Genomic DNA, 134,758 nt, shown 5'->3' with positions numbered 1-134,758 from the left:
CAGACAACATTTGCACTGTTAACCATATAATAAGCAGTATCCTTGTAAAACACAAAACTCTTGCAGATCAATTGACCCCATCCAATATGCCATTTCCATATATTCAAATTATTCAATTGAACACCACTACTGGCCTCTTAGTAGTTCAGATGATCCATATGGAATCTCGCCTACAATCAAGATGGTGAGGCATGGATACCTTCTTTGAAGGCTCCTGTTTGGTTCTACCCTTCGCAGTGACCTGTACCATTGTATTGTTTGACCAATTCAAAGATAGATATGCCACAATGGTATTCAACGAATCTGCTTACTTAGCAATGGCTATTTGAGGTATGAACTTCTTTGCTGGAGAGATTACTTTAGCTTCTTTAATAGCCACATCCCAACCATTTTCATGATTGAGAAGTTAGAAGGGGAATGGGTGAACTAGAAACCTCTTAATTGACTAGTTTAAACTTTGATTCCAATGGATGCACCAGATAGTCCAAGATTTAACACTCCTATGCAGCTTGTTTCCATCCTTATACATTGACATAATGGCGATTTGTCCTGCTCTTTGTGCGACCAATCTGTACAAGAGTAAGATTCCCATTGACCCACTGATAAAATTCCAATCAACCATCACGAATTTCACCTATATACATCCACAACTCATATCTCTCATCGTGTCACGAAACCCATGGTTGACTTGCTAATCCATCATGCTAGTGTTTCCAGGCTTCTAAAAATATTCAGCAAAATACTCCTACCAATGACACCAAATTTCACAAAAACCAAACACCAACACGGCGTTCGGCCTAACCCACTTGTCCAGAAAAATCGGGATAAATTGGGATAATCCATTAATCCAGACGACAGGCAGAACCAAAATCATACAACTACGAACATTCAAGATTCCACGATTACCATGCACGATCAAAATCGCAATTCATCACAAAACACAATCCAATCAACAGCCAAGAACGAGAATCAGATTTCACTCTTACCTTATTCTCATGGCTCCGTGACACCGAGTTAGCCAAGCGGATTCTCGGCCAATTCGCGCGCAATCCCCGCGTTCTCGCGATCGGAACACCGCCACGAAGTCGCCGGACCGCTCGACTCGCGTTCCGCGTGCACAACAACCCAGAGAAGTCGGCGAAGATCAGTCGCTTGGCCTCCGCAGATTGCCAAGTACTCATCGTCGACGACGACGGAGCTCCGGCGTAGACCGGCTGGTGCATCCGGTAAAGAGATTGCAACGCCATCTTTCTCCTGCCGGAAGAGCAGAAACGTTGCCGGAGAAGGGACGGGGCGCTAGGGTTTTAGCCGGAAAAGGAGTGGAGAAGGCGGCCGACTCCGCGCGCACCTTCAGCAAAACTTAATGAAGGGGAGAGCGTGGTGTTAATAGCTTCTCTAACCGGCAGCTTCCGGTGACGCTGACGATTCGTTAGCGTACGGAAGAATGTACATGACTGAGGCCACCCGCGTATGACCGGCTATTGCCGGTCAAGCTTTCCAAAATCTTTTGAGGTTGCTGGTTGCTCCGTAGAATATGGTAGTAGGAAGACAAGTGGTGCCTCTCGGTTTCTGGACGGAAACGGCTCTTACTTTGTGTGGTGACGGAAATGCCCTTCATTATTTGTGAACTTACAAGACGTAGGCTAGGTCGAAGTCGGTTTAGATGGGCATCTAGCACTTGACTGGGTCCGCTCAACCTGGCTCGTTTCAGTCGGCTCGGTCCAATTGATCATATGAATTAGCCGGTAACGGATCATTTCACAGTAGCATTTATCCATATATTTGGGCAATTAAGTATAAATCTGGCTAATTCTCACCATAATATAAGCACCAGTAATCTTTCTAATTCTTAACTACAATCTTTTTCTCAGACTGTCCCTACAAAAGAATAATCTTTTGTTACGATACTTTCAAATCAATACAATTGGATTTTTACCAATGGGTCATATTAACTTTAACTTTATAGTATTTTACCAATATATTATATAATATGCATCATATGATATTTTTATAATATATTTAATATTTGATTTTATTAATACATGTATAATTATATTTTTATATATAATATACATAATATTTATATTATGTTTGATATAATATATGTAATTATATATAAAATATTATATATATATATATGTGCGTGTGTGTGTGCAAGACTCGCCCATCACTCGGCTAAGTTTCATAAAAATCGAGTTCAACCAATTTTTTGACACAGTGACTGGGTGATCTAGGCAGAGTCAACCGAATCATTGGGTTGAACCAGTTAGTTTTTAAACTATGATATCAATAGAAGCCATAAATTTCATATAGAATAGAGAACCCTATCAGCAGCATCCTAACATTTCAAGGAGGATGGTGATTAACCTTAATTAGAGTTCAGTATATTAGCGATGGTGTTTTCCAAAAGTAAAGTATGATTTAGTTGGTGTGTTACTCTAACCCAGCGGGCATCCTAAACTAAGGGATGGCAATGGACCAGGGCAGGGGCGGGGGATAGGGTCGCCACCCCCGCCCCGTCTCAAGATTAGAACCTTCATCCCTACCTCCATCCCCGCACCGGGATGGATTTTAACCTCCACCCCCGCCTTCATCCTCGTTTCATGTCCTCCATCCCCGGTTCAAACGAGGATGAGGCGGGACGGGGGCCCATTTCTCCATAGTCTATTGCCATCCTTTAGAAGGACTGGGGATGGGGCATGGCGGGGGCGGGGTGGGATGGGGAAAAGTGTAAGTCCATCCTCGCCTCCATCCCCGAACGGGAATGGATTTTGACCTTCATCCCCGTTTCATACCCTTCATCCCCGGTCCAAATGGGGCGAGGCAGGGCGGGGCCCTGCTTTCCCCTCCCCCCGGTCCACTGCCATCCCTATCCTAAACCAAGGGTTGCATGAATTTGTGAATGCACCAATTGCTCCGTATACCTTCAAAATATCAATTCTTATAACTAGACTATCTCGATAAACATCAAGTTGAGTCCAAAGTGTTGATTGTAGTTTGATTGACTAAATAATTTAATTAAGCAAATGAACATGATTGTATGCATCAAATTAATCTGTCTAGGTTGGCTATGTGGGTGTTGATTGAACCAGTGTTGTCAGTATTGGTGAGTATCGGCTTGAATTGGTTGATACATATCCTATTGCCAGAAAGTCGATATGATACTGACCTGAATAGGCTGTTTTTTAATAAATATATAAAAAACATCTTAAAATTGAGTTTTTAATATTATTTTAATAGCTTTAACATGTGTTACATTCTGATTGACACGTAATATTTTTTAATTGTTTTTTGCCGATTCAGAATGATTCAGTTGAGAATCGGTATCGGACAATTCACCTGAATCGTTGGCTGGCCAAACATATAGGTCTGATCCCGATTAGGCGTGTCAATGGGTCGGGTTTACTCAGACCAAATCCCATAGAGTCCGGGTACGGTGATAAATAAGAAGACCACATTAAGACCTGGATCCGAAAGTTTGATTAATACATGGATCCAGGTATAGTTTGTGAAAATTTATGCTAGACTCGGGCCCAATTCAATTTTTGAGTAAGACCCACAAATTTTCAATGTAAAAATGATAAAAAAAATATTATTTTATCGGGTTTGGTTCATGTATTTTTTATCGCGTCCATGTATAGTTTCTTTTATAGTGAACCTGATCAGACCTGGGTTCGAACCTGATACCATACCCAAAAATTGTGTCTAAGTCTGATTCCACCTGGGTTAGAACCAAACCCGACCCGATGACATCCATAATCCCGGTACCTACAACATTGGATTAAACCAAGTTGTGGACTTTGCTGTAATTTCTTGCTCTCCATGCGTGAACTTTTCGGCACCCTTTTGTCAAACTTTGGTGCCAGAGACACTGAATCCAAATTGGTGGTGCTTTTGTGGTTGTTGGAAGATTGGGAGAAAAGTGTAAGGCCAAGATTCGGTTCCAACCCGAGTGGATGATAATTATTTGGTCTTTCTCCCCCCCATTGGGTGGTGCACGGCGGGCCCCACTGTCCTTGTGGTGATATGTCACCCCCTTTCTCTCAGCACCACTTGAGCTTCATCCACAATGGAATAGTGATAAGAGGTTTATTTTAGAAATTTATGGGGTTTCTTTTTTTCAAGGGTTGGTATTCCAATACAATAATACTTGGCCCTTATTGTTGTGTAGTGTGAACCTTATCCACAGCATAGTGACAAACATTTTTTTTAGGCAAAATCTCGTTTTTAAAAAAAACTCGTGAGAAATTGAAAATTTTTCATAAATCTCACATTTTTTGGCAAAATCTTGGCAATAAAACAATAATTAAAAAAAATAAAAATATTTTTTATAAAAATTATTAATAAAATTTATTTTAAAAAAATATACAGTTTTTTCATGATAAATAGCCGTTTAAAACATAAATATCCCATTTAAATCATGGTATTTATTTTTTTTCATAAATCTTGTCAGGAATTACCGTTTTAAACTTTCAGGCAATTTCTCGCAATATTATCCCAAGATTTTCATAAATCTTGCGATATTTGTCACTATGATCCACAGTCACCCTACTGCACTCCTAGCTTTCTTTCTTTGGATTTATAATCCAAAGAAACAGTACCCAGACACGAATACCTGGTCGTTGTGGCTACTTAAGGTTTTCGTGCCGGCAGCATAAAACTCCGAGGCTAAGACCCCTGCCGCCGGAGAACTGCACCGGTGGCCTGCTTTAAAAAAAAACATGATTGAAGCCAACCCCATTTTGTTCAAGGGTAGCGTATGGAAATATTTGACTAGAACATGGTAGTGATGCTTTTTAGCAATAAAGTATACCGTATTTGGTAGGCCTTCTAAAAACTATATACCCTTGACGGAATCAGGGTACTTCTTATCCTAAAGTAGGGTTGTTAATGGATCGGGTTTGCTTCCGGTATCCGACCCAATAAAACCTCGATATCGAGGTATGGGCATAAAAATGTCGACCTGAATGTTACATGGGTCAACCCGAACATGACCCAAGTAACATGTGGATTGGGTTTGAGTTATGGTTTTTTCTCAACATCTGTCCTGACCCATGTCTGTCCTAAGTTCTGATTAAGATTCATTATTTCTTAATGCAAAATCATATAACACATTATTTTATCAGGTACGGACCAGGTTTGATTTATATAATCCTTATAGAACCCGGGTATGGTTTTTCCTATGATAAATCCGGTCAGACGGAGGTCAGAACTTGACATCCCTAGTTAGCGAGTCATCATTATTAAATGATACTTTTTTCTTTTTGAAAGGCAAGCTGGGGTTAGGCAGACCCCTAACAGATATCTCTTAAGCCCCACGTCGCAGAGGGATTCGAACCTGGGCTTTCAGCTTGACACAGGACCCCGCTTACCGCATGGGATACCACCTGGGTGGTTGTTAATTGATGCTTGGTCTCCAATAGACCATTTTAAATCTAACAGACTAGCACTGTTTTTTTTTTTTTAAGACAAGCTGGGGTTAGGCATACCCTTACCAGTTATACAATGATACCATTGGGATTCGAACTTGCAACGTCCCAATACAAGGTGACGTGCACTAGCTGCTCCTACCAGACAAGCTGAGCCCAATTGGTAGTTGCCTTGAAGGGAACCTGGTGCATTTATGTTTGATCTGACCTTGCCCCCTAACTCCCTCTACTGTGTATACCACCTTGTATACAAAGGTCATATTCAACTAAGAATCATAGTTGTAAATGTACTCATTGTGGGGGCACAGAGTAGGCTAATGAAACTACACCGACGCAACATTTGCCTTTTGAATTACAATATGATAGTTGGGGTGTGGATTGGTACCATGCATTGAAGGCTATGGCCCGGGTTTGGAACAAGGTTTTAGGCCTGGTGAACCCGGCCGGCCATGGCCCGGGTTTGGGCCAAGCGAACCGGGCTCGCCATGGCCCTGATTTGGGGCCAAGGTTTTAGGCCTGGACCGTTAGGTACCTGGCCAAAACCCAGCCCGTTATATACGTGGATGAGGCTTGGGCTGGCCTGCGGGCTTTCGGGCCGACTCGATGGGCTTGAGTTATTTATAAATTATTTAATAATATAAGAATTTTTAAAATTAACTATTACCTAGTATCTAGGTATCTATTACTATTTACCTAATTAGTTATATTGATTTTATTAAAACTAGAAAGATAATTAATTGTTTGCATGAAAAGTTTGAAACTTGTTAATTATTATTATTTATTAATGGATTTGGGTCATGTAAGGCTAGACCCAGCCCGCTTCACATTGTCCCGTTGGGCCAATGGGTCAGACCATGGACGACTCTTCAAACCCGAGCCTGTTAAGAACCATGCCATCTCCAGGCCTGGCTATACTTAAAGCTCAACGAGCTGAGGTCTAAACGGGCCCAGTCCAGGCCAATGCCCACGCCTAAGTAAGTCTACGTTTGGATGTGAGCAAAATCTCATATAAAAAAAACATATGAGAAGTTTCCACATGAGAAATTTTACTTATGAAAGTTCGTGTCTTGTTTATGACATGTAAAAATTAAACTAAAAGTGTTTGTATGGGTAATGACATGTTTTTCAAAATGCCTTACAAATTTTGATATTCTCCTCATGTCCAAAATCACAAATAACCAGTTTTGGAATATCCTTTTTACCCTTCGCATGCACGAAACTCATGAAGTTCATATGAAATATTGCTTTGTTCGTTAGGTACTGCGAATTCCAACATAAAATAAGGTCCACACATATTTTTTGCAGACTTCATGAAGTTTGCATAATAATATTTGTGAACATCTTGTCAAACTCAAACAAAATGAGGAAGTCTGCATATATTTTATGAAGACTTCCTCAAGTTTGCATATATGTGGACTTTCAATGTATAGAGCATATTTTTATTTTTATTTTGAAACTCAGAAAGGGAACCCTAGAAGGGTTTACGTTTCTAACTCAAAACACAAAAGTTATAGGCTTGTGTATCAGTTTTCCAAGGACTATAAACACATAAGTTTTCAACATTGAATCAAAGAGATACAAATCTTAGAACAGAGGCTGTTTACAAAAAGCACACACATATTTGGGAGAAAGTACGCATGTGTGAAGGGTAAAATGATCTTTTTAAATCTAGATATTTGTAATTTTGGACATGGGGAGAATATAAAAAATTACTGAACATTTCAGAAAGCATGTCAAATTACCCATACAGGACGGTCATTTTCCCAAAATTAAATTGGGAGAGAAAGAGCAACTTATCATATAAAAAACTTAAATGTTTAGAAAAAAAATTCTCATTTGAACAATTGGAAAAACTATGGCTTTCACTCACATGTTTTCTATTATATTCCCATTTCTAAAAATACCTTTAGAGTTCACATGAGGGTTCTGCTCACCTGGTAGGGTTGGCTCTTAGCATCACCAAGCTGAAGTGACATCACAAGTTCAAAGCTCATGGTTGCACGCCGGAAATGAAGGTTTTTACACCAATGAAACTATTGAATAAGTGAGGTTCCCTAGTTATATGAAAAAATATCATTTTTTTAGATTTTTTCTTGGAACTATTGAAAAAACTCTACCTTTTCCCTTTTCAATCATAATTTCTCTATCAAATTTCCACTCTAAGTGCACGTTTAAAAGAAATAAAAACTTTCATAGGAAAAAAGAAAGTTTTGCCTGTGAGAGTTTTTTATATGAGAAGTTCTCTAAAAGAAAGTTTGCATCTTGTTTGTGTAGCATGAAAAAATAGGCTGGAGGAATAAGCAAAAATTTAGCTTGTTTGTTTGTGCATGAAAAAGTTTTCTCCTACTACTTAGAAAGCAAAGCTGGTTATTCGATAGTTAGGGCTTACTAACAACAACTGAACAAAACAGTTATTTTTCATTCAAGCTATACAACTCGCCACTTTATTTGGAACAAAGAACAATAAATTTTCAAACTAATAGACATCTCGGGTCATGGAAAGTATAGATGAAAGCCATCCAAAGAAGAATTTGTTTCTCCCCTCTATGAAGCAGAATTCGAAGTTTACTTCCTGTTCGTCCAACAAGTTTCAATATTAAACAAGATCTAACCTATTGAAATTGTCAACATCAGTGGCTCAATTCCTATCATCAGCAAATACAAGATCGCTGAGCACTAAAAAACTACCAGAACAGATTAAAAATGATACATATTTCAATAGATTGAATACACAGTAATGCTGAAATATTAGAAACCAAGATCCTATACAACGCTTGAAGATTGTGGGCAATACAATACATAATCGATTGGCAATAAAAATTGATGTCTATGGAATCATTATCACAATTTTAGGACGAACATTAAAAACAAGCAATTAGGAACAAATAAAAACACCCAACAATCAAAACCCCTCCCTTCATATCGGAAAGAGAAATACGACAGAAAAATCAAAATCACAAGGAAACGAAACAAGAGCTATTCACGATTCGTCACACCGGATCACTAAAAGCTATGGGCAAAAAAACAATGAATTCAGTATGAGGTGAAAGAGTAACCCAAAATAATCAACGGGCAAATGGGTATGTCTCCATCTGTGAAGGATCGGGGCAGTGATTATGAAAGCAAGAGATCACATATTGTAATGACCCAAACGGGGGCCTCTTGAGCTCGGGTTTGTGGATGTTAGTTCCAAAGAAAAATTATCATAATAACCTCAAAACCGTGTCAATTTTTTTTTTAATAATTGAAGGTCTATACAACCATTTACAATAAACATTACCATCCAAATATAAATGTTCAATTGCATAAGCAGAATAAATAGAAAAGTGAAAGTGAACATTACTTCAAATGTGATAAAGTATGGAGGCAGAGTCAAAGTCCTCGACTAGTTCCTGCGGTTAGCAGTAGTTCCTGAACCTACAGTTGCAACCAAGAGAGCAGGTGAGTCTACAACTCAGTAAGTGTCTATTTATAAATAGACACGACCGTTACAACTGTAGTGAGCTCTAAGATCCTAGTCTTAGTTTAGTTTGTTAATTATGCACACATGTTGTTTATAAATTATACCCTCTTTTATCGTATCTCTATCATCATACTCAAACTCATACTCTACTCTAACTGGCTATTTCGGACATAACTTCCTCGAGCGTAGCAACCCATGTAGACAGCTCAAAGTATATGGTGATGTCCAGGCATATAAACCATGCATAACGACATAGTCCAAACCGGCTCAAATTATGAACACAAGTGTTGTAGTTGCCATAAAAAACTCAATTGGTAGCTAGCCGAAGAGCTGGGATGACTATACCTGCCCCAAAGGTACTCAAGGAGCTATATTTGCCCACAAGGTGTCTCAAAGAGTTATATCTGCCCCCAAGGTGTCTCAAGGAGCTATACCTCTCAGCAAGGTATCGAGAAGTTATACTTGCTTCCAAGGTTTTGTGGTTCATGCTATATCCTACAAGTGTTTAGTGGGCAATGTTTTAACCTGTAAGAGTCACTAAGGTACACACGAGGTACACCTCAACAATGCCCTAGACCATGCCTCCTAGTAGAGTTTTTATCATGCTCTGTGTGGTTATCCTATACACATTATTTTTTCAACATTCATATCTTAAAGTTAATGTAATATACAATCATCAATGTATGTTCACTAACTACTTTTTAACATGCATTCACATGTCAGAACTTTAAGGATAGCATCCCACCACAGACTTATTAAATCACGATACTTACAATGCCTCTCTCAAGGTATAAACGTGACATTCTCACGATAGTTCTTACCCTGAGACTCTGGAACTCTACACTCAATTCTCAAAATCATACACAAATCTTTTATATGAAGTAATGTCATAATTTACTCTGCACATGATACATTCTTAATTAAATCACACCATGAATCAAGAAACATGTAGCGTGTATCATCTCATTTAGGCATCATACAGAATATCATGATTATAGATTCTTAAGCATGCTAAATAGTTGCTCTATTCACAATAAAATAAAAGTAACATACTTAAAACAAATAGAATCATATCGCAGGATGCCTAAACTAATTAGCATATATTTTATTTAGCTAAGGAGAAATTTGCAAATGTTTATTTACATAGAATGCTTAATTTCTACTCTAAGGAAATACCTTAGCTTTCTCACACGTTTTGATATGAAATCAATGAATATTTTGTATTATCAATTAAAGTCTCGTCTTTTATGAAAAATTATGAAAATACCCCTAGGCTTTAATGTTAAACTCTGACTTCGTTCTTTCAGAGTTTGTCATCATATCTCCTGCTAATGGGTCCTACTCGAAAAGGAGAATCTAAGGATAAAAAAATTACTTGAATCTGACCTCGGGATACTAAATTATGCCTTGTTTACTAATCAGTTATATTGAGGGCAAAATTATCTTTTTACTTTTTAACCACACTTGGTTCTATGTAATATTTTTTATTTATATTGTTTACACCATATCTAATTCGCATTAAATTCTGGATCCAGATCCATTCTTATTCCAAAGCAGATCACTTAGGTTTTTGAACTGCAACTCTGACTGGATCTTGGATCAGGTATGCCCGATTTAAACCTTTTCGCGATGGTTTAGCACAAGTATGGCATCTATACTGAAAAATCTTAGATTTGGATTAAACCCAACTAAATTTACTTAATTTTAGATCTACTTTAGGTACCTGCAATTCGATTTGAGTTTGGCTCCAATCCTGGATCTGGTTCGTATTGGAAAATTGAGGTCTTTGCCATCTCGGTTCTCCATTGTACCCATCAAATTCCACTCATATATATATATATATATGGTTGTCTCAGTCTAAACCAAGTCGGTCTGCCCAAACTAAGTTGGTCAGCTCTGAATATAGATCAGGCTTGGTCTGTCCAGACTGAGCCGGTCTGTCAAGAAAATCGACCCGACTTGGTTTGTTTAGACCGAGTCGTTCTGTCAAAATAAATCAGATCTGACTCGGTTTGTTCAAACTGAGTCGATCTGTCGCTAATACACATACCCAACTCGGTCTGTCCAGACTGAGTTGTCTATCACATTTGTTTTTTTTCTCTGTTGCTTGGCTCAGTCTAGGCACGCCCAGACTGAGTCACTCTAGTCATAACCTGACCCAACTCGGTCTGGGTCATGCTCAGACCGTGCGACACGGCTGACTCAGTCTGCCTTTTGTGTAGACCGAGTCTGTCTATCCCATAGTCTGCGGGTTATATATTTTTTTTTCAGTTGACACTTACTGGTGATTATGGCAGAGGGCCAGACCTCCTGTCCTTCCTCACAACGAACGGCAGGCGGTCCATCTCCCTCCCCCCTCCCCTCCCCCCTCCCTGTCATATTTTTTTTCATCACCAGCAACCTACCGGTTGCGGGTAGCGATAGCAAAGGGAAACCCTCTCTGTTATACCCCCTATATGAGGGGCACCCTATCCCTGCGTCTCTGTAACTCACTGGCAACCTTACGTTTGCCAGCATCCTATGCTATGAAAAGAAAACGAGAGAAAGGGAGCGAGACTTACCTGTGGCCGGCGGTGATTGCACCTCCTCCTCTCCTTCTCCCATTTTCTCTGAGTCTCTCAGTGTTGCTGAATCGAATGGGGAGAGGAGAAGCACCCATGGCTTTTATAGCCATGGGTGAGGGGTGTGCGTTACCCCCCTCACCCCTCTCATTCCATAATGGGGGAGACGTTTCCCTCCTTCCCTCTCCCACTTTCCATTTTCGTGGGAGAGGGAGAGGGGTAGCACTTCCCCCTCTTTTCGTAATTGCCCCAGTTGGGCGGCGTTACACATATTGAAAGGAGGAGGAGAGCGTACAGGTTGGTGGAGGGGCCTCTGTTGCAACAAATGCAGTCGATAAGGGAGGTGAGGGTGCCCGCCATCACAACATAAGGGTCATGAACCATAACCCCATATGCCCACCCGATCCAACGAAGAAGAAGAAGAAGAAGAGATGTGCTCCACCTATGTCATCCTCATCTTCACCCTCGGACTCATCTGCAAAATGGAGGAACAAAGGAGATGAAGAAGCAACGAGAGGAGAGGGTGCTGGCAAGGTTGAGGGGGAGGGAAGAGTGGTGTGAATTTTATGAAATAGATTTTTAAAACAATATTTTCAATAAAAATAGTGTGAAAGCCAAACACTAAATACTAAAAATTGGCTCGCACGAGTGGTAGAGTTTGGGTCGATTTCAGAGAATGAGAGAAACACTTTGTATTTTACAGAAAACTAATCTATTGTTCATTGCCTTGAAAAATAAAAGAATTAATTAATTAACTAAGGGTGCGGCTCTTTGTGGAGGGCTTAAACAAATAATAAATAGTTACAAGCCTTTTATAAATTCAAATTAATAAAATAAACAGCCCTAATTGAAAAAAAATGGGTCTTCAATGCTTGAGCTTATAGTCCCTTTGATGTCTTTGATTTATGCTTTTTCTTTCCAATTAAGGGCTCTCTGAAGAGCTCAAAGGGTCTTTTGATGAGACATTTTGGGGGACCTCAAAGGGCTCTTTGGGGGTACTTTTGAGGGCCTACCACACGTCTAACTACTTTCTTACAAGACAAAACCATAAAACACGAAAAAAAATATAGAAGAACTAGACAGAAATTCAATGTTAATTCAAAGAAAAATCACAAAAACAAAAATCTAACTACTAAGAACAAACTAACTACATGTAACAAATATGAATTAACCTGTAACAACCTAAGCACTAAATGATAAAATACCAAAACAAACTAACAACAAAGAAACTAATTTATGCAACAAATTATGAGATTCTATAACAAACTATGCAACTACATAACTAACTTAAAACAAATGAAACAACTACTTAAAAAACATGAATTAAATTAACTGCTACTTACTTGAATTAAATAAAACCAATTACTTAGTAGAACATAAAAAAATGTGAGTCTAACTAACACTTGATGAAATTTAACTTGTAACAAACTAATGATAATCAATCTAAGAAATTAAGAAAATAAATAATCGAAAATCAAGAAAGTAAAACTAAACTACTAACTTGCTAAATAACTAACAAACAAATAGGGCTGCTGTATGGGATGACTAATAAGCTAATTAACAAGTCTGGAGCTAAACATAAAAAAAACTAACCTACTTAAACAATCAATACTCAATGAGCTGAATTCAAGATAAGACTAATAATAAATTAAAACAAGAAATAGCTAGTATGCATTGAGTAGGCAATATAAAACTAATCTAACTGTTGCTAACCAGAATAATATGAATTAACTAAACTAACTAATTGACAACAATTGGCGTAAGGCAATAGCAATAAACCAAAAGTTAAATCACGATACCCTAATTCAACGACAATTAGTAATAAAAAAGATAAAACGATAATTAATGAATATCGATCACATATCTACTGAACATTGCAATTAAAGATTCTGACCTTAACTTGACATTAACTGATGATAAAGAAAAATAACACTAACTACTCGACTGAGTAAAAAATTTATTTAACCACTATTGCTTTCATCGATTAATCTATTTTATTCTAATACGTGAACAAAAACTAATTTAATAGCTAACAAATGTCAAGAACACTACCCAAACATTAAATAAACTACTATCCTACTGAAAATAATGTGATTAATGAAAAGGATCTAACTACTCATACCGACTCAATTAAAACACAAAAAAACAAAGATTATGCCCGAAGACCAAGAAAATCTGCTACTACTAACTTAAGCTATTTTATTTTCAGATGATAAAATAAAACTAACCTAAACTATATGCAATGATGAAACATGATGAATGTATGCTTTGAAAGAAATAACACTAATCTAACTACGAAACTACGGAGAGACGGGGGAGAAGAAACGTACCTTACGATTCGTTTTCGACAGAGGGGTTAAGAAAAAGAAAGTGGTCTTACCTTTGAGCTGCACGTGCCTTCGTCGAGTTGAGGTAAAAAGAATCAGCGCCAGAGAAATGTTAGAAGCAAGATGAAACCGGAGGAGAAATGAAGAGATTGTGGGAAAAACAATTAAGAATGAGAAGGCGGAGGAAGAGAAGAGAAGAGAGAGAAGAGGTCTATGATTTCTCAAGAGGCAAAAACATGGGCTGCAGCTAAAAAAAAATATTTATACTAAAAATTCTAGGTTACACTATTTCTATGGAAGTTCGGATAATTTTCAACAATTTTAAAAAGGGTCTTCCTCTAAAAAAGTGTTTTTCAAAAAGAGACTACTTTTAAACCGATTAAAATTAATTAATTAACTCCTAATCTAATTAGACTATAACTTAAATAGTCCTAAACTAATCTAAACACTGAAAAACATAGGGAAGAGCTTGAAATATGTGAATTTACCTTTATTTTTGAATTTAAAGCAGTTTCTCAAAAATACTGATAAGAATGAGTTTTTAATAAAAATTTTTGATGGATCATGCATAGAATAGTGCAAATAAAATGCAAAAATTATGTATGTTTAAAGAGGAAGTGTGTCTCTTGAAACACTATGATAGGAAACACTTTTTTATCAAAATATGGGTTTTAAAACTTTTCTCAGCAAATCATTTTTGCTTGTTTGGAATGGTTAAAAAAATCATACAGTTTTCCTACCTGAGTTCACCTTTTCTTCATGATTCTCGCTTCTGAACGTGCTGCAAGTCCCTAAGTATGGCAGGCTGAGTCAGTGCGGCCAGGTCTTCGTGTCAACTGCATTTTTTTTTGGGTTATAAATTAAAAAACACATTCCAAACGTGCCCTAAGACCTGGTGGAGGGTACATATGTTGTCCTAAAAAGTGAATATGTTTTAGCAGTGCACATCCCTTCATTGAATTAGGTTTACATGTTGACAGACCAAATCCACTTTTCTTGAGCTCTTGGCTAAGTTTCACCACTTCCCTTGCACAAGTGAAGTCAGTCTTTCTTTCTTTTTATAGCTAAGCTGGGGTCAGGCAGACTTCCACTAGTCATACAACATACCATTGAGATTTGAACTTGCAACTTCCCAAATATTATATTTAAAATTTAAAAGCATAAAAAGATATAAAGAAAAACATTGAAGAGAATGGGGTCAAAATTAATACTTCTCTCTTCTCCTCTTTTTTAAACCCCAAGTGTTACCAGACATTGTGAAGTCAATACGTGGTCTTCCTATCAGAAAGGTGGCTCCATGGAGTAAGACTGGAGGACTTGTTCATGTTCTCTAAGGACTTCCTGCAATAAAGATTGTAAGCCTAGAATTCGATTTAATTTGATTTATTTAATAAATATCAGTTGGTGATTAATACCTGGGAAGGGCTTGTGATAATCACCAATTGGTGAACTTGAAGTTGCAGATTGTAGACCAAATTGAATCTGTTCTTTCTTCCATTGCTACAAGGGTAGTGGGTCATATTTTTGTTGATCATTCGTAGCTCCTCAAGAGGCTTTGATAGGATTTTTTTGTAACTTTACTCATAGTTTTAGGATGTTGGTAAGTGGAACTCATTAATGGATGCTTCACCTTTGATTTCTAGAGCTCCTGTGAGTTTATTGAGTGGAGCATGTACCATTGGAAGACAAACTGAATTTCTAATATTCAGTAGGTCAATATCACTAGTGAGAATAAAATGGAGTAATTAAAATGTTAGTGCCAGGAGTGCTGCATAAACCATATCAATAACCCCAAGTACTCTCTGCCATTGATAGATCTGTGGCGGGTATGATACCAACATTGGTCATGGAACTCGAATTAGACTGGGTATTGATCACACTCAATCTAGTAGCACAATGTGTGGATAGTGAGGAATGATCAAATGTTGTATGTGTTAAGATGAATGGTCTAGGTTGTGTCCCAAATAAGGTTCAATCCAATGCGAAGCATACTCATTTTGCTATGCCAACTCTATCCATGAAGAGTCCTATTACTATGCCTTATCCATATACATCCAACTTTGAGAAGAGTCCACATTCAATGCACCATGGTGATAACAACTCATCTATTGCGGTTGGGTTCAACAAGACTCCTAAGGAGGTAGTAACGTCCCTACATGATACGATGATGAAGATCAGTGTGGACTCTAAGGTGGCAACATCCCAAGTGGTTATGATGACCACATCAACTCCTAATGAGATCATGTTTTGTAACAATTGTAAATTTCATATTCATATGAACTCCAACAAGGTGAGAGATTGTGAAGTCCATAACGAACCACTTGTAAATCTTTACATAAGAACAAGAGCAACTGCTCCACTCGTTGTGAATTAGAGAGAGAGTGTGTGTACCAGTCGTGGACATAGGTCAGTCTGACCGAACCACGTTAAATCTTGTGTGAGGTGTGTGCGTGTGATTTCGTGAGTTACCAGATCCAAACAACTTTACAGTATGGGGTCTGACCTTCCTTCCAAACATTTTGTTGCCTTAATTTAGAGCTATAACAAGATGTATTGATCCGGAAGTTAATTAGAGGAAAGCTGGAATGTTGGAATAATATTTTTAACAGTGGGCCCGTACCATGCATGAGAATTAATATCTGAGGTAGGCAAAGTTGTGGAATTGCATACCATCATTCGTGAAGGTAGGATAATTATAGTCAATGGATGGACATCAAAAACTGGAATCTAAAATCTGTCAAACATACCCGTGACAACAATGATGGTACAACTATCATTCCACTTGTGCAAACTTTTTTATCATTCAAATAGCATAAAGAAGTTTGAAATTCATAGCCCTAGAAAGTCTGTTTTGAAAGAAGCACTTCAAACAGAAGTCGGGCTACCTGTGGACTGTAACATTCCATTCTTTGCTAACAGAAAGGATCTGCAGCTGTTGCCCCTGAATTTCTATTGAAGAACCATCCATTAATTGCTCTTGCATGTAATTGGATTGAGCATTTCTCTCACCTTATTTGCATATCTCATCTCAGATGCAACTATACAGAGACTTCTTTTTCGTGAATGTGAAGCCAATTATTTTTCCAAACTCACAATATTCATTACACGAAGCAGGTTATATGTTCCCCCCCGGAACACGCAAGTGCGTGTTCTCGGGTCTGAATAAGCACGTGGGGCTCGTTTCTCCGTGTGTGTCGGCATCACTTAGCATCGAAGTCTGATGCATTTGCAAAAACTTAAGTACCCTTTCCTGCCATTAGCATCATAAAAAGATGTTTCGAGTAAAGGACAAAAAAGCCTTCCCGCCAGAAAGGGTTAAAATCATCATCATTTTCGCCCTAAGGAGTAAACTCTACGGCTTTAGCAGAAGCTTCTCACAATATGTCATCCTAAACGCTTTGGATCACCCTTTGACAATGCACCATCTGTTTAACAGGAGCTCCAATTGATGACACACCCTTTATTATCGTATGCTGCCGCCAGAGCACCCTTTGTCATCGTCTGCTGTCGTTAGAGCACCCTTTGTCGTCATCTGCTGCCGTCGGAGCACCCTTTGTCGTCGTCATCTATTATCGTCGGAGAACCCTTTGTCGTCGTCTGTTCATGAGAAATAGTTGAATTACCAGAGAAATCAATATTTTGTCTATTGTTCATCATGATACCAAGGTGCAAGCGTCAAATTGAGTAGACAGAGAATAGTGATTTACAACAGAGATAATAGTGGCAACGTCGAACTGAGTAGAGTACCGATTTACAATAGAAATCAGATAAGAGAGTAGCAATTTACAGTAGAAATCAGATCAGAGAGTAGGGATTTAGAATAGAAATCAGATAAGAGAGTAGTGATTTACAGTAGAAATCAGATCAGAGAGTAGGGATTTATAGTATAAATCAAATCAGATAGTAGCAATTTATAGTAGAAATCAGTTAAGAGAGTAGCGATTTACAATAGAAATCATATAAGAGAGTAACGATTTATAATAGAAATCAGATCAGAGAGTAGCGATTTACAATAAAAATCAGATCAGAGAGTAGCAATTTATAGTAGAAATCAGACAAGAGAGTAGTGATTTACAGTACAAATCAGATCAAAGAGTAGCGATTTACAGTAGAAATCAAATAAGAGAGTAGCAATTTACACTACAAATCAGATTTCTACTGTAAATGGCTACTCTCTTATTTGATTTCTACTGTAAATCGCTACTCTCTGATCTGATTTCTACTGTAAATCGTTACTCTATGATTTGATTTCTACTGTAAATTGCTACTCTCTGATTTGATTTCTATTATAAATTGCTACTTTCTTATATGATTTCTACTGTAACTCGCTCTTTTCAACAAAGAGAAAGTAAAAAAAACCACGGCCGCCCAGAGAGAATCTTATTGCTTTTTTCAACAGTTACAAGAGAGAAAGAAAGAATTTATACATGGCAAGCACAACAACCCCAAACCTAAACAAGTCGGGTCTGATCTATAAGAAACCGAGTCTCAAACATAAGCCCAAGAAAAAAAAAATTTGGGGGGCGCTGCCCCTCAGAGACCCCCCACCAGAGGCGGCCCCCCTGGACCCCCCTTCTGTAAGGGAAAAAACTATGAATCAAGCTCCACAACTCATCAGGCAAAAACAAGAAGGCAGCCATGTGTTGTAACACAAGCTAAAAACAAAAGCGAAATGTGCAAATCTATTTACGAGAAGCGAGCGGACATTTTCATCCAACACATATCTATCTTACGGGAGGACATTTTTGTCAAAAACACATCTACCTTTTTTATATGTTGTTTTATTATAAAGTCACTGTGGGCAACATTGGCATATAAATTATCGCGGGTCCCAAGATATTTTTTCGTACACACAGGAACACGCAAATTTGTGTTCTGGGGAGAACACACACCACCCTCCTTCATTACAAGTCAACATATGGTAGACATGCTTATATTCATTTAGAATTCCTAGTCTGTTCAAGAAATTGCAGAAAAACACGTAGATAAACAACTTGAGTAGTTAAGACTCTGTACCAGTATAAGGTTAGAAGAGTACCCAAATTTAATGTTCCTCTTGACCACAAAGAATGCAGTATGGAACAATGCATGCACCTATTTTTATTGTCTGACATATCTCAAATTGATCAATGGCTTGGGTTTTCTGTTCTCCTTTGTTGTCTACACTTCTGAACAACTAGTTTGAAAGGACTCAAACTTAGTTGCTTGAGATCTATCTTAACAGTGGATTTCGTCATCTCAATCAAACTCAATCAAGTATATATATATATATATATATATATATATATATATATATATATATATATATATATATATATATATATATATGAGAACTGAACATATTAGGCCCACTTTTCTCGTTCTGCCCCGTTAGGTCCCATAGTTTGAAGTATTTTATGATAGATTTGAACCGTTAGATGTGTTTATCATGCTTCATTTAGTGGGAATGCACCAAACAACTGAGGATGTTAGCTTTTCAATACACCAAACAACTCCTCAAGCGAACTTATAAAATTCAAGATACAAGCATTTTTTTTTTCAAAACGTGTCGATCTTGACTCTGATCCACCCCATATTGAGTTATCCACGCCAGTGCAATGCAGTGGGTGTTTCCTCAACTGTATGAACAATCTACTTAGAGAAACTACTGACATCTTTGATATTAAGATTAGAACTGCAGGTTACATATTGGGAGCAACTTATGTATGTGGGAATTCAAACTTTCCTCCTGAACCAGCCAACAAGTTGTCTCTATAGGCTGAGGAACCGGGCCATTGGAGTAATGTGTTAAAGATGGTTGTTGGTTGATTTGTCCGATTTAGCTAAAGTTTCTTGTTGTGTTTGATTTGAGGCATGGTTGAGTAATTAAAGTACTCGGGCCGTTGGAAGGAGGGGGAGGTGTGGAAAGGGAGGATCAGTTGCAATGTAATTGCACACTTTTAGTGTACTGCTACTAGGGCTGGTAAACGGACTGCAAGTCGAGCCACGAGCAACTTGTTTAGCTTAAACAAGCCCGAACACAAGGTGCTCAGCTCGACTCGACAGTGCTCCTATAGATAATATATATTTTAATGAATAACATATATTGTGTAATATATAAAAGAAATAATGCATAATATATATATATATATATATATATATATATATATATAAGAAGGATGAATGAAAAATATATACATAAAATATGAACTATTAAGTGTAATTTATAAAATGTTATATATTTTCAAGTGTAATATATAAAAATGTATATACTATGTATAAATAACATGGAGTGTTTTTACATGAGCCACCTCATGTTTGGCTTGTCAGCTAAACATGATCTTTAGTAAACCAGCTGAGCCCGAACATGCCTTGTTTGGTTGGTTCAGTTCATTTACCAGCCCTAACTGCTGCACCTGTATCACCCTCCATCATTGATGTGCTCTGGTATCTCCATCCATGGAAGAATTTTGAATATCAATGGAGGGTGACTTAAAATCATTGTCGTAAAAGCAAGATACTTTGTTTAAACTTGGCTCTGAGGGAAAATAATGTGTTTAATACAAATTTAATCATGCATGTAAGGAAACTAAAGATGGTTAGGGTATTAAGACGGTTTTGTTATAAAAAAAAAGATCAAAGCTAAAAAAAATATGACAGTTCACACATTGAAGGACTTGGCAAGGAAAGAAGGAGGGCAACAATTTGTTATCCCTCTATTGCCACGGGCAGGAGGTGCTCTCTGGCTATGTGAAACCAGACTCAGGTTGGACATGTTGGGAAATAAAGTGTCCTTTTGTGTGTGTCTCTTTTCATGCATCATACCTTTTGGTATGACGCATGGTGACCCTTCGAAGGTATCCCTTGGATACCTACATATACCACATGATGAGGAGTGGTGTAGGTATATAATTAAAGGTTTACATAGATTGCTCCCTGCTCACCCACTACTTGAAGGCCTATACTCATCAAAAGGAGCAGTTTGGCTGAGGAGATCGAACGTCTATCACATCAGTGCAATGACAAAGACAGGTATGTGGCCCTATCCCTTTCAAATATGTGTTATACACAATGTGTTTGCTCTTTCGATACTCCACATTGTGGTATCAAAGTCAGATTCTCCCATACGATTTTTTCCATTAATCCTATTTTTTCCCTCTCTGTATTTCTGTTAAAACAGAAAGAGAAAAAATAGGAACCAACATGCTTTTTGACTGGGTCCATTTTTGGAACCAGTTTCAACTCTTTTGGATCTGAGTCGGATCTAGTTGGACCCAACCCATACAGAGACCCGATTCTACTAAACCGAGTGAGATCGCTCATCTCAGGAATCATACCGTTTTGGTTTGAAACTCGAGTCGGTAACTCGAAACTGGTCTTTCCCCTTTTTCTTGTCCCAGCTGACGACATCTGCTGCCAGTCATTGCCGGGATATTGCATTTGTAAAAAAAAGAATTCGAAAAAGGATGGACTTCACCGCCAAGACCGCCGGATCCGGGGTCGCCGCGGGTTGACGCTGGGGGGAGAAGTGCTTTTGTCGTTCGACGACATGCGACATTCGAGGGTTTTCTAATCTTCTTTTCTTTGCTTCTGTGAACGTTGGACTGCAGATTGTTTCACCGATGGATCGTCGGGATCATCGAACCACCGGTTGAAGGTCGTTTTCCCTCTGTGGGTCGATCAAACCCGCCGGAGACACCGACAGGTCAAGGTCAAGGAGCGACATCGGGAAAACCCCAGTGTTGTTCTGCACCCCCTTGCCAGAGACGTTGGTCGCTGGTGGTTCGCCCGACGCCTACCGCTTTTGGTCCGCCCGCCATTTCCCCTTCACTCTCTCTCTCTCTCAGAAGTTTTGAGAAGATAAAAAATAAAAACCCTAATGGGTTTTATTTAATATTCTGGATCGGGTCTGAAGATTACAGACCCAAGGGAGATCCTGACCCGGCCGCGGCGGGGTCCGGGTCTTGGACTTGTAACCCGGATCCATTTCTGGTTTTGGATCCGAGTCTACTTCAGGCTCCGAGAATAAGCCCCACAACCTGGATCCATTAACAAAAATGGATCTGGGTCTGCCACTGTCACTGACCCGACATAATGACCCAGATTCATTAAGTTTACGGATCCTGGGTTGGCAGAGCACTTTGAGATCCAAATCTAAGACCCAGATCCATTTGGTTTTCAGATCCCAGGTCCTCAAATTTTTTGGTTTTGAATCTGTTACTCAGATTCGTCAGGTGTCTGATCATGGGATCCTGAGTAATACTAGTTTTTCAGAACCGGTACTGGAATCCATTTACTGTTTGGGATTCCAGGTACTGTTTATCATTGAACCTGACCTGACCCGACCCGATCCAATTCCCGTTCTGGACAGCAGGGATCAAATTGGTCCAGAACAAATCTGTTCGAAACTGGACAAATCGGTTCCAAGACCAGTTCATCAGGTTCTTACCGATTCTACCTATTTTTGGTCTGGTTCTTTGAGTTCTGGGACCGATTCGGGGTGGTACAAAACTAGTTCGAGGCGTTTAAGGGCCTGTTCAGTGTTTTATGGGATCGATTTTGTTTGTTTTGATCCAATTCATTGAATTTTGGACTAGTTCAAAGCCTTTCTAGACCGATTTAGGAGTTTTTTGGACCGGTTCACTGTTTTTTCTGACCGGTTCAGAGGCCATTTTCACCGGTTTGAATGATTTTGATGTTAGTTCAATATTTTTAGGGCTTTTTGGATCATTTTGGAGTATCATTGTGATTGATTCATTCAGTTTTAGAATCAATTAAGGAGTTTAAGCACATTCCATGTATAACACTTAATTTATTTCACACACATTATGTTATGATGCATGATGTTTCATTTATATTTTAGAAATATGTATTTTTATGCATCATATGGATAATATTGACATAAAATATGTCATTTGAATTTTGATTAAGATGCATTTGTAATCACCAAAGTGGTCAAATGTATGTTTAAGTTATTATGTACCAATAATAGAATGAGTCAATATTGGAATTGTGCAAGATTTTATGAAATGATGGACTGCCTAAAGGCAGTGATGTCATATTCAAAGTCTAGCAGGATAAAATGAAAAGAATGCATCCTAGCACATGAAACATGTAGCACCCAAAGGTGCTATTTCGACTTGTCTCTGGCTACATGTCTTTTCAATTTTATCAAATAGTGGGAGGCGAAGTGCATTTGCATGTTATGGGTACTCACCAAAGTGGGACCATAATGACCCCTAGCACTTGCCTAGAAAAGTGTAAATGATAAAGAGGTCTTATTATTTTATTTATTTTTTCAAATTTTGAACGTGCATGAATATTTATGAATGTCTTTTTTTGTCATTACAGTGTTCAATTATGTGGTTCCTGATAGTTCAAGTTATATTCTTTTTCTAGATGGATCAAATTTTAGTGATTAAAAGAAAACTCTATAATTCACATTAGGTTATATAGATCTAGATTTAGCCCTCCACAAGCCTGAGCTTGCATCGTTAACTGACAATAGCACACTTGAACAGAAAATTGATTTTGATAAGTGGGAGCGCTCAAATAGACTTATCCTACTGCTTTTGCAGTCTTGTGTGGCTAAGAATATTCGGAGCGTCATACCCACATGTAGAACAATAAAAGAATTTCTGAAAGCTATAGAGGTGCAATTTATCAGTTCACATAAAGCAAGGGCTAGCACCTTGATGACAAGGTTAATATCTATGAAATATACCGTTGGGGAGAACATCCAACAACACATTCTAGAAATAAAAAATTTAGTGACTCAATTGAATGACATAAAGGTCATCATATTTGATTCCTTCCTGATCCACTTAATAATAACTTCTCTGCCTAGTGAATATAGACCTTTCAAGATCTCTTACAACATTCATAATGATGAATGAACATTCAGTGACTTGATGTCCAAGTGTATTGAGGAAGAAAAGAGATTGCAAGGAGAAAAGATATATAGTGCTCACGTATCTTTTCATAAAGATCACAAAAGGCATGGACCAAAGAAAAATGTCATTAAGAAAAAGGCAAAGAGGAACTCAGATGCATCTATGTTCAACGGATCAGGCGCCAAGTCCCATGAAGAATCATCTATCAAGTGCTTCTTTTGCAAGAAGAATGAACATTTAAAGGCAGACTGCATGAGGCATAAGAAATGGGTGGCAAAGAAAGGTAATTTGTCATTCATTTCTCATAAATGTAATTCAATCAACATTCCAACTAATAGCTGGTAGATTGATTCGGGTGTCACTATCCATATTGCCAATACCTTGCAGGTCTTCTTGAACAAAAGGGATCCAACGGATTATGAAAAGAGCATCTTCTCATGTAACGCCCCGAAATCTTAACCCAAATTTTGAGAATTTTTTTTCCAATACATCGGAAACAAGTCATACCGTAGGGCTAAGCATTCCAGAACATTACAGATGAAGCAAGACCAAAACATTCTTTTCATTCCAATATCAATGAAAATTAAGATCAGAGTTCTCACACTATCCTTGGAACAGTAAATCCAAAAATCTCGATCGAAGCCTCATCCCGCAGTCATTCCTAAATCCAACTCTTCACCTGAAAATTTATAGGAATTAGACTACAACTGTCTAAGTAGGAATTACTGTAATTTTTCTTGCAGGTGTATTATGTGTCAAGTACATGGTGTGGGTGCCGAATGTGATTTTCAACCCATATAAGAATAAGTAAAGAACTATGCTACAACAATCAATAATTTACGAGAAGCAATCTGACAAGTATCATCAAAAGCAATCATTTGAATATCCCATAATCACAGATACAAATTCATACAATCATTCAGAGAAATGCAATTATGACAATTCATAATTCAAGTACGCATTCATACCACAAGGTACATCCATTATGCATAAAGAAACATTAAACCATACCATGATGCATCATTTTAGTACAACAAGACATTTAACATACATTGACAGTTAAACATCATGCATCCACCAAACATATAACAATTAAGAAAACAGATAACATATGCATGTTCTAATGCATAATAAAAAAATGCATGATTATGTGAAACACATGATTTCTTTTATTGTCTTTCATTTAAGTTCCATCTTTTCATATGCATGCCCTATTAAATGCACGAAGCTTTAAGTTCCTCTTTTTAATTACCGTTGCCCGCAGATACACCAAACAGGTACAAATCCCGAGGTCAAGTAGGGTTCTTGGGGTAGCTTAACACACAATTTGTATCTTATTATCAGGTTCTAAACTTAGCCCTCGACCGATATCAGGAAATAACACCATCCATCGGAACCTTGGAAAACAGCATCCAAAGTCGAGGACACCAGAAAAAAACAGCATCCACTGGCGCCACTTTCTTGGTATACCAAAACAGACTCACAACTGTGACTAACACACCACTCCCGGGTAAAGTGGCAGACTCTCCCTAAAACCGTGACCAGGAGAAAAAACCTCAATATTGGGTTCAGGGGACAAATTTACAGCACACAGAGTTTTTGTATCCTCATAGTCTCCCCAAGACCAGATCTCTAAGATTCTCATAATTCAGATGAGATATCCCAGATTGTATATTACACTGTTCTTAATCATTATCTTTTTATTAAGAGCCAGTTATTGAGTTTTGCAGTTCCATATGCAAAAACAAGGCAAAAGCTCGCATCAAACTCTGCGAGAACCATCACGAGACTCCAGCCCGTGGAAACACATCGAACAGTGCAATATAGAACAATAATATAAAGTACGATTTTTGCGATGAATTCAACCAATTAAAGAAAAAGCAAACCCAAGCTTAAGGCTCTCCAGGCCTGTGATGATTCATCTAGACCATCGATGCATCGTATGCAAAAATCATAACAACTTGCAATGTATGCAATAATACCAACATGATTCCAAATGCACATTCATTCATACTAATTTAACAATGTGCATGAGCTACCACAATCATATGCATGTGTTCACCATCCATGTGCAAGTGCTTTCATGAAATCACCTAACACACATGCATTCATCCAAGATTTTATAAACACATGAGGACATTTATGCAAGATTGTACATGTCAATACCATTGATGCCATGTACGCACTCGTACCAAGCCAACTTTGCGGAAATCAAATATCTCACATGTTACAAACTATAAAGCATGCTAACACGTGTCATTAAATATTCAAAACTCAACTTTACATTCAAAAACTCAACTTTACGTATATAATAACAAATAGAGTTATCAACACAAATTTATTAACATTGAATAATTTATGTATGCCCTGCACATGCTTAGACATTGCCCTGTGCCAAAAACCCAAAGTTTCTCAACATACACAGTAATCTGAGTATTAACCTGTGTAGTTTAGGTGATGCAATTAAACATATATGAAAAGCAACCCAGCACATGTCGATTCCATGATCTTAACAACAATTGCGTAAGCATATCACTGCATATTCCCATCATGTGCACACGTACTTGTAAATGCATGTTTTTCATTGAAATAAACGTCAAATGCACATATTCTTTCAAATGTGTGTAACTATCAAGGCCCTAGCTCAATTTGGAAATGTCATCTGCCCATCAATACAAATTTCTATCAAGCTCCACCTGATTGTCAACTCAAAATTTTATTAAGTGCATGCCTATCTTCTGCATAATTTGGTCAAGTACAGACAACATGCAAATACCGATTCTTAACACATATATTTATATATATTTACAAACGTATTTAAAGTACGAAGGTCTCTCTTCATCAAGAGATTCACATCCAGCCGACCCAGTCGACTGAGGTCCCAACCAGGCTCAGTCGACACCAGTCAGCTAGGTCGGGTCTGACAAACAGACTGGATAACTAAGCCAGCCCAACCAACCCCATTGGCTGGGACCTGACAGTACCTGCACTGGCCCAACCCAACCTGTGTGTGCTGTCGAGGCTGGACAGTTACCCACCTATTAATGTATATATATATATATATATTATAGGAACAATTACACGGTTATATATCTGATAGGAGGCATGATTATTGAGCAAGTATGCAGCTAAAACATTCAACACTTAAGAAACAGTTACACACCTACACAGGAGAAAATTTTACATATACAAATTAAGAAAAACCTGTGAAAGAATTTTAATTCAACCTACATGCAAAACATGTATCTTGGTGTGGTTACTTATCTCCATGTTTTTCTCTACTAAACCATCCAGCTCATACCCATTACTTGTCTTCATCCATTTTAGGGTGCATAAAAGGTTGTTCTGCTCCACTATCGAATGGTGTTTGAATATACATACATACATACACATTTATAGTCATAATTGTATACCCATATTCTTATAAATTCCCATGTTGTACACTACACATAGGACATGACTCCTTACCTGTGTGACATATCTTCAATCAATTAAATGTTGCTAACATTAATGTAAAGTATTCAGTGTTAGATAAACCTTATATAAGTAGTTACAAATATTTCATTTTAACTGCCCATCCTAGGCACCTACCTAGCATTTAGGTATTGGGCCAGCACCTAGACACACTTCTATTTACAAATACTCAATATTACAGCTCTAGCCATCTAGGTTATAAATTAAGGAAATAAAGTCCAGTGAATCTAGTGGAAATGCCATCACAGACATGAACTTTGTTAGGACTCCAACTACAAATATTGGCATCCATAAGCCTGGAGTATGCAGCCAGTGTGGAAGGTCCCTTCATGCCCACTAGATTTCTTTCCCTTAGTAATGAAATTGAGATCTTAAACAAACCTAAGTTCATATATATTGGAAAAGAAATGACAAGGAAGCAAATTATGAGGTCTCTTATAACAAAGTATGTTCCATATAGTTAGTTGATAGCATATGAAGAAAGGAAAGCTTTGTACAAGATGCATATATAAAGTATATGAAAAAGATAAAACCTCTAACTGAAACCCAAACCCATTTAGATTTAATAAACTCCAAATCCCCCTTTCATTATTCGAAAACCCCCTTTTCTTTCAATAGATTTGGAGCCTCACCGTAACCCCATCAATGCTTGGACACCGGACACACCAAAACAAGAAAAGAAACAGTAACCCCTACCTTTTTCCGGCGAGGTGGTTGTTGTTACAACGAGAGGAGGTGAAGACCGAGAAGGAGAGAAGGGCTCGGCAAAACCGACGGCGTCAACCCAGTCACATGTAGCGAGGGTGCCGGCAAGAGAGGTTGAGGAGGGCCAACCACGATGGTCGACCACGGCGTCGAGGCTCCATCGAACTCCAGGGCATCGTCGATGGCTTGCGCAGAGGGAGACGAGAGAGAGTGAGAGAAAGAGAGATGAGGGATGAGAGGAACAGGGGTTCAAAGACCCCTTTTTGAAGAGGGCGACCCCCGAAAAGGAAGGAGTATCCCTTTTCTGTGGCTGCACAAAAGCCCTCCCCTGAGCCAATGTTATATCCTACGTTAGGGTTCTCAGAACCCTAACGCAGTTTCTTATCGGGCAGCCCTGTAGCGCCCTTACGTTTTTTTTTTTTTTCAGTACGGGTCGGGTCCGGTTCGGAGCCCCGCGACCCGCTATGCCGGATCCACCTTTTGCGTGGATCCGAGTTAGCCCCTTTAGTGCTAGATCCACAATGAATGTGGATCCGTATCAGATTTTGGGTCCATATGTTGGATCCATTTAGGTCCAACCATGGATCCAACCCCAAATAATTTAAAAAAAAAATTATATACTAATTTTATTCTCTTAAAAATACTTTTATTTATTTATTAAATATTGTGATTATATATATATATATATATATATATATTGCAATACTCATATATATATATATATATATTCCCTTTTTGGATCTGGGTAACGGATCTCGGGTCCAAAAGGATAAAACTACTCATCGAATTTTTACGGGTGTTACATCTCAGGAAACAAGATGCGCTCACATGTTAAGGTCGTTGGAACTTGCAGAGTGATTTTGAGAAATGGTTTTGTTTTGAACTTATTTGATACATTTTATGTACCAACATACAACAGAAACCTCATTTCTGTATCAAAATTGGATTTCATTGGATATTGTTTTAAATTTGAAAATTCAAAAATGACTATCTATAAGAATTCAGTTCTTATTGGTTCCATGAATGTATGTGATGGATTGTATCGTCTGAAAACTATTGCCCAAATTTATGAAACCCTTTCCTCAAAAAATGTGTTGATTGACAATAAACATGGCTTATTAGATGAATAATCCTATATGCTCTGGCATCATCGTCTGGGTCATATATCTAAAGATAGGATCCAACGACTTGTGAAAAAAATGATTCTTAAATCCATTGATTTTATAATTAAGGAACCGTGTTTAGATTGCATAAAGGTCAAGCAAACCAACACATACAAGAAAGGTGTCAAAAGGAGCAACCACAAGTTGAAAATTGTTCATACGGATGTATGTGAACCCTTCTCTCCTTGCCATACAGGAGAAAGGTATTTCATTTTCATCATTGATGATTACTTCTGGTACATGTATCTCTACTTGTTATTTAAAAAATCTGAAATCCATAATGTTTTTAAAGACTTCAAGAAAGAAGTAGAGAAACAATCAGAGGATGTAATAAAAATAGTAAGATTAGATCAGGGTGGTGAGTACGTATTGTTGGCGTTTCACTGAGATGGGACAACGGAAATGACCATTAGCATGATTTCTTAGGGAAGAAGGAATAATCTCTCAGTACACCATGCCAGAAAGTGCATACCAGAATGGTGTAGCTGAAAGAAGAAATCATACACTTAAAGAAATGGTACGTGTAATGTTGAACTACTCAACCCTTCATATCACCCTGTGGGGTGAAGCTCTGCGAACAACCGTATATGTCTTAAACAAGTTTCATACTAAGGCTGTCTCAACAACATCTTATGAGTTGTGGACAAGTAAGAAACCATGTCTAAGTTACATGCACATATGGAGTTGTCCTGCAGAAGCAAAATTATATAATCCTCACATCAAGTCTTTTGACCACAAAACAATCAGTGGCTTCTTCATTGGTTATCTAGAAAGGTCAAAAGGTTTTAAGTTTTATTATCCATCTCATATACCACAAATTGTAGAAATGGATAAAGCAAGATTTTTTAGAAGATGGTTCTGTTGGTATAAATGCATTGCAAAACCTCTCTTTTAAGGAAATTCGAGATAAAGTTACTCCACCTGAAAATTTAAAATTTTCTTTCATTAATCATTCGAATGATGAAACATAGGTTGATTTTGTTAGTGATGCACCAACTCAAGAAGAACCATTTGTGGATCATGCTGAAGAGCATCCACAGGTTGATCAAGTTAGTTCACCTATCAGAAGATCCACAAGAATTAAAAGATCAGTTATCCATCCAGATTATGTGGTGTATCTACATGAGCCCAATGATTTCATAGATATTGAGGATCTATCTTTTTTAAGAAAGTTGTTGAGTGTGAGCAATCTTCATCTTGGATAGAAGCCATGAAAGAAGAGCTAAACTCTATGGCCAAAAACCAAGTATGGGATCTTGTCGAATTGCCTAGAGGAGTCAAGCCCGTAAGGTGAAAGTGGGTCTTCAAGACCAAAAGAGACTCTAAAAGCAATATCGAAAACTATAAGGCAAGGTTGGTTGCTAAAGGTTTCACTTAAATTAAGAGCTTTGACTATAATGATACATTTTCTTCTGTCTCGACTAAGGAGTCAATAAGGATTATTTTTGCCCTAGTAGCTCATTTTGATCTAGCGCTATACCAAATGGGTGTAAAAACAACTTTCCTAAATGGTGAATTAAGTGAAGAGGTATACATGGAACAACCTCTAGGTTTCTATAAAGGTAAGTTAGACCATTTGGTTTGCAAGTTAAAAAAGTCAATATATGGACTTAAACAGGCCTCTCGTCAATGGTATATAAAGTTCACCAAAGTCATTTTAACCTTTGGATTCACTGAAAATATCGTTGATCGATGTGTATACCTCAAGACAAGTGGGAGTAAGTTCATAATTCTGGTACTTTATGTAGATGACATCTTACTTGTAACCAACGATAATGATATGCTGAGAGAAACCAAACAGTTTCTATCCTTCCATTTTGAAATGAAAGACCTGGGAGAAGTTGCCTATGTTCTCGATATTGAAATCCGTCGAGACAGGTCTAAAGGTGTACTAGGTATCTCTCAAAAAGCTTATATTAATAAAGTTCTCAAGAGATATGAGATGGACCATTGTGCTCTTACTACAACACCCATATTAAAAGGGGATATATTGAGCCTTAAGAACTGCCCACATACTGAAGAAGAAAAGGGACATATAACTATGATACCATATGCATCAGTGGTCGGTAGCTTGCAGTACGCTCAGACATGCACTCACCTTGACATATCATTTGCAGTCAGGGTTTTTTGGCAGATTTTAGTCGAGTCCTGGTCTATCTCACTGGAAGCCTGCTAAGAAAGTCATGCGCTATCTGCAAGGGACAAAGGACTATATGTTAAGCTACATAAAGACATACCACCTTGAGGTTATAGGCTATTCAGATACAGATCTAGGAGGTTTTTCTGATAGTAGAAAGTCTACCACAAGATACATATTTCTATTAGCCGATGGTGCAATTTCTTGGAGGAGTGGGAAGCAATCCACTACTGCTGCCCACAACATGGAGGCTGAGTTCATAGCTCTATTAGAGACAACTTCACAAGCTATTTGGTTGCGGTTGAAAGTATTTTGTGATAATGAAGTTGTTGTATCTTTCTCCATTAACAACAAAAGCACTACGTCTTGTAAGCATATGGAGTTGAAGTATTTTGTTGTAAAGGAGAGGACAAAGAATCTTTTGGTGTATATTGATAACATAAGGACTAAGAAAATGGTAGTTGATCCTCTTACTAAGGGTTTGACCCTGGGATTATATGCTGAACATGTTTAGAGGATAGGCTTGTTTGAAACCCTGTAATCATGTACACAGACTTTTATGTGATCACATTTTGGTAATAAAGATATGATTCTCTCTTTCTATCTTTTGTTGGTTATGCATCAAGTTTGCTCATTAAAGTTTAAGAGTTTAGCATAACAACAAATTTTGGACTGATAAAGTGGACTTAAGACCTATCCACATGAACTTTCACATACTTGGGTCAAGTGAGAGAATGTTGGAAAATAAAGTATCCTTTCATATGTGTCTCTTCCCATGCATCATACATTTTGGTATAATGCATGGTGACCCTTCGGATGTATCCCTTGGATACCTATATATACCATATGATGAGCAGTAGTCTAGGTATAAAATTGAAGGCTTACAGAGATCGGTCTCTGCTCACCCACTACTTGAATGCCCGTACTCATCAACAGGAACAGTTCGGCTAAAAAGATCGAACATCTCTCACATCAGCGCAATGGCAGAGACAAGTATATGGCCCTATCCCTTTCAAATATGTGTTATACACAATGTGTTTGCTCTTTTAATACTCCACAATACCCTCCAACTTTAGGACAGAGCCTACCTAGCCCTTCGGGAAGGCACCCCAACTCCTCAGGGCAGACCTTAAAGTGCACCCAGCCCTTTGGGCAGGCACACAATGCCAACTCCTGGCTTAGAACAGGGCAGACCATAAAGTATATTTAGGCTTTACCTAGAGTTCACGGTGGGCTGGGGGAGTAATGTTGAGTTCGTCCAGTTACGTTGCCGCATAGTCACCTAAACTGTCATTTTGGGGAACAAATCAGATGGTTGTATGGATCATGGGTCTGAAATGAGATATCCAACATTGCCACACTGTCATTGGGCCAACTCATTTCAAGCTCGATTTTAGTTTGTTCACGAGTGATGTGGAGCAAATGAGTTTGACTCTGGTTCATATGCTTTTGGATCAGAAAATGACCAGATTGTACGGTAAAAATGACATGTTTTTCTAAAAACGCTACGATTCATGTACAAAATCACAAATAGCCAACGTTGAAATGTTATTTTTATCCTTTGCATGCGCGAAACTGATGAAGTTTGTGTGATTCACTCTGCTCCCGCATACACTCATTTAAAATGAGGTTCACACATTTTTTTTGCGAACTTCCTATTAAACTTGAACAAATTGAGGAAGTCTGCACATATTTTATGCAGACTTCCTCAAATCCTAGTATATTTTATGTAACAGGCAGATAATTTTATGCAAACTTCATGAAGTCTGCTAAAAAAATGTGTAGACCTAGTTTTAAGTGGACGTATGCGGCACTCAAGGAGTGGAGCGATATATCGCGCAAACTTCATCTGTTCCGCACATGCGAAAGCTAAAAGAGACATTTCAACTCTGGCTAGCTGTGATTTTGGACATGAGAAACATATAGAAAATTGTATGGTTTTTAGAAAAACATGTCAAATTAGGCATAATGTACGATCATTTCCCATTTTTTGGTGAGTTTGGATGGTGCCCCAGGCTTTTTTTTTTGAAAGGCATGTTGTGGTTATGCAGACCCCTATCGTTAAAAGGTGAAAGTTACAACTTTTAGGTATCATCCGGTGAAGCAACCAGTCTTGGGGTGGTCTTTCCATGATTTGCACAGCCCCGTCTGGCCATATTAGCTAAGTATTTAGAAAGAGAGTTAAAGTTACAACTGGGTTTCTGTACAATGCCTATCTCAAAACTGTACAAAATATTTGTCAGCTCTCGAGGGACGTCCGATTCCGAGCCCCTACCCTCGAGAGCTCTTTACATTTGGAAACCAGGTCAATCCTTCGATTCTCTATGATAAATTTTGAACCAGCAGCTACAACAGATAGGATTTTGATCCATCCAGGCCACTCTCCGTCATGTAATGAGCCTTCAATAGAAAAACAACCTGGCTCTTCATAGGTGGTGCCCCAGGTTTCCTTTGGGCGGTGTTTGGATATTTACCCACTTATCCAGATAAACAAGATAATGCAAGAAATTGCATTATGGAGCAAGATGTATTTCCCTGCATATCCTGTTTATTAGGTTAAGTGGGTGTATCCAAATCAAATGTCCATAACCGATCTGGTACATCAAATAGTTTGCCTAATTGATTAAGGACCATGGTGACAACTATTAGCAGTATTAGCAAAATATGGTGAAAAAGTGGTATTTTAGACGATGTTTAAGATGGTCAATATATCAAAATACTTTCAAAATATTGCAATATTACGGTTGGACAAAATAGCATGATTTTATATGATATTTATGTTCATATAAGCAAATTATTAATTATTTTACTTTAAGGACATTATTTAATATTTTTCTTTTTTTCTTCTTAATTTTGTAATTTCTAAGTTGTTTATTTTTTACAATATTTTCCAGTAAAAATGTGAGAAAAGCGAAATATATTGAACAGCAATGATATTTTTCTTGGACGATTAGCCACCATCAAAATATTATCGCTATGTTAATAACTAGAAGTCTAGAACAAAAACTAGCTAGCTTCCTTTGACCAACTACTAATGTTAACTAATAATCACCGGGGTTAGTTCATTAATGACTAATCAAATGAGTGCAGATTAGCTCGAACAGTTACCAATAGGCATGGTGATATAAACAGTTCAGATTCAGATCGGATATTCGACTAATCGGATGTTGGATAAATGAATTTGAATTCAGATGGTGACAAGCTCATACCAGATCTGTTTTTTTACATGTAAATGGATTCAGATACCGTCAAATTCAGATATTTCTCAGATTCAGTAGCAAAAAGATCAAAATTGTATCTGCATCCAATTATAATAGGCTGTTGTTTTGGCTTACCAAATGCAACTAAATGGAATCCAATTCAGTCAGATATCAGATAAAATCTGGTTCATTGATATCCCTAGATAAGCACCATCCCAGCAGAATAATTTGTATTGGAACCAACCCATATCAGAAAACCCAGTAAAAAATATGTTCTAATCATGTGATATTCAACCTATTCACACTTGAATCACCTGCACACAGAAAATTGTCAAGACAGTTGCAACCATAGATATCTGACCAAAGAGCCAAATCAGGTTGGATATCCAGCAAAATCATAACCCAAACCCGATCGGCATTGTACTATATTGAATTCGGATCGGCCCAAATAATATTCAGTTGGCATTTTTTTATGCCCATACCCGAAAATTCAGATTCAGGTCAGACTGGGTACTCAATACGAACCTGACCATTGACAGTCCTACCCAAGAGTATTGCAAATGCCCCTTGGGATGTTATGCGTGGCCGTAAACACTCAGCTGAACCAGATAGGCCAAGGCTCAACAGATCTTCCCAGTATTGATGAAAGGCCACAGACCACATTTACAAAGTGGGCTCCTACGAAGCCTGGTCAGGAATCTCATAGAATCTACTACAGACCAAATAGAACATATCCAATTCAGGAGTGAATACTGTTTATGGTTTTTTTTTCCATAAAGCTTGGTGTAATGGGATGGGGTCTAGGCGGGTGGTCTAGGTTCAAATCCCATGAATCACCCCCTGCACAAACATGGTGACTCCTTAGGGGCAAGGGGTAAGCCCTCAGAGTTTTTCGCTGCCAAGACAATGACCATAAGTATGCCAGGCAGAGCCGGCGCGATTAGGTCTATGATCCAGGGATGGTTTCTCTGAAAAAAAAAACAATTAGACAAAATTGGCAGCAGTTTTATTATATATTTTTAAAATTATACCAAGAAGCCACATCCGGGATTGGAGACCTGACAGCGCTAGTCTTTAACCTGTTGTACCACAGTCATCACAGCCTATAGAAATTCTAAGTCCCAGACAAGAATTGTACTTTACACTACATATTATGCAAATTTAACAACTAGAATAAACAATTCCCACAAATATATACTTTGAAATCCTGTTAATTTGAGCAGGATACAATTTCTACACGCAGCACAAAACACACCAACGGGAGAGAAAAGGGAAAAGAAAAATAAAGGAAAAAAATTTGATTACACCAATCGCGATACAAGAAGGAACGGCTTGAAGAATGGCACATACAAGATACAGTTAAAGAGGCATTAGGATATACAAAATGACTGGAATGCAACTTCTCTCATCTTGGACTGGTCCATGGTGGAGATGTTTTGTACACAGAGCCTTGTGAATTAGGCCTATAACTCAAGTCAAGATTGTGAAGCTGATCCATGAGTTGGGAACGCCTCTCTTTGAAGAAATCCAGTCGGGTTGTTAGTTCCACCAGAGTAGATGATGCCAGAGGTTGGCGCTGGTGTTCGTTCCCCTAGTACCAGATTATAAGTTAAGGTGACAGATTGAACATTTCCAATGACTGTGGGCCATGAGATATTATTATTACCTCTGATTCCCCTGATGCTTTAGCCGCGGTAGAGTCGACAGCACAGATCTCATCTGTTGATAGGCTTGTTGAAGCCTCTGAGCTTTTGGAGATGGTTGGGCTTGTTAAGTCTCCTGGTGGCTTCCATTGGACCTGCCTGCTGAAAGCAGATGGTGCAACCTGCGGTCTCATGCCCCTACATGCGGATGATGGGTCCTGTGCAATGATGAAGAGAGTCATAAGAGTTTTATATTGGATCAGCAGACACAAAAGATGTAACTATCATATGCTTTAATCTAGTACTACATTTATAATAATATCAATTGAAGCAAATAAATACACAAAATAGAATTATGATTGAGCAGTAAACAACAGAAAGCAAGATCAAGTATGCATACAAGATGCCTTGTGAACACAAGTCCTGTGAAAGATAAAAAACGTAAATGAAAAACAGATATTGAAGAGAATATAAAATAAAATATTCCTAAATATCAAGTGCTTCAAAAAGGTTTCAGCATTTAATTTGCAATTCGCATATTACACACTATAAAATTATAAATACATTCGGTATGAGGATCACAACATTACCGCATGAAATATAGAATATTACAATAAGCTGACAAGATGAGCAAGATTCATAAATGATCATGACTGAAGAAAATTTAAAATTGGACGGTTAACCAAATTAAATAATCAGATCACCATAAAGCATTCTGGAAGTAATCATGTCACCATCCATGATCCATGATGGTAAGTAAACTCAGAAGGGCCCAATCTCCTCGGGTTCATTGGTGGAATGAGTTAATAGTCCAGTTGCATACTATCAACTCAAGCAACCATGAAGCTTAAAAATTAAAAAATCACACAGAAGTTACAGGACAGAAAGAAACCTGGGGACTGGGGTTTCTTATTATTTCATAGAAATTCCTGGAATTCCCTTGGAATGCATCCTCCCTACATCCACACAGAACTTATAATAGATAGTCCACACCTTTTGCATCAGAAGAAACCATAGCCTATTAAAGATTTCTAACAAACACCGAGACGGACTCTCAAAACAAGTTTGTCCTGAAACTACACAATGTCTCTACTCTCTCCAGTCATTGATGAATTGAAAAATCTGTTGCACAAAGTGGATAAAGCAGATGCTTGCATCATCAACAGCGTAAATGATGTGAAAATACTAGAAACATTCAAGAAAGAGAAATTCAAAACTTTCAAGCCTGCAAATGCCATAGAGAATTGCAGCAAGAACTTTTCCAGCACCATAGATGAACAATTGGATTCACATCAAGCACTGGAAAGTTACTGCAGACACCATCTACAATTACGTATTTGAACTCCAAAACCTTACCAGTGGATCATCACATATCCAGATTTTTGTACATGGACCATTTTACAAGCACAAAAGATGCCTACCCTCGAAGCTAGACACTACATATGTGAATTATAGCACCATGAAACATGAATTAGATTAACAGAATATGAAGCTGGCAATCACAAAGATTAAGCACCCATGAAATGCATATCAGCATTGACTCAGTATGATCACCAGGCAACTATAGAAAAGGCCAAAAGACACGAGTCAACAACATAAGTGTAATAAGCACACAAATGACGTGGTCTGAGATAAGAATATTACTTTATGAACTGTTAGCAGTGTTCTCTGGATGATCATGGGAAAGCACTTTTCAATCATTTCTACCAACTTAAGGCCCTTGTTATGATCCCAAATATTCTATCTATATCTCTTTATTCAGTAGGATAAAACATGTGCATATACAAATTGAAAAAAAAAGAGAGAACAGCATAAAAGACGTGCACAAGTTAGACAAATATGAAACTCGCCAATTCACCCTCTAAAGTTTGCATGGACATATCAGCCATATGCAAATAGAAACTAATTTCACTCAATCTTCTTACCATAATTTCTTTATTGAAGTACTGGCTAATTGGCCATCTGATATAACATGTAGCTTGAGAAACGATTTGGAGGCAATCGCTTCTCCAATTAAGAGAAGGCCAACTTCACAATTTCTTAGTCTTATTTAAATCCCCAGTTCTGTGGAATATATTTTGCGCCGTAACATATCCCAGATTAGTAGAAAACTACAAGTCTATAACCAAACACAACCCGTATTCCCAGTATGCATCCATTCGAACTCAGTATTCACCTTGATGCTAGTCATCATCAGTAGCAACATTTCCCCTCCTCCACAGTCGTATGCCCATCCCATGAGATTCTGTGGCCTATATTGTTCTACCATTCACAAAACACAAGCAGTTAGGACCTATAAAATTACACTTCATGGTTGAGATAGGTTCAAAAGAATTTCTGCTGGTTGCCGACTTTAGTAGGTGGTGTGAGAGTGTGTGAGGATGCCTGAATGCGTGCACATTTCAATAATTATCTTTAGTTCTAGATTCGAAACTTCCCCCAGAGCTATCGGTAAGGTATAGGTAATTGCACCAGACCAAGCCTCATCCCTAGTTCTAATAGGCAACTTTCAGGCATTTTAAACAAGGCATTTGCAGAAACGGAGGAATATCATTTATTTTTTTATGACCTACATGCATTCCATCATGGAATAACAAAATCATAACCTGGGAAATCCTACAAACAAAATTATTTGAGAGACATTTGAAAAGGTAGAGAATAGAACTGCAAACATGAGATGACTAAGAGTTTATGTGGAAACCAATGAGGTCCAAGCCATAAAAGTTTCACATTATTCCCGAAAGCTTGTCAAGCAGTATTTTTTAATCATGAGGTAAACTGGACAATCAAATGCCATAAAGGTGATAAAAGATTACTCAAATTTGTTGTTAAAATAAACTTCACAGAAGCAACTTGGAGATAGATCGACAACCTCACTTCTCTGTGCCCTTTCATAATTACAGAAAGCAAGAGTTGAATCAAAATCCTGTTGAAAGATCTTCCTGCAACACGACATATTTAATGTCAAAAAGAAAACTAACAAAAATCAAAGCTATAAGACACATAGATAATCCATTTTTACTTGTGTATTGTATCTCCTTTCATGATAGTTGTATTGGAGAACATAAAAATGGCTGTATTCCATATCTATAGCCATAATCATGTGACGGAGTATAAAAGTACATGTTTCTGTAGGCGGCGGACATCATGATAAAAGGGGAAAATTGTCCAAAACACACAAAAATATTAGGTTTTAATTCTGCAGAAATTTTTGGATTGGTAACCACATATTCCTACCTTTTTTTTGGTATGCCATCCCAGTTTCTAAAATTCATTTACTATTTACACAAAAGAACATAAAAATAAAAGAATTCCATTGATGATATATAATATGGATCAACAAGTGTTTCTGTTAAATATGCATCTCGTTGAGCAGCTAAAGTTGAAAAAGGGATATACTGTTTACTGAAAAGAGAAATTAAATAAGGATAGAATCCACATCCCTCAAGGTTTTTCTTACAAAAAACCAAAAAGGCCAACTACAAGAAATTAAGGATGAGAACTCACGGTTGTGACTGAAACTTTTGTAGGAGCTGGTATTGATCATATGCATCAGAAAGAGACCCAAAATGATGTTGACGTTGCTGATCAAGTTGCAAATGAAGTTCAGCAACCTTTTGCTTCAACCTTGCAACATCTGCTTCTGCCAGAGCAATCTCCTCAAGCTCGGCCCTTGTCTTCAGCAAAAGAAACCATCATCAAATTGTGATTAATCAATAAAATTCAGCAATAAAAACATAACAAACTTCCATGTACAAACCTTTGAATCCACACTACGTGAACTAGAAAACTGCCCAGAAGACATGCTCAGCCCAGCCTCCAATGCCGCCCGAAGATCTCTTTCAGCTTGTAACTGCTCTTGTAGTCTTGAAACCTATCAGAATGAACATACACCAATAAATAAAACGATGTGGTAGGAGTAAATGCTGATTACAAAAATACTGACAAATGATTGCGTGAAAAAGAATGCCTCAAGAGATAAACAATCAGTATCTTTAGTGACCGAAAAAAGTAAGGATTCTGAATTTAGCGATTTCAAGAATACACCCTAACCTTAGCAGGGGCCCAGATTCATAGAATCACAAGCACGGAGAGGCTCCTTACAAAATTAAGCATGCTATGATGGAGCCTCATGGGAAGTACAAATACCATAGTTATTGGGGCAGGGAATAACATCTGATCACTGAATTATTGTAATCAACAGAGGTTTTGTGTTACTTGGAGAGGTGTAACATTCATATTTCATTCTAGTATATGAAGACAAGTGAGATAATGAAGAGCAAGTAATAAATTTATGTTGCACAGGCATTAGCAATGAAAAATTTTCTCCATAGGGGGAGAGTGGTTTTATAAGGGCATGACAACTTATGAACATCAGTTGAAGATTAGTACCTAACCTCACAAAACGAGAAGCATAAAGATGTGCCGAAGGAAATGGAATCCAGTCACAGCCCCGAGCAACATGGGTGAGCTCCGTATTAACAAAGTAAAAATCTTCAATTATAATCTGATTAGAAAGTGGTGGTAGTCATTAAGTGATGAGGAAAAACCTTGGACCCAGTTCATCAAAAGTAGGTATGGGGTTGGAAGGTGAACTTTGAAAGGTGAACTTTGAAAGGTTAAGAGAAAATGAAAGAGAGGATTTGGCAATTGGAAGGACTTGCTGGAGGCATTGCATCCTTTCAAATCCCTATTCCAGCAGAATTGGTTCCTTTTGGGCTAATCCCTGTGTATGAAGGCACCAGTTTTGGCTGCCTTTCATGGACTGTTTAGAGTGGCTGCTGTAAAAGTATCTTCAACAAGATACTATGATCAAGGCCTTAATATTCTTGATGATGAACACGTGCACACATGCACAATAATCACTCTTAGAACACTTGTGCACAAAAGCACAACCCACTAAATCTCACAAATGCTAAAAGGCATAAAAAGAATAGAAAACACTTTATTAATCTCTTGGGCTTTGACCCAAGCATATTACAAATACAAAGAGAATGACTCTATTTATACAACAACAACAACTACGCCTTCATCCCAAAAAAATTGGGGTCGGCGATATTAACCAAAAAAGAAAATCATTCTGGGTCTTCCACATGAATCCTTCTCCTCCAATCATTTCTATCCAATGCCATGTCCTCGGTGAGGTTCAAAGCATTCATATCCTTTCCTATCATCTCCATCCAACTCTTCCTAGGCCTACCCCGACCTCTTTTAACTAATATATTTTCTCATTTCCACATCCTTCTAACTGGAGCATCATTAGGAATTCGTCGAATATGTCCAAACCACCGTAAACGATTATCTCTCATCTTATTTTCAATGGGTGCAACACCTACCTTCTTACGTATCTCCTCGTTCCGAATCTTATCTTTTATTGTATTTCCACACATCCATCTAAGCATACGCATCTCAGCTACACTCAATTTTTGAATATGATGTCTCTTGGCAGGCAACATTCCGTAACATATAGCAAAGCGGGCCTAATAGTCGTCCTATAAAATTTTCCCTTCAATCGCAATGGCATTCTACGATCGCACAACACACTAGTTGCACTTTTCCATTTCATCCACCCAACCTTTATCCTCTGATTTACATCTCCATCAATTTCTCCATACTTTTGAATGATAGATCCCAAATATTTGAAACAATCATCCACCAGTATTTCTTGCTCACCAAGCTTCACTACACTCCCATCACTACTTCGTTGCTTACTAAACTGACATTCCATATATTTTGTCTTACTCTTACTCAACTTAAAACTTCTTGCTTCCAATGTCTGTCTCCATAATTCTAACTTAACATTAACCCCCGCTCTAGACTCATCAATCAAAATAATATCATCAGCAAACAACATACACCATGACACATTTTCTTGAATTGATCTCGTAAGCTCATCCATCACTATAGCAAATAGGAAAGAGTTTAAAGCAGATCCTTGATGCAACCTAACCGTTATAGGAAAATTGGTTGTCACCCCTCCACAAGTGCGGACATTGGTTACTACTCCTTCGTACATATCTTTAATTATACTAATGTACTTGAGAGAAACACCTTTCTTCATCATTGTCCACCAGAGAATGTCCCTAGGTACTCTATCGTATGCCTTCTCCAAATCAATAAAAACCATATGCAAATCTTTGTTCCTCTCTCTATATCTTTCAATAAGTTGTCTAAGAAGATGTATAGCTTCCATAGTTGATCTTCCAGGCATAAAACCAAATTGATTCTCCGATATCATGACAACCTTCCTCAACCTAAACTCAATCACCCTCTCCCAAAGTTTCATAGTATGACTCATGAGTTTTATACCACGATAGTTTGTGCAATCTTGTATATCACCCTTATTTTTATATAGAGGCACCAAAGTACTCTTCCTCCACTCATTAGGCATCTTATTTGTCCGCCAAATCTTGTTAAAAAGATTTTTCAACCATTCTAAACCTTTCTCTCTCAAGCATTTTCAAGCCTCGATAGGTATACCATCTGGGCCAACTGCCCTTTTTTATTTCATTTTCTTCAAAGCCTCTGCAATTTCTTTCTTTTGAATCTTGCGCATGAAGTCACGATTCATCTCATGAAAAGGAATGGAGAAGTCTCCAAGATCCTGAGCATGACTTTCATTAAATAGCTTATCAAAATAATCTTTTCATCGCTCCTTAATCTCCTCATCTTTGACTAAAACCCTTTGTGTTTCATCTTTGATACATCTAACCATACCCAGATCCCTCGATTTTCTATCTCTCATCTTTGCAAGCCTATAAATATCCTTCTCGCCCTCTTTGGTATCCAACTTGTCATAAACCTCCTTATATACCTTATCCTTCGCGTTTCGAACTACTTTTTTAGCTTCCTTCTTTGCTATCATATATTTCTCCAAATTCTCATTATCACGACTCTTAATTAGATTTTTATACCACTCTCTTTTAACCTTAATAGCTAATTTGACATCCTCGTTCCACCATGATGTATCATTACATAGTGGTGCACCGCCTTTAGACTCACCCAATACCTCCTTAGCCACCTTTCTCATGTCATCCACTATCTTATTACACATTGATTTTGAATCATCCTCGAGACACCAATCAACTTTCTTAACTACCTGCTCTACAAACATTCCTTGTTTAGCTCCTTTTAGTGCCCACCACTTAATTCTAAGATCTATCATATGTCTATCTCTTTTGCGGCATTATCTAATTCTAAGATCTAAAATTAAGACTCTATGTTGTGTAACTACACTTTCTCCCGGTATAACCTTACAATCGATGCAACAACCTAGAATGACTCTATTTATAGAGCAACAAAAAAGAATTTTGTGGGCCTAGGAGGGGCTCCACATGTAGTCGTTGGAGCCCCTCCAACGGTCACAAATGTGACCGTTGGAGGGGCCCAACTGTTAAATTATGTAATCAAACTTGTAATTTCGTATATATATTTTATATATATAAGGTAATACATATACATATATATAATATATGTATATGTATTTACCAATTATATATATAAAATATATATAGTCATAGTAAGGGTAGTTTAGGAATTTTACACATATTCTTTTTCAAGAATATGTTTTTTGTATTTTCTTTTTTTCTTTTTTCTTTATTTAGTTTTGCTTTTGCATTTAATGCATTGTACATGCATTGGGAGGGGCCCAACCCACTAGTCGTTGGACCCTTCCAACGGTCACATTTGTGACCGTTGGAGGGGCTCCAACGACTATGTGGAGCCCCTCCCAAGGCCTCCTCCAAAGCCCTATATATATGGGCAGCTCCTCTTGTATTTCTTTAAGGGATTTGGGATTATAGCCCAACCTCTTTAGTGTTTATGAAACTTATGGGTGCAAGTGCACATTTGTGATTCGGTGTGTTGTGTTTGTTGTGCACAAGTGTTCTTGGGTGTGTATGTTCACACATTTATTCTTAAGGTTGTTGCGTTATCGACTAAAGTATCTTGTTGAAGATACTTTTACATGGTATCAGAGCCTCGTTGAAGAAGAAGAATTGCGACTCGCCTTCTTTTGCATTCCTCGAGAAGCGTGCCTCCAAGTTTTTTGAAATCAAAGAGGATCATCTTCTTCGGGCAATATTTTAGGAGCTTCTTTTGTCAAGAAAGACGCAAAAAGTAATTAAGGTACATACTATCTCTTGCATTCTTTCCTCTCTAATGGGCGAAAAAGACTCCCATTTCTCTCTTGGGTTTAAGCTTAATGGCTCAAACTATCATGTTTGGGCCGGTAATATGGAAGCCCATATTAAAGGAAAGGGGCTTTGGGGTTACGTTTATGGATCCATACCGGAACCGGAACCCAAAATTACCATTGTTGAAGGAGGGGATATTAAGATCCTTGAAGGGGATGAAAGACAAAAGGCCCTTGAAGAGTATTCTAAGAAACATGATGATTGGGAAATGAAGAACTTCAAGATCTTATCTTGGATTTTCTCATCCGTTGAGACCAAGATAAATGCCAACATCATCAAATTTAAAAGGGCTTCCGAAGCTTGGGTATATCTTGAGAAAATGTACACCTCAAGAGATCTATCCCACAAGTACTTTCTCCAAAAGAGGGCTTTGACTCTCCAACAAAATGACATGACCATTCGGGAGTACTTTGCCGAATTATCCTCTATTTGGGACGAGCTCGCAATCCTTGAACCTAAATGGAGTGGTGAGGCAATCGAATTAAGGCACAAACAACTTGAAGAAGACCGGTTCTTCAATTTTTTAAATGGCCTTAGACCCGAATTTGAACAAGTTCGGTCCTCTCTTCTCTCCGCCTTCACATCCCCCTCACTCGAAGATGTTATCACCAAGCTAAGTGGTGAAGAAACCCGTATGGGGATTAGCAAAAATAATCCTAGCATTCTTGTTACTTCCTCTACTCAAGAAGATGGTGAAATGGCTAATGCCGTGTCAAGATCGGGAAATAACATGAGGACCTATAGACCTCCTCATTTCAAGAATCAAGGTCAAGGAGGAAATGATCGGTATGGCAAAAGATACTATAGCAAAGTAACTTGCTATCATTGTAAAGAACCCGGACATATCAAACCCTTGTGTCCTAAATGGAAGAAATTGATTGCAACGGCTATGGCATCTCAAGTTGAAGAACAACTCTCTTTATCAAGTGAGTCTCTTTCTCTTCAACAAATCGTGGAAGCCCTACAACCTCTTCTCAAGGGAGGTACTTCCAGAGCCGCTATGTCATCCTCTTCCCCCGGTAAGATATCTTGGCTTTTAGATTCCTGGGCATCCTTTCACATGATCCCTAGTTATTGCACTCTTTCAAATTTTTCTAAAAATGCTTTTCCATCCTTTTGTATCAACCGCGGACGGTACATCTCTTGAGATTAAAGGAATAGGCAATTTTGAAAAACAAGACTTCTTTGTTCCAAAAATTCGTTTTATCCCAAACCTTAACCTAAATCTTCTTTCCGTTTCCCAACTCTCGGACCATGGTTGCGATATAAAATTTTCTTCTAATAAATGTTGGATACAGGATCGCCAGTCCGGGAGATTGATTGGGGAAGGCTCTAGAATAGGAGACCTCTACTACGTAGATTTTCTTCAAGTTCCCAAGAGTCAATTTTGCAACGTCGTCCAAAACAAAGACATTCATATATGGCATAAGAGATTGGGTCATCCCAATATTGTTAAAATCTCGTATTTGCCTTTTGTTAAACATCTTTGTAAAAGTGACTTTTTGTGTAATGAATGCATTCTTGGGAAAATGAAATGTTTGCCTTTTCCTCAAAGATCCATGTTTACGACAAAACCATTTGAAATTGTCCATTCCGATGTATGGGGACCGGCTCCGGTAATGTCAAAAGGAGGTTTTTCATATTATGTGATCTTTGTGGATGACTATACTAGGTTTTGTTGGATCTATTTCCTTAAACATAAACATGAAGTTTTTTCAACCTTTAAAAGTTTTCACATGATGATTTCAAATCAATTCAATGGATGTTTAAAAATCTTTAGGTCTGACTCTGGAGGAGAATACCTCTCAAATGAATTTAAGAGTTATCTTGAAAATTTTGGAATTCTTCACCAAAAATCATGTCCGAAAACCCCTCAACAAAACGGGTTAGCCGAACGAAAACACAGGCACATCATTGAAACAACTAGGACTTTGCTCATTTCTCAAAACATTCCAAAAAATCTTTGGGCTGAGGCAGCCCTTACCTCTGTCTATCTCATAAACCGACTTCCATCGAAAAATTTAAACAAAATTTCTCCCTTTGAAAAACTGTATGATAAGGAACCTGATTATAGTAGGTTAAGGGTCTTTGGGTGTAAGTGTTTTGTTCTTACTGATAAGAATGACAAACTTTCTTCAAAAGCCATTCCTTGTGCCCTTCTTGGCTATTCTGAAACCCAAAAGGGGTTTCGTTGTTATGATATCAAAAGTGATAAATTGTATGTTTCCAGGAACGTGAGTTTTTTGGAAAATGTTAGTGGATTTGAACGTTGTGACCCCCATAATAAAAATATGGATTATTCTTTTTTATTTGATTTATTGAATAAGGACGATGATACTAGTGATAATGCGTCAGATCAAAGTAACCCAAATGAACTTGAAACCGAGGAAAACATCTCCTTGTCTCCTTCGTCACATCAACCTATTGAATTACCTAGAGACCCTATCACCTACTCTCATAGAGATCAAAACAACTTTAGGAGTGCTCTTGACAGATATAATGATGCCAGTCCCAGTGCCTCTCAGAATGAAGTGATCCCTCGTAGAACTGAGAGAAGTAGAAGGCCTCCTTCTAGGTTCATTTCCTATGACTCCTTCTCCCCAAGATATAGAGCCTGCCTTAGTGCCATCCACTCTTATATAGAACCTAGAAATTTTGAAGAAGCACGTAAATGCCCTGAATGGATTAATGCCATGGACAATGAACTTGAGGCTCTGAGAAGAGCCAAAACCTGGGAATTCCAAAATCTTCCTAAAGGCAAGAAAACAATAGGGTGCAGATGGGTTTTCAAAGTAAAAACTAAAAGTGATGGATCCCTTGAAAGGTATAAAGCTCGCTTGGTTGCAAAAGGATATAGTCAAGAATATGGTATTGACTATGAAAAAACTTTTGCTCCTGTAGCTCGTATGGTCACTGTTCGATGTCTTATAACCGTTGCCTCTATCAACAAATGGAACATCTATCAAATGGATGTGAAAAATGCCTTTTTAAATGGCGATTTAAGCGAAGAAGTCTACATGGATGCTCCTCCTGGAATGGAGACTCCTAAGGGAAAGGTGCTTCGTCTTCAGAAAACACTCTATGGCCTAAAACAAGCTCCCAAGGCTTGGTATGATAGATTTAACTCTGTTATGATTGAGAATGGTTTTTCCTCTTGTTTTACTGACACTGCTCTATTTGTTAGAAAATCCAATGCAGGGATTGTAATTTTACTTCTGTATGTTGATGACATGCTCATCACTGGGAGTGATTCTAACGGGGTTAAAAGTATAAAATCTATCTTAAAAGATAAATTTGAAATGTCTGACTTGGGTTTTTTAACTTATTTTTTGGGAATTGAAGTGGCATACTCTCTTAGAGGATATTTCTTATCTCAAACTAAGCTTGCTTCTGAGATCATTGACAGGTCAGGTATTACAGATGAGAAGCTGTGTGAAACTCCTGCGGTTGTAGGAGCAAAGATGAAAATTGATGATGGAGTTCCCCTGTTGGATCCTACACCCTCCAGACAGCTTGTAGGATCTCTGATGTATCTGAGTATTACCAGACCAGATATATCCCATGCAGTCCATACTGCAAGTCAGTTTCAGCATGCGCCTACATCCGTTCACATGAGTGCCATCTTACGGGTCGTAAGATACATAAATGGTACTCTAAATAAGGGAGTTTTTCTGTCCTCTTCTTCTGACTTAAAATTGATTGCTTATACTGACTCTGATTCGGGAGGTGACCCAAATAACCGTCACTCCACCACTGGTTTTTGTGTGTTCTTAGGAGACATACTAATTTCGTGGAGATGCAAGAAGCAACAAAAGGTGTCGCTCTCCTCAACTGAAGCTGAATATCGTGCCATGGCCACTACTACCATGGAGATTGTTTGGATTCACCAACAGTTAGAAGACATGGGGATCAAAATTGAAGGACCCACCAAGCTATGCTGCGACAACAAAAGTGCAATCTACATTGCAAAGAACCACACCTTTCATGAACGGACAAAACACATCGAAATGGACTGTCACTATGTTCGTGAAGCATATCTCCGAGGAGTTATCGATCTTCCTTATGTCACGTCCGAATATCAGTTGGCAGATTTCTTTACTAAAGCCTTGTGCGTTCCGCGGTTCAACTTCCTTCTTGGCAAACTATCGGTCATCTTGCCCTAAGTTTGAGGGGGGGTGTTAAATTATGTAATCAAACTTGTAATTTCGTATATATATTTTATATATATAAGGTAATACATATACATATATATAATATATGTATATGTATTTACCAATTATATATATAAAATATATATAGTCATAGTAAGGGTAGTTTAGGAATTTTACACATATGTTTTTTGTATTTTTTTTTCTTTTTTCTTTATTTATTTTTGCTTTTGCATTTAATGCATTGTACATGCATTGGGAGGGGCCCAACCCACTAGTCGTTGGACCCCTCCAACAGTCACATTTGTGACCGTTGGAGGGGCTCCAACGACTATGTGGAGCCCCTCCCAAGGCCTCCTCCAAAGCCCTATATATATGGGCAGCTCCTCTTGTATTTCTTTAAGGGATTTGGGATTATAGCCCAACCTCTTTAGTGTTTATGAAACTTATGGGTGCAAGTGCACATTTGTGATTCGGTGTGTTGTGTTTGTTGTGCACAAGTGTTCTTGGGTGTGTATGTTCACACATTTATTCTTAAGGTTGTTGCGTTATCGACTAAAGTATCTTGTTGAAGATACTTTTACACCAACGACTATATGTAGGGCCCCCAAGGTACACAAAGTACCAAAATTAAAAGAAAATAAAAAAGAAAAAGAAAAGTACAAAATATACAATCATATTCAAAAAGATGAATATGCGTAAAAAGAGAAAAAGACTAAAATACCCCTACGACTGATAAATATTTATATATATATAGATAGATACATGTACATATATATGAAATATATATGTATCTCTCTTTATATATATAAAAAATATATATGAGCATTACAATGATTTGGAATTACAATTTAACAACTGCAACCCTCCAAATCACTAGTTTCTCATTGTTCATGCAGCTGGATTGGGCGGTCTGTTGACTTTAAGAGGAACCTCAAGGATGGGGAGTTTGAAGCCTGGTTGAAACTCATGAAGATGCTATCTTGTGTTCAGCCAAATGTCAATGATGATAAAGTGGTTTGGTCAGAGTTGCCAGTCGAGTAAGCGGGAAGCGAGACACTTTTAAAATTTTAAGCAGGAAGCGCAGAACGACGGGGAAGCGAATTGAGAATCACCACGGAAATGAGAAGAAAAGTGAACCAGAAGCAACCTAAGAATCGAACCGAAAGCGAACCAAGATTCGAAGGCAAAACGAAGAGGGAAGCTACCTAGGATTCGAGTGGGAAGTGAAAGGGAAGCGAATAGGAATCCAAAGGAAAGTGAAAATGTAATTATATTTTTCTTAATTTACCAAAATATAAGATTTATGTTATCATGGACAAAATAAAACATGAGTAGATAACATTAAAGTTGATCTATTAATCTCAAAATCAATGTTTTAAAACTCGCTGAGTCAACTCGTTGACTCGGCTCGCCCCTCCAGCGAGTCAACCCGGCAAGGCAAACTTGGTTTGCCAAAACTCGGGCTTGACTCGGCCTGACTCGGCTTGACTCGGGTTGACTCGGCTTGACTCGGCCTGACTCGGCTTGACTCGGGCGAGTTTTGGGATGTTTGAAATTTGTTTTTTGAGTTTCAAATTACAGTTTCGAAATATATAAGTACATATATTTTAACAAAGGTTACCCCCAGATTTTGTATAAAAAAGAAAATAAAAATCATTTAAAGATAAAAAAGCATTTAAATCCATAGAATAAAATCGCCATGTTGTTCGAATTACTGTTCACCCTGTGTTATCAACTTATTCTAGCAAAATATTTTAAAGAAATGATTCTCACTATATATGGCGGGTCAATTGTGCCTATGGGAAGTCACATTTAGGTTTCATCATCCATTTGTTATGTGAACAAGCATTGTACATATTCAAATGTTAGTAGTCTTTTTATAGTTGTGCCATTAATATATTTCCTGCATAGTTTTATACATGAGAAAATTGCTTATTTATGTTGATATGGGGCATTCTGTAAACTTTCAATATGCACATATATCCTTTTTTACATTTATGGATTTGTTAGAGAGGGAATTAAAACTTTTAAAACAAGCTAGCATATATGATTGGCCATTTTAGGAACCCTAGGTAGTAGCAGACTGAACTCATGGTGACCAAATCCTCTAATTCAAGTCATGAATTAGTCAAAGTGCTTATATAGATATCAAATTCAATTATTCAAGCAAACCTCTATAGCTCTTTGCAGTTGTTTTTATATTCTTACAGACATTTGGAGACTATGTTTACTCAAAAACATGGTTTCAAACAAATTATATATTGTTTTTCTTTTAAAATCAAAAGTTAACAAAACCCGGTCTGAGTCACCGAGTTGACCCGCCGAGTCACGAGTCAATAAAGAACGAGTCGAGTTCCGAGTCACGGGTTTTAAAGCCTTGCTCAAAATTGAATCATATATGCAAGTGCAATCATTTAACAAATGCATCTCGCTGCAACAACAACAACACAACAATAACTACGCCTTCATCCCAAAACAATTGAGGCCGGAGATATGAACCAAAAAAGAAAATCATTCTGGGTCTTCCACATGAATCCTTTTCCTCCAATCATGTTTATCCAATGCCAACATTCATATCCTTTCCTATCACCTCCATCCATGTCTTACTAGGCTTATCTCGCTGCAAGCATTTAATAAATAATACATCAAGAAAAAATCATAATTCATATTCTTGTTACAACCATTTAATAAATAATACATGAAGAAAAATTCACAATTCATAATTCATATTCCTGTTACAACCATTTAACAAGCATTTAATAAATAATACATCAAAAAAACTAATAAATTTGATATAAAAAAAGAGGCATTATATGAGACCATAAGGATAAGTAAATCTTTTCAAGATTAAAAAATGATAATTGCTATCAAGTATCAACATCCAAATTCTCAAATAAAAGGAGAACATTAAATCAGCTTAGAGAACAATCAATGTACAGTATACACAGTACACATTGTCAAAATTGCTGGATTTTTCTCAAAATGAAGGAAAAGAAAAGGATCCATACAACTAAGTATTTTTTACTGATCTAATATGATGACCTAATCAGAGCACAAGCAAAACTAACCAAGAAAAAGCACATCAGTACCTAGCATGAGCTAGACCAACCATTTTAGTCAAATTAAACAAAAATAACAAAAAAACAGAACAATGCTGACAGAGAGAAAGTGAGCGAGAGAGACAAACAGAGAGACAGTGAGCGATCTTTTATTTTTTTGATATCGAAAGCTAAAACTGTCTAAGCCCCTCAAAAAAGGATACTCGCTTCCCGATAGTGGGAAGCGAACTTCCCATTTAAAATTGTCGCTTCCTCGTGCATTTCAGAAACATCGTGTTTTGTGCTTCCAAAACGCGTTTAGGGGAAGCACACTTTCCCGAGTCATATAGCATTTACGGTAACCCTGGGTTTGGTCCTGCTCCCAATCTTCTGCTTTTACTGTTGCTTCATTTTATAGGACTCTCCTTGAACCAGGTATGACTTTCTTTTCTAAAAGAGTCTTGAGGGGTTGGGGACCTTCGCCCAAGGCAAGAATGTTTGCCTCATTTCTGCTTCAGGACAAAGTGAAAAAAAAGAATCTTTAGCTAGTATATGTAGTATGTGTCTAGTAGCTGAGGAATTTACATTTCATCATTTTTGGAACTGTCAGTTCTTCCAAGCCTTACTCAAATTGGCCTGGCCAGATTTACATTTGCATGTGCCTGAGGTTTTCTGCATTAAGGACCTTGCCTTAGGCCCTCCATTGTTTAAGAGGAGTAACTGTTCGTATCTTTTGTGATGGAGGCTATTATCCTGTTGGTGGCACAACTGGTTGGAAAGCAATAATAGGCTGTTTAAGGACAATATTTCTCCACTGGTCATTATGCATAAGCACATCTAGTCTGATGTATTGTTATGTGCTTCAGTTACGTGGCAGGACCATGATATTCTCATGAATAAGTTATGTTCCTCAGATTCTGTAATGCTTAGTGACTACTTTTCACCATTGCTTTCTTAATAAATTTTCTTATTATTGGAAAGGATTTGTCAAACGACACAGAAAAAGCTGATGAAGACAAGAAAAGAATTGAATATAATGGAAGAATGGAAATGCCAAAGTCGTTTCTTGATTGATAAGAAGTGTTAAGCCATCCTTTTGCCTTCATCAAACAAACAAGACCAAAAAAGATTATTCACATGATATGGAAAAATTAGAGCCAACTCAATGATTCAAAAAACCTAAAGGATATTTTATCTGAAGGGAAGAGTTAAATACATCTTGTTCAAGTGCTAAACGACGTTCATGTAAAGCCTGCTTTCTTCGTTCCAAACTTGCTTGTAAAATGGCATTCCCTTTAGCCTGCATATGGCAAAATAGCACCATTCAAGCTAATCATGAATCCAATCTTCAACACATCAGAAAGCCAATCAAAATAGATGAGAACCGTCATGAAAATACCTCCTTTGCAATCCTGTTACGCAGTTCATTCTTTGTGCTTTCAAGCCTCCTAATTACAAGCCTATGGAAGGAAAGAAAAATGTCTCAAGCTAAAGAAGGAAAAAGATCATAAGATAATTTAAACACAAAAGACATGGAGTTAAATCACTATAAAAAACATTAAACATTCAAGAATTAATTAAATTTTCATATTAAACATGACAAGTTATCAACTGATGCAAAGTTGAAAATAATATATTCATAGAATAACATGTGTTGATATTGCAGATATGCCCTTCCATAATTAGTTAAATATAGATAGAATATTAGAATATCTGTATCATATGAATAAAAATATCAACCATTTTATTTTAATTTGGTTAGCATATATTCATCATTAACTTCATTTACACACAAAACCATATGTAAGAGAGAGAGAGAGAGAGAGACATCACTTACTCTTCATCGGTAGGTGAATCAACGGATTCCATAGAAAGATTTTTTTTCACCTGAAAAAGTAATAAAAGGATGTCAAAAAACTAAAATTGTATTCATAAGAAAAATGTTAGATCACCATTCTTAGAACTTGAATAGGAATTAATAAAAGTTATTGAAAGTTGGGATCCTTGATATGATATTCGTCAAAACTGAACTAAATAGTAGACATCACAGACCAAAAAGATAAACAGAAAAAATGCCTGATTACTCACACCACTACGTCCCCAGAAGGTTGAGCGCTTAGTGCTGGGCAGATATCCATTTATCTTGCTCATTGGCTTGTCCATGCAAGATTCATGCTCAGCACAGGGTGCAAGCCTTCGACTTACTGAAGAAGAAAAATCCCCCTCTGATACATATGATTCAGATTTAGGTATTGCTAAAGGAATATCTTTGTCACTATGGAAATATTCTTTGCTTTTACTTGCTGGACCCTGCAGTTTATTATCACTGTTGATCTCTCTTGAAGTTAGTCTGTTCATTTCAGAAGCATGAGATTCTTTATGAAATTCAACATCAGAATCAGCTCCTTCAAATACCTGCATTTTAGCATGGACAACATTCAACAATAAAATTGATGAAACCATAACGGAATGATGATAATAGAAATGAACGGAAATCTGTTTAGTTTCCAATTCCATTAATAAGGAAAACCAAACCAACATAACATATGGTATTAACTGATGGTCGTATTGCTGCATAAGCAGGATGCAATTGTCACAGGGAGCACCAAACAATTCTGAAGACAAAAACATGATATCGTGACACCTTACTGAAACAGTCAACAAAGAAAAAATGAAAAAAAAATCTAGTTTAACCATTATCTAGAGATCAAAACTGGCATAACCTTCCAAAATTATATAACTTCAACATTTAGATTGAATCATCGCGAAGATCAAAATTTCTGACCCAATTGTGGTACATACCTACAAAGAGACATGCACACATGCATGTGTACATTTATGCATCCATCCATCCACCCACGCATGCACACCACATACATACAGGACTTTAGGGTGCCCACTTCATCCTTTGACAATGGAAACAATATTTATGTATATATCGTTATCATTTTAGGACCTCTATCTTCCAAAATCAGATCTCAATGGCTGACCATCATGCTTCCAGCAAAACACGTAACATTTATGATAGGTATCCAAAATAGATACTATAAGCTCTAGGGATGACTGACAACATGCAAGTTCAACATGCACCTAGGGGAAAAAAATTATCATTGACAGAGACTAAGAAGAAAAACCATCCATCAGCAGTTAAAAGCAATTAAACAATGCAAATTTGCAAAAATACACAAGGGTACCACCACACAGTCTCCTTAGGTATTTTGGTGAAACCAGGTGTCTCGACTTGCTTGGTCTTGAATCCCAGGACAACTGTATGACTCGATTAGGTTTTGTTAACTAAATATACTACATAAATAAAGACTTGTATGTAATGGCAAAATGTCTATGAACATAAAATATTAACATATAAATAACAATTAGGTAATACATATTAACATATAAGTAACAATTAGGTAACTAAGTACCAAAAAATATGAATTACATAAAATAGATACATTTTTATGGGTCATCAAACTATTATATTAAGCATCACAATCAACAAATTAGTATGACCTGTAAACTTCATTGTCATAAAGAGAACTTAGCTGTAAAATTGTGATATTGACAAAGTAATAAAGCACCATAAAAATCCAAAATAGCAAATGATAATGATTAGAATGGCAAGAACATTGTATTTCAGTGAAAAATTACATAAGAATAGGTTTATAACTTTATGTACAAATAAAAAGTAAACCCCATTTATATCATCATAATTTCTATACATGGTGAAACCTAGTCATGTTTTTGATCTTTATTAAGATCAAAATATGAAATTGCTAAGAAGATGAAGAGATGATGATACAATTCCACATCAACACAAGTACGCAGATATGCACATATACATGCATAACATCGACACAAGCACACAGATATGCAGAGAGAGAGAGAGGGAGGGAGAAACACCTTATAGTCGTATAGATCACTAACATCATTTCCACTACTTCCACTGAACTTGCCACTATCCATGCGCTCCAAGTGTCCTGCTGCTTCTTCATCAGTATGATGCTGGGAATCATGGTACACATCATCATGTACCTTCACATGTTCATCATTTATTGAATCTTCACTGCCACTATCTTCCATTTGATAATTGGCTGAGGGGAAGCAAATATTCAGTGGCTCCTACAAAAATTGATGAACAAAATGAAAGATAGCAGTCAGATGAAACAAACAAATAGTGCTATCATGGTATCACAACAAAACGATTTGTAAAGGAAAATCTACCGTGTCACATGGTCCAACCTTTCACTAGATAACAATGCTATGAAAACTCATTCCTTTAAAAAAAGCACAACACAGATTTTGGTTTGATTCAAAAACCATGATGGGATGAGAAAAATTTATCAACTGTTCAAAATTCCATATTTCAGATTATTTGTGAAAATGGGGCCTAAATTTTTCAAAAATCACACGTCATTACATGCTTCATTTTACAAGGTAAATACATTCATGCTTAATTCATAAAGTAATGAATGAATTACTAAATACATACTCTTAAGGTACCTTTAATTTAATTCTTCACAATTTTCGGCCTTTTTATCAGATTGGCAAATTTCTTGACTTTTACATTCCTTTAAATTTTCTAACATTTCCGCAAGAGAAAACTCAGAAGTGCTTTTGTTAATTTCTCATAAGACAACTCATAACAATAACATTGTCATACTAACACTAGCAGATATATAAGGGTTAATATTTGGTGCTATTCAAGGCACATAACTGATGAGCTGGAAATCATAATTTCAAGCTTTATCGACTCAATCTGACCATATAGATGGGATCAAACCTTTGATCAGATTTTTTTAATCCAAAAATATGATTGTTTGAGTTACAAAGTTTTCGTGCACTGTGTGCAGTTGATTTTTGAAGCCATTAAACACACCTGCTTACATGTCATGATCCCATGATTCAAAACTAATTTTTACCAAACAAGCCTTGTAGATTACATCCACAAAACCAATTTACAAAACCAAAACTAAAAAATATGAAAAGGTGATTTATACTCAATACTTTCATGCCTTAAATAGCAACAAATATTAACCCTAAGATACATACATACATATAATGGAAAACACATGGAAAAGCACCAGTGCAATTTTCAGAATGTCTTTATTTTCTTGCTTTTTTACTTGCCATATGATCCCTTTTCCCATTTCCATTTTTTCTTTGATATTCACACAGAGGAACCACCCCAAGGAACACAGACCTAGCTGTGATGGCTCTGCCTGCTGTACTTACGGTCATTGTCCTGGCAGCCTATGTCACATGGGTGCGGGTACGGGTGCGGAGCAATTTCAAAAAATTTGGATACGGGGACACGGCTATATATATATAACAATAATAAGACTGTAAATTTTAAAGCAAAAATAAAAAAGTAATTCTATTGAAGTAACAACACAAACTTACCAAAATATAACACATAAAGAAACTTGTGAGTGTGATACCATCTTGGATCTGGGTTGGGTCGGGTCCGGACCCGACCCGAGTCCAAATTAATTTTAAAAAATGGACAAAAATAGACTCGGTCAAAGTTGACCGAGTCCAAAATGTGGACGGGCTCGACCCCGGTGCGTTGACCGAGTCTGACACTTAGTTGACCGTGTCCGCCCCGTGTTCGAAGCCGCACCCATGTCAGGGCATGTCGACCCGGGTGCGTCGACCTTTTAGCTGAGTCCGTGTGACTTAGCTGGCATCGTAAAACTTTGCGGGCTTACCCCTTTTCTTATTTTTGTTTATAATTTAACAAATAGCATTTCTTCACAGTTTTATAAAAATGATCAAACTATTCATTTTTGTTACTAGTGTCTCTCTCTCTCTCTCTCTCTCTCTCTCTATATATATATATATATATATATATATATTCACAGTGCTTTTATATGTAAACTGAAATACCCATTATGGGTATTTCAGTCTTTTCACTTATGTAATAGGTGTCAACCCTCTAGGGTCTGACTTAGAATATGTATTTTTTATTGTTTTCATTTTCTTTCTTTTTTAATGTTATAGATGTTGGGCCAGTCCAACTAGCCGTTGGACTGATCCCAACAGCTATATTTATAGTCCTTGGGGCTGGTCATCAAACAGCTAGTTGGACCAGACCATTTGAGTCGAGTGCTTATTTAAAGGTACTCTCATTCTTGTATCCTCTAAAGCTTTTCCAAGCATTTTTCAAGTAAACATATTTGTTTTTTGTGTTGTGCTTGACCTTTGTGACTCTTTTGTGCACTTGTAGTGCTTTTGTGAATGTTCTTGCTCAAATATTGTATCGTCCCTTAGTGGACTGGTGTTTTTGCACGTTTTTGTTTATTGTTAGCCCTTAGTGGGTTCTCTATTGTAATTCTACTTGTTTCATTACATAGTATTAGAGACTAAGGCTCTTGGGATTGTGTAAAGCCTCTCTAAAATTCGTAGTTGCAAAAAGATCCTCCACAAGCCCTGATTCTCTCTATCAAGATGGGCGGAAAAAAAAAATCCATGACGGTGAACGCGTTCAAGCTAAACGACTACAACTATTTGATGTGGGCCACTGCTATGGAGCATCATATTAAGAGTAAAAAGCTATGTCACATGGGTGCGGGTGCGGGTGCGGGTGCGGGTGCGGGTGCGGGGATTCGACACTTCCAAAAAACCCGGGTGCGGGGGTGCAGCAGGGGCAAAAATGTAAAAAAAAAAAATATATATATATATATATATATAATTTTGAAGTTTTAAAAGTTAACAGTAACACTAATAAAATAAAAAACAATTATCGTGAGTACATTTAAAAAAAATTGTATATATGCTAAAATTCATCATTATAAGACTGTATTAACCAAGCTTAATCGAGTTTCTTCATTAAGCTCTACTGGTCTAAGCCGAGTTTAATACTTTAATCGAGCATTGCTGGATGCATATATGGTTTTAATTTTTTGCTATTGAATCAGACAAACATCAGGATTTGATGGATATCTGATTACATGTAAAAGAACCAAATAAGATACGAACATCGGTCCAAACGGGGCGAGGCCCCTTTTTCCCCCTGGTAAGGACATATATACTTGGTTTTCCATCCGCTCTTTTAGTTATTCTCTCTTAATTCCGTAACTGAGCTACTTTAGAATGGTAACCAAGCTAGTCATCCCTGAAGAAAGGCTGTATTATCCATGATCATTACATCCTGCTGCAAAATCTGGCAGCTCATTGGCTTTAGATATTTTGTATTAAATTTTGTAGTATGTAACCTTCAGCTGTAATAACCAAAATAAAAAATAAAAAAATTTAATCATCCCGAATCTGGATCCGAACCGAACCTGAGCCCCGTGAGAGGACGGCTATCGGTAGGTCGTAAGGGCCTACCGAGCGGCGCCCGCTCCCCCTATTCCTGTTTATAAATGAAGCAGGCGGGAGGGGGGGGGGGGGGGGGGGGGAAGCATCAAATGCTTTCCCCTCCCCGTCGCCTCTCCTCTCCCCGACGCCCCGATTTTCCCCCCACCTCCTTCCAGTCGTCACCGTCCCTGCCATCTGCCATCACCGACGCCCGCTACCCACCTCCGTCCGGCACTGTCTGCCTCCGCTGGCGACCTCTAGGTGAGTCCCCCTCTCCCTCGTCTCCTTGTTTCCCGCATGAGAGGGGGGAGCGAACCCCTCCGCCTGCAGCCTCGGCAAGAGGAGATGGTGGCTTCCGGCAGGGGGTCACCCCCCACCCCCACCTTGCGATTTCCGGCAGGGGGCTCGCCCCCCTGCCTTGTGCTTTCCGGTAGGGGTCTCGCCCCCCCTGCCTTGTGCCTTTCGGCAGGGGGCGAGCCCCCCCCCCCCCCCCCCCTTGTGTTTTCCGGTAGGGGGCGAGCCCCTTGCCTTGTGTTGTCCGGTAGGGGGCAAGCCCCCTACCCTCTTATGTTTTCCGACAGGGGCGAGCCCCTGCCTTCCTGTGCTCCTCGGCAGGGGGCTTTGCCCCTGCCTTGTGCTTTCCAGCAAGGGGCGAAGCTCCCCCTGCTCTCCCTTTTGCTTCCCGTCAGGAGGGGGTTTTGTCCCCTGCCCTGTTTCCTTTTGAGGTGGTTTTGGCAGGGAACCTCCGCTCCCTCCCCTGCCTTGCTGCCTCTGTCCCCTATTTTCTGGGGTCCGGTACAACTGCAGGTCTTACCGGACCCGTTCCTCGTGGAGTTATGGCATATCGACCTCTTGTAGCTTTGCAAGTTGCACCACAGAGCCTTCTCGTGCTACGCATCCCGAGACAATGATCACTTACGCTCGCAAGCGTATAGACCCCCGCACCCCTTCTAGGCAGGGGGTGGCGTAAAAAGGAACAGGAACAACGAACTGCTAAAAACAAAGGACTTAACCAATAAATTAAAACATTTACATATAGTATATATGTACGTCCTTTCCTGCACTTTACTTATCGTTGCCGTCGCGCTATATGTGTCAAAGCTTTCCTTTTTGTGTACCTTTCTTTATTGTCCTTTACTTCCAGGATACGGTTTCACGATCCTGGTTTCATTTTCTTTCTGCACTTTACTTTTCGTTGCCGTCACGCTATATATGCCAAGGCTTTTCTTTTTACTCTTTCCTTTCTTGTCTTTTACTTCCAGGACGCGGTTTCACGATCCTGGTCCCTGATGATTTCATCTGTTGTTGCTTCTGCTATTTCATACATATATATGTCACTCTTCTTTTTATTGTCGTAGTCTCAAACCTACCATGGATTGGTAGGGTTCGACAGCAGAGCTTAGCCTTGCGTAAGAACGCAAGTATCAACGTTCGAACTCTGCAATGAGTTAAGAAATGAGATACTGGTTTTCCTAACTCGAGACAAGACCCTTGTTGCACGAAGGGCTGCTGTTTCTTGAGTTTGGGCAAACGTTTGGTTTTTTGGGTACTATTGCAGCGCTAATATAGTTGGCACGGTGCAAGGAGTACCACGAGGAATTTTAGGCCTCGATTGTGCAATGATACTGATTGAGAATACACCTAAAAGGGTCTCAGGCGCCTTCACAAGCAAGATGCTCATTTGGGTCCAATGGACCAGGGCAAGAAGAATGAGGCGGCGGTTAAGAAACCCCTGTTGCGCTTGACTCGACTTAGCTTCGCCAAGAGAAAGGACGAAGGGTACCAACTCCGATGGACAAACCATTAATGACTATTTACGGGCAAAAGACTCGGCTTCCCCGGTCATCGGAGGTTAGGGGAAAGAGGCTGCACTAGATAGCCTAACACTTCTGCAGAAGTTGGATGCATCCCTACTGGGCCTTTGGGGGCTTGCTCTCTCGACCACCGGTCGTCCCCTTAGGATAGAATTCAGTCAGTCAACCGAGGTATTTTAAGATACATGACATAATGAACCCTCGGATTGGTCTCGACTGTTTCGGCTCGTGTGCCATGTACGTACCCACATGGCCGATTAACAAGTGATAACCAAATTAATCATGCTCACCCTTCAGTTGTTGTTTTTGCATACTTGTGGTATTACGTGCTAGCATACGGGTGAGTTTTCATGTGCAATATATCTTTTCTTATTATTGCTGTTATGATATGCTTAACTGCTTTACCTACCAGTTGTTCTTGTTCTTTTTATACTCCTACTAGTTTTTCGCGAGACTGACCCATTTTTATGGGCAGGTGATGAGTAGCAGCGACAGACAGTCAATGGTGCATGCGACGTGGCTCGAGGCTATACTTTTCCTTCCAGACTTATGGATGTCGTTGCAGGGTTTTCAGTTTTGGGTTTTTGTTTTAAATCTGGGGGGTTGGGCCTCCTGTTGATTTTCCTTGTACAGTGACTTTTTATTAAGGATTTAGTACTCTTTTCAGTTGTCTGCTATTCATCGTCGTGGTCATGTTTGGATTGTCGAGCTAACGTGCCTGGGATTTGCAAAAACTTGATTTTCAAAATAGAAAGATACTTTTTAAAGGGTTTTTAGAACAACAGAGTTCAAACTTTCAGGGATTTTTCTCGAAAAACTTTAATTGTCAAGTTAAGAAATTTCGGGGCGTTACAGAATTGGTATCAGAGCCAGAGGTTGTGAAGAGTAAAGTCTTGACTACCGAGCATCCTGTTGCACTATGAGTAGCTGTCCCCTTTTCCTTATTATTAGTGTTTATGCACCTCAAGTAGGTTTAGATGATTCCGTTAAGCATCAATTTTGGGAAGATTTAGATGGAGTAGTACAAGAGACATCTTATGGAGTAAAGCTTTTCATCGGCGGTGACCTTAATGGACATGTAGGCATTAGTAGGGATGGATTTGAGAATATCCATGGAGGCTATGGTATAGGAAAAAGAAATGAAAGTGGAGAAAGGATTTTAGATTTTTGTTTGTCCTATGATATGATCTTAGCAAACACTTGGTTTAGGAAGAGGGAGTCTCACCTAGTAACATTTAAAAGTGGGGTTAATACGAGTCAGATAGATTTTTTCCTACTTAGAAAGAGAGATAGGGGTTGTTGCATCGATTGTAAGGTTATACCAGGAGAAGGTGTAGCTACGCAACATAGAGTCTTAATTTTAGATCTTAGAATTAGACAATGCCGCAGAAGGGATAGACATAGGATAGATCCTAGAATTAAGTGGTGGGCACTGAAAGGAGCTAAACAAGGAATGTTTGTAGAGCAGGTAGTTAAGGAAGTTGATTGGTGTCTCGAGGAGGATTCAGAATCAATGTGGAATAAGATAGCGGGTGGTATGTGAAAAGTAGCTAAGGAGGTATTGGGTGAGTCTAAAGGCGGTGCACCACTAGGTAAGGATACATCATGGTGGAACGAGGATGTCAAATTAGCTATTAAGGTTAAAAGAGAGTGTTATAGAAATCTAAGTAAGAGTCATGATAATGAGAATTTGGAGAAGTATATGATAGCAAAGAAGGAAGCTAAAAAAGTTGTTCGAAACGCGAGGGCTAAGGTATATAAGGAGGTTTATGACAAGTTGGATACCAAAGAAGGCGAGAAGGATATTTATAGGCTTGCAAAGATGAGAGATAGGAAATCGAAGGATTTGGGTATGGTTAGATGTATCAAAGATGAAACGCAAAGGGTTTTAGTCAAAGATGAGGAGATTAAGGAGAGATGGAAAGATTATTTTGATAAGCTATTTAATGATAGTCATGCTCAAGATCTTGGAGACTTCTCCATTCCTTTTCATGAGATAAATCGTGACTTCATGCGCAAGATTCAAAAGAAAGAAATTGCAGAGGCTTTGAAGAAAATGAAATCAAGAAGGGCAGTTGGCCCAGATGGTATACCTATCGAGGCTTGGAAATGCTTGGGAGAGAAAGGTTTAGAATGGTTGACAAATCTTTTTAACTTGATTTGGCGAACAAATAAGATGCCTAATGAGTGGAGGAAGAGTACTTTGGTGCCTTTATATAAGAATAAGGGTGATATACAAGATTGCACAAACTATCGTGGTATAAAACTCATGAGTCATACTATGAAACTTTGGGAGAGGGTGATTGAGTCTAGGTTGAGGAAGGTTGTCATGATATCGGAGAATCAATTTGGTTTTATGCCTGGAAGATCAACTATGGAAGCTATACATCTTCTTAGACAACTTATTGAAAGATATAGAGAGAGGAACAAAGATTTGCATATGGTTTTTATTGATTTAGAGAAGGCATATGATAGAGTACCTAGGGACGTTCTCTGGTGGACAATGATGAAGAAAGGTGTTTCTCTCAAGTACATTAGTATAATTAAAGAAATGTATGAAGGAGTAGTAACCAATGTCCGCACTTGTGGAGGAGTGACAACCAATTTTCCGATAACGGTTGGGTTACATCAAGGATCTGCTTTAAGCCCTTTCCTATTTGCGATAGTGATGGATGAGCTTACGAGATCAATTCAAGAAAATGTACCGTGGTGTATGTTGTTTGCTGATGATATTGTTTTGATTGATGAGTCTAGAGCTGGGGTTAATGCTAAGTTAGAATTATGGAGACAGACATTGGAAGCTAGAGGTTTTAAGTTGAGTAAGAGTAAGACTGAATATATGGAATGTCGGTTTAGTAAGCAACGAAGTAGTGATGGGAGTGTAGTGAAGCTTGGTGAGCAAGATATACCGGTGAATGATTATTTCAAATATTTGGGATCCATCATTCAAAAGTATGGAGAAATTGATGGAGATGTAAATCATAGGATAAAGGTTGGGTGGATGAAATGGAAAAGTGCTACTGGAGTGCTGTGCGATCGTAGAATGCCATTGCGGTTGAAGGGAAAGTTTTATAGGACGACTATTAGACCCGCTTTACTATATGGTACGGAATGTTGGGCTGCCAAGAGACATCATATTCAAAAAATGAGTGTAGCTGAGATGCGGATGCTTAGATGGATGTGTGGAAATACAATAAAAGATAAGATTCGGAACGAAGAGATACGTAAGAAGGTAGGTGTTGCACCCATTGAAAATAAGATGCGAGAGAATCGTTTACGGTGGTTTGGACATATTCGGCGAAGGCCTAATGATGCTCCAGTTAGAAGGTTGGAGAAATGGGAAAATATATTAGTTAAAAGAGGTCGGGGTAGGCCTAGGAAGACTTGGATGGAGATGATAGGAAAGGATATGAATGCTTTGAACCTCACCGAGGACATGGCGTTGGATAGAAATGATTGGAGGAAAAGGATTCATGTGGAAGACCCAAAATGAATTTCTTTTTTGGTTCATATCGCTGACCCCAATTGTTTTGGGATGAAGGCGTAGTTGTTGTTGTTGTTGTTGTCTGTTGTTGTCAGTTGTAAGATGGACGCATCCGGTAACCCTACTAGTAGTCCGGGCGGGTCCTCGCGTACAGCTCGCACTTGCTTTTCTTCGAAGGGTGGCCCCTCTTTGAGTCAGGGTCGACCCAAGGGTTTTGCGACCGAGTTTGGGTCTTGTTGCTCTCCGTTGCTCGTTTTCACGGATGAGTGGTGCACCCCGCTACCTTTGGCCTTCCAGGTTCTATTGGCGACAGCTTGGGCTGAGGTTTTTTCATGGGTAGGCGGGAGGGTGCCTTCCTTCGTCCGGGTTCATCAGCGGGTTGTTGTGGTGGATTCTGGGGAGCCTAACCATCGGGAGGCGGAGTATAGCTGCGATCGTTGCGGCGTGCCTGGGCACTTCTCAGATCAGTGTCTTCGTCAGATTGAGCCTTTAGTCACTCAAGGTTTAGTCAATCTCGTTCCTCCAGCCCCTGTCGTTGTGGCCTTCCCCACCCCAGCAAACAGGGGGGCGTCTCCTCCTCCACCGCCTCGGGTCGAGCCAGCAGTTTTAGGCAAGACCCCAGCTCCGTCAGAGCTTCATACACCAGCCTCTGTAATGCCGATTGTTGTGCCCGAGTCTCCGACCATTTATGTTTCAGATATTCTCCAGAATACATGCCTGCTACTCCTCTTTACGGGAAATATCCTTCGGAGGATGACGATGATCTCCCATTTACCCCCAAGCGCAGATTTAAACGCACAGGGAATAAGAGGGAATATCTTTGTCAGTTCTCTGGTCCCGTCTGAAGGGAGTCTTGGATGTTAAGAGTTGGTCCGGGTCTATATACTTTTTGTACTAGACTACTCTCATTTTGATGTTTTTGTATCGGCATTGCCGAATATTCTGGATACTTTGTATAAAAAGGGATGATGAAATATAATATGTTGCTTGTTGTTTTAATCGTAAGCTTAACTTAGTTCGTTGTATTATTTTCAAGGATGAGAAGAAGTTCGAATGAAGATTCCGCCGATGAATGGTCTGAGCAAAGGGGATTTGTGATGGATACCCTCAGCACTTTGGCCGAGGTGATCAAAAGTCAGGTCACCAGACAAAGAGAGCGTGTTCCTACAGATTCGGGAGTCACTTACGAGAAATTCTTAAAGCTAGACCCTCCAACTTTCTCCGGCAAGGTAGATCCCGACGCCGCAGAGCAGTGGATCCAAGAAATCGAAAGGGTGTTTCTGGTCCTTTCGGTTTTCGATGAAAAGACTTTATTTGGGTCCTTCCGATTGAAGGACAATGCTAGAGATTGGTGGGACGCGACTCAGAAAAGGCATTTCCCGAATGCAGAGGTTATCCCATGGGACGCTTTTAGGCGTGTGTTTTACGAAAATTACTTTCCTCCTCATGCGAGGGAAAAGAAAAAGGTGGAATTCTTGGAGCCGTGTCAGGGCATCTTATCGTTGGGCGATTACATCGCCACGTTTCAGTAATTGGAACAGTACTGCCCTACCCTTTTTTATAGTGAACGTGAGGGAGCAGGCAAATTTGTCTGTGGCCTAAAGGAAGGACTCAGGTACCGGGTCCTTTCAAGCATGCCTGTGACATTCTCAGCAGCAGTTGAAGCAGCGACCCTCTTAAACGAGGATTGGGAACATTCGAGAGCGGCACAGGTTAAAAAGCTACCTGTATCTGGAGGTGACCAGAAGAAAGCACAGTCTCATGGTCAGGTGCGGCGACCACCTTTTCCCGTTAAGTTCGAAGGAGGGAAGCAGCAAGGACCACCTGCAAAGAGGCAACGCCAGCAGAATCGCTCACCGCCTCGACGACCCGCAGGGAATGGATGCGCTAGGTGCAAGGGATCTCACGTCGGACAACCATGCCCCTTGGATACGGGGGGTTATTTGTATTGCGGCAAGATGGGTCACTACGCTCGTGATTGTCGCAAAAAGGCGGCCGATGAATTCAGGCAGTCGGGTGGAGTACCTCAGCCTTCTCATCAGCAACAACCACAACCAACGTACCAGCAGCAGCAGCAACCGCAAAGCAGCGGAGTGAAGAAAGTCCCAGGGCGAGTCTACGCCACTACCGTCGAGCAGTTGACCAAGGGAGAACTCGTACAAGGTACTCTCTTAGTTGCCGGCCATGCTGCTTTCGTTCTTTTTATTGTGGTGCTACGCACACCTTTATTTCGGCAAAATTTGCGGCCCAGTTGCAATCGCCTGTTCTGCGCTTGCATACAGCTTTAGAAGTATATAATCCGTTGGGGGAGAACGCTAGTTGTGCGACGTTTATCCCTGATCTCGATGTGGTCTCTGAGAATGTTTCCGCACTTGTTTAAAAAAAAAATTGCCACTTTTTCACGGTTATGAAATGAGATTGTTACAACCATAGATCTCATATCTATATCATTCACAACCCCACCAAAACTTCACCGACAGATTACCCCTACACTCCTAGAAACAACCCCACCCAACCACCCAAACATCACCGACTGATTCCCACTGTCTACACCGCATCCACATAATGCTTATCCAACCTTCCGGAGCGAACACCTGGTTCTTTCATGTCTACAATGCATCCACATAATGCTTCTAACAATATTGTCAAGCCACGTATCTCCCCAAACCTCCTCTTCCACATGTGGATCCCTGCACAAGCCACATGCACATGTGGGTCCCCCCTTAGCAAACAACGGAACAAGCAAAACCTACCAAGCAGTTCACAAGTCAGTCATTGCACACCCCACATCCACATGTGGGTCCCCATCAAAAACCTCAACAAATGCTAACACAAACGGACCAAGCAACACCTAGCAAGCATGTGTGATCCATGTGCCATTCTTTTTGTAAGGCAATATTTGAAGCATAGCTTATGCATTGTATTAGGTACCTTGGATCTCTAATCTAGTGAACTGGTTCATTTTATTTGTTTTATTGCATGGTCTGACCGTTAAGATTAATATATCCTTTTTGTGTGTGTATATATATATATTAAATATATATAATATATTTGTGACCAAGTCAAACTAGTTGACTTGATCCCAACGGCTAGAATTCTAATCGTTGGGAGGTCCCTCCTGTGAAAGTATCTTCAACAAGATATTATGATCAAGACCCAATGTTCTTGATGAAAGACAAGTGCACACATGCACAATAAGAACACTTAGAACACTTGTGCACAAAGGCACAACCCAATCAATCTCACAAATACACTTGAGTAATGAATAAGAACTTTATTGAATACTTGGGCTTTGACTCCCATTTATATAAAGGTGGAGACCTTGGAGGGGCTCCACTTCTAGTCGTTGGAGCCCCTCCAACGGTCACAATTGTGACTATTGGAGGGGCCCAACGACTAGATGGTGGCCCCCCCAAGGTACACACTAACCTAGGTTTACAAAAAGAAAAGAAGAAATAAAAGAGAAAAAAATAATAAAAAAATTACATGTCCAAAAAATGGATATGCGCAAAATGACTAAACTACCCCTCCGACTATTACGAGATATATATATATATATATATATATATATAATATATACAATTACATTGATTTGGTATTACAATTTAACACCTCCCTAATTGCTTTAGAGGACTCTTTCTCTCCTCTCTTTCCTCTATTTCTTCTCTATAAATAGGGGTGGGTGGGTGGGTGCCTTGTAAAGTGAGAGAGTGATGAGTAGTTTTAGGTCTTTGTGTGTTTGAGTGTATTGTAGTGAAGATTATATGTATTTTTCTTTTGTACTTTTTAATGTTCTTTATTAATGAAGTTATTCATTCACATTCCTTGTGTTTCATTTTAGTTATGTTTTTGTCCAAATGTATTATGTTTTGATTCTCGGAGTACATTTTAGAGTGCATTGAGATCCGTATCATTTCGTGACATTGACAACCAAATGCACATCTTGTTGGTTGACCCTTTCAATATGAAGTTATAAACCATTTTGGACTGAGATTTTGTTCTTTGTAACGCTTTGTGCACACACACACACACACACACAACTTTTGAATTGGGAGTATTTAACATGATTCTGGTAGAAACATAATGTAACTCGACAGCAAACCACTATAACAAGTATTTCCTTGGAAAACAATGGATCACCGATTCATCAATAACTGCTCTTCATTGACAATGTTATTTCCTTGTTGGCATATCAAAAACTACAGATGCATGTAACCCAACTATAATTTATTGTTTGCTAGTGATAACTGACTAGTGTAAAAAATTTCGTGCATGAGAACTGAGAAATGCATGGATTACCTACTTTCAATTACTGCAGTTTATTAAATTGCTCCAGATGTGCACATAAGTAAATCCCAACTGTTTTCCAGCAATTAAGTGAAAAAGCAAAGATACAAACAGAGATTTTTGTAAAAAACAAGGCGAAATATTAATCACCACCTCCATCAATTTCTCCTGTATAATGTCCCTGTATACTAAGAAAGAGCACCACAATCTCACAACTCTTACGCACAAGATTAAACTTAGCAAGCTGCACTTTAGCACATAAGTTACAATGGTACACGTACATCTATCTGCAAAACTAAACTCACTTGAAAGACTGGAATATTGGCTTGCACACTTGCAAGACTGCACATCAATGGACAGACAATCTGACCCCCATTATATTGATATTTGACTAAGTTCAATGATATTTATTATTATAAATATCATGATAAAGAAAAAAGAACTACCATATGTATTCTTGTAATGATTTCAAAATAGTCATATCATGTAACGGCAATTGCCTAATGAGGTACAACATTTTTGCATCATCTTTGCATGTACTTGCATGACCTCTAATACTAAATCGTTCACAGAACAGGGACATCTAAAGAGAATACAAGTTCAAGCATTGATACCACAGAAAACGTATCATCTCAGGATGTGCCATAACAGGAAGTAGTGAACATTGAAGTTCTTAGCATCAAAAGACTGCATAACATGCAACAACTGTTTTTCCTATAAATCACCATGACACAGGTGAACCATATCCTTTGTTATATTTGTACAAACATGAAAAGGAAACATTGAACCCACTATCTTGGACAACCTCATTCTAATTAGTTCTGTTAAATATTGCTTATTCTACCAAAAAAAACAGAAAAGAGATCTTGTAGTTAAAAGCTTATCTGCTTATGTTATCACATCCAAAAGACAGCTAACAAACCTACTCATCAAATTATCAAAAGAAACTTTAGAAAAAACACAAGAACATGCTTTTAACAAAATTGAAAATTAAAACACACACACACACACACAAGAAGAGGGCAGTGACTTACATCAAATACATTCTCATACTCTTCCAGAAGGGTTCTGATAATGCCCTGAGCATTATTGGCCGCATTTGCAGCAGCTAGGAACTGAGCAGAACAATCACCACTCATATCAAGGTCATCCTCAAGCTCACATTCACCTGCTAAAAGTGGGCGCAGAAGTAGTGGAGCCATACAAGCAGCAACAGCTGAAGCAGTCATCCTGTTCTCAGAAGTGTGACGAGTAATATAGCGCATCATTTTCAGAACCCTACAATCAGTATACATCATAAATTTAGAACATAAAAGTATACAATATACATGTAAATAATTGTCATCATCATTAACACCACTGCCACCACTATCAACAATCTTAAAATGGAGCAATAGGGAACCACTTAGATCCTGTAAGCCCCCAGAAGATATGATTACATCAAGCATCCAGTTTCATGTGGGCTTTCAAAACCAAATCTGGAAAAAAAAGATAAGCCTGCCTTGGATTACATGTGAATTCTAGACCAAATGATGGTGAAAAGCTAATAGGATCAAAATCTCATATGGGAAGATTTTTCCAGCTCCATGTCTCAAATGTCCAATTACGTCATCTCATTACATCGGATTTGGTTATACCCACATCTGAACAATGTATCATTTAGAAACCCACCAGGAACAAAATGAGTGAGATAGTTATCAATTAGAAGTTCCAAACTAACTAAAAAAATACTGGAAAACATGTAAAAAAATGCAAAATATTTTGGCATCTAGAGTTCCAGCACTGCAAGAAAAAAATGTAAGTAATATATGATATATGGCCTTCAAAAATTATACAAAAGATTGGAGAAATTCACATTCATTGAAGCTTTCGTTATTTACTTACAAATACAGGCATGATGCATACATCAAATATTCATGCATATGATTTAAAATATACTGAAGCATTCCTCATCAAACCAAATGATGACATTGACAATTTTAAAAGCAATAATAGCAATGACATCATGCAACTATAGAAAGGAAAAAGTGGATCAGAAAGAATAATATGATTCATGGGCAACCAGATAGAAGAATAAACATGAAAGAAAGGATGAAAAGAATATTCAAAATTAAACAAAAAATTGAACATATACAAACATCGAGGCCATCACTAAATAGAAGCTAATCCAAACCATTTGCAAGGACAAATGTCCTATATGATACCTCTGTAGAAGTCGCCGATTTGGCTCTGGGAAAGTCTCAGATATTGCAGCACGCATTGCAGCAACACGAGGTTCCTTCTGATCAATTCCTTTAAAATGTTTACAATAAAAATGAACACAAAGGATAAGAACTAATACACCAGTAAAACAATTTCAGAAAGCCAAAAACCAGAACATTTATGCATGCCTGTATACAGGCACAGACACAGAGATTTAAAATAGATCATGAGTTTCTCTAGTACAGAAAAAGAAAACCACATAAAATGAGCACATCATAATGCAGTTTTGCACCTTTTCTAATTTGAAAAGAAGACACTGGATTCTTTCTGCTTGTCTTTTTCTATTCAGAATATCCATATAAAGGCTTTTATCTTAACCATGACAAAAGATAGTATGATGCTGTATTTAGTGCACATCTTGACATTCCTTGCTGGTGTTTTACAGTGCATGCAATGCATCCCAACATACTATGGTTTATAACTTTATACTGGATGATATTTATGCCAGGTTTAAGTGTGGGGATGTCAACGCTAACCTCCATCTAGCTACATGGATCTAAAACATTTCCAACTTGAAATGGCCTGTCAAAGCATGGAGACTTGGACAAATAGAAGGAATTAATTGATGAAATACCTTTTTGATATTTAACAAGAGGAACCCCGTTCAGGTGGTGGGGCCAGGGGCAATGAAACCCTGCCACATAGCCCAACTCCAAGTGGTTAAAATCCCTCAGCCAACCCCTTGCCCACAAATTGATAAAATACCTTGGTTAGTAAAATTTCATAAATTATAATTGATAAAATACCTTTCTTTTCTTTTGTCATTATGTACAGGGGTAGTTCGTGAACTTAAAAGGTTTGAATATATTAATGAGTAGCATTTCAATCATTCAATTTAGTGATAATAGGTAAACACATTTCTCTGGTATCCCACACACAAAAACAAAAACCTACCCTAGTTAGAAGTTAGTGCTAAAATATGTACATATTCTTGTATATATATTATATATTGTTTATTCATTGTAAATAATTTTTGTATTTTTTATTTTTTAGTTTTTGGTCAACCAAGTTGACCTTGACTAACCATTAGAGCTGTCTAATGGCTGGCTTCTCTCCCTCTCTCATTTGTATATATGGTGTTCTCCCTCATTTAAGCATGCTTCTTGTCATACTTAGGTATTAATAAAATATTACTTTTTTATATTGGAAGAACTTCCTTTGTGTATGCCCATTGTGGGTTTTGTGAGTGTGCCCTTTGTGCCTCTCTTTTGTGATTATCTTAGTTGTCAAAGAAACTAGCTGGAGCCTAGGCAGTGAGCCCCTAAAAAGACTAGGTGGTACCAAAGTTACCGGAAGCTTCTTAGATAGGTAGGAAGCTCGCTTCCCAGAAACTCACTTCGGAAGCACGACACTCCTCGCCTCTGAAACTTGATAGGAATCGCGATTCTCTCACGTTTCTCCTATGCTTTCTACACACTTCATCTATTTTCCTTATATGTTTTCTCTCTCTATTTTTCATGTTTATGTGTTTCCTCTCACGCTTTTCACTCACTTCCATGTACTTTCCCTAAATTGGCAATCATCATTTTTAGATTTTGTTAAAAATTTAATTCTTATACTAAAAAATCATAAAATTTAAGAAGTCACTTTTATTTTAGTTTTTATTTGCGCTCCATTTAAATTATATTACTTTTTTTTATTTCTCACTTCCCGCATCCTATACAATTTAAAATGCATCGCTTCTCACTTCCACTTCTCGTATCATTTCCCGCTTTCGCTTCCTAGTCTTACAACCTTGGGTCGTACCTAACAAAGGATAAACAAGAAGAAGAAAAAAAGAAAAGAGAAGGAAAGAAAAGGAAAAAACAAGAAAATCAAAGAGGGGAAAACAATACATGTCTTGGAGATACATTTAAACATCACTAGCATAATCAAATTTTGCCAAACTTGAGCACTTTTTTATGTCAACACCATTAGTGAGTCATCCCATGATTCTAGAATGGCTCATCTTCCACTTTTTTCATCTCTTTTCATAATCGGCAACGACTTTGTTCATCTCTTCTCTTTGGAGAGCTACTTGCCATTTTCATTCTTTGTAAGAGTGAGCTTTGGTTCTTTCTCGGAGCCATCCACCAAACCCCATAGACCCTTTTTCCAAATTTTGTGCTTCACTATAGATGCCTACAACACATAGTTAGTGTCATTTAAGCTTATAGGAATGGAGACGATGTTTTTTCGCTCATCCTCCATAGATAAACAAGAGAAAAAGGGAGTAAGAGAATGAGAGAGAAGAGATACAGAAAGATAAGAGTGGAGACGGAGTTATTTTGGACACCACGAGCACCTGATCTTCAAAATCCATGGTCTCACATCCACACGAACAAGCTTCGCATGGATCACATCACCGATGGCTCTGATACCATGTAATGAGTGCAACAAGGCACAAGTATTCTAATAAAGGCTTCAAGAGAGCACAATAAACAATGGTCACTTATGGCCCAAACACAATCAAGAGGTATAATACCTCACAAGAGAACAAAACACATAAAAAATGATATTATTGAAGAGAATGCTGTAAAAAGCAGAATGGGTTACAATGGGGTTCAACCCCTTTAAATAGACCAACACAAGCTGGTGCAACTAGCTGTTGGACCTGCCCAACGGCTAGTTGCACTGGTCAACCAGCTATATGAAACATAAAAGAAAAAAAGAAAAAAAAACATTTGACAGGTTAGCCCCTAGTGGGCTGACGCCTATTACATATGTAAAAAGACTGAAATACCCCTGATGGGTATTTCAGTTTACAGTCAGCATAAACAACAAAATTAAATACAGTATATATATTATATGACAACCATATATATACATCAATATATAGGTACAATATCTTAACACTCTCGCCTCTCCCTCTTCTCTCTCGCCTCTTGACTCTCCCTCTCTTTGCATCTTGTATCTCTTCCTCTCTCTCTCTGCATCTTGACTCTCCCCCTTCTCTCTCGACTCTCCCTCTCTCTTTCTCGCCTCTCGATTCTCTCTCTTTCTACATCTCAACTTTCCATCTTTTCTCTCCCCTCTCAACTCTCCCTCTCTCGTCTCTAAGAAGAAGAAAAAGAAGTGCAAACTCGACTATCTCTCTATCGACAGGTACAATTAGCCAATTTTTTTATGTTAGCCGTGTTGGAATTGTTAGAAAATGACTTTGAATATTTTAGGTTCGATAATGAACCCATACACATGCACATTAAGTGCGAATATACCCACTTAAGGGAACAACACAAGCACATCAAGTGCTAATACATAAACCCATAAAAGGGATAAATATGACTTAAAGTCATAAGTTGAATATTATTGAAGAAACAGAAAGAAGAGGGTAAAAACCCTATACAATGGAGCATAAGCTCCTCCAAGGAGTAAAGAATACAAAGGGGGAAACCCCTATTTATAACACAAGAGAGGGGCCACCAAGGGGGCTCCCAAAGGAGTCGTTGGGAGCCCCCAACGACTCTTTGGGGAGCCTCCCTAGGTGGCGCAAACCACAAAAAAGGGAAAAATAAAAAGAAAATTAAAAATAAAATTACAAACATATTCCAAATGGAATATGCGTAAAAACTGTGAAATGTCTAAACTACCCCTATGCCTATAAATAGATAAATATATATTTTATATATATAATTAGGATAATACATATGCATATATACCATATATGAATATGTATTATCCTTTATATATATATATATATATATATAATATATATAATATTACAATTGTCAAATGATACATTTTAACACCCCCCCTCAAGCTTTGCGTGGGGGAACGAAAAGATTGAAGAAAGCAAGAGGAAGAATCTCAAGGTTACAAGAGCCTTCAGGACGAATGTCATTGTAAATGTCTCCCTCCAATGTCTTTAACGATGAGCACCTTCCATGATCTATCCAAGGTACTTCTTTTTCTCTTATCTTCAAGATCCTCAGGAACAACAACAAAGAACAAGTAAAAAATATCTTTGCACTTTACTCAAAAAGGAACATTCCTAACAAGGTGCAAAATTTATGCATAATAGGATAATTACTTTAGCATGAAAAGAAAATTTAGAAAACCAAAGTTTTCAAAAACATATATCATGTTTAAAGAGTGAGCGAAAACATATTGCAAGAATGCATAATGCATTCATAAGGTCCAATATTGGACAAACACAACCCCATAATGGGGAAATAACAAAATAGTCCACTAAGGGACACCACAATAATCCTACGAAGAGGCATAAGCAACATATACTTTATTGAATGAGATCCTAAAAGGCCATAAAGAGCATATGCATATATTATCATGAAATGAATTAATACGTAAAGGAATCATTAATGAACATGCTTCAAACATATAATGAAGTGCCAAACAAGAAAAACGAAGTCTCCAAGCATACTTTAGACAAAAAATAAACACAAGAGTTCACAAGGTTTTAAATCCATTTACGAGGCAAAACGAATAGTGTTATTTGAGTAGAGAATCTTACCCATTTAGGAAAATCTCACTCAATTGACAAAAAGGACACATTTTGCATACAAAAGTGGCCAAAATACCATAAGCACTTAATATATAGATTAAATGCCAAAAAATCAACTTGATTTTAAAATATGCATATCAAAAATATGATTCACTTGAATATCTTAAAACACAAGTCATGAATGAAATTTTGCAAATTTCAACAATAGTTCATCCATTACAAACAACTACCTCATTAGTCCTCCAAAAACCCATAAATCAAGTGTATAAGCTACTAGATCAAGGATATAAATATAATGCCATTAAAGGCCAAAAACACACACAAAGGTGTGCAAAAGAATCTCTTGTCTACATATAATAATACTTGAAATGAGTGCATCTACGACAAGAACAAAAACATCTCTTGTCTACGTAAAAATACACTCAAAACCAAGTATGTTCAGCTACTAGAACAAGAGTAACAAGTCAACCATGGGCAAAAACACAATACATCTCTTGTCTACATAAGATGGCACTTGAAATGAGTGAAATAAGACAACTATGGGCATACATCTCAGCGACTAGAGCAAGGACACAAACGCCAACATGGATTAAAATCACACACCATGGTGTGAATCAACGTGCCTTGTCTACATAAAATAACACTCAAGACAAGTGTGTTCAGCTACTAGACCAAGAGAGCAAAAGCCAACAAAGGGCTACCAACACACGAAGGTGTAATAAAATCCTTGTCTACATATGATGACACTTAGATAAGGGGCATAAAAGGAGAAGACTCTTGAGGCAATAAAACTTGTAATGTCAAACATATAAATAAAACCTTGAAACAATATTCTTCAAAAAAGAATACCCATAACAATATCATTTTGAAATAAAATGTGTGAATATACACACACCAAGAACACTTGTGCACAAAAGCACAAAACATAAATGTGCAAATGCACTCATATGATTCATAAACAATAAAAGGTTGGGCAATAACCCCAAAACCTTGATTTCAATATACCTTAAAACATTTAAGGTTTTAAACATCATATATCCATCACATTTATATATAAATAAGAGCATCCATAAGATCAATGGCCAACAATAAACAAGTGACACACTCATATACCAAATCATTCTAGAGTCCCAAGGTGCCCATAACTCACCTCAACCACCATCTATAATATGGTAAGTGGACAAACTAAAATGACATAACAATGAGTGACACACTCATAATTAGAGATCATATACCAAATCATTCTAGAGTCCTAAGGTGCCCATAACTCACCTCAATCACCATCTATAATATGGCAAGTGGACAAACTAGAATGATATAACACGAGGTGCCCATAACTCACCTCAACAAACATCTCTAATAAAACAATAATAAGGCCAAATAAATGATGCATTAAATAACATGTGATGGGCACATATAAATGCCACAAAAAGGCAATAAACACTTTAGGAATCATTTTTCAAAGAAAAGAGGACCGATTAAAAATTGAATCAAAGGTCCAATATAATCAATCACAATAATATGCTTTATAACAACAATTTTGCATAAATCTGAATTATGCTTAATCTTCAAAAGAAGTCATTTATACAAAAAGACTTATTATGCAACTAACACAATTTATGAAATATTAAGCAACATCATAATCATTATCAAAAGACTCAATAAACACAACATGAAATACTTAAGCTATGTCATGTGTGAGAAAGGAATTGGAATCATCCAAGAAACAAATCAAGCCTTTATAATTTGCAATTATATGTATACCAAGATGTAAAATGACAATAATCTTAAATGTGTAAATTTAGGACAACATGTATCAAGATATTGCGGAAGCATTCATAATAATAAAAGAAACAATCTTACAAGTTCATAAAAAATAAACACAAGCCCTAAAGGAGGCAATAAAAACATCTCTTTATTGAAAAGAGAGTATCATGTGAAAATGTCTACGAAGAGACAATACACATACAAGCATAAATACTTTATAGAAGAAGTGCACGAAAGCACTCACACAACACTTGAACAAAATACAAAAAAGCGTATAAATAATAAACATGCGATAATGCATGTACTTCATAAAATGGAAGCAAATGCTTGAGTCTCTCAAGCTTTAATTATATGCTTGATAAATGCAATTTAAGACAAAGAAGACCATATTATGGCTAATGTAGGCATCCTTAGAGATACAATCAAGAGGTTTTGAAACTTTATATGAAAAATACAAACAAACATGTTTATAAAGTTGTATCATTAGACGAAAACTCAAAAATTAATGAAGTCTTTTATACCAAAGGATGCAATAGACACACTATGAATTCTATATAGTGTGAGAAGATTTTAAAAGATCTTTCCTAATGAACACAATGGTTCATACAACATATTTATCACAAATAATTTTTCAAAATCCTTTAACTAAACCAAAACCATTGAAACATCATTGACAAAAACTACTTAGGATTCATAACAAGGATTTAGATGTGAGAGATTCTTATACAAGAATTATATAAAGATTTTTCAAAAAAATGCACTAAAATCCATAAACAAGAGAAGAACTAAAAACCAATTAGACTTTATATGAGAGAAAAGATTTTTTAAACAAAGATCATTAATCAAGAGATCATATATAATCTTTAAAAGTTAATTTATGAAATACTTATGTAATCATCATAAATCCCACATAATTGAAGACAATTTTAAGAAATAACATAAATTACTATTTATATGTGATGAGTAATCGATAAACATATAAACAAGAATTTATATATTTGAATAGCAAAACAAGTTTACTAAATTAAAAGGAGATATTTTTAAAAAAAATTGAACATGCGAAATATGAAAAGAGGTGATTCAACCATTATAAACACTTCATATGCAAAAAATAATTTCATAATGCATAATATGTTAAGAAAAGATATACATACCGAAAACTTAAGAAAAAAGAGAAGGACAATGAATACTTCACCATTTCTTGATCAACACGCTTTCTGTTGCATCAAAGGACAACCCCATCGTGACCACGCTCTGATACCATGTTAGAAAATGACTTTGAATATTTTAGGTTTGATAATGAACCCATACACATGCACATTAAGTGTGAATATACCCACTTAAGGGAACAACACAAGCACATCAAGTGCTAATACATAAACCCATAAAAGGGATAAATATGACTTAAAGTCATAAGTTGAATATTATTGAAGAAATAGAAAGAAGAGGGTAAAAACCCTATACAATGGAGCATAAGCTCCTCCAAGGAGTAAAGAATACAAAGGGGGAAACCCCTATTTATAACACAAGAGAGGGGCCACCAAGGGGGCTCCCAAAGGAGTCGTTGGGAGCCCCCAACGGTCACATTTGTGACCGTTGGGGGCTCCCCAACGACTCTTTGGGGAGCCTCCCTAGGCGCAAACCACAAAAAAGGGAAAAATAAAAATAAAATTAAAAATAAAATTACAAACATATTCCAAATGGAATATGCGTAAAAACTGTGAAATGTCTAAACTACCCCTATGCCTATAAATAGATAAATATATATTTTATATATAATTAGGATAATACATATGCATATATACCATATATGAATATGTATTATCCTTTATATATATAAAATATATATATTATTACAATTGTCGAATGATACATTTTAACAGGAATTGCAAGGCTAAATACAATTTTCCTACCCGAGCTTCCACAAACACATCCTTGTTGTAATTATTTATATGTTTATCTCCTTGTAGCATGATCTCCCAAATATGGCAGGTGACAATAGCTATAAATACATAATATGCATGACAAATGCCTAAACTAATACATGTTTCTTGCTAAGATATAGAGAATATATCTGTAAATTCAAATTAAAAAAATCCAAAAAAATTTCCCTCTAAAGCTCATATTTTATTTCTTAGATACATAGATCAAGTTGTTGCATTAATGTTACTTTTACATATTAATCTCATATTTTTCAGTATTTATTTGAGAATTTCTATTTCTTATTGGTTGTTGCTTCATCAATAAAGTATTTCTTTTATTTATTTGAATTTGTAGACATTTTTAAAGGTTTTTTCAAGTTTTAAAAAAAATTGAGGATTACGCTTTACGCCTCGCATTAGTTTTTTGTGGAGCACTACGCTACACCTCAACGCTTTTGACAACATTGTATGCATGTGTTTATGTATACATACATATGTATGTATACATATACATATAAGTATAATATATATTAGATTTTTTTATTCATTGTAAATATTTTTTTTGTATTTTCACTTTTTAGTTTTTGGTCAACCAAGTTGACCTTGACTAGCTATTAGAGCAGTTGGTCTAACGGCTAGCTCTTCTAGCCGTTAAACAAAGTCTAACAGCTAGTGGTTCTCTCTCATTCCTTGTAACTTTGTTCTCTCCCTCATTTAAGTATGCTTCTTGCATACTTGGGTATTAATAAAAAAAAAATATATTGTGAGAACTTCCTTTGTGTGTGTGCCCATTATCGGTTTTGTGAGTGTGCCCATTGTGGCTCTCTTTTGTGATTGTCCATTTTGAATCTATTGTTGGACATTCTTGTTGGTGTTTGAAGGTTTTCATTTCCTTACAGTTAGTGGGATCTTTAATATAAGCAGGGTTGTAACACGTTCAACTTAGAAAGATGATTGTCTGTTTCTACAGATCATGCTCCCATTTCTTGGGCGCTCCCTATGTTAAATAGGCAATCAAGATATGCGCCCAATGCCAGTTAATTTCTATAGAGAACATGTCATTAAAAGTGGTCAACTCTCACCCCACCCCCATCCCAAAAAAAAAACAATCTATCTCACACCAATTCAAGTATGAGTTCCAAATTAGTTTAAAAGCAAATATGCTGAAATAATGAAAGATCACGGTCAGACTAGCCAAAATAAAGTTGAAAACAAAAGCAGATATATATGGACAACAATATGCATGCATGCAAGTTCACATGCGCACATGCACATACATAGGAAGAGTTAGTATTTGAACCTAATCACGCAAGATTACAAATAGCATCTTACAAGCCAAAACTTTATGCCTTTTAAGAAATTTCAGATGTACAGCATATACAGTTTTAAACTTCTCAAATTAAAAAGAACTGTACACCAGTGTCATCTATAGATTTCAAATTTTGAGCTTCACAGTTCCTAAAGAAAGAGAAAAATCAAAGAGTCATCCTATTAGAAGTTACCTGGTGAAGAGAACGTTCTGAAAAGCTTAGTAAGGTGCACCTAGGCAACCTAGGGACATGTCCAACACCTAGCAAGTGCTAACAGAAGGGTGGACGCCACGCTAGAGATTAGAGAGGATTAAAAAGAAAGTGTTCAATTTTAGTTAAAAAAAAAACAAAATACAATATCACAATTTAGTAAATCATATTTGTCACAGTTTTCTCAATTTTTTTATTTTTATTATTTAACATTGACTGATGCATTTCGATTTAAGCATCCCATAGGTGCTCAAGGGAGCTGGCCACTTAGAGCTTCTGATTACATAGTTGAAGCCACAATGAGAACAAAGAGAATCTGGTGATGTGAAGAAGGGACCATTCCATGAATGACGAAACAGTCATCCAAGAACTATAATGTACAACTATCAGAAGATATGACCCTAGAAATAAAGATAACAAATGTGAACCGTCTGACTGAAGTTGAAGCTGCTATGTGACAACTAAAATAGTTCCCAGAATTCCAAGTTAAAAATTAAAATTTGCAAATGCCCTCTGTTGAAATTTCCTAATGCTGTGAAACCAAATAGGAACACCAAGTCGTATGCACACTGGACATGATGATAATTTACAAAAAAGAACAAAAAAAGAGAACTATAATAACAGACCTAAAGATAGCAAGAATAAAAAGGTAGAGTAAACATAGTTGAAAATTCATTTGCTGCATAAAAGAACGGGAAAAATGAGTGAACAGCACATACTATATGCTTCTAGAAGTGTAGTGCAGCACGATGCAGGAACCGGAGAGGAAGGTAGCTCCCGCAGCACAAGCTTCAACCACACAATAATATGCAAATAATGTAAGGAGGTGAAACTAATGAACAGAACCAAATAATGCTACTAAATATAAAACATTGAACTTACAAAAAAATTATGCATACTAAATACCTTGACACAGTCGCCAATGACATGGGCATCCTCTTCAGGAGAAAATTCAGTCTTCCCTGACAAACATGAGATAAGTATTGTTGATAACCAAATGCAAAAAAAAAAAAAAGATAGTAGATACAGGTTGGACAAGGATTAAGACAAAATGCACTCAGGGGAACATCAGATAAGTTAAAAAGGCAAACCCTGCTCATATTCCTGAACCCTGCGCTCAACCTCCTCAACATCAGCAGATTGGCGCAAAATTCCTTCTACTTTTGAACCTAAAGCCAAACAATTTAGAAAATTAATTAATCAGACATAAGATTCATCATGTTTTTTATGCAATATGAACCATTGATTTTCAATCTTCTTAAAAAACACATCTAAACATGAAAAAAATCTAATCTAATACATGTTTTCAACTAGCCTATAGAAATTAAATCTGTAAATTTGGATTAATCAAACATCCGAAACTTTTCTCCTCTGAAGCCATTTAGGACAGTTTAGGAGTTAAACTTACGTATGTACATAAGAATATATATACATATATAACTATATATATGTGTCTGTGTCTGTGTCTGTGTCTGTGTCTGTGTCTGTGTCTGTGTCTGTGTCTGTGTCTGTGTCTGTGTCTGTGAGTGTGTTTCATTTGATATTTATATATAAGTTCCAATGGTTCAGGAGGGTTCTCACTTACAAGCTTCCAAAACCCTTCTTTAGTATCAACAGTTATACTTTATATTCATTTGGAACATTAAAATAATCATAGAGCTTCAATTATCACTTCTCATTTATCTCACCTTTCCCCACTTCCCCTCTTCTTCACGGTGAGTGCATGAGTTCCAATCTTTGCATGACTTGTGGAGTTTTTGCGTGTGTGTGTGTGCATGTGCACAAGCATTCATTAATAAATATCAAAATTTTCATGAACTACAAAAAAACACATCAAATTATTACACACGGATGTTTGTGCAGCTACTTTTGTTGTTCAAAAGAAGCAATAAAGCACATACTATTATTTGTCTTAATTTTATGTGCACTTCTTTTATTTATTTATGCGAACCGCTTCCACAATTGGTTTCCAAAAATTTTAACAGATTCATTAGAACTCAGCATGCCCCCTTGGCATGCTTGAATAGTTCATTGGATCAGACAAGTATGGACAATCATAGCTTATCGTTGAAGTCCCACATTTGAACATGATAAGATCATGCAAGCACTTTGAGGATTCAAACCAAAGAAGGTCCTTTTTGCTGTCATGATAATATATTGAATTTCTCAATACATTTTGCAGTTAAGTCATTTTTTTCAAAATAAAAAAAAGTGTTCAAATGCATCAGCTTGCATGCACAAACACATACACATACAAACTCCTGATAATATTTAGTTTTCCCACATAAAAGTCATAACTTACCAAACTGCTCGAGAAAGCACAGAGCTTTTTCTAAAAAGGATGGACTTCCATCAATGTCTTCAAGTGCAAGCAAAATCGGTCGCCCAACAACTAAAGACTTGACAGGATGCTTATCCTTCCCTGCATAAACATAAAAAGCCTAGGCACATAATTTACAAAAAGCTCCATGCCAAAGTATCAACCATAACACATGAAACAAATGCTATTGTCTATAAGCAGCCTTTCATGATCAATAACTGCTCGCACAATGGACTCTGAAAGAGATACTTTCTCAGCTCCATGTTATTGTCAATAAGAAAAGGGCAGCCATAATCTTTTATAGAATTGCTTACATTCTTGGAGAGAACCTTCAAATGTTTCTGACACATCATTCCTGAAAATTCCATTATGTCCCATCACAAGAGATGCATCAGGTGCTTCTGCCAAGGCATGCTCAAGGGCAGCTTTCCATTCAAACAAATCCTCTGACGACTCTGCCTACCATTGAAACAAGAATAATAATAATGGAGAAAAGATCCATAACATGGAGAACAATCCAAATCCTTTTCAAAACTACATTACATCTAACATGTACCCAGGAAATGGCAAAACGTAAACAAGAAATGGATAAAAAAGTACCTTGAGTGTGAAAGCTCGCCCATCACGTCCGTCAGGGAACAAGACAGTTAAGAGTTTCTTATCTTCCCTAACAACTACACTGCATAGCCACAATTCATGGAAGATGATTAACTTTAACATATAAATGAAAAGATGATGTTGACCACCTAACATTCAAATAGATGATACCTTCCAGAATTATTCAAGTCGATCCCACCAAGAGTGATGTTCACCTCACCACCTCGATGAGGAAGTGCATTCTGAAATTTACCATGCAGCATTCAGTTAAGCACTTGAAACATCACATGTCAATCAACTAAGGGATTATGCCAATACAGCATTTATCTCAAGTATCACTAAAAAGTAAGAACAAAAGTAGCCAATACAATCTATCATTAAACACCAAAAAAAAAAAAGCATTTCCTTCTGCCAAAAAGAATGCCTGGATGCACCCATAGTGGTATGTACCTAGGGTTACCGGAAGCACTACAGGGCATGGGGAAGCACGCTTCCCCGAAACACGCTTCGGAAGCGTGAAACGCCGTGCTTCCAAAACGCCAAGGGAAGTGCTGATTTAGTTTGGGAAGCAAGATTCACAGTAATGGGAAGCTCGCTACCTTGTATGGACATGTTTAGCCTCTCTCTTTTTTACCAAAAAAAAAAAGTAGAAAAATACCCTTTTTTAAAAGAATATAATGGTCATTATTGATTATTCCCTTATAAAAGGAAAAGTTGAATAGGGTTTTGACTCTCTCTCTCTCTCTCTCTCTCTCTCTCTCTCTCTCTCTCTCTCTCTCTCTCTCTCTCTCTCTCTCTCTCTCTCTTGTTGTGTCAAAGTTCTAACAGTTGCAACTATTCCTCACATTCTAAAGCATTGAACCAATCACAAGGAACAAGTTTTCAGCCTAAACAATAACCCAATTCAACAATCCAAAATGCATCAAACATATGAAAAATTATGGCAATGCTCACCGGGTCACTTTTAAAGAAGACCAGTGATGTCCGTGTAAGTATGAACCAGCGTTTCCTCCACGACTTCCAACCAATGCCTATAAGAAACAAGACCATGTGACTACAAGATAGTGCAAAACCAAACAAAACATCCAAACAAAAATTTAAACATAACAGAACTACTAATAATAGTACTACAAGACCATGTGACTACAAGATATTTTAAGCCAAATTTCATAGTTTTTGTTTCTTTTGTATTTTAAATACTTTAAAAAACCTATTTCCTTATAATTTTGCAAGAAAATTGATACAAAACCTATTATTTTCTTATCTTTCATATTACTTTTTATATTTTTAAAATTTTAAAACTCCCAAGATTTTTCTGAGAAAACCCAGCTTTTAAAAATCTCTCTGAGAAAAAAACCCTCACCGAGAAATTACCTTGAACAATATAGGTGCCTACCTATGGGCCAGGCCAGCCTGTCTAGGCCCATATGCCCAACTGGCAGCCCAAGGGCCAAATCCTTTGATCCTGGGCCTGCTCAAACTGGCTTTGATGGGCCACGCTTGACTGAGCCCAACCCAATCAATGACCCATTAAAATAGCGGGCCAAGCTGGGTCAAGTTGGCCCATTGCCCAACGCTACATGTAAATGAACAAAAATATAGATTGTAGATCAACCACATAAAGTAGAAAGAAAATCCAAATAGAAGCAAACAAGCAAGGATCGGATATGATTTGGAAACAAAAATGCATGCAACAAATGGCTGTAGAAACCACATTTATGTGTTCATAAAACCTTCTAAGACGAAATTCAGCATGCCTTGCTTACCCTTTGATGAGATGAAAAGAGGACCGCTCTTAAAAACCTGCACAGAAGGATAAACAACCATAAATAGAGAAATATAATCAACTAATCTCAATAATGAACAGCTGCAGGTTGATAAAAATATAAGTTGGCGGACACGGTATTCTGTGTGACATATAATCTAATAATTAAAATTTAATTTGACAAATCCAGAATGTATTACAGAAAGAATGAATGAAAGAAAAAGAAGAAGAAGAATGCTATGTCTCACAGACACAGATACAAGTACGAGACACAATTGGGAATATGACCATACAACACAAGCGTGTGTGTGTGTGCGCGCACACACACACACACACACACACACAAACAAAGAATCTGGAGTGTAGATATCACAAGTGGGGTGTAGCATAATTTTAATCATTTACACATATGCACGAGCATGTCCCTACCATATAGTGGCATGGAATACAAATCCTAGCAGAAGACTTTGATGATATCAATGATAGTATGATAGACTCTTCAGTCTTCACCACACAATTTCATACACCATAAAGATTCCTCATATGAACAAGAAGGCAAAGATTTGTAGATAAATCAAGGCCATCTCAAGGAGCACCGCAAGATCAACCTTGGGAAATATTGAATAACAGCAAATACATTTCAAAGCTTATAATCAGTGCTTTGTATGTGTTTCACTAGCCTCTCAATACCATCATATGGTATGACAAGGATATTATTCCAGTCTCATAGATGAGTTCATGACACAGGCCATTATGTTCCAAGTACACTAAATGAACATACAAATGCAACTTGATTAATGAATGTCATGAATCTGGCACAACCTAAGCTGCATTAGAGGCACAAACAATGCTATTATGCACATCGACAATTTTATAGTTTATTTGGTGTCAATTCATCACCCCAAATGCAGATATGCAGCTTCTAAAAATTTAACAGAACGGAGACCCCTCCTATCCATAGGAAGTTGCTTTGACCCTTCCAGTTGATTGGTAAGAAAGCAGGTAAGTATACAAACCACTTCGTTTTACACTCTGCACTAAGAAGGAGACGACATGGAGAAAGCGACAAAGGCAGTCTTGCTTGGCGCTAATACATGCCAACGGCCAAGCTACATGAAGTTGAGTAATTCTGGCAGATTTCAGTCTACCCTTTGGTAACGTACATGTTTACTCAGAGAAAACTGACATATAAAAGCATTCTTCAATACAAACTCGAACAGAAAATAAGACTCTCAATTTTCATCAATGTGCATTGAAGAGAAGCGTCATCAGTTCCAAGTGCTTTTGGCTGACAAGAAGATATTATTTATTCTTCAACAGGCGAAAATTACGATTAATCCTTGCACAAGTTGCACAGTTTCATCAATCACCGCTTGGAAAATAACCAAATAAGCTAATAGCATTCCTTTTCTAAACATAAACAAAATAAGATCCATAGGCAACCAGAAACTCGAATTCCGCCACCCACATTTTAAAACTACGCAAACTCACAAAGAAAGAGCGAAGAAAACATAACTCACAAATACAAGACACCCTGAAAACCCCAAAGAATCCAGCGAAAATGTGAAATGCAACAGAAACATCATCCAAGTAAAAAAAACGAACAAAAAGAAGAAAAAGCAGAATAAGAGGAAGAAGAGAATTAGGGATTCGGATGAGTCGTACCGTGTTCGTCCCTCTAGCCCGAGGGCGCTCAAGCGCGGCCAACGGAGCAGACATTTCCTCCGAGACATGCATCGCTAACCAAACACTAACTTCCCCTCCTCTGGGCGATCATCCGCGCTCGAAATCGGAACCAGCGACTCACCGATCTCTCCGGCGACCAACCCGGCCGCATTTCGCCGGAGATTTTTCCTGCGGCGGGCAACCAAACTCCGGGAAACGAGACCGATCCGGCGACGCTAGGATTTGTGCCGAAGCTTGCAGAAGAAGAATCGAGAGAAGGAGAGGAAGAAGCCAAACTGATCACAGAGAGAGAGAGAGAGAGATTCCGCTTCACTTATTAATAAAGGCAACCCTTTTTTCAAATAGACGATGGGGTACGATTTTTCTTCTTTTTTTCTTGTTTTTTTTTTATAAACAAGTCTTTTCTTTTTCGCCCGCGCTCTTACTTGGGACTGTCATTAAATAGTTAAACACTGTCATTAAGCTTAATCACTTTCTGGACTTTCTTAAATACCCCCATTTGTTTTAAGTATTTCTGACGAGCGGTCTTCTTAATTGTTATAATTTCTGTTTGCTTTTTTAGTTTTGTCTCGAGACACAGAGGCCAGTGAGGCACTGTGAGCTTGAGAATAATGCCACTGGTAGTGTTTTTAACTTTTCCTTTGTTTTTAGTGACAGAACTTGGCTCAAGTAGTTGTTGCATTGTGTCTCTCTGGGTTTACCAAACTTAATGTTAGCATCTCTCTCACAAAGATACCAGTATGACCCGACTCATGACACTAGTTCGATATGCGATCTCCAAAAATAGGGTGCGAGGACACAGTGGAGCAGTCCAACTCACTTCACCAAGGACACGCTGTCAAAAACATGCCCCTGTGATGCAGGTTGTTGGCATTATAGGATTCTTGTTGGTCATGGTCTTGCAAGTGGTTCCAAAAGGGTTTGGCATAGTGGGATGAGACCTAGGCAGCTAAGCAGGTGGCCTAGGCTCAAATTTCATGGGTGTCACCCCTTGCATAAGCCAAAGCGTCGCGACTTTTTGGAGGCAAGGGGTAAGCCCATAAAGTTTTATGTTGTCAAGACAGCGTTCGCAAGTACATCAGGCAGAGCCAGCGCGACTAGGTCTTTGATTAAGGATGTGGTTTCTTTGTGTAAATATAAAAAAAAAAAACAGGTCTTGCAAGTGGAGCAGAACGGATTTGAGTTTGTGACATTTTCCTCAACCAGGACAGGACTAACAACTCCACAGGGCACTCTTTCTGTAATGATAAACTCTCAATATTTGAGTTATTGTCCTTTTAACCTTTAAGAATGTGTTATTAACTCATTGAATTTGGCCAATTTGGTTATTTATAATTTTCAAACTTTTCTTTTGCATTTTTATCTTTTATTATATATGAGTAATGTGTTCCTTAGGCCTTAGGCCCCTTCAAAACTCATAGTTTAAATCTTTTTTTTCTCATGCCTAACACCGTAGATGTGATCTATAGGTTTTGTTTAGTGGGAACCAGCTTTTGGATCGCCGGAATATGACATGCATACAGGTTTTTTCGATGAGTCAAAATCAATGGCTATGAACGTACCAGTTTTTTCTTGGCTCATAAAATCATATTTTTTGTCAAAAAAAAATGATCAAAGAGTCGATTTCCACTAAATCGATCATGATAAACACATCTAACGGTTCAGATCTATCATAAAACACTTAAAATATATATGGCAGAATGAGAAATGGGGCCTAATATGTTCATTTCTCATTATATATTGCTTGTTTATTTATTTATTTATACAATTATTAACTTTGTTGTTTATCTATTTACGTTTACAATTATTAATGCATGAAAAAAACAATAATCATTTTATTCTGTTTCTTTCTAGCGTGGCATTTTATTGGCATTTATATTGTTCTATCACTGGACCACAAAAGGCCTCTCTTTGTTTTTATGAGCACCTGTTGAGCTTCTTTTTGTTCTAATTTTCTTTCTTTTTCCTCTTTTGGCTAAGCGAATTTGAGGATAGTTCTCACGTGAGTGTGACTTCACCAATCAACATTTAAATCGGTTGGCTACAATTAAGTTGCTACCAATTGTCTGCCTTTCAATAATATCATTTTAAAGGGAAAGTATTTGGTACCCTTTGGGTAAGGAACCTCTTAGTTGAAACTTACAGCAGGAGGTTGTTTTGACCAAATCTAACACCATGGATGTGTTCTGCATGGTCAAAATAGTAAGAATCAATTTTTGGGTCATAGTTATTCGATGTAAAAATATGATTTTGTGAGGGTTGATAATTTGGCACATTATAAGCTATTGATTTTTCACCTCTTCAAAATCTTGCATACTAACATGATCCAAGCACCGATTTTTTCTAAGCCATATATATACATGGAGGATGAGATGTGCAAAAACATTAAAAATGAAATATATATATATATATATATATATATATATATATATATATATATATATATATATATTGCACTTTTTTATTAAAAGGTTCCTTACCTAGAGGGTAACAAACATTAACCTTATAGCAGGAGGTTGTTTTGACCAAATCTAACACCATGGATGTGTTCATCATGGTCAAAATAGTAATAATCAATTCTTGGGTCACAGTTATTCGATGCAAAAATATGATTTTGTGAGGGTTGATAACTTGGCGCATTATAAGACATTGATTTTTCACCTCTACACGTCGGAATAACATGATCTCAGCACCGATTTTTATTAAGCCAATATATATACTTATATAGGGTGAGATGTGCAAAAAATAAAAAATGAAATATATATATATATATATATATATATATATATATATATTTTTTTTTTTTTTTTTTTTGCAGTCTTTTACTAGAAGGTTCCTTACCCAAGAGGGTAACAAACATTAACCTTATATTAAACATTCATCCTCATCATAAAATATATGAACAAATGTTGTCTCATTAAATTTTAATGTTATATGAAAATATTACTTTTTTTTTTAAACCCCCATCTATTTCTTGCTCACTGTTATTTCTTCCATTTTTAAGGAGCTTTAACTTCTTGAAATGGCAAGCCCTGTCACCATATTTCTATTAGGTGTAACTGCTCACTTTGAGTGCATGTGTAGAAAGTCTGGTAAAAAGTGTGCTGGTTCAACCTAATCTGGCTCACACTTTATGCAAAGGCCAGGTCAGTAAATGAGTTGTGTTTAGGCAAAGCATCCAAAGGGATGCACACTTTGTCAACCACCCCTGTTCCTGTGGGGACACTTTAGTCAATATAATATCAGTAGTTGGGTTAGGCATTTAGTGATAGTCTCATTTATCTTATATTATTCTGAGCACATGTCACCAACTTTGACCTAGCATGTCAAGACATGCTGCAAACTTGCATTGCAATCAGGACTTTGGCTAAGGCTGGTAAACTAGCCGAACTAACCGAACAGAAGGTGTTCAAGCTTGGCTTGTTTCTTGTGTTGAACTGAGCCCAACTTGAGCTCATGAAAAAACCCAAGCTACATGAGACAAACATGAGCATGCTTATTTACAAAGATATATATTTTTTAAAAGTTAAAAGCAATAAAATTTAGACCCCTAAACCTACTAAGCCAAGCTCAAACTAGTTCATTTACAAAACAAAACTTATAAGCAATAGAATTTGAACTCTAAACTTATTGCTTGCAGGCCAAACACTTGAACCATCTTCATTCTATAATACAAAATATATGTAAAAAAATATTTATTATTAATAAATGAGTCTATACGAGCTGAGCCGAAACAAACATTGGTTGTTCATGCTCGATTGAGCCTATTTCACGAGTTTGAACAAGCTCTATACGAGCCAAACATGAGCTGAGCCACGAGCATCTCATCTCTTTTCCCATCCCTAACTTTGGTGCATACAAGTTGTCACAAATGACCTACCAAAACCAGACCGGGCCAGGTCCAAGTCCTAAGGCACACCAGACCCGAGTGCTTGAGCAGGTCTTCACCAGAGTTTCACAGGTCACTGACCAACGTAGTCAATGTGGTATTGTGCATCTCAGCTTTGAGTCGACGAGGCTTCAAGTCAGCTCGCACCCGAATTCATGTTAGGTCGTTCCGGACCCGAAAACCGAATGCATGTTGGACCAAGCCCGGATTGTGTGCACGGTCAACTCAAGTACGAGGAATGGTGAATGTTTTGAAGAAGATAGTAACTATGGTGGGCCTAATTTGGCATGAAGTGGGTGTGTGTGGTGTTGGTGTCCTTGTGTTATGGGATACATTCTACCTGTCCTTGCTCTGGATTTTTATATTCATCCAACTCTTTCACTGTCTTCTTGGTAGTGCCTACACATGTTTCTCTGTTCCTGGCCAGTAAAATAACTTAAAACTAACTTTACTACACTGTCAACTGCATCCTGATCATGTTCAGCTGTTTGGCAACCTACCTTGGAGTTCTAACCCTGGATTTCCTAGTTGGACCTAAAATTTTACTAGAGAAGAACAAGTTGGATCAATCCTAGTTGGACCTAAAATTTTCAGGATCCAATTTGACATATTCTGACCATATACTTGACTCGTATATAAACCAAACTGTAGAAACACCTGGTGTGATGTGTTCAACCCTCCTTCACTCATAATAAGAAAAGGGAAAAGATTTGCTACTAATGAAGGTAAGGAACTAATGAGCTAAAAATCATAAGTGCAAGTTGTATCGACTCAATATGGTTCATTTTGCTAATGATCAAGCCTTTGATCATGCTTTTTTTATGCAAAAATGTGATTTTTTGGGTTATGAAATTTTGGCACATTGTGAGGCCGTTGCCTTTTAAACCTCTTTAAAAACCTAATTGCTTATCATAATCGCGTGATTCAAAGCAGGTTTCCTGCTAAATAAAACATGTAAATCATATCCATAACATTTGATATACAAAAATTTGGAAAAATTTGAAGAAAAAAGTGATTTCTATACATTAATTCCCTACTTTCATTAGTAGCCAATATTTACCCACACAGTTCTGACCTGCATCTGGGTTACGCAGGAAAAGGGTTTGGATCCAAACCACATCCAAGTTTGATCTATTAAAACAAGGTCACAGTTAGGGCTTGTAAATGAGCAAAACAAACCGAACAGGGCATGTTCAGGCTTAGCTCGTTTACTAGTGGATTGAGCTCGTGGCTCGGCTCGTGTTCGTGTTTAGCTGAGCTGCGCTCAAGCTCGGCTCATCCCGATCATGAGCTGGTTCTTGTAAAAATATTCTATATTATTTATACATATTATATATATTTTTATATATTGTACTTGAAAATATATATAACTTTTTATAAATTATACTTAATAGTTCATATTTTATGTATATATTTTTCATTCATATTTTTTTTATATATTTTATGCATTCTTCCTTTTATACATTACACAAAATATATATTATCTGTAAAATATATATAATTTATCTATACGAGCACTATCGAGCCGAGCTGAACACATTGTGTTCGGGCCCAACTCGTTTAAGCTAATCGACCTGGTCGTGGCTCGACTCTCTAAGTATACAAAAGAACAAGTTTGTGATGAGTCAAACCAAGCCTAATCACAAGCTGCTCTGTTCGTTTACCAGCTCTAGTCACAGTCAATGTGGCACTTCTCGGACCATAACTGTGGTTTCTCCTGGTTGTCAAAAAAAAAAAAAAGAAAGATAATCTTATGGCTCTCACCCATGAGTACTACTAATTTGGCATACTATTGTACCTTTCATGTTCCAATGAGCGACTCCCTTGAGATTGGATAATAGGTTGGGACAATGGTACAAGCATGATAAACCCATAAATGTTCACTAATGACTAGTTCAGTGTAAGTTATGACTTGATGGTGGACTTGGTGGTTATGAGTTAGGAGCAATGGGTCCACTGGAGTCCTTTGATGCCAACCTCTTGATTATCATTCATCTATCGGGCCGGATCCATCATTTCGCCATCTCGGGTCCACCATATGACCCTAAACTGAACCTCCTTGGCCCAGTTGCTGTTGTTGTAGAGCTGAAACAGTTCTCCGTTGCGCCGATCATTGGATAATTATAATCACATAAAATGCATTATTTTTTTTTTATGAAAAATGGATTATTTGATCATCAGAAGCATGGTAGACATGCTATCCTTGCAGCATTGGGAGTTGAAGAAAATGAGGCCCTCAGCTGAAGTTGAAAGACATGGACCTGTGCTTTGTTTTCAAAGGCATTAGTTGGGAGAGTGTTGAAGGCGATGGCTGGATGATTAGGGCAGAGGCTCCTTAACCAAAGGCAAGATTGGTCCAGTTTGCGTGATTGAGAAGAAAAGAAAAGTATTGGTGTTAGGTAAGCTTAGTTGGCCATGTTGTAAAGTAAGTCTCCCTCCCAATGGTGTTGAAATAAGTTTTGGAAGTGGATAATATCCAAATCATATTGGACCATCAACCTCTCTCTCTCTCTCTCTCCAAAACAAGAATGTGTCCTTATTGGACCCCACAGAGGCTCCATCTGCTTGGCTTTGGGGCCTGCACTGAATAAATGGCCATCCCCATGTTGGACTGTAGGGAGGTACCACCAAGGTTGGTCCTTTACTGCACAGTATTGAGCCTAACATGTTATTGAGGAATGTATACAAAGGAAATTATAGAAGCAGAATATTGGTACCCATAATAGGGCTGGAGTTTTGTTGTTTCCCCGGCAAAGAATTTGACTTTTATTATTGTTTGCTATAAAATTCAGCAAAGTCATTGAGAAATGGACCTATGTTTTGGACCTACCTCAAAGGTGGACATAAAGTTTTGGACATTTTAAATGCACACCTAACCTTCCAAACAGTACACTAACCCTAATTTCTCCTAGATATCCTATTCTACTGGTAATTTTTTCATAGCATTCTGTTCTTTTACTTTGATCAGTATTGTCTCTTTCAGTGGCAAGTAGCGAGTGAGGATGCCTCTCCTGTTTTTTTTTAGAAATTTATATGGAGAAACCACCTTCAGGATCAGAGACCTAGCCGCTATGGCTTTTCCTGCTGTACTTACGGTCACTGTCCTGACAGTGTAAAACGCTGTGGGCTTACCCCTTGTCACCAGGGATGCCTCTTATCGACTGTTTCCATGGATTAATAATGCAAGTGCGACTCAGTTATTTGAGAGGCTTATTGAACCTAATACCCATGGATATCAAGGTAGAAATATTATCTCATCTTGCATACTTGCACTCTAGAGTCTATGTCACAATGATTTGTGGACTCGAGGATGTGGGATCTGGATTCGACTCGAAAGAACGAATCATGTTTCAAATATGGGACACAAGGACACATAATTTTAAAAAATATTTGATTAATAACAATATTTTATAATATTTTAATATTAAAAATCTTTTATTAAACTAAAATTTAAATATAATAATTTATTATTTAAACCATTAAAATATTGCCATATGTGTCGGTGTCCGAGTCATCATGTACAGTCGTGTCATTAGAGACTAGCAGCCAAAATGGTGAGTCCCTGTGACAGTCTAGAGTTTGATGCTTTCCTTCATCAGTGAGTGTAGCAGTTTAAGCCTTAGGGCCCTTAGGTTGGGCATTTACTATAACCAAAGAATAATTGCTAGCCTTGCTTCTCAAAAGGTGTCATGATTATTTCTTTTTTTTCAGGCCAGCAGAAATCTCTCAACACCCCCCTAATCCTATATTGGTGACTACAGATCCCAACATTTGACATAGGATGGGTTTCATCTTATATTCAGTCATCCAATCAATGGCTAGGATTAGTCCACATTTTCACCTAGATGTGAAGTATTTAACCTAGCCAACCAGATGTTCAGCTGGACAGTATGTCAAAAGATGGGATCCTTTTTTATATTGGTAGGCCTCGATCAGTAAAATCTAGAGGCACTAAGGACCATACCTTGACCTTTTGCGGCAAGTGACCGGCACCGTGGGTTTCAAACTGTGGTCAAAGGACAGGTGACATCACGGTCGCCCCTAACTAGGAAGGCAAAGCCCTCATCAGCGGTGTCACAGAACTTCAGGCACAAGAAAATTTACCTTACCCATTTTTTTATATATTTACACGGAGAAACCACACCCAGGATCAGAGACCTAGCCGCACTGAACTCACCTTACCCGTTTAATATGAAATCCTATTTAGGCGAGTTTTTAAACAGCCCTTTGGTTATATATATTTTCCGGGATAGTGTTTTATTTCTGAACCAAACTTTTGTGATCAAATAGTTGGTGAACAGTTTCTTAGGAAGGGTTGGGTTTGGTCTGTCTTTATTGCCTTGATTTCTGCATGCGCTAGGCAAAGTATTTTCACACGATAACATCTTCATAAGAAAAGAAACTGTTGATAATGTTTTCTCATGTTATGTTTTTTTTTTATCATTTATTGCTTTATTGGATAAAAACCATTGTCTATTCCATAGCTTGGACGCCTGGAACCATGTTTTAAAGCAAAAAGAACTTTCAGGACTGTTTTTTTAACTAAAAAAAAAAGTCTCTCTCTCTCTCTCTATATATATATATATTAGTAATGTTAGGGCGCTCCAGGAGCACATACTCCCATCTAGTAGAAACTATATGTGTAAGTTATATATTCTCAATTAGGCTTCAAAGATGCATTCAACATAATTTATTTGATAGAAATCATGCTTTGGATCATGTTTTTTAGACACAAAATTAAGGTTTTTTAGGTCTCGAAGTTTTGGTATATTGTGGGTCATCGATTTTTAAAGATCTTGAAATATATATATATATATATATATATATATATATATATATATATATATATATATATATATATATATATATATATATATATATATATATATATATATAATGAGCCGATCTTTGCACTCAAATTGCTAATAAATAGGTCTCTAAGTCAATATAAACAAATTAATTACAAAATAAGAAAACAATGACTGTTGCCGAATACAGAGTTACAGATATAATTCCGCTGGATAGGAGAGGTGGTTGTTTGACCAAACGTATTCGGCCACGATTATTGAATCTGCATTCTTTTGGATAGATGCTCTTCAATATATATATATATATATATATATATATATATATATATATATATATATATATATATATATATATAGGAAGAGAGATGCAAAAGTAACTATATTATAATTTGAACAGTTTTTGTTTTTTGTTTTTACATTGACTTGCTTTGCACTGTTGATAATCACCTTAATATTTTGCCAATATACCGTTCAATAGTTGCTAAAGATCTAGCTTGATATATAAATAGAAAAAGATTGTAATTTTTGTGATATGAACGAGCACATATTTTCTGTGCTCAAGTTATCAGATGAGTGGTGAAGCATGGATTATTTTGACTGAAGTGTTGCCGCGTTAAAACTGAGTTTACAATGAGATAACCTCACCACCATCCTCCTAAAAGATAAGAAAAAAAAAGGGTCTTTTCAAGAAATAATTATGGCAAATGTTTCTTTTTTTATGACAAGACACCCTCTCTTTTGCGAAGAAAACCCCAGGTGAGACACAACCACACTGCTTTAATTTACCCGGCCCACCTCTGAAAGCTGTGGACACACCCGTGCACCGGTGAATAATTATGGCCAATGTGGGCATGCTTTTCTAGATGAGAAAGATAAAGAGAGATTTTCTGAATGAGAGAGAAATATAGAGAGATGGTTTCCTGGCCTTGCAGGAACCTATGTGATTGGGTCATGGGATTGGTTCCAAGATATGGGCCTAGTATTTTTTGCTGATAAATGGGGAAGATAATGCTAAATATTATCGCTAAGTATTCAACATGGTTTGTTTGTTAATTAGGGATATATTATAATTTATATCATATTCTTTTGACATAAAAATGCGATTTTTTTTTTAGCCATAAAACTTTGGCACGTTGTAAATCATTGATTTTTGAAGCTCTTAAAAAATTCTGCTTACATGATAGATAAACATGATCCAAAACTATGTAGATCACGTGTAAGCTATGTCACAGATTATGGACAAGAAGACACGTAACATGGGTTCGATTCGAATGTTCAAAACCTTTTTTAGAAAATAAGATGAGCAAGAAAACTTTTTAGTTTTTTAATATTTTACATTTAAAATAAATTTTTATTAAGATAATATTAAAATTATTAAAATAATAGCCACATATGTCACGTGGCCAAAATGGTGTGCCATCGTGACATAGTATCCAAGCTTAAATTCACAAAACTTTTGAAAAAAATGTGAAAAAGAATAGCATTTTCTACCGGATTGTAAGTACAAACGACTGTAGCAAATAACTATGTCTTAATAATTTAAAGGCCGTACAAAACTAAAACATGTAATAGGGGGCCTAAAATGACGTATGACCAAAACAGTGTAATACCACACAGGAGATCATTCATGTTAGCCTAAGATGAATCCATGGATACAAATTGTCAATAAGTGGACTCACTAGTCACTGGCTCTGTGACAAATATCGTGAGATTTAAAGAAAAAAATCTCGCAAATAATATCACAAGAAATTGCCTGAAAGTTTAAATCGATAATTTCTCGTTAGATTTTAAAACCATGACAAATATCACGATATTTACGTTTCTAGCATATATTTATCATGAAAACCCTTGAGATTTTTATTTTTAAATGTGTTTTATTTATATTTTTTTATAAAAAATATTATTTTATATTTTTTTATTTCTTTTTTATTGCCAAGATTTTGCCAAAAAATATGAGATTTATGAAAATTTTCAAAATCTCCCAATTTTTTGACTGTCTATATTTTTCCGTTTTTAACTTTTGTCACTATGGTCACTAGTGCTAGAATAGTTCAACATACATTTTCCCAAGACTTTGTTACTAATAATAACATTGGCTATGTTTGGAAGCTAGTGTTGGAGATGAGATGAGAGGAGGCGATGGTAGTGAAGAAGAAAATGAGATATAAAGCTGGATTTGTCTACTAAGTAGTTGAAAACTGCCAATCTACCATTCTCATCTCTCAAACCAAGGTTTTCAAACACCAGAGAGGGTAGGTGGCAACTCCAGCTCCTAAAAGAAATTGACTTGTAAAACAACTTGAGCTATTAGCTGACGGAACTCCAATTGGGTTTCAGAATATGGTGTAAGGCGCGGTGATAGTTAGTGGGGCATGCGCGCCGAAAGGAGGGGTTGAACCTTCAACCTTGTGAAGATCACATGTTTTGTCATTGGGCTATTTCAACCCCTTTCTCCTCTTTGTGATAAATTTTTAAATCCCCTTATCTCCCTCATTGTTTTCTATTATTTATTTTCTCTTAATCTACCTAATATAGGAGATTTACTACACTTTATGAAGAAGCATGCCCCACTCACCAAAACGTCCTCTACTAACTTAGTGGTTCATTGGATTCCTTTGTGAGACCCAATGACCATACTTTGGTCTACCTAAATCATACTTTAGTCTACCTAAATCAAAACGTGAATAAGTTTGATCTTTTTTAAGCATATTTTGTACTCAAGCTCGATTCACTTCTTTGTTTGGTAGCGAGGTTCCTATGGTGGGGTTGCCCTACAAAGGTGGCGAACACTACCACACTTAAACTATCACCTTGCGAAGCAGGTTATATGCCCCCCCCCCCCCCCGAACAGGGGAGTTAGCTACATCTCATGTTCGGGGTCCCAAAGAGCACCACGTATGTAAGCATGTGTGTCTCGTATCCCCATGTTTGTCAGCATTAATTAGCGTTGGAGTTTGATGTGATTGCAAAGACTTAAGTACCCTCTCCTCCATTGGTGCCAAAAAAAATGATGATTCTTGAAAAGGAGTGGTTGTAAAGATTTAAGTGCCCCGAAGATGATTATTTAAGACCCAGTCTCTGCATTGCAGGATTATCTGAGAAAGAAATCTCCCCTGGAGGAGGCCATGAACATCAACCCTCTCACACTCTCTCTCCCTTCTATTTCTGCTTTTGTGCACACCCAGTAGAAGATCCTACATTGCTCCATCAAACACCGACTGACCTGCACATTGATTGTTGTGGAGCCTGATTCAGAGTTTTTACCCTTACAGAAGGAGGGTTTGTGGGCTCATCCCAGCGTGGGTAGCATCATTCAACTAAATGATTTGTAGATCCTGATTCAGAGTTTTTACCCTTACAGGAGAGGGTCTGGGGGCTCCTCTCAGCGTGGGTAGCATCATTCAACTTGAAGAGTTGTAGAGTCTGATTCAGAGTTTTTACCCTTACAGAAAGGGGGGTCTGGGGGCTCCTCCCAGCGTGGGTAGCATCGTTCAACTTGATTCGTTGTGGAGCCTGATTCAAAGTTTTTGCCCTTACAGAAAAAGGGTTTGGGGGCTCCTTCCAGCGTGGGTAGCATCGTTCAACTTGATTCGTTGTGGAGCCTTATTTAGAGTTTTTGCCCTTACAAGAGAAGGGTTTGGGGGCTCCTCCCAGTGTGGGTAGCATCGTTCAACTTGATTTGTTGTGGAGCCTGATTCAGAGTTTTTGCCTTTACAGGAGAAGGGTTTGGGGGCTCCTCCCAGCGTGGGTAGCATCGTTCAACTTGATTCGTTGTGGAACCTGATTTAGAGTTTTTGCCCTTACAGGAGGGGGGTTCGGGGGCTCCCCCCGGCACGGGTCCCGGGTGTCGTGGTCAAAAAATTCACAGAGTGTCGTGGTGAGAAAGACATATGTTTGTTTCAAGCAAGGTTGGAAGAAATCAATGGAAAATTCAACAAGGAGCATGCCAAAATCAAGATGTGGATGTCAAGCGAGAATGGTGTTGTGCAACTTAAATAACACAAAATAATAAGGGTCTGGTTTTTAGTTAAAATGAGGAATGAAATGACAATAAATTAAAATTTACAAGAATAAACTAGACTTAATAACGAAGACACCACTTTTTACGGATTTGAAATATGATCTCCGGTTAGGGAGATATGACCCTCACAAGTTTGTCCTAATTCGGGTAGCGATTTACAGTGATTTGCTTACTGAATAACACTACAAATCACTATAGTGATTTGCGGAAGACACTACAAATCGCTATAGTGAGATTCAAAAACATTATAAATCGCTATAGTGATTTGTGGAAGACACTACAAATCGCTATAGTGAGATCCAAAAACACTATAAATCGCTATAGTGATTTGCGGAAGACACTACAAATCGCTATAGTGAGATAAAAAACACTATAAATTGTTATAGTGATTTGCGGGAGACACTAAAAATCGCTATAATGAGATCCAAAAATATTATAAATCGCTATAGCGATTTGCGAAAGACACTACAAATCGTTATAGTGAGATCCAAAAACACTATAAATCGCTATAGCGATTTGCGGAAGACACTACAAATCGTTGTTGAAAAGTTGAATAACACTATAAATCGTTGTGGGGCTCGTTGGAGACCCAAAAATACTACAAATCGTTGTAGGAAAGCCCGATAATACTACAAATCGCTTTTAGAAGGCCCCAAAAAAATTTGGTCCGAAGGGCGTTGCCCTCCGAGCCCGCCAGAGGCGGCCCTCCCTAGACCCCCGCCCGGACCCCCCTCCTGTAAGGGCAAAAACTCTAAATCAGGCTCCACAACTCATCAAGTTGAATGATGTTACCCACGCTGGAAGGAGCTCCCAAACCCCCTCTTGTAAGGGCAAAAACTATGAATCAAGCTCCACAACGCATCAAGTTGAACGATGCTACAGTCAGTGTGCAAATCAGTCGGTGTTTGATGGAGCAATATAGGATCGCCTGTTGGATGTGCACAGAAGTAGAGAGAGAAGGGAGAGAGTGTGAGAGGTTTGATGTTTATGCCTTCTCCAGGGAGAACTCTTTGCCTCCCTTGATTTCTTCTTTAGAGAGAGAGAGAGAGAGAGTTTTACAGTGTTTTACGGAGAAAGAAGAAGAAGACTTTGAAGAGTCAACATCATCTTCGACTTTCTGGATGGAGGACATGTTTGTCCTTTTTTTGAATTGTTTTTTTTTTTTTATTGAAGGGCATTTTTGTCATTTTCTCAAACTATCACTTTATGAGAAGAATAGCAAGAAAGTGTACCGAAGTCTTTTCAAACACACCAGACTCTAATGCTTAGTGATGTCAACATACACAGGAATACGAGTCTCATGTGCTTGTATACGTGGTGCTCATTCAAAGCCCCGAACACAGACATGGGATTCAGTGAATCATCGGGGGGAACATACACCACCCTCTCATCACCTTGTGTTGCAATTTCGAATCCCAATGGTATCATTGTATAACTGGTACGGGTCTGCCTAGCCCTAGCTTGCCTTAAAAAAATAAAAAACTCCTTAAAGTCCAAACTTGTAGGGCTTTTTTAAACATACTATTTGGACAAGAATTTTCACATATGTACGAAGTGTTGAAGGTATTTAAAACCTTCTCCTTAAAGTCCAAACTTGTAGGGCTTTTTTAAACATACTATTTGGACAAGAATTTTCACATATGTACGGAGTGTTGAAGGTATTTAAAACCTTGCTACAACTTCTAGGCAGGTTGGCTCAAATGGGCTGGGCCAGCAATTGGGTATGTAACATTTGATTTGCATCACATGGCTAAGCCTAGGGATGTAAATGATTTGGATTTATGTCGTGTCGGATCCGACTAATCAGATGTTGGCTAAACGGATTCAAATGGTGAAAGCTCATATCCAATTCTATTTTTTACATGTAATTAAATGTGAATAGCCATCAAATCTAAATATCCATCAGGTAGTAAAAGCATAAACATATCTACATTGATTAAAATTGGATACAGTTTTAGCTTACCAAATTGGTCTAAATATCAGAATTGACATACCTACCTCTTGTGTAGGGACTCGTGTTACAACTATGGCTTGAATAATCCAAAATTGTGTGCATATGATTTTTGTAGGGTCCTAACATAGAGATGGTAGTGGACCCGGGTGGAGGTGGGGACAAGGTCTCCACCCCCACCTCGTCTCAAAATTAGGCCCTTCATCCCTGTACTTGTCGTGATTTTAACTTTCATCCTCGCACGAGGATTGGAGACCGAGCAAGGTGGGGAAAAGCATAAGTCCATCCCCGCCTCCATCCATGCACGGGTTTTCATTTTAACCTTCATCCCTGCCTCCATCCTTGTTTCATGTCCTCCATCCCCGATCCAAATGAGATGAGGCGGGGTGGGGCCCTGAGTTTCCCCCAGTCCACTGCCATCCCTATCCTAACATATAAAGTAATTGGTCTGTCCTCCGATTTCTTTGAATATGGACTAGGTATGGACAACTGCAATAGTTATTTTCCTTTTTCTTTCATCCAATTCCATAGATATGTTCATCATCATTTATTTATTAATGCATTTCAGTGAATTGTTTTGTCTTTTGATAGAAAAAAAAGATCACATTTTTTACAGCAAATTATTGGAGCAACATAAACTGTTGTTTCTTAGAATGTTTTAAAACAAGTTTTAACATATATAATAAATTCATCGAATATATGCTCTTCACTAAATAAGCTATATAAATTACATTATAGAAATTACATTAATGGGGTTTGGTTTCCAAAATATGTAACATATAACACAACAAAAAATAATGTGAAAGATACGAAAAAAAATTGATATTTCTAACATTGTTTTCTAAACAGCCAAAATATTATGATGTTTTCAAATTAATATCATGGTGTTTTTCTTTAATGAAGGAATCATGATCTCACTACAATATTTGTTGGCTATATCTAGTGCCGGTAAATGAGCCAGGATTGAAGTGTTCAAGCTCGGCTCATTCTTGTGATAAGCCAAGCCAAATTCGAGTTCATAGTGAGCTCAAATTAAATAACGTGAGTTCGAGTTGGCTTGTTTATACAAAAAAACATATTGTGTTAGATACAGAAGAAATAGGATTACAAAAAAAAAATTGTTTGGTAACTAAAAGTAATAAGATTTTACCACTAAACCTATCTTTTGCACACTAAATGTTTAATCAGCAAAATAATTTTATTGTCCTCGACAAGGGGTACATTTTTGCAAATGCCAACAAATATGTCAATTTTTTTTGCATACCCAAAAGAATATATTCTCAACTTATTTAAGACCATCCTCACACAAAATATCTTGTGAATGTCTTTAAAACTAGAGGAGATTCAAGTGTAATTTGCAAAGACTTGCTGACATTCACATAAAATATCTTGTGAATCTCCTTCAACTTAAGGAAGAGTTTTGTACAATTTGTATAATCCTACTAACATTTACACAAAATATTCAAACTATAAGTGATTCACATGTAATTTATATGGTCATGTTGTCATACACATTAATATCTTGCGTATCTTTTTAAAACTAGAGAAGATTCACGTGTAATTTGTGTGTACCTGATGACATCCTACAAATATCTTGTGAATCTCTTTCAATCTAGAGGAGATTTACATGTAATTGGCACTCACCTACTGACATTCACTCAAATTTCTTGTGATTCTCGTTCAAGCTAAAAGAGATTCACATGTAGTTTGTGCATGCCTAATGATATTTACATGAATATATTGTGAATCTCCTTCAAGCTAGAGGAGATTAGTGCGTAGTTTATGCAAACCTGTGGACATTCATACAAATAGCTTATGAATCTCATTCAAAACATTAAATGTGATTTTCGTATATATTTAAAATGACTCACCGTTTCACATCAATTACATGTGAATACCCTATAGTTTAAATGAGTTTTACAAAATATTCATGTGAATGCTAGTTGGTTTATACAAATTACACACAAATCTCTTATAGTTTTAATGAGATTCACAAGATATTCATGAAATGTTAGCAAGTTTGTGCAAATTTCACGTGAATTTCCTTTAATTTGAAGGAAATTGATAAGATATTCATTAGCATGTCTGTGCAAGTTATATAAAAATCTCATTTAGTTTGAAGAAAATTTGCTAGATATTAGTACAAATGTCAATAGGTCCGCACAAATTATATAAGAATTTTCTATATTTTGAAAGAGATTTACAAGATGTTTCATGTGGATGTTCATATATTTGCATAGAGTACATGTGAATCGCCTCTAGTTTGAAAAAAAATTACAATATATTTCTGTGAATATCAGTAGGTCCACATACATTACATATGAATCTTCCATACTTTGAAGGAGATTCACAAGATATTTTGTATGAATATCAATAGGTCGACGTGAATCATAAGTGAATTTGTTATAGTTTGAAGGAGATTCACAAAATATTTTGAACAATGTGGTAAAATGGTTCTAAATAAGTTGAGCATTGACGCTTTTGAGTACACAAAGAATTTTGACAAATTTATAGGTAGTTGCAAAAATATGTAATTTTTTGAGGACTGTATGGTTATTTTTTTATAGTTCAATAGTATGTTCTAAAGATACTATACAATGTAAAATACATCTAAAATATATTTTATCTACTTAACAAGTTCATATGAGTCAAACCAATCCGCATACCCATTGTTCATGTGCACTAGCCGAGCTTATTCTACGAGTTTGAACGAGTCCTTTACAAGCCAAACATCATCCAAGAAACATGCAACTCTACTTGTTTTCCAGCCTTGGAAGAGTTATTTTGTGTCTATGTAATTTTGTTTTTTACCCATTTGGTTAAATTTATTTAATTTTTTAATAAAAACACAAAAAATAAGCAATTCCAATCTCTCGCCAAAATTTCGTTTGCCGTTTTAAATTTTTTTCACAATCCAGTTGACCAAGCACATGCCAACTTAACTTAAGCCATGTCTGTCGAGTCAGCTTGATTTCAACTCCTTCTAGATTCTATGGTAAAAAAAGTCAAACCCCAACTAGGGTTGTTGTATGGTCAACGTACAAAACTGGACCCTTGAGGTCCATATTATTTTGTTTGGGCCCGAGTTCAAGCTTGAGTATACCCCATGAAAACTGAGGAAGTGCCAGGGCAGATGCATGTGAAGTGTGATTGGATTCAGTTCAATTTGGTCTGATCCAGAACTGAATGCCTTTTTTGGTCCCAACTTACAACAAACATGTACAATATTGTGTGGTTTCACAGTTTTTTTTTATGAGGAACCCTCGCCGAGAACCGAGTCACCTATTGGGCCTGCTCCCTGCAAGATAAACCCTAGACAGGGTCACCAACACCAAGCCCTTTTCGAGCTCACTAATTAAAGGTACCCATACACCCAGTGAGAGTGGTTCCACACATTTGGGTTCAGATTGTATGTATGTACTTGTGAAGGGGTGATAACCAATTTTCCTATAACGGTTGGGTTACATCAAAGATTTGCTTTAAGCCCTTTCCTATTTGCTATAGTGATGGATGAGCTTACGAGATCAATTCAATAAAAAACAAGCACACACATTCACTTACTTTGAATCTTTCATACCACTTGCAAAGTTTCACATGGTATCTGACACTCTAAAAGCACATATCATCTAGTTTAAATTTATTTATAAAGAATTTGCATAGGTGAATTTACACCACCAGACTATACATTCCAGATTTATTGGTCCCCTCCGACCTAATGGTTGTGACTTCCAAAAACTTATTATATTCAATTTAAACCTTTTGGTAGATATTTTTTCTTGCCTGTCCTAACCAAAACAAGTGCAACCACCATCAAGGAAAAGTGGTTGGAGTAGACCTTGTGGTTAAGGAGGACCTCATTTTAACAATTTGGTTATCATCCACACCCATCTTCCTTGCTGATAAACTGGCTTCTAGGAATCGTTTCACAGCATCTTCCATGTATTTCTTCCCTTCCCTCACATTCATTTTCTCACCTATCTTGTTCGGAAAGCTTGTCAGCTCATGGTCGCCGACTAAGACCGCCGCTAGTTGGATCAGCTCCTGCTGGAACTCACTCAATTTTGCATCCTCATTGGCATCAGTCATCCTGATTCTGCTTGGAGTAGGCAGTTGCACTGTGTCAAGAAAAGAGTTTTAAGTTGAGTGATTTTTTTCCCATAAGCAGAACTGGGGGAATTAAGGCCCCCTCCTGTTACAAAGGGATTTAAGCAAAAAAAATCATATCATGTTATTATGCCTTAACATTGTTCCTCTGACTTATTCAAAAGATTTCTAATGTTCATGAGGTCAGAACCTCGTCAGGAGGACTCCAGTTAGAATTTCCCTTCAATTTCAGCATTGATTTTATCTGCAGAATGCCAGAAACTTATTATTTCATTTCAACCATGGGATTTTACCGCAGGCTGAGCCAGCGCAGCTAGGTCTCTGTGGTTTCTCTGAGTAAAAAAAAAAAAAAAACTCTATGAAAGACCCTCTGCTTTGTTGACATGGGGACTTGACTCGAGATGGGGAGGCTTCCCCTATCTGTGGGTGACTTCCTGCGATCTCAATTTAGTTGAAAAGCTTATTGGATAGGATTCTTCTTAAAGAGTTTTGGTTCTCACTGGCATCAATTATTCATGAGAAAGTGGCCCCTTTTCCTTGGGAATTCCCTTGTTTCCCTTGAAACAAATGGACCCTTTTCTGGTGGACCTCTGATTGTTGTCTCCTGACTGTAATCATGAATAAACAACAAGAGTGCCGCTAAAACCACAGCTAGCTTATCAAAAAAAAAAAAGAAAAAGAAAAAGAAAAAGAAAAAGAAAAAGAAAAGCACCCCAAATGCCATTTGTTAGAGGAAACCAAAGTGTATTTAAACAACTGTAAAATATTCCTTTAAAAAATAAATCATGAGAAGGGAATATTGATATTTCTAGAAAGTCAAATATCCTTATTTTCTAGTACACGGACTTCTATGGGTCTTTTTGCTAAGAAAAAACAAAAACTACCAACGGGGGTTCCACTTGTCTGGCAGGAGCAGTTAGTGCACGTCACCTTGTATTGGGACGTTGCAAGTTCGAATCCCAATGGTATAATTGTATAACTGGTAGGGGCCTGACTAACCCTTATGTCGAAAAAGAAAAAACCACTTTACCAACTACTTTCATTAATGGGTTAGTTCGCAGTAAGGAACTCAAATTTCCCTCTATCTATGTCTGGTAGACAATCCCCCTACTTGAGGGAAAGAAGAAGGTTCATTTTTATCTACTTTTAAAGGAAGAGAAACCAAAATCAAATCTGCAGTCCATTCGCAACTACTTGTATTCTTCGCTGGGATAACAGAGAGAGAGAGAGAGAGAGAGAGAGATCAACAGATGCATGACAAAACTACTAAACATGTATCAAGTGTGTGATAGCTACTGCAGGATTTGCATATTACCCATTCCATATAATTTAAGATTCAGCATTACATTAACTTAAAAATATCACTTGTTTCAACAATATCTTGATTTTAAGGTGATATTTTAGCCTATTTAATTTCAAGAAATCAAAATTATTGCAAGATTTTCACTCGCTGACAAAATCAGGCTAATGAGATTTGAGACAATGGAGCAGGACTACTGACCTGGGCAATCCGTTCTGGGCATTGATCTTGTTTGTAGAATCTTCTCGAAGGTTCCAGCCCAGGCATCCCTCTTGGTAAGGTAATCCGATTTTAGATTGAAGAGCTTCTTTACGGTTGCTGGGATGGATGAGTGCTCAAACTGGGATGATGGAAAGGGTCCATCAGGTTCATGCACCACTTTTATTCCCCACACAAGCAACAAACGTTAAATGATCAACTTATAATCAAACAAGTTGAAGATTATCAGTCTTACCAAATTCATAGGCAGAAGATAAATTCATTTTTTTTGATTTGTTACCCGAAGAAACCACATCTGGGATCAAAGACCTAGTTGCGTTGGCTCAGCTTGCTATACCTACGCACAGAGGCGTGCAACTCTTATGTTAGAACCTCGCCCCTAGGGCCTATGCTGGGCATCAGCTTGCGCAAGGATGACCGCAGGGATCGAACCTTGATCACCAAGGCTCAACCCCACCCCACCAAGGTGACAACTTATTCACTCGTGCTCAAATCATTCAAAAACAATTGAAGATAAGCTAAATTTTCATCTAATTATTTGGATGTGAAAAGTTTTTTTTTTCCAAATAATTATATGTTAAATTCTGCTAAAAAAACATGTTAGTTAGAGTTATTGCTCCAAAGTATATTCTAAAATAAGTACGCAAAAAAAGATAAATTATGATCAATTATATTTCAAGAAGCCTCTCCCTCAGGTGCCACAAGTCTCCGATCATGTAATATGCCAAATCACCGTTGGCCGATGTCTTGGGCCTTTGGCATCATCACCATCCATCGTGCAAGTGTGGGTCCACGTGAAAACAAGAATGATGGGGGATCCACCAACGGGGGATCAGCTTGTCTGGTAGGAGGAGCTAGTGTACGTCACCTTGTGTTGGGACGTTGCAGGTTCAAAACCCAATGGTATAGTTGCTTCCCTTTCAAAAAAAAAAAAAATATGCACATGCATTTGACTATAAAAAAACGGCTCCCAAATTAGATTCAGTAAGCCAGATAGAATCTGATTAATAATCGGATTCCGGTATGGTTTACAGTTTTGCTACAAAACTCGATAGATATCCAAATTTAACGGATGTTCTAATCTTATTATATTAAAAAATTGGATTGAGCATGAGCTTGTCTCCACTCCAGTCCGAATCTGAATCTGGTTTGATTAACCAATATCCAATTAGTCGGATATAGCATTGGCTACATTCAACCCAAATTACATTCCCACGAAAGAGAACCCAAATCCGAACCCTTTACATCCTTTTGTGTGTGTGTGTGTGTGTGAGAGAGAGAGAGAGAGAGTTAAGAATCGGGTCACCCACGTGGCCAGTGGGGGGGGGGGGGGTTGTGAAGGTGCATGAAGGCACCGGATCAAACCCCACTGGTGCACGGGAGGTAGGCCACATAAGGCAGGGTGGTTAAGGGGAACCACCCAGAGTTTTCCTTGCTTCAGTGAGGGTTCCTCGTCATAAAAAAAAATTCATACCGGTTCCCTTCTCGATCCAGGGGGAGACTGCTATGGTGGGTACGCGGACCCCGAGCCTGTCGAACTTGAAGAAGAATGGATCGGGCCCGACGATGCCGTCGGGGCTGGGCACACCGCGGACCGGGGTGGGGACATGGTCGAAGAACCCACCGTGTTCGTCGTAGGTGATAAGCAGCAGCGTCTCGTTCCACTGCGGGCTCGAACGCAGCGCCTCGTACACTTCCTTCACCAGCAGCTGCCCCTGGTACCACGGTCACATGTTAATATTTCTGCAACTTATCGTTTGCCTTTTATAATGCATTTTTTAGTGCAGCAAATGTTCAAAGTTAAACATAAATGAAAAATAAAAACCAAAGAAATATTGTCAGTTAAAGGAATCTTAGCTTAAACAGAAAGGGATTGCAAGAGAAAAAACAAACAAAAAAAAAGATAATAAATAAAGTGAAACCTACAAAGATTTGCACAGAATTAAGAAGACTATACCTTCAACTACCGCAAACCCACAAAATGAAAGAAAAATTAAATAAAAAAAGAAAGATAAAATAAGGAAAATAAGAAAATAATTACCTTCCATAAAAAGGGTGAAAAAATTTGAAGAAATTGAGGACTCATGAATTTTCCCAAACTTAAAATTTGGTTTCTTCCTAAACCCACATCATTTTCTTGGACAAAATCTGAAAAAAGAAAACAAGAAAGGAAATATCGTGGTTTTTGTTTAAAAATTATCATGATATATCGTGATACTTATTTTTCAGCTTTTTTTTTGGAGAAATTTATAGGTTCTGATCAAGCAAATGGTGATATATAGCCATACATTATATATATATATATATATATATATATATATATATATATTGTTACTAGGGGTGTCAACTGGTCGGGTTTGGTTCGGATTCAGGTGGAACTATACTTGAACCAGATTTTCGGGTATAGTATCGGGTCTGGATTCAGGTCTAATCGGGTTCACTAAAAGAAAAACCATACCTGGACCCGATAAGAACTACATGAACCAAATCCGGACCATACCCAGTAAAACCATAATTTTTATCATTTTTAGATTGAAAAATTATGAGTCTTAATCGAAACTCGGGTTGGGTCCGGGTCTGGTATAGAATTTCACAATACCCGGGTCCGGACCTAAGTCTTAATCGGGTATTCTTATTTATCACCGGACCCTGTAGGATTTGGTTCGGGTCCTGGTAAACCAGGTCCGTTGACACCCCGAATTGTTACCATGCCTGGTAGACATCGTGCGACGGGTGGTCATCGTTCGCCGGGCTGAGCCTCGAGTCCAGGTACCGCTGCTCCACTACCGCGTAGTTGGGCAGCCTCCCCGCCGCTGCGTCCGCCTTGAACCAGAGCCCGTAGGGCTTGAACCGCGTGATGAACCGGAGCTTCCTCAGGCTCCGGTAGAACAGCGTCGCCGGGATGTTCTGGTAGTATATTTGGAACTTGAGAGCTTCGTCGTCGAGGCTGTCGAATATGGTTCGCTGTGGGTATCCCTCGATCAGCAGGCTTGCGACGTTGCCGGTGGCGCCGTGGGACGTTGCCGAGTGGACGTAGAGGCGGTTCGGCTGCGTCGAGGCCGGGACCGAGGCAAACCACCGGTCGAAGACGGCGAATTCCGATACGAGGGAGCGGTATACGGCGACCGACTCCGGGGAGAAGCCATTCATGACGGCGGCGGGCATGGACGTGGAGTTGGTCATGGAGTAGGCCTGCTGCGCGAAGCCGTTCATCGGAGCCGGCGAGGCCGAGGCATCGTCGGAGCCGAATATCTGCTCGCGTATGGCCTGGAAGGAGTGGCCCGGGTCGGGATCGATGTACCGGGACGTTTCGTTGAAGAAGAGTAGCGGGGAGGTTATGTCGGTGGCGTTGAGGCGGTTCGACTCGGTGCCCGTGACGCCGTCGATCTCTTGGTTGAGGCGCTTCATCCAGCCGAGCATGTGGTCGAAGGACCGGTTCTCCATGACGAGCACCACCACGGTCTTTATCGGCCCGGGAATCGACCCGGGTAGGCATGGAACCGGGTGGAGGATCGCCAAGGTGAGGAGGAGCAGATACGCCGGATTCCGGCAACTGGGTGTCATTTTCCGGCGAGGCATGATGGTTGGTTTTGCTGCTTCTGCTCCTCAGATTGATGTGTGAGAGAGAAAGGGTTACAAAAGGGATAGCAATGAGAGAGAGAGACGGCAACAAATGTTTTAGAAAAGAGAGAGAGAGAGAGAGAGAGAGAGAGAGAGAGAGAGAGAGTGGATCAAAGTGAGAGTGTGACATCTAATTAATGGTGAGAATAATTTAAAGGCATGGAAGGTGGCCTTTTTTGTTGGGTGGAAAGTATGACAAGTTTTCTATGTTGCCCAAAGTGTCAAATTTATTTTGCTAGAAAGCCATTCAAGGTTCAAAGTTGTCCCTTTTTTTTATAGTTCAGGAAAAAAACACCATCATCCACCTTGGCTGACCTGGTTGGTAAAACCCTTGGGCCCCTGCCCACTGAGGAGTTCACCAAGCTTCTGGCAAGGGTTTCGAACTTGTGACGTCCCATCAACTTGGTGACATTTACAACTTCTCTCTATCAGATGAGTGGAGCCTTTGTGGGCTTCCAAAGTAGTCTTTGCTAAAGAGGTAGGGATGTAAATTGTAAACTGTTGGGATTCATGTGGGATATTTGATTAAATCTTTTGCAGTCAAAGCGGAATCCGATTAATAACTGAATCAGGATTCAGTATCAAGTTTTGCATCTGAATCCGAGAAGAATCTGAACCCAAATACATGTAAATATCAGACTTTAAGCCAGTCAAATCTGATGCGGTTTTGGCTGATCCCTATCTTACTCGAAATATGGCTAATATTAGATCTGCAGACTCAATAATGCTTAAATCTGACCCGTGTCCGACCTGATTACGTAAGAGGGGATGGGGTTGTAGGATTAACCACCACCACCACCATTTACGTGGTAGTTATCCACGATGTGGATATTTCCACATTTGAAATGATCACTTTCGATAAGCCAGCATGGCACAAAGGAGGAACGGTTATGCAAACCGTTTTCATCTTGTGCTCTATAAAAAGGGGGTTTCATAAGCAACCCAATACAGAATGAAATACAATGAAAAATAGTTTTTACATACAGGGAAATACGAGAGAGGGTTTAGAGTCTTACTTCTCCATTTAGAGTATTTTCATCCGGTTGCGGGAATCGGTCCTGCTCACCGTCTGCATCCGGCAGCTTGCGCTTGTGAAGGGCCGCAATCCGGCTGAGGAGAAACCACATCCTATGCTCCAACCACCATCAGTCTGGTTTCCCCCTACTCCAATCGACTTCCACCTACAACAGTTATACAATTGCGAGATCAGGTACTCCACCCCCCTTGTTTTTTTGTTTTTACACAAATACAATTTATGTTGTGTATTTTTTCTGTTTATGCGCAGACTGCTCATAAGGAAGACCCAACAATGGGTTATGGGCCCACACCCCGCATCCACTGCGCGGGGTGTGTCCTAGTCGTCCGGTTATGCAGGTCACCGTGGGAAGACGCTGCAGCTGGTTACCGACACCGGCGACTGTCGTTGTAGGGAGACAGAAAAAAGAAGAAGAAGAAGGCCTTACCTCTGTTTTAGGGGTTTTCAATCGGGCAGGGTGCGTCGGCTGCCCCGCTGCGGTTTCTTCTCCATCTGGTACTGCAGAGCCAACGCAACTGCCGCCGACGACTATCAAGTCACCGGAACACAACAACCGGTGCTGGTTTTGGTTATTTTCGCCCCACAGTCGAAAGCAAGTGACTGTTGGGTCACTGACGGTGGCGGCAACTTCATCTTTGCCGTTGGATCACCGACAATAGTGAGATTGTCGGACTGCCGAGGCGGCGACGGCCATCTCCCTCTGCAACTGGAGAAGAAAAGTGAAATAGGGTTTGAAAACCCTATTTCATGTTTTAGTCCCTTTTTAAAGATTTTCGGGTCCAGGTTTGGATTCGGACCCTCCCCACCCAAATCTATCTATAAGGTTATTTGGATCGGATCTGGGATTTGGGTGGGGGACCCGTTTCTTTTTAGATCCTTGACCCACAAGGATTTTGGGTCTGGATTGGATCCATGAGTGGATTCAATCCAAATTATCCAACTGATCCACAAAGGTCTCTTTGAGTCGGATCCGGTTATCAGGTAATAGATCCAAAATCCATATAACCCAGACCTATTTTGATTTTGGATTCAGTTTGGGTCTGTGAGACCCATTTTGGATCTCTGGAACCACACCCGATCCATCAAGTTCTTTTGGATCGGGTTTGCGGTTCAGACCCAGATCTGATGACTCGTACCGACCCATGATGATAATCCTGGTTGGATCCGGATACAGATCTTCGGGTCTCAGGTCCCGAATGCAATTAATGTTCTCCGGATCGGATCCGGGTAATCCGGATCGGATCCGGGTAATCCGGATCTGGTTCTTTCATTAGCAGATCCAGAATCCGGTTAAAACCGGATTATACAGTTCTGGATCAGCTTGACAGAACCGGTCTAATCGGCCTGTAATAGAGACTGAACCGGTTTGGTCTGTTTCTGTACCGATCCGGATCTCTCTGAAACCGGTTCTCAGACAACTAAGACCAGTTCACTATTGTAGAGACCAATTCAGAGTGTTATAGACCCGGTTCGGTATATTTTGAACCGATTTAGAGCTTCATATGACTGGTTCATCTCATTTTCAGACCGATTCATGGGTAATATGACCGGTTCATCTAGTTTTCGAGGTTCATGGGTCATATGACCGGTTCATCCAATTTTCACACCGATTCATGGGTCATATGATCGGTTCATCCAGTTTTCAGACCGTTTCGCGGGTCATATGACCGGTTCATCTAGTTTTCAGACTAGTTTATGGTTCATATGATCGATTCATCCAGTTTTAGACCATTTCAAGGCATTGTTTCATATTGACATTAAGGATAGTTAGATGACTTAGTATATTCACATCACCAAAGTGATTGAATACACGTATGCCATCACAGAATTTTAACACTATCATTCAGTTTAAGTCGATATCAATATTGTACTTAGATTCGTGAAACGATAAACAACCCAAAGGTAGTTTTATCGTGTTTGAAATTTAAGTAGGGTAAAATAAGGTAAATGTGTCGAGATACATAGCACATGTGTATCCAAAGGTACCTTGTGTCGATGGTCTAACTTCACAAGAACTTTAGTTTTATCGAATATGGTCGGTAGGCGAAGTTGTTATGCATGTCGGAGCTCTTACCAAAGCAGGACTTCGATGACCCCCTTCACTCGCCTGAAAATAAGCATACTAAGGGATTTTATTCTTTTGCTTTTTCCATTAAAGTTTTAATCTCGTATGAATGCTTCTTGATACATGTCTTTTATCGTGCAGTTTCTAGTCCTGTGATTTTAGATGACTATAGCTGTATACTTTTTCTGGATGGATCAAATTTTAGTGATTGAAAAAAGACTGTACTTTTTACATTAGAGTATATGGATCTGGATCTAGCTCTAAGGATAGAAGAACCTGCTGCTCTAACTGATCAAAGCACTATTGATCAAAAGACTACTTTTGAGAAGTGGGAGCGCTCGAATAGACTTAGCCTGTTGCTTTTGCAATGTAAGGTGGCTAAGAATACTCGTAGTGCCATACCACAATACAGGACAATTAGAGAGTTTTTAAGTGCTATTGAAGCACAATTTGAGAGTTCAAATAAGACCAGATCCAGTACCCTGATGTCTAAACTCATATCTATGAAATATACTGGAGAGGAAAACATTCACCAGCACATTTTGAAAATGAGGAACATAACGTCTCAGCTAAATGACATGAAGCTCACCATCTCTGATTCTTTCCTAGTGCATTTAGTTTTAGCATACTTACCCTTGGAGTATGGACCTTTCAAAATCTCTTATAACACACATAATGATGAATGAATGTTCAATAAACTTATGTCCAAGTGTGTTAAAGAAGAATAGAGGTTGAAAGGAAAGAAGGTGCAAATTGCACATATGGCTTCTCATGCATCTAAGGTACGACCAAGAAAGAATGCATTCAAGAGAAATGCTAGGAATAAGCCAACATGTGATAAGATATCCCAAGGCAGACAATCCGACTCTGATCCCATAAAGTGCTTCTTTTGCAAGAGGAAGAGACACAGAAAGATAGATTGCATAAAGTACAAAAAGTGGTTGAAAAAGAGTGGTAATTTGTCATTTATTGCTCATGAATATAATTTATTACAAATTCCTAAAAATAGCTGGTGGATTGATTATGGTGCTACTATTCATATTTCTAACTATTTACAGTTGTTCTTGAGCAGATGGGAATCAACAATGCTTGAGAAAAGCATCTATTCGGAAAACAAGATGCGTTCACATGTGAAGGGTGTTGAAACCTGCATGATCACTCTAGATACAGACATAGTTTTGTATCTTCATGATGTCTTTTATATTCCATCATATAGTAGAAACTTAATTTCAATTTCAAAATTGGATAAATTTGGATATTGTTTTAAGTTTGAAAATTCTAAATTGTTCATTTATAGAAATTCAATTGAAATTGGTTCTATATTAGTTTATGATGGTTTGAATAGATTGAACGTGAAGATTCAAACTCAAGAGTCCCTGACTTCTGAATACGCATTGGTTAAAAATTAATGTAGCTTGATAAATGCTAAATCTTACATGCTTTGGCATCGAAGGTTGGGTCATATATCTGAAAAGAGAATAAAGAGACTCGTAAATGAAGAGATCTTGAAATTTCTAAATTTTACCGACAATGACCCATGTGTTGATTGCATAAATGCTAAGCATAAAAATACATATAAAGAGGGTGCCAAACACAGTAGTGAGATATTAGAGATAGTTCATACAGATATATGTGGACCTTTTTTCCCCTGTTTCACATGCGAAAAATATTTTATCACCTTTATTGATGACTATTCTCGGTATAAGTATCTCTACTTGATCTTTGTAAAATCTGATGTTTTTCAGATGTTTAAAAAATTTAAGAAAAAAGTAGAGAAACAAATCGATAAAGTTATTAAAATAGTCAGATATGATAGAGGTGGTGAATATTATGTAGGTTTACTGAGATAGGGCAAAGAAATGGACCATTAGCATGATTTCTCAAAGAGGAAGACATTGTGCCTCAATATACCATGCCTGGTAGTGCCTATCAAAATTATGTACCTGAAAGAAGAAATCGAACGTTTAAGAAATTGGTCAGAGCCATGTTGAATTATTCAACACTTCTCATGAAGTTGTGGGGTGAAGCCTTAAGGACTGCTATGCATATTTTAAATAAGGTTCCTACAAATTTGTGCTTAAAACTCCTTACGAGTTGTGGACATGTAGGAAACCATTTTTGTCTTATATGCACATATGAGGATGTCCTGTAGAGGCTAAGTTGTATAACCCCCACATTAAAGCCTTTGATCGAAGAACAACTAGTGGATATTTCATTGGTTATCGAGAAAGATCAAAAGGGTATAAATTTTATTGCCCATCTCACTCACCACAGATTGTTGAAACAGATAAGGCAAAATTTTTAGAAAATGGTTTAGTAAGATTAAGTGCACTTCAAAACTTTGGTTTTGAGGAAGTACAATATCTAGTTTTGTTACATGTTAAGGAAAACACCTAAAGATACCACATTATTATTTTTAATGATGATGTGGTTGATCATTCGGTTGTTGATGCACAAATTCAAAGTGAACCTATTATGGACAATGCGAAATAGCACAAATAGGATGATCAGGTTCAATCTAAACCTGGAGAAGGATCTGTTTGGAGATCCACAAGTATTTGGAGATCTGCCATACATCCTAATTATATGGTGTACCTTCAGGAGCCTAGTGATTTCATAGATATGGATGATGACCCATTGACCTTTATAAAAGCTGTGAAAAGCAAAAATCTACACACTCGATAGAAGCCATGAAAGAAGAGTTAAACTCTATGGCTAAAAATCAAGTGTGGGATCTTGTCGAGTTACCTAAGGGAGTAAAGCCCGTAGGGTGTAAATGTGTCTTTAAGAACAAGAAGGACTCCAAAGGTAACATAGAGAAATATAAAGCAAGATTGGTTGCTAAAAGATTTACCCATATGAAGGGCATTGACTACAATAAATGTTTTCTCCTGTCTCAACTAAAGAGTCAATGAGCATAATTTTGGCCCTTGTAGCTCATTATGACTTGGAGCTACACCAAATAGATGTGAAAACAAGATTTCTCAATGGAGATTTGATTGAAGAGGTATATATGGATCAACCTCTTTATTTCTTTAAAAATGATCGTCTGGTTTGTAAGCTCAACAAATCAATATATGGACTTAAACAGACCTCCCGACATTGGTATACTACTTTTTTCTAAGTCATTATAACTTTCGGGTTTACATAAAACATTATTGTTCAATGTATATACCTTAAGAAAAGTGAGAGTAAGTTCATTATGTTGATGTTGTATGTGAATGACATTTTACTTGCAACCAATAATATAAAGTTGCTTTCAGAGACAAAACAACTTCTTGCATCACATTTTGATATAAAAGATATGTGTAAGGCTGCTTATGTTCTTGACATTGAGATCCGTCGAGATAGAGCAAAAGAAAAAGTTTTTCTAGGCCTCACCTAGAGATCCTATATAGATAAGGTGTTAAAGCGATATGGGATAGAGAATTGTTCTCCTAGTTCAACACCCATATCAAAAGGTGACAAGCTTAGCCTAAAGGATTGTTCACAGAACGATATTGACAAAGCACAGATGAGTGCTTATCCATATGCATCAGTTGTTGGCAGCTTGTAGTATGTGCAGATATGTTCTCAACCGGATATTTCTTTTGCAATAGCGGTGCTTGGCAGATTTCAATCTAACCCAGGCTTACCTCATTGAAAGGCTGCCAAGAAAGTTTTGCGGTACTTGCAAGGGACAAAAAACTATATGTTGACGTATCATAAAGTTGATCACCTCAAAGTCATTGGCTACTCAAATGCGAACTTAGGAGAATGCCTTGATAGTAGAAAGTCTACTGCTGGGTACGTCTTCTTACTTGCTGAAGGCGCGATCTCTTGGAGGAGTGAGAAGCAGATGACCACTGCTACCCACACCATGAAGGCAAAATTTATAGCATTATACGAGACTATCTCATAGGCTATATGGTTAAAGAACTTCATATCACAGTTAAAGGTGGTTGATTTTATTGGGAAGCCACTGAAGGTCTATTGTGATAATGAAGCTGCAATGTCCTTTTTGAAAAACAATAAATTAAAGTACTACATCATGTAAGCATATGAAATTGAAGTATTTTGTTGTTAAAGAAAGGACGAAGAATCATTTAGTGCATATTGTTAATATTGGTACCAAAGAGATGATCGCTGGTCCTCTTACTAAAGGGCTAGCACTGAGATTATATTCGGAACATGTAATGAGGATGAGTTTGTTAAACTCTTTTTGACATATGCATATAAATAAAGTGATCACTTCCAATTCACGATTCTCATTATTTTTGTTGTTAATCTCATAAGGATTAGAGATTCAACTAAGGACCTATAGAATAGAATTAAAAGGCCATTCTATTCATCAAGTTATTCCCACAAGGTTTTCTGGTTAAAAGGTTTATTGTCGGATCAAGTAGGATAATGCTGGATTAACCACCATGATTTATGTGGTGGTTATTCACGATGTGGATTCATCCCCACATTTGGAATGATCGCTTCTGATAAACCAGCATGGGATAAAGGGGGAACGGTTATGCAAACCGTTCTCATCTTGTGCCCTATAAAAAGGGGGTTTCATAAGCAACCTGATACAGAGTGAAATACAATAAAAAATAATTTTTACATACAAGGAAATACGAGAGAGGGTTTAGAGTCTTACCTCTCCATTCAGAGTATTTCCATCCAGTCGCGGGAATTGGTCCTGCTCACCGACTACATTCGGCAGCCTGTGCTTGTGGAGGGCCGTAGTCCGGCTAAGGAGAAACCGCATCCTCTGCTCCAGTTGACCTCCACCTACAACAGTTATACAATGGCGGCATTAGGTACTCCAGCCTCCTTGTTTTTCTGTTTTTACACCGATACAGTTTTTGCTGTGTATTTTTTTTGTTTGTGCGCAGGCTGCCCACAAGGAAGACCCAATAGGGGTTACATGAATATGTGAATGAATGAGCATTTTAGTTCTTTTTGCCAAATCCGTCCCTGCAAATATTCAGCATAGTCTACTTGTTATATATCATGTTTTTTGATAAAGAATACACATTTTTGAAGTTGAATATTTATGAAAATATTCACACAAAAATTCACATATTTGTCATGCACACGGTTGAGTTAACAAGCGTACGAAAAGAAGAAATATACATGATGGACTATTTTAGGAAGGTCTTTCTTGGGCATCATCATTTTAAGGGTGAGGGCTCTCTCAATTTCTCACTTGTATACATGTTTATCTCCCCTTGATGATGCATTTTATTTTATTTTATGATGAAGAAAAACCCTCACCAAGAACCGGGTCACTTAATGGCCCAACCTCCCTGCAAGGTAAAGCTCTGGGTTGAGGACACTGCATAAGTCAAGAGCTGCAAATGGGTCAGGCTGAGATCTATCTAAACATGGCATGCTAACCAACTGAGCTCCACCCTTTTGGTATATAAACCTATATATCAATTTCAAACCATGCTAGAGTTATAAATGGCGTGTTAACCTAAAAAAAAGGCTATCATGGTCACTAACCTAACAAAAATAAACAGGAACTCCAAAATGCATTATTTTTTGATATTTACATGGAAAAACCATTCTCAGGATCGAAGACCTAGCCGGCGCTGACTCTGCCTGCCTTACTATCACTGTCCTGACAGCATAAAACTCCGTGGGCTTACTCCTGCAAAATGCTTCAAAGTATACAGTTGATTGACATTTAAAAGGGCACTTAAGTAGTTTTTAAGGGGTAGCTGGGCGAGTAGGGAGAATAGCAGTTTGGAATATTTATCTTATCTTGGGTGCACTGATGGAGCTGTGGTGGTGGGAACCAAATGCATGTTCAAACTAAAGAAAAGATGTCATCCTCACTTTCACACCAAAACTGGCTTCCTTGCTCATCCCAATGTTGTTCGCTAGCTTCCTTTCTGCATAATGATGCCAAATGTGCCACTGTAGATCTTGCCACTGCCATCATCACTAGCTACAGTGGAATGACCACATATCTTATATATCAACCTTGTATATATAATAATATATCACATGTAGTTATTGCCACTGCCATCATCACTAGCTACAATAGAATCACTACATATCTTATATATTAACCTTGTATATATAATAATATATCACAAATCTTGATGCAAAATAGAATCTGGCCCACATAGACAATAGATTTGGATGCATGCATGCATGAATGCATGACGGGAGGAGCATGTGATCCCCATATCGCCTGATAAACCAAGAGTTGGTCTGGATTTCAACTTTCACTCGCATCTCTAAAGAAAGGAACAACATGTGAGCAGCTTAGAAAAATAGTTGTAGTTAAGCTATTAAGTAAAGCTTGTGGAGCTTTCACACTCATTGGGAGATTTTTCTTTTTTCTATTTTTACTCAGAGAAACCACCTCAGGAGCAGAAACCTAGCGTCGCTGGCTCAGCCTGTGATACTTATAGTCGCCGTCCATGATGGCATAAAACTCTGAGGGCTTACCCCTCGACCCCAGGGAGTCGCCATGCTTCGGCTTAAGCTTTGCACCTACTGTGGAAGTTTATTATGCCACGCCGAGGATTTGAGCTTAGGTCAGTAACCCGTATTAAGTCATTTCACAACAAGGAAAAGAAGACAAGACGGCTGTGATTGAGGTCTTTGCCGGGCATAGCTTACGCAAGGAAGTGACACAAACCTAGACTGCCCATAAAACGGTCTAGGCCCAATCCCACTAAGCCAAACCCCTTTGGTCTAAGCATTGGAAGATTTTGATAAAATGATTTGTACCCTTCTAACTGTAGTCACCAATATCTGCCACTTTTTTGAAAATCTCATGATTTTAGCGCAGGATTTTCAAAACTGATATAATCTAGGAAAAGTAATATTTAAAAAAAATGCTTAATTATTTTGAAAATATTCTGTTTCTATCATGATATATTCACGTTATTAATGTGATACTGTACACACATATACATATATAAATTATTGTCATGTTTCTTTATTTGTATATTATTTTGTACATTTTATTTTAAAGTTTAAATATACTGATATTTTCCATTTTCTTTCAAGAAAAACAAACATTTTAAATTTATTTAAGATTTTACGATTTTTATTACATGACATTTCCTTTTTTATTGATCATTTTACAATTTTACTGACATAATAAACATGAAAGAAGCAATTGACCTATCTATAAATGTGATAGTGTAAAGGTATTGAAGTGTGAACGTGTTAGGTGGGTTTTGTTAAAAGAATTTTGTACAAGTGTTTGAAATTATAAAGGTGTTAGGTGGAAGAGATCGTTTGTTGTTTGTTTATATATATATTGTATGCATCCGAACAAATTGTTAGGATTTTAATATGAATGGCTTGTTTGTGAACATTTTACAAAAGGGCATCTGATGGTACTTCCTAACTTCTTACAATATCCCCTCAGTGGAAGGTACTCCCTTTGTCTCTTGCCATTTTGGCTAAACCTTCTAGTCAATTTGCCATTTTAGCTACACCCTCTAGCCTATCCTATAATATAAAGACTTGAACTTTGTTTGCAACCAACTTAGGGACTCCACTTAGCTCATGTCATAGTGTCTCACCAACCCCAAATGCTCATGGCCTTTTTCTTGTGTCCTACATCTCTTAGGGCTTTCCTTACCAAACTAGGCTCCTAATAAGTATGCTTTTTGCTTACCCTTCTAAAGCAGAAGCCAAGGGATTTGCAACCAAGTTCAAGCACCTACATTATTGGCCAATCAGCATGGTCACACAAACAGTTGTTGGAAGCTTAACCTTGGGTTTGGTGTAGTGGGATGGGGCCTATGCTGCTAGGCAGGCAGTCTACAATCAAATTTCATGGGCGTCATCCCTTGCCTACATGCAGAAGCGTGATAACTTCTTGGGGGTAAGCCCACAAAGTTTTACGCTGCCAGAACAATGATCATAAATACGTCAATGATCCTGGGGGCGGTTTCTCCGTGTAAATAAAAAAAAGAAATTTGCATGAAATTATGTGATTCTTTCATGTTTTTAATATTGTATGAAAAGATTGTTCATAGAGAATGAACAATGTGCTTTCCCTACATGATATTGAACTTTTGTGAACTTTTGATATTGAAAATATGTAATTTTTATGTTAAAAGAATTTTACCTTTTTTTTCTGAAAAATTAAAGATACCTTTATATGTGATGGCTGATGGGGTATTAATTACTGGTGAAAATGATTAAAGGGTGCAAGGGTAAGCATTGGCTATACTAGTGAGTTGCGAACACACAAGTGAAAACTTTATTTATTGTTTTTGGTAGATGATCTGACCCTCAAAATGTGTTCTACATAATTGATTTAGTAGAAATCAGTCCTTGAATCATGTTTTTCTAATGAGTATGTTGAATTTTTCAAGGGTTGAAAAATCAATGCCCTATAATAGCTAAATTTGTTACATCCTAGAGAGGAAGATTTCCTCTCCTCATTAGTAAGTCTTTCTACAATAAAAGGAGTTTCCTTAACCACGTTGGAAGGATCTTCATCATCACCAACTTTGAATTTGTTTCTTTCTTCAACTAGGTTTCCAATTCTCTTAGGATGGTCCGGACGTCTTGACCCTACTAGATATTTATGCTCTTTAGAATTACCAGCCAACCCTTGATCTCTAACAGCCTCCCTCAAGCAAAACTTTCTAATTAAAAGTTGACGTTAAGCTTGGACTTCATGAAATTGAATTGAGTGATTGCCAAAGGTTTGGTAAGAATAGCAATAAAAAAAAACTGTGAATATAGGTTGGCTCAACACGAGACTGAAAATCAATGCCTTCTTTTTGATGAAATCTCTTAGCAACTAACAAACTATATATTTCAAGTATGCCATCGCTGTTTCTTTTTATTTTGTAGTCTCTCTTTCAACCTTCAAGATTTTGAGAGCTATTTGGTAGAACAAGAGGCTAGGTTTTGTTTCTCATTAGGGAAACAAACTCCTCATCCATGGCATGTTCCCACTTGAGATCTTGAGAGGCCTATTTTAATAAACGCGGTTCTTTGTCTCGAGTAAGCTAAGTCAAGAAAGTAACATGTATACCATTGGTATTTCTTTTTATTTTGTAGACTCACTTTCAACCTACAAGATTTTGAGAGCTATTTGGTAGAACAAGAGGCTAGGTTTTGTTTCTCATTAGGGAAACAAACTCCTCATCCATGGCATGTTCCCACTTGAGATCTTGAGAGGCCTATTTTAATAAACGTGGTTCTTTGTCTCGAGTAAGCTAAGTCAAGAAAGTAACATGTAAATAGCACTTTGGAGTTGTATAAGGTCTGGGTTTCAATATTGTAGATACCTCAATTTTGACCAAAAAAGTTTTTGACAAAAATTCCTTTTTGAAAGCATGGTACTTCTAGTCATTTTCAAGGCAAGTCCCAATTCAATTATATTTTTATCCTTCAAAACGACATCTTCAAGATTTTTTATCCAAAAGATGAATTAAACTAGAGAATTTCAACTTTTAAACAAGCTAAAATCAGGCCAATTTGACATTGAAACTAAAAATTATGACCAAAACAAGATGACTTATTAAGTCAAAACCCTATTTTCAGTTGTGTCCCACATTGAGTACATTTTTAACCACTGAAAGAGTTCAATTTGGTTTTACACCTAAAATATAATTAAAGTTTAGGATTTTGTCTTTCCAATGCACCAAACCATGTCTCTATCTGACATCTGGTTACAGAGATATGGTTGAAACAAGTTAGCATTATCAATGTAGCCTTGGTTTTGTCCTAACAACAATTGGATTGTCATTAGGGATAAAATGCTTGTCATCATGAATCATTGAATTATCATTAATAAGATTTAAATTAAAGTGTCTTAGCTTTTCAATGTGACAAAACTTAGGTCAATACAACATCGAAATATAAAATTATAGTCGAAACATGGTGACTTGTTAGGTCAAAATTTGTCTTTTTAGGTATTTCCCTAATTGAAGTATGATTTTGACCCCTAAAACAATGAAATTTGGTTTTACACTTAAAAAATAAATTAAATTTGAGAATGTTATCTTTCTATCAAAAACTACATCAAACATGCATTCGAGTAGTGAGTTATGGACAAAATACATTGACTTATTAGTGCAATCAAAGCATGTTTCTAATAACGCGATACACTTATCTTAAAATAGACCCCAAAGGTATACTTGTCGTTAGAATGAACATAATTGTCATCAGGAGTGAACTCTCAAGGTACACTTGTCGTCATCATGCATTTACCACTATTTGTTCTAGATTCACATACATATTAAGGACAAGTTTCTAGAAACTTCTAGTTCTTAACATAAAAGCTCAAAAATTTTGTCCAACAAATCTAGCCTTGATCTAAGAACCCCAAGAACTCATTATGATATCAGAAACCTTAGTCTATAAGTAAGACAACTCTAGCCAATCGGAAAGAGACCTAAAGAACTTCAACCAATAAGATGTTTCAATGTCACCCAATGCTAGATTTGGATATTGAAGCCCTAAATCCATATGATTAAGATCTAAACTTACTAGAAAATCTATAAATAGCTTAAGCTCCCTAGTTCAACATCTATATCCTGAGTGTGAAAGTGCTGCTACTGTGAGAGTCAAACCTAGCCCATATACCTTTACTCTGTTGAACCTACCAAATCTATGTCTAGATCACTTGTCCTAAGATCCATTCTACTAGATCCAAGTCTCCTTGAGCCCGTGCCTTGCGGAGGTGTTGTTGAATTCATCACTCATCAGAGTCATCTTAGGAGGACTGCCTAAATATTTGGTAAGATTCTTTAGCTCATTTTATTTTATTTTATGTATTAAAGTGCATTTATTTCTAATTCCTAAATTCTTGTTTCTTCCCATGTTTTTGAGCATTGTGGTGTCCAATACCATCAACCTGACATTATTTTTAGAATTCGCGTATGAGGTATGAATCACTTGCAAGCTAAAGCCCAACAATTAAAGACTATAAAGTTTTTAGAGTAGTTGATCCCTGTTCACTAGAAGAGGAAAGACACACTACTTAAAGAGCAAACCCAACATTTCATGTGTCTTAAACTCGAATCTAGTTTTCAAATCCAAAGTCTCTTTTAAACTTACTCTTATTTTCTCTTTAAAAAATTTGGGATCCATAAATGTCCCATCTCGAGCACGTATAATTATAGGATATGTTTTTTGAGGAATCATAGGAGACTGGGAAACAACATGAATTTCTGGTAAGGATCCAAGGTCAACCACCATATTAATATGTGGTAATTTAGGTGGGCTCTGTTGAGATGGTTCTAGTACTATTTCTTGACTAGTTGAGGATGGTTCATGTGGAAGGTTTGGGTTCACAATATTAAGAGCATTGGGACATCTAGATACATATATAGAAATAAGTGTTATAATAGATTTTAGAATAGTTCGCATGAAAAAATTGCTATCATCAAAGGTATCATCTCTTGAGATAATAGTCTTATGAGTCATAATATCTAAACAAATGTACCCATGGTGGCTGTTGTTTGTATCCCAGAAAAACATGAAGCTTAGATAAAAAATCCAATTTGTGGGATCAATATGGCCTAAGTTTTGGATAACAAGCACAACCAAAAGTTTTCAAAAACTTACAGTCAGGCCATTTTTTGAACATCACTTTAAAAGGATATTTAAAACTCAAATTTGGTGTTGAAAGTTTGTTTATGGGATAGATAACTGCATAAGAGGTATATGTCTAAAATTTTTGGGACACCAGCTTGAGCCATAATAGTCAAACCTATATCTACGATATGCCTGTGCTTACATTCAAATATCGTGTTTTGCTCGTGTGTGGACAAGACGCTCGATGACCAATATTAGACTCATTCAGAAAAGAATCTAAAGCTTTAAATTTGCCTCCTCCATTAGTATGCAATTAATTTTCCTTTCAATGAGATTTTCAACAAGAACTTTAAATTTTTGAAAAACATTCAGAACATCAAATTTATTTGCTATCAAGAAAAGCCAAGTATGGTTAGAAAACCCATCAACAACAATCATATAATATTTAGCACCATTCACACCCAAGATTGGGGTGGGCTACCAAACATCAAAAAATATAATCTTACGAGGTTCAAAGAATCATATAAAATTCTTGAAAAAGTTGCTTATGTTGCTTTTCAATTTGACAAGTAGAACACACATGTGAACCATTATTTTCAAAAGGAAAACCAAAACGATTAATAATCTTTTGAACTATTTTTAAACTAGCTTGTCCAAGTCTTTCATGCCATCTATCAATACTAGCCTTTTCACCAATAAAAGCTATCTTACTATTACTATTGAAAAAATCAACTCAATAAAGTCTATCTTTCGCCTTCCTGTGAAGAAGCTCCGTTACACTCTTAGCATCTTTGATGCAACACAAAGTTGGATGAAACTTAAAACTACTTGGTTGTCTTGGATGAATCCTTGCATAGAAATCAACTTCTTAGTCATGTTAGGGACATGAAAAATATTATTTAATAAAAATTTTGAATTTCTAGAAGAGAAAACTAAACTGTCAATATGAGATATTTGCAAACTTGTATCATTTTCAATTCTTATTGAATCGTTACCTTGGTAGTTTGAGTGAAGGGATAAGGTGTTCAGATATTTAGAAACATGGTGCGACACACCAGAATCAGGGCACCACATGTTTTCACGTGTCACTATAGATATTGCATGATACACATGAGGGGGTGGAGGTGTTCTCACTGCTGATGAGATGACATGTTTTGGATGAATGACTTGCTCTGTCATAGAACTGAAATACAATCTGCTGACCAACACCTGTATAGTCTTTGGAACTAGGTGTTCGATCTGCTTGATTTGAGTAAGGAGGCCAACCAGTAAAGTGGCCTTGGGCGTGTTCACAGAATTGGCCAATTCGCCACCATGCCCCTTCTAAAATTCCCTCGATAGGGATTTTGATTATTTCTTTGAGTCTGAACAAAGCTGGCCTCAAGACCAGATTAAGTTTTTTTTTTCATCTCTCTTAGATAAATGAGCCTCTTGAGACAATAAGAGATTGTGAAGCTCTATCAAAGTTATGGGGTCACGATGAATATAAACAAATACTTTAAAGTAGTCATCTTAGAATATAAAGAATGAGATTTGCTCCAAAAATGGGCTTTGTTAGAGATAAGGTCAAGGGAAAAGACAACTTCCAAAAGTTGCGATCCTCGTCAATGAGGCTGACAACCTCATCAATATAAAATCAAATGGAGTTGCCCATTTCTATCCAGATTCATGATTCTCAATAGAGGATTTCAAATTGCAAACTACCTTGTATAGATATCTATTTTGTAGGTTTACTTTTTAGTTTTTGTATTCTGTTTGTAATCCCTAAAATCATGGAAAATCTCAACTTGTATAAAGTCATGTACAAGAGTCATTATACGAATATCACTGAGAGTTCAATATTCATTCTCTCTTCCTCGTCATTGCTGATAACCATTTTAACATGGTATTAGAGCAAAGGTTATCCTGACCAGTGTGTTGCATAATATCAACCTTGATTCAACCCAACGACTTCAACAAGGTTCCTTTCTTCCACGAGCAAGCTGCTCAAATCACCATTCATGAATCTGCTGATTGATTTCAATATTAGAACAACACTTAAAATTTCTACAGAAGAGTGCTGTGGTCAACGTCAAACTGCACGTTCTAATGGCTTCAAAAAATCTGAAGACGAATAGCGGTGAGGGAGATGCATCAATAGATTCGATCATCAATCCATTCTTTCTATACCACTAGGATCATCCAGGTACCATTTAAGTATCACAACTCTTAACTAGCAAAAATTATTAGACCTAGAAATGAGCAATGTGCATGGCTTTAAGTGCCAAGAACAAACTCGATTTTGTCGATGGCTCGATCCCAAAGCCCGATTTTGCTTCCGCTTCATTTATGACTTGGCAAAGATGCAATAACATGGTTCTTTTGTGGATCGTAAATTCAATTCACAAATATCTTTCCTCCAGTGTCATATATTCAGATACTGTGTTTGATGTCTGGATAGATCTTCATGATCGGGTTTTCCAATCTAATGCACCACACATTTATCAAATCCAGTTTGATATTATCAATCACAAGAAACTTCAATCATTAGTTATTGTCTACTTTACTAAGCTCAAAGGGATGTAGGACGAATTGGCCTCATATGTTTCATATTCAACATGTTCTTATGGAGAAATGAAAACGGTCCAAGTGATGCAACAATGAGATATATTAATGCAATTATAAACGGGCCTTAATGATAACTATAACCCCATTCAAAGTCAAAATTTTCTTATGGACCTAATTCCATTAGTCTCAAAGGGGTATACACGAGTTATTCAAGAAGAAAGGCAAAGATCAATGCATGTACTTCCTCCACCATCTGAACATGCTATGTTGGATGCAACTATTGAATTCAGAAATGACAAAAATATGCCTCAAAATTTGTATTCAAGAGAAACTCAAATCAGGCCACGTTAGAATTTCCCAAGGCTCAAATTCAATCATTGCAAAAAATTAGGCCACATCAAAGCTCGTTGTTATCGGTTGCATGGCTATCCTAACATGGTCCACTACAAGAAAAATGTTAATTAACGACGGAAATTTGCAACGGTTTTTTTCCGTCGCAAATTAGCGATGGATTAGCTAGAGAAAACTTTCTTCATGAATCCGTCGCTAAGTAGCGACGGATTAGCGATGAAAGTTTTCTCTAGCTAATCCGTCGCTAATTAGCGACAGATTAACGACAACAATTGTTTCGTCGCTAATTCTCAATACCAGAAAAACATTTTAGCGAGGGATTTAGCGAGGGAATTTTTCCGTCGCTAATTAGCGACGGAAAAATTCCCTCGCTAAATCCCTCGCTAATTTTCGATTTAAACCGAGCGCGAATTTTTCCCTCTCTCCCTTTCAAAATTTAAATCGATCGCACTCGATTTAAACCGACTTCTTCGGAGGACGTCGACGTCGGAGAGTGCGTTGGAGAGCATGTACATGAGAGTGGAGGACGGCGACGCCGGAGGACGGTCGGCGATAGTTGGAGGACGTCGGCGTCGGTTCACGGAGGACGAAGACGTCGGTTCACGGAGGACGGCGACGCTGGTTAATCACGGAGGATGACGACAACGCCGGTTCACGGAAGATGACGGCGCCGGTTCATGGAGGACGGCGACGCCAGAGAGCACCGATTCACCGAGGACGGTTCACGGAGGACGGCGACGCCGGAGAGCACCGATTCACGGAGGACGGTTCATGGAGGACGGCGACGCCGAAGGACGGTCGGCGATCGCTGGAGGATGTCGGCACCGGTTCACGGAGGACGACAACGCCGGTTCACGGAGGGCGGCGACGCTGGTTCACGGAGGATGACGGCGACGTCGGTTCACGGAAGACGGTGACGCCGGTTCACGGAGGACGACGACGCCGGTTCACGGAGGACGACGATGCCTGTCGGGTGCGGTATAAGTCCGGCTTATTACTACCGGAATACCGCCCGACAGGGATTATTTTTTTTTTATTTTTTTTTTAAAATTTAGCGACGGATTAGCGACGGATAATGTCCGTCGCTAATCTGTCACAAATTAGCCACGAAATTAATGACAAATAAGTTTTTTTCGCTAATTAGCGAGCAAAAATTCGCGATGGCCTCTATCCATCGCTAATCCGTCGCTAAACTGTTTAGCGACGGATTAACGATGGATATAAGCCGTCGCTAATCCATGATTTTCTTGTAGTGGTCATCAATGCAAATGAAAATCCAAAAGCAAATTTAACAACCACCAAAGAGGCTGCCATACCACAAATCATGCATGAACAATAAGCAACTCATAGCTCTCATATCTTAAGGTAAACTGGAACCTCATGACAACTTAGTAGGTAAAGCCTTTACTTTTTCTCACTCTTCTTATTGGGTAGTTGACACAGGCACCACTGACTATATAGTTTCTAGTATAGAGCTTCTTGATTATAAATAGTTCATTAAATGCCCACTTGTAGGAATATTCATCGGACTATCTGCACCTGTGTCTCACATAGGTAGTGTCAATTTAAACCCACAAATATATTTAACTAACGTCCTATTTGTTCTTAGCTTCAAATACAATTTGATTTCTATTAGCAAAGTCACACGTGATTTGTAATGTGACATCATCTTCACTAATGAATCTTGTATTTTTTAGGACTGTCCAAGGGTGAAGTCACTCTTTTTATTTTCAGCCATGATCATCTTTGGCATTATAGTTTTGGACATATTTCTCATTCTCGCATTTAAACTCTTATTGATTTCAATAAAATAATTTCTAGTAAGTTCGATGGTGTATGTTCTATTTTCCCACTTGCCACATAAACTCGACTTCCTTTTGCATATAGTACTATTAGCTCCACATCACCTTTTCAACTCATACACATTGATTTGTGGGGAGGATATCAAACTCCATCATTATTAGGTGCACACTATTGTCTAACCATCATAGATGATTAGACTCATTCTACCTGGGTTTATTTGATGCGGTACAAGTTTGATACTTTTTCATTGATTCAATTTTTTTTTGCTATGGTTAAAACCCAATTCAAAACCCAAATCCAAACGGTCCAAAGTGATAACGAGAGTGAGTTCTTTTCTAATAATATGCATGCATATCTTCGTAGCCAAGGAATAATTTACCAACATTGTTGTGTCTCAACACCCCAACAAAATAGGGTTGTTGAACGTAAACACCACGTCCTTCTTTAATATGGATCATGCCCTACGCTTCCAAGCCAATTTGCAAATTAATTATTCTTGAGAGAATGCACATTAACCACAACTTACCTCATTAATTGTGTGCCCAATAAGGTCTTAGTTGAGAAAACCCATACGAACTTCTATTTCACAAGAGCCCTAACTATAAACACCTTAAAGTTTTTGAGTGTTTATGTTGTGCTCACAATACAAATTGTTCCCATAAGTTCGATAGCAGAGCTAAAAATGTGTATTTATTGGATATCATTTTGCCCAAGCTACATATCGTTTATATGACCTTGAATCAAATGTCATTTTCACTAGTCAAGATGTGTTTTTTCATGAACACATCTATCCTTTCTAGTCTACCATGTGTGCACCAAGTATTGATGGGGTTGTCATCCTACCCATTGCACTACCTGAATCCATACTGACGTTTCTCCTTTAGATCAAGTAGTCGATGTCAATCCCACTAATGCTATCTAACTGACTCCTTCATTGGAACCCACATCAGGCTCCCACATCGACCCAAATCCGTTTGAATCAGCTCAACCTGAACCCCTAGATTCTATACCACTCCGGCGTTCTATTAGAGAGCAATGTCAACCCACTCATCTCAAAGATTATAAGTGTTATGTGCAGTTTGCTTACCCACGTCAGATGCTCAAAGTGTCGCCCAAAAATGTACAACAAACCCTCTCTCACATTACCTCACTTATGAAAACTTTTTCACTACTCACCATGCCTTTCGTGTAGCTCTTACCAAACATCTAAAACAAGAAACCTTTAGCCAAGCCATGAAATGCACACATTGGCAAGAGGCTATGACAACCAAAATTCAAGCTTTAGAAGACAATCACACTTGGACGATCACTCAACTTCCTTCGAGCAACCACCCTATTGGCTGCAAATGGGTTTATAAAGTCAAGTATAAATCAAATGACTCCATCAAGCGCTATAAGGTACATATTATTGCCAAGGGATATACACAAAATTAAAGGATTAGATTACCACGATATATTCACTCTAGTGGCTAAGCTTGTCACCATTCATTGCCTCTTAGCAATGGCTGCCATAAAAAAATGGGTGCTCTACTAGTTTGATGTCAACAATGCATTTTTACATGGTGACCTTGATGAGAAAATTTACATCTCATTATCTCTCGGGTTTGTCCGATAAGGGGAGTAGCGAGTTTATCGGCTCAACAAATGTATTTATGGGCTCAAGCAGTATTTTCATAATTGGTTTGCAAATTTCTCTAGTTTTCTAAAAATAATTGAGTTTACACAGTCCAAAGTTGATTACTCTCTTCTCGTGTATCACAAAATGTGGATGCACATTTGCCCTTGTATATGTAGATGACATCATCATCGTTGGAGATGATATGGTACAATTCGACCAATTAAAGATACTCTTCAATAATTCTTTTTGTATTAAAGATCTAGGAGTAGTCAAATATTTTCTAGGGATTAAGGTGGCAAGGTCAAGCAATGACATATTCCTTTCATAACATAAATATACCTTAGATATACTTGGGGACGATGGTTACTTGAGAGCCAAACCTTCAGATTTTCCCATGGAACAACATTTGAAGCTCAACTCAGAGGATGGTGAGTTATTAAAAGACCCAACTCATTATCGTCGCCTAGTGGGGAGGTTGATATACCTTACCATAACTCGGCCAAACATAGTTTATTGTGTGAATACACTAAGCCGGTTTATGCATGCACTAAGAATGCCACACCTAGATGCCACACTTTGTCTATTGTGTTATCTCAAATCAATGCCTAGCCAAGGCATTCTACTATCAGTGAACAACAAGCTTCAGTTATCTGTATATTGTGATTCATATTGAGCATCAAATTTGGAAACTAGAAAGTCTACTTCAGGATATTGCACTATGTTGAGAACAAGTCTCATATCTTAGAAAATCAAGAAGCAGACAACAATGTCGAGGTCATCAGCTGAAGCAAAGTATAGATTTGTGGCCCTTGCTAGCTGTGAGTTGACTTGGTTAAGATATTTATCGACAGGCCTAGGAGATGTTGATGTTCTGTGGCAACCAGGCAACATTGCATATTGTAATGAACCCAGTTTTTTATGAGCGTACCAAACATATACAAATCGATTGCCACATCATAAGAGAAAATATCCAGAGTGACCTAATAAGACGCAGTTCATTTCTACTTCACTTCAGTGTGAAGATATGTACTCACAAAACCATTAGGGCATGATCAGTTCATTTATCTCAAGCTCAAGTTGGGCGTTATCAATCCCCATGCTCCAACTTGAGGGGGAGAATGTTAGAGATAAGGTCAAGGGAAAAGGGGACTTCCAAAAGTTACAATCCTCGCCAACGTGGTTGACGACCTCATCAAGATAAATCAAATGGAGTTTCCCATTTCTATTCAGATTTGTGATCCTCAGTAGATGATTTCAAATTTCAAATTAACTTGCATAGATCATTTTTGTAGATTTACTTCAGTTTTTGTATTTTGTATGGAATCTCTAAAATCATGGAAAATCCCAACTTGTATAAAGTCATGTAAAAGAGTCATTATAAGGATATCAATGAGAGTTCAATATTTATTCTCTCTTCCTCGTCATTGCTCATAACCATTTTAACAGGCTTGCTTGCCATGGCAAGCTAATGGGCTATAGACTTGGCCTTTTGAATAAAATTCACCATGTCTCCTGTCTTTCTTCATGATTTCTTTGGGATGCATCAACCTAGCTCAGGAGCTAGTGTGCAGCATACACATCTTTCAATGCTTTCCATACATCAAAAGATGCCTTAAGTCCCACAACTTGAGCATGAACATTTTGAATATATGATCCATCTTAAGAGAAGCTGATCATGTCTACACCGAATCAAAATAATCAGGGTTTGTAACCCTCTTATCTCCTTGGATAATATACTTGTCTGGTTCGGGCTTAGACCCATCAATAAATCCATCAAGATCATATGATATTAAAATAAGTCTAAATTGAGAGGCCCATTGAAAATAATTATGTGTAGTGAGTTTAGTTCTTAAGAAATACCGCAAATTATTAGGAGCAGATAATCCTGGCAAGAGGAAGGTTGACAATGAGCTGAACTGATTGCTTGACATTGAATTTATTACATCTTAGAGATGAAGATTTCCTCTCCTCATTACATAACAAAGTCCAGCTGATTTAGTAAGTCTTTCTACATTAAAAGTCCAAGGAGTTTCCTTAACCACGTTGTAAGGATCTTCATCATCACCAACTTTGAGTTTGTTTTCTTCTTCGACTAGGCTTTCAATTCTCTTAGGATGATCTAGACATCCTGACCCTTCTAGATATTTCTGCCCATAAAAATTACCAATCAGCTCTTGATCTCTAACATAAGCTAGGGGTGTCAATGGGTCGGATTTGACCTGGACCCAACCTGTACCATACCCTATAGGGTTAGGGTTTGGTGATAAACAAGAAGGTCTGATTAGAATCTGAGTCAGACCTTAAGGGTCCGATTAATATATGGAGCCAAGTATAGTTTGTGAAATTTCATACCAGACTCAGGCCCAACCTGAGTTCAGACTAAGATCCACAAATTTTCAATGTAAAATTAAAGATAAAAAAGTATTATTTTACCGGGCATGGTCCGGGTCTGGTTCATGGAATCCTTATAGAATACGGGTATGATTTCTCTTAGGTGTGTCAGATTAGACCGGGGTCGGGACCTGGTACCGTCATCTCATATAAGATCTGGGTTTGGTTCCTCCTGGGACAGAACCAAACCTGACCCATTGACAACCCTAACATAAGCTGATTGATCTAGAATTCTTTTAATTCTTGAGTTCCAGCATAGGCCATTTGAAGTAAGCATGCGGTTTAGTAGACGAAAGTAGTTGTTTTTGGATAATTGGGATAAACCACCTCACTCATTCGTGAGCTCATTGGTATAAAAACCATGTTTCTTTGCCTGTACATCCAATTTCAGCCTTACATAAAAAACACACAATCATGGTTTTGAATTCGCGACATCCCTTCAATTTGATGACATTCATGAATTGCCTCTACCAAAATGAGCAAAGCCCTCATGGGCTAGAGGTAATCAAGTCCATGCCCGATTCACACCAAGGTGCTTGACCCAGTTACAACAAGAGAGTTTACACGACAGTGATCTTCCTCAATCTCGCCAGTATCGCTGCGTGTCCGCCTGTATCGGCATCGTATCGGCAGAAAATCGATACGCTTCACCCCTAACTATTTTTTAATATAAATGTAAAAAAAAAATGTAAATTTATTTTTAATATTATTTTAATGGATTTAACACGTGTCATATTCTGAGCCCTTGTGAGCTTTTCATGATGCTTTGATGTTTGAAAAACACAAATCTTTCAGCACTTGAAGAAAAGCTAGTTTCGGATGCAGCTTAAGCAAGATAGACATCTTGATGTATAAGAGATTATCATGTTGAGTTGAGGGGGTGCTTTCCTTTTACAGATATTCCAAGCGTGGTATCAGTGTCCGGTCATTGCTTGCAATGGTTGCAAAACCATTCTCTATGCCCTCACAGCAAGCTTCCTTGCCCCCATTCATGCAAGAAAGGA

At 37.8% G+C, this 134,758-nt stretch overlaps 3 protein-coding genes across 3 annotated transcripts; 1 reads left to right on the top strand and 2 right to left on the bottom strand.

Annotated features, from left to right (window-relative positions):
- Nucleotides 1-31,177: 31,177 nt before the first annotated feature.
- LOC149819946 (secreted RxLR effector protein 161-like) lies at nucleotides 31,178-31,645 on the top strand. Its single transcript, XM_089983532.1, has one exon. It carries the CDS (start codon nucleotides 31,178-31,180, stop codon nucleotides 31,643-31,645), a length of 468 nt encoding a protein of 155 aa, XP_089839658.1.
- Nucleotides 31,646-35,508: 3,863 nt separating this feature from the next.
- On the bottom strand, nucleotides 35,509-86,815 carry LOC149819945 (rho GTPase-activating protein 6-like). Its single transcript, XM_089982772.1, has 22 exons — nucleotides 86,502-86,815; nucleotides 84,838-84,874; nucleotides 84,026-84,102; nucleotides 83,243-83,313; nucleotides 83,075-83,153; nucleotides 82,789-82,933; nucleotides 82,457-82,576; nucleotides 81,246-81,323; nucleotides 81,061-81,116; nucleotides 80,874-80,943; nucleotides 70,447-70,534; nucleotides 69,277-69,520; nucleotides 55,259-55,477; nucleotides 53,447-53,773; nucleotides 53,196-53,245; nucleotides 52,758-52,818; nucleotides 52,575-52,658; nucleotides 39,735-39,848; nucleotides 39,482-39,651; nucleotides 38,847-38,916; nucleotides 35,998-36,192; nucleotides 35,509-35,922 (listed from the first exon to the last, which is right to left on the bottom strand). Exons 1-22 carry the CDS (start codon nucleotides 86,571-86,573, stop codon nucleotides 35,737-35,739), a joined length of 2,613 nt encoding a protein of 870 aa, XP_089838898.1. The 5' UTR covers nucleotides 86,574-86,815; the 3' UTR covers nucleotides 35,509-35,736.
- Nucleotides 86,816-104,748: 17,933 nt separating this feature from the next.
- LOC149819944 (non-specific phospholipase C2-like) lies at nucleotides 104,749-110,475 on the bottom strand. Its single transcript, XM_089983826.1, has 4 exons — nucleotides 109,527-110,475; nucleotides 108,289-108,529; nucleotides 106,797-106,973; nucleotides 104,749-105,306 (listed from the first exon to the last, which is right to left on the bottom strand). The coding sequence occupies exons 1-4, from the start codon at nucleotides 110,391-110,393 to the stop codon at nucleotides 105,002-105,004; spliced, it is 1,590 nt and encodes a 529-aa protein (XP_089839952.1). The 5' UTR covers nucleotides 110,394-110,475; the 3' UTR covers nucleotides 104,749-105,001.
- Between the last annotated feature and the right edge of the window lie 24,283 nt (nucleotides 110,476-134,758).

This window comes from Nuphar pumila, chromosome 12 (assembly GCF_984573655.1).
Source record: "Nuphar pumila chromosome 12, dmNupPumi1.hap1.1, whole genome shotgun sequence".
NCBI lineage: Eukaryota > Viridiplantae > Streptophyta > Magnoliopsida > Nymphaeales > Nymphaeaceae > Nuphar > Nuphar pumila.
Note: the sequence above shows the minus strand (reverse complement) of the source record. Positions and strands in the feature narration are given on the sequence as shown.

Excerpts from the sequence above, each read along its gene's own strand:
- LOC149819945 (XM_089982772.1), bottom strand. The coding sequence starts at position 86,573 with ATGCATGTCTCGGAGGAAATGTCTGCTCCGTTGGCCGCGCTTGAGCGC. Across the intron at positions 83,314-84,025 it reads TCTTCTTTAAAAGTGACCCG|AATGCACTTCCTCATCGAGG; the intron begins GTGAGCATTGCC and ends GGTAAATTTCAG. Across the intron at positions 52,659-52,757 it reads GTAACAGGATTGCAAAGGAG|GCTAAAGGGAATGCCATTTT; the intron begins GTATTTTCATGA and ends TGCCATATGCAG.
- LOC149819944 (XM_089983826.1), bottom strand. The coding sequence starts at position 110,393 with ATGCCTCGCCGGAAAATGACACCCAGTTGCCGGAATCCGGCGTATCTG. Across the intron at positions 106,974-108,288 it reads CTGGATCGAGAAGGGAACCG|TGGTGCATGAACCTGATGGA; the intron begins GTATGAATTTTT and ends GGGGAATAAAAG. Across the intron at positions 105,307-106,796 it reads GCCCAGAACGGATTGCCCAG|TGCAACTGCCTACTCCAAGC; the intron begins GTCAGTAGTCCT and ends TTCTTGACACAG.
- LOC149819946 (XM_089983532.1), top strand. The coding sequence starts at position 31,178 with ATGCGCTATCTGCAAGGGACAAAGGACTATATGTTAAGCTACATAAAG.